The sequence below is a fragment of the Magnolia sinica genome, chromosome 10 (assembly GCF_029962835.1).
Source record: "Magnolia sinica isolate HGM2019 chromosome 10, MsV1, whole genome shotgun sequence".
NCBI lineage: Eukaryota > Viridiplantae > Streptophyta > Magnoliopsida > Magnoliales > Magnoliaceae > Magnolia > Magnolia sinica.
The window spans coordinates 19,200,499-19,344,677 of record NC_080582.1 but is presented as its reverse complement, the minus strand read 5'-3'; the positions used below and the strand labels follow the sequence as shown (position 1 = coordinate 19,344,677).

Below are 144,179 nucleotides of genomic sequence, written 5' to 3'. Positions count from 1 at the left end.
AGACCAATCAAAGCTGAACAGAGCTTCAGCTTCTCCCGTGTGACCGCCTTAGTCAGCATATCCACAGGATTCTCACTTGTATGAATCTTTTCCACAGCAATAAATCCAGTAACGAACGTATGAAGTGATATTTGATGGCAATATGCTTGGTCCTTGAATGAAAGACTGAATTCTTAGCCAAGTGTATTACACTCTGACTGTCACTGTACAGCTTGCAATCTACTTGCTTCTTACCCAACTCTTCCATGAAACCTTACATCCACACCATCTCCTTGCACGCTTCTGTAGCTGCAACATGTTCTGCTTCCGTCGTATTGATAGATACTATCCTTTATAACTAAGAGACTCAACTGACTGCTGCACTACCCAGAGTAAAGACATAACTTGTAGTACTTCTGCTGTCGATATCTCCTTCCAAATCTGAATCTACGTAGCCTTGTAGCTTGATTTCTGATTCTTTATAACACAGCCCTACATCCTTAGTACCTACCAGGTATCTTATGATCTACTTCACAGCTTCCCAATGTTCCTTCCGGGGGTCATTCATGAACCTGTTAACAACTCCCACTGCTTGAGCAATGTCTGACCTCGTGCTCACCATAGCATACATGAGACTCCCAATAATTGACGTGTATGGGACTTTAGCCATGTAGTCCCGTTCCTCCTGCGTCTTTGTCCCTTGCTCCTTAGATAGCTTGAAGTAGTTAGCTAATGGAGTGTTAACCAGCTTAGCATCTCCCATATTGAATCGATTAAGTACCTTGGTTATGTACTCTACCTGTGACAAAACTAGTTTTTTATTTTTTTTGTCACGTTTTATCGTCATGCCTAGGATTTATTTTGCAGCTCCTAAATTCTTCATGACAAATTCTCTAGACAGTTGTCTTTTGAGATTTGAGATGTCCTTCATGCTTGAACCGGCCACAAGCATGTCATCAACGTACAGAAGAAGGATGATGTACGACGTATCAAACTTCTTCAAATAACAACAGTGGTCTGCATGACATCTCCTAAAACTGTTTCTCGACATGAAACTGTCGTACTTCTTGTACCACTGCTTCGGGGCTTGCTTCAGGCCATATAGACTCTTCTTCAGTCTACACCCCTTGTTCTCCTTTCCTGGTGCCAATATATCCTGTCGGCTGATGTATATATATCTCTTCTTCAAGGTCCCTATGAAGAAAGGTTATCTTAACATCTAGCTGCTATAGATATAAGTCCTCTATAGCCACTATACTCAAGACCATGAGAATCGTAGACATTTTCACTACTAGTGAAAATATTTCAGTGAAATCGATATCTACCTTTTGTTGAAACCCTTGCACAACCAGTCCAGCCTTGTACCCTTTCGAACCATCGTGCTCCTCCTTCAGTCTATAGACCCACTTGTTATAAAGAGCTTTCTTACCCTTGGGTAGAATGACTAACTCCCATGTATGATTAGACTCAAGAGAGTCCATCTCATCATCCATGGACTGTTCCCACTTAACCCATGTATCTGATTGTAAATTTTCTTCAAAATACTCTGGTTCACCATTATCTGTGAGCAGTAGATAATGTAAGGAGGGTGAGTATCGGACTATAGGTCTCCTCTCCCGAGTAGACCTCCTCGCAACTTGTGTATGCGGCTCTGTCTCATAATGCTCTTGTGCATGATTGTCATGTGGCGCTATAACGCCTCTGTCTGGTAACTCTTCCAACTCTACGAATTCTTTCTCATCGACCTTATTTTCCTGCACAGTGTCCTTATGCATCACTTTTTCATTGAAGACTACGTCCTTACTTCTGATGATTTTCCTGTTTTTTACATCCCAAAACTTGTAGCCAAAATCATGTTGCACGTAGCCTATAAACATGTTCCTCCTGGACTTCGCATCCAGCTTATTTCTGTGCTCTGCATCAATGTGAACATATGAAGTGCAACCGAACACTCTGAGATGTGCAAGGTTCACTTCTTTCCCAGTCCACGTTTCTTCTGGTAGCCCACCATCCAATGGTGCTGAGAGACTTCTATTGATTAGATATGTGACAGTATTCACAGCATTTGACCAAAATGTCTTGAATAACCCTGCATGTAACATCATGCTCCTGGGGCACTCAAGGATGGTCTTATTAATGCCCTCGGCCACACCATTCTACTGTGGTGTTCGTGGAATCATTTTCTGATGTTTGATTCCATTTGCTGCATAATACTCCTTAAATCTCTCATCATGGTATTCTCCCCCATTATCAGATCTAAGACATTTTATTGTTTTACCTGTCTCGTTTTCTACCATTATTTTTCACTTCTTAAATACATCAAACACATTAGATTTGTGCTTTAAGAAATAAATCCACAGTTTTCTACTAACATCATCAATAAAGGAAACAAAATAACTTGAACCACCAAGAGATGATACCTATGTCGGTCCCCATACATCAGTGTGTACAAGCTCCAACAGATGCGTCTTTGGAGCGCGTCCTGTCTTCTTGAAACTTACCCTCTTCTGCTTGCCATACACGCAGTCTTTGTAGAATTCCAAGTCAATAGACTTCAGCCTTGATAGCTTCCCTTTTGACAATGACACTTTCATCCCCTTCTCACTCATATGTCCCAACCTCTGATGCCAAAACTGCCCATTCACTCTAGTTGATGTGATTGCGAGTGAACTATACGATCCTGAAGTCACGTACAAAGTACCTTCCTTCTTGCCTCGAGATATCAGCAAGGCATCTTTTATAATTTTTCAAGAATCACTAGTGAATGTCGTCACATAACCGGTATCGACCATCTGCCCCACTGAGATCAAGTTCCGTTTCAAACTCAGTACATGTCTGACATCCTTCAATTTTAAAGTCGTTCTGTCTTTCTAATTTATATGAACGTCTCCCTTTCCAACAATACTACACAGCTCATCATTACCCAGATAGACTCTCCCAAAGTCACCTGACACATAATCACGTAGAACTTCCTTACACGAAGTGGCATGAAACAAAGCATCTGAATTTATAACCCAAGACTCATTCCTCGTATCAAGAGATAAGATCAACGTCTCTATGTCACTCTCTTCATATAGATTTATTAAATCCTTCCCACCTTGAGAGCTTCCTTCTTATTTCTTGAGCGCCCTGCAATCACGTTTCATGTGCCCCTTCTTCCTGCAATGCTAACACTCTTCTTTGTCTTTCGGTCCCTTGGACTTCTTCTTCGACTTAAAATGTCCGTATTTATTGCCTCCTTTATTTAGCGATCTTTCTCTTCCTTCAACGTTTAGAGCATTCCCTAAATTCCCTAAAACTCCTAATGCCTTTCTTCTAAATTCTTCACTGAAAATTAGATCGGTCACATCATCAAATTTCAGTTTTGTCGACCCTGAAGAATTGCTCACAGCAATCACCAAATCATCCCAACTGTCTGACAAACTGGACAAGATCAATAACGCCCTGACCTCACCCTGAAAAATAATGCTAACGGATTCTATCAATTCCCAAACTCAGAAAACGGGCTCACAAAATTCTCGATCGCCGAATCCGGCGCCGACAGCCTCCGTAGTGTGTCATTCTCGGATCCCGCCACTCACATGCCAGATTCCGATCCTGGGATCCTACAAGGAGGAATATCAGTATGAATTTTTTTTTGTAATGGAGCATAACCAAGTCACAAAAACAACATCACCACATATCGACTATATTAAAAACTTTAAGTACAAAGCGAAAAGAAAAATATAAGGTGATCAAAAAGCTCCAAAATAAATTAATGCGCACTCCTACCTCAGCGCTGCTGCTGTCTAACGCTACTTGCACGCAACGGTCGTGCATAAGCTTACAAAAGCTTAGAGGGTGGTGTAAGTGTGTGTGCAGGGCAAGCACCAAGTGTGCAATATCAGAGTAATGCAGAAATATGCAGTAAGTCCATGAATGCTATCAGCTATACCAAAGCTATATGATGCAAGGCATGAATGCTATCGGCCATACCAAGGCCATGCGATGCGAGGCCTATGTAGCCGAATGTCATATGCAAGATGCAAAACAAGCATGCAAGTCCTCATCAAGTACACATATTAGTACAGTTACCCTCTGGATATCATCACGGTCTAATACAGCTCACACTTACTGCCTCCTCCCTAGTTGCACAGTCAAACAAATGGAAGAGACCACACTATTCGCCTGACCAGTAGTCTGCCAATACTTACCCGGCTCATCGATAGCGGACTCATTTGCGAGTTGGTCAAACTCAGCCTAGCTTATAGCCCCTTCACTCGGGCGGATAAAGCCACACCCCCTTCCAATCGACCACGACACAGTGGAAGATGCGGCCTACTGGTATTAGGCACTCGGGCGTTCGTGTATCCACTCGGTCTAAACGTTGGAGTATCTCCTGGTACCAAAAAGGTTATGGAATTTTCACTCAATAACATCCTAAGTGCTCACAATGCTAGAGCCAATATTTTCGGTATCCGATACGACCATCCATGATGTGCTTGTGGAGGTTACGGCCCTGATGTCACTAGGGCGTGCAATGAATCACGACACACAATGCGAAATACATGAGTCAAACCGTTAGTCATTCAGTAATCTCGCGCGTACCACGCGCTCATGTGGGGCACTCCGTCTCATAAGGAGTCTCGTAAATGTCTCAGCCCAATGGCTTATGCTATGATTAAACATTCCTCATATCAAGCATACATATGATGCGTATGCGTATGAATCATGGGAGTGTACTAAGCATGTTATAAAGTAATGAACTATCCTTACATCGAAGATGGGTCTAGACGGCCTACACATAACCAGTATGGGCCTATCAATGGGCCCTAAGGAGAGTTACAATGCGGATATTTAACCAACATTGTACTCACAATGTGGGCGTTAAACCATCATTGCTCCCAAGGCATAGCCCGCCATAAAACATCATTACACAAACTATGGGGAATCACACATTGCAATGGACCTATATACATCTCATTGGGCCTCAACCCATAAGCCTCAGATACATTAAATGGGCCGCTTCATATGGGCCTTATATAAATCAAGTGGCTGCATCAATGGGCCTTATGTACATTGCAATGGCTCATATCCCATGGGCCTTTGAAAACATCATAATGGGCCTCGTAACATGGGCCTCATATATATATATATATATATATATATATATATATATCAAAATGGGCCTCAACAATGGGCCACAAATATATCGAATGGGCCTATTCACATGGGTCTTATGTATATCAGATGGGTCACACTAATTAGGCCCCATACGTACATCAAATGGGCCACAACCCAAATAAGAGTGGTGATAATGATTTCCACCATTAAAAGTTCCTAAAGCCCACTATAACATATGTTTCCCATCCAACCTATTCATAAATTAACACAGTGATATATGAAGTGGAAACAAATAACAACTTAATAGGAAACTTGGCCCTTAGAAATTTTAAACGGTGGACATCCTTGTCCACTACCTCAGATGGTGGGGTCCACTTGGACTATGGATCTGACTCATTCTTAGTCCCATGCCAAAAATTAGTTTGCAAAATGGATTGACGGTTTGGATGCAACACATGCATCATGGTGGGGGTCCACATGAAGGCCCACCATCATGTATATTATATATAATATAATATATAATCCAATATAATATTATACACACACACACACACACACACACACACCGTCCCACACATAGGGGTGGGTCCCATATAGATGGACGGCATAGCTGAAACATATACCTCATGGTGGGGGTCATCTTGTCGTCCAGCAGCCAGCTACAATGGCTGGACGGCATAAGTAAAGCACATACATCTAGGTGGGCTCCACCGTCCACAGTAGTGGACGGTGTGAATAAAACACTTACCTCACTGTAGTCCCACGTGGGGCCCACTATAAGGTTTATATGCCATCCAATCCGTTCATAAGGTCACGCAAACCTGATTGAAGAGTAGAAACAAATTTCATATTGATTTAAAACTTTTATGGACCAAAAATGGGTTTCAAGGGTAGCCATTCAATCTCACTGTTTCCTATGATGTGGGCCAACTGAGCCTTGGATGTGGCTAATTTTTGGAGGGTAGCCCACTGCCCTAAGGTCCTACAAAATGGACGGTGTGGATAGACGAAGCGCACATCATGGTGGGGCCCACGGTTGGGTCGTGGGTCCCTGTCATCCGCCCACCCACCAGCAGAAGGCGCTGCCTGCGTCTCTGACAGCAGCAGCATCTGCTGCATGTATTTTAATTTTTTTTTAAATCACGAAATATCGCAGTTTTTCGTGTATGGGGCCTGCATCAGTGGAATCTGACCCCGCCCTTAGTCCCCATAGCTCAAGACAAGCCAAACAAGCCCAATATTGAATATATTTTGGCATATCGAAATATCGGGGCAGATTTAAATGGTAGACACACTGTTTTCAACGCTATGACCCACCAGATGCTCGGATCAACCTCATTTTTTGGCTCAACGCCTAAAATGATCTAGGGAATGGGATGGACGGCTTGGATGAGATTGATACATCAGGGTGGGGCCTACACAAGCGGCCCACCCAATAAGCTTTGGAAAAGCTAATATTTTTGCTTTCTTTTCACGTCCAGCGGACGGTTTATGCATAACACATGCATATGAGGTGGGCCACCAAATGGCTGGATGGCTTGGGTAAGACACATATAAAGTGGGCCCCACCTGCAAATGGCTTGGATAAAACACATGCTTCATGGTGGGGTCCATCCAAGTGGGCCACTCAACTACACCATCACACAAAAGAAAGAGAGAGAGAGAGAGAGAGAGAGAGAGAGAGAGAGAGTGGGAGAGAGAGAGAGAGTGGGAGAGAAAAATAGAGTGGGACGCGTGTGATAGAGGGCTCCGCCACTATGAGCCCTCCCTTGCAAGAAATCATACATCAAGCGGGTCCCAATACATGTGGGCTTACCAAATCAAGGATCAATGGTGGAGATCCCTTTTTCACCCAAAATGGATGGTCTAGATGACCTCTTTTCAAGCAATGAAAATAAACATCATGATGGGGTCCATGGAGAATGGCCCCATTATGGAATGATCATGAGCATCAAGGTGGGCCATCAGCCACACCTAGGGTCCAAAGTGAGATCCATACCATCAATCGGTAGGCCTCACTTGGCCCATCACCAAAACATGAAAAATCTAGCCTAATGAGCACCCACCGTTCAATCTTCTCAGTTCGTTGGAACGCCAATCTTCTTGTGCTTCACTTTGATAGAGATGATGAGAAATGAAGGGATAGGATGATGGATTTTTAGGATGGAAAGGTGGGCCACCAAAATCACTTTTTTTTCTCACTTGGGATGGCTTGGACGTCCACTTTTTTTCTCTCTTTGGTTGGTTGGAAATTGTGTAGAGAAAGAGAGAGAGAGAGAGAGAGAGAGAGAGAGAGAGAGAGAGGATGCAAGGAGAGAGAGAGAGAGTGATGGGTGATGGAGTGATGGATGTGAGGTGAGTGATGGGTGAGGTGAGTGATGGGTTGACTTTGGTGGTTGCTTAACTTGTGGAGAAAGAAAGCATGGGTGCTCTTGTACTTGACATGAGGTGATGAATTGATTGATTGATGGGACATATTGTAGAGATTCTCTTGGGATTGTAACGCAGGTGTTTTCTTCGAAATAAATGCCGGCCCACATCTTCCAAACAGGGTATCGCATCGGTGTGTGAGTTGCGACGTTGGAACCGCGGCGACGGTGCGGTCGCAATAATACAAGTCTCGGATTAAGCCGACTCAAATATACGGGATTCGACTTACGGTCGCACGCAAACGTTGATTATACGTCGCAGGTTGTCGGAATTCGACGGAAAGGATCGCGGGAGTTGACGGAACAGTATAGACCAAGATAGGGTCTTACAGATTCCAACTGGCTCGTGACTGTATTGAACTCGTTTAAATGTTCAACCACGCTCCCACCATCTGACATCTTCACGTTGAATAGTTATTTCATAAGATGAACTTTCTTGGATGTTGAGTGTTTTTCATACATGGTGGCTAGGGCTTCTATTAATTCTTTTGTGGTTTTCACCTTGAATATATTGAAGGCGACGCTCTTAGACAAGGAAAGTCGGATCGTTTCTAAAGCCTTCCAATCTAATAAAAACCGTTCATCATTTGTCGTCTTTTCTGGTTTCTTCTCTTTTCCTCCTAGAGGAATATAGAGGTCCTTTTGATACAGATAATCTTCCATCTGCATCTTCTAGAAGGTAAAGTTTGAATCATCAAACTTCTCAATTCTAGTCTTCCCTTCTTCCATCATCTTTTCCAATAGAACTAAACCAATAGCTCTGATACCAGTTGTTGCGCAGCACGCTAACAACGCAGTGAACCGAGATCCAATCTCCGGTTTCACCTACAAATGATAAACAAGAAGAAATATAGACTAGAAATAGAATCAAAGCATTCCAAATAAACCACGAGATAAGATATACGTGGAAAACCCCAACAAGGGTAAAAAACTACGGATGCAAACTTCCACTATAAAGAAAAATGAATATTACAAGGCAATATACTAACCTCTCCCTTGGAAGTAAAGAGAAAACCCTTTGCACACACCTTAGAATTATTTTTCATACCCTAGAAAAGTCCTAGAGACACCTATTTATAGTTTAGGTAACTTCCCTTTCGCACCTCTGCGAAAATCGATTCAAAAATTCGTAATCCATCTCAAATCCGGAAACGAATCTATGTAACCTCGACCGATCGAGCATGGGCCAGGATCGGTCGAGCACCTCGAAACCCAAAACCTGATGCTCGCTGGACTTTGAGTCGAGCCAGTCCTCGACTGGTCGAGTGGGCCACTCGACCGATCGAGCAGGACACTCGACTGGTCAAGCAGCCCCCAGATGTGGCTCCACATCTCAACAGGGGCGTGATGAGGTCAATCACCATCTTCCTTGAATGATAAGCACCTTGAATCCACAAGAGAAGTTTCTCGAATCCACAAGAGAAATAATGTGAATTTTATAAAAGCCATATAAAAATAAATGAGTTTGCAACTTTAAATAAATGTAAACAAACCTTAAGACTTAATTAGAGAAGATATAAACAAATAAAGAAATAAAAACTAAAAAACATGTAATTTTTTGCATTCCATTAATTGATCGATTGGAATAGTGCAAAAATGTCCAAAGACTAAAATAATTGTTCTGATTGATCAAGCGATCGAACTGGGCAAAAAGTGTTTAACAAAATTTTCATCTAAGTTTGAATTTCTATCGATTGATCTATCTGACCGACTAATCGATCAATTGATTTGATTAGTCTGCTCGATCGATCTCAATCGATCCAACTATGTCGAATTTTGTTAATTTCCTTCATGGACTTCTTCTGGTCCATTTATAATAGGCACGTGCTTGCTTCACATCTGACATCATAGGAATAGCAATAATCCTTAGTCATAATCAACTAGTGACAATCTTTAGATGCAATTTAAGTCTATGCTTTTGCACTAGATTGTACCCGGTATCAATACAATCGCTTCATCTTTCAAAAATTCATCTTATTATTGCTCTTTTGTGATTGACTATAAGAATTTCCTTCTTGTTTGAATTTTCTATTTAGAAAAGTCTTTTCACACTAAAGGCATGGTGAAAACCATCTTCAAAGGAAGAACCCCACCCTCCAACAATTAATCACCCGATCATCTTACAGCTATATTGCGAGTGGCTGAATAAGCTATTGATCTTCTCAGATCTCGGTCATATTAGCTCATGTTTGACGTATCTGCCTTTCTTGATGCTTGGAGTCAAGTTGTCGGTTTAAATCGAGTTGCATAATCGGTTCTAGCAGCTCTCACATGTTACACGTGGCCGAACCAAACCGAAAGCCAGCAAAAGGTTAACAGCTCATACTCGATCCTGTGCCCCATCCACCATGGCCCCCAATTTACTCGATCTAATATGGACCTATGCCCCATCCACCATGGGCCCCATGATTTGACTGGTTTGGATTTTCTCAAGTATATGTCACATGTAAGTCATGCATGCATTTGCGTGATTACCATTGTTTTTCTCAAGGTTTGCTAATTTCATACGCTTAATGTGGGCAAATAAATCCCATGAGGAAAACATGATCAAGATACGAGCCTTCCATCATGTGGGCTTTACATCATGGAACTTCCTGCCTAAAAATAGCAATTTCAGACCTCAGGTGGGCCACGACATATAAAACAAATGGATAATGAAAAGAATTATTTTAATGGTCAATTTACTTGGTATGTGGTGACCCAGTCACGTGAGTTAGATTACCTAGTTTTGAGGCAGAAGATCTAGACATCATTTCTAATTAACTAGATGGAAAACTCATATCTCATACACATATATTTCACATTGGTACGTGTTTGTATATGCTCGAGTGCATGGGCAAGGCTACCCACGCATGTTGAATTAGCAAACTTAAAATCACACAATGCAAGTGTTTAAGCGTGGACCGAGCCGTTTAGAGTGTATTTGGATGGACTAAGCAATGAGGCAGATGTGCAGTCCCATGAAATTGGAGCTGTTTGGCATGTCGTCGAGATTCAGATGATCGGGTGCAGCAAACCGTCCCAGTCCCACCAAAATGCGGCCCAAAATTAGAATGCAATGATAGTGAGTCCTATTCTCATTAAGTGATCACTAGTGCAGAGTCCTGTGCACATATGGTGGATGTTACAAACAAGTGGATTCTATTGAAAATTACATACTTCAATGATAGGGACACCCGACATGTTATCATGCCAAGTGGGGCCCATTAAGGCATGCCAAACAAGGGATAGACGTTTAGGGTGGCATGATGCCATTCTCTTTATTAGAACTTTATTTGTTTTTTTCCATTTTCCATGATAAGTTCAAAATATGGTTTGATGAATTATTTTCATCTATCCATTTTGAGCATTTTTATTTTTGGAAGGTGCACATTTTATGTACTTGTATATGCTTTTGTGAATATTTTATTCAATATATTATCCATTCTTTTATTATGAATTTAAATATGAAAATAATTTAAATTGCAGATCATGCAACAAAAGCCCGTGTGGGGCCTTTATAATGACTATGTGAAATCTATATCGTATATCTATTGCACTGGCTCATGTTAGGACATTATTCCAAAAATGAGGTAGATCTACAACTTGACTGGCCAACAATTTAAGAAAATGTGGAGATGACTTTCCCACCATTGAAAGCATGAGAACTCTTCTCTCTTTCTCTGTACAAGTAGTTAATACATTTGCTACGATTTCTCCCATTTTCCTCTAGCTTTTCTTCTTCTTCTTCTTCCCTCTCTCATCCACATTGTGCGTGTGTTTCAGGTGCCAATTTCTCTAGTGATTATTAAAGAAAAAGCTATAGTAAATAATGTCTTCAAATCTTTTTAAAGGACACTTATGACATCCAACCATCGCTTTGGACAGTCCATTAGTTCCACATCAATATTGGTAGGCTATGATGAAAAAATAATATTAATTGGATGATCTTAGCCTTTGAATGTTGGTTTTTTTTATTACTATCTAACTAAAGTGCTTTAAAATAAGCAATGTTTAGTGAGGCCCATTATGTAGATGTTTTGAGACGATCATTTCTAAATTTCTTTCTTTTTTCTATGCCTGATCTTGATTGACCTAATTCATGCTATTGATTAGATGATTATAATCATTAAATCCATGTGATTTTCCATTTATAGATTGCCCTTATGGAAAGGATGAGTAGTTTAGATTGATGATTTGTTTTCCTATATAATTTTAGAACTTTTAAGAACATATTTTAGTCTCCTAATAAAAGTGGTAGTCTAAAAAGATTTTGAAATAAAAGTATATAAATTTTGAATGTATTTCATGTATATGTTATAGTCCTATGGCGCTTGTGTAGTGACACAAATGATGCGTTCCGATATTATGTATACTAGGGGGTATAACACATACAATGCATGTGGAGAGAAGAAGGGAGAAGAAATGGGACGAAGATCAGGAAGGAAAGGGTGGGACAATGCAAAGTGATTGATAGAGAGAGAGAGAGGGAGAGAGGAGTGTATGCTAGATTGGAATGAAAATGCAGTTGAATCTAATGATTTTTCAAAGATCTAATTCAATCAGTTAACTGTAGGACCCCTTGTCTTAATAGTATTAGATCTTTAACATCTAATCCTATGATGAATGGACTAATCAAAGGTTACCAAGGTTTGAACGCAATGTTGAATTTTTGATTTATCGATGTCGCTCCTCCAACTTAGGAGTTCTCTCTCAATCTATTCTAGATGGACGAAGATTGGGAAACCATATCAATACCTTAGGATAGGGATGAGATGAAGCTTCACATTTCTACAAGGCCGACCACATGCATGTGTGAAAGGAGAAGGAAGAGAAGAAGGAACTCTCTCTCTCTCTCTCTCTCTCTCTCTCTCTCTCTCTCTCTCATGACCAATCTCACTCTACTCTTTATATGTGACACTTAAGAGGATGACTAGGGATCTCTATCTTGCTCTCTCCTCTAAGACATGATACATTATATAAGGAGGTATTCGGGGTATCAAAAGTTACTAGATATGGTACTCCTTCACTCTACAAATTCCCATAGTCTCTGCACACAAATTGGGATCTATAACCACTTATTTATGTATGTGCTTATGATTTAATACTTTTACTATCATGTCCATCCACTATATATCTATATCCCATGTTGATCACATAGTGGATTAAAAGATTTAGGCCATTAGATCATCATCAAGTACGATTAAAACAATGTTAATGGTTAAAAAATAGAATATCGATAGTAAAGCATGTTTAAAACCTTATAATTGTTGAGCGTGACAAAAAAAAAAATTCACATAATAAGTCCCTTATTCTAGGTGGCCTTTTGTGATGTTTGTGAGCATTCCAACCCATTCATCCATTTATCTATCTTATTTTAGGAGAGGAGACAAAAAAGGATGTGGATCCAAAAACTCAAGTGGGCCATATAAGAGGAAACGGTAGGGATTAAATCAATAGCATTGAAACATTTATATGACCATAGAAGTCTTATATAGGATATGTTTTTTAATATGCTCCATTCATCCCCATGGTAATGACCTTATAAATGGTTTGGATGACATATAAACATCAAGGTGGACCCAAGAAGGTTTTAATAATAGGCATTTCATTCACCACTTTTTATATCATGCAGCCTACTTGAGTTTTAAATCTAACTTATATTTTGTCTCATGTCCTAAAATGAGTTGGCAAACTAGATGGATGGGTGGGTTTCTTACAAACATCACGGTGGGCCCCACCAATTGGTGCGTGGGAAAGCCTTTTGAAGACATTCCGCATCCACGCTCTCCCAACATTGGAAGGGTAATGGATTTGGCGTGGCACGTGCGACCTTTACAGTGGGGCCTACCTTAATGTATTTGTTATATATCTAAGTTATCCACACATATTTCCAGGTCATTTTAGGGCATGAGCCCAAAAATGAATGACATTCTAATCTTAGGTGGACCATACCATAGGAAACAATGGTGATTGAATGTTTCACCATTAAAAACTTCCCAGGGCCCACCATAAGTCAACCCACTAAGTAATTCGAGTTTGGATCGGGATGGGTTGAAGTCAAGCTGTGTCCAATCCATCAAAGCCTGGAAAATTACCTTGGTGACCAAGAAGACAATCGGAAGGATTGAGTAGAGGCCGAGGCGACAAAGGTGTGTCGACTTCCATTCTTCAGAAATTAGATTTGTTGTAATTAAATTGTTGTTATTATTAATATCAATGTTATTATTATCATTATTAATATTAATATTAGTTATTATTATTGTTATTGTTATTAGTGATCATTATTATTATTATCCTATTGTTATTAAATATTATTATTTTTGTTATTATTCATATTAATTATTATTATTATTATATTTTGATTATTATTATTAGTATTACAAATATTACTGTTATTTCTATTATTCTTATTATTTGTTGTTGATGAAAAAATCTGGTTTACCCTTTCTAGGCCCTCAGATACTTGCACAGGAAAAAGACAAAGTAAACCCTGGCTAGATCATGGGACCCTCCGATGCAAAAGTCAGAAATCTGGGTCTAGTAGAAGTGGTTTAAGGGTAGAGATAGTATGTGTACATACCTTTCACCATTGGGAATCCCCCTATTTATAGTTGAGGAGGAATAGTAATGTAGAGGGATCCTCCTGGTTTAGTAGGTGCGTGTTGTAGAGATCCTCAGTAAATATTTCGGGATCCCGAGTAACCATGGATTATGCTCCACAATCCTTGGAGAGAATCTCGAACCGTTCCCTTGGATAAGGCCGGACTGTGGACACGGATAAGGTCGGACGTCAGTTGAGAGTTGAAATGGATTGGTCAACCTTCAGATAAGGTTGAATGAGCTCCTCCTCGACTGTCGAGATGTCCTTTTAATTAGAAAGAACATCTTTGTATGTCTAATTTCTGTCGCCTTTCAATTAGAAAGAACATCTTTGTGATGTACCATACAAGTGGACTGAGCAATGCCAAGAAGCTTTCTTTAAACTCAAGAGCATGTTGAGTACCGCACTTATCATGTAGCCACCTGACTGGAGCATTCCTTTTGAAATCATGTGTGATATGTCTGACTATACTATTGGGGTAATGTTAGGTTAGCGAAAAGAAAAGAAGCCCTATATCATTCATTATGCAAGTAGAACTCTAAATCCTACTCAAGTAAACTATTCTACTAAGGAAAATGAACTCTTAGCTGTAGTATTCGCTTTGGAAAAATTTAAGCCCTACTTGATTGGATCTAAGATCATTATCTATACTGATTATGCAACACTCAAGTATCTTCTCTCCAAGAATGATGTTAAGCCTCGCTTGATAAGATGGATTCTTTTACTCCAAAAATTTGACTTGGAAATACAAGATAGAAAGGGAGTAGAGAATGTGGTGGTTGATCATCTTTCACGACTTGATTTGCCCGATTCCCTTGAAATGACACTCATAAACGACATGTTCCCTAACGAACAATTATTTAAAGTCTCCCAACTCACCTTGATTTGCTGATATTGGTAATTATCATGCCAAAGGTTTCACCCCACCACATTGGACTGCACAAGATAAGAAAAAAAAATCCTTCGCCGAGGTATGCAAATTTTTCTGTGATGATCCGTATTTGTTCAAATACTACCCAAACCAAATTTTAAGGAGATGTGTGCCAGACAACGAACACCAAAGTGTCATCTCCTTTTGTCATTCTTAAGCCTATGGTGGTCACTTTTCTGCTTAAAAAACCACGGCCAAAATCCTACAGTGCAGCTTTTATTAGCCTAATATGTTCAGGGACACTCTTGAGTTTTACAAAGCCTATAAGTATTGTAAAAAATTGGGAGCATTGTCTCGTCAAAATATGATGCCTATGAACCTCATTCTAATCATTGAAGCATTTGACTGCTAGGGCATTGATTTCATGGGACCATTCCCCCTATACTTTAGGAATTTATGTATTTTGCCAGCTGTAAATTATGTCACTAAATGGGTCGAAGTGATCTCTTGCCGGAATAATGACCATCAAATGGTCATTAAATTCTTAAAAGAAAACATCATTTCCCAGTTTGGAATGCCTCGGGCTATCATTAGTGATGGAGGCTTACATTTCTGTAATATGCCATTTGCAAATTTAATGAAGAAATATGACATCTCTCATAAGGTGAGCACTCCATACCACCCACAAACAAGTGGAGAAGCTAAGATTTTCAACAGGGAAATTAAACATATTTTGGAAAAAAATAGTTAACCTAAATCATAAGGATTGGTCAATTTGATTGACCGATGCTTTATGAGTTTACCGTACAGCCTTTAAAATCATCATTGGAATGTCTCACTTTAAACTTATTTATGGGAAAGCTTACCATTTTCCTGTAGAATTGGAACATAGAGCCTGATGGGCTATTAAAAATCTAAACTTTGATTTAGACAATGCTGGCTTGTTACGCAAACTTCAGCTAAATGAACTCAAAAAAATCTGGAATGACGCATATGAGAACTCAAGAATTTATAAGGACAGGATGAAGGTGTTTCATGACAGAAACATCATTCGAAAATTATTCTTAACTGGTCAAAAAGTCCTTTTATATAATTCTTGGTTACATCTTTTTCCGGATAAACTCTGATCTTGTTGGACCGGCCATTTCACTGTTACTAATGTTTATCCTCATGGGGCCATTAAAATAACGAATCCGAACAATGACAATGCTTTTAAAGTAAATGGACATCGGTTAAAGTCATTTGTTGAGAAATTTGATTTAAAGGACATGTTCATACCTCTGATTAATCCTATTTATCAGGATTGACCTCCTAGTCTACCTCCTAGTTTGATGGAGGTGTCGTTAGATTTATTACTTTCATAGATATTAGGATTAGAATAGTTTGCTTTCAACTTGTTTTAGTATTTTGGCTAACCCATCTTGACGTAGAGATCCTTGGAAAAAGCCACAAAATTCTTTCTTCAGGTACTATCTTTCCATTACTACCCATTTCTTTTCGTTACCTCTTTTGCATTACATGCTTATATCTTGTACATTGAGGACAATGTAGATTTTAGGTTGAAGGTATGGATTAGGTAAATTAATCAGTACAACCTTCTTAGTTTCTGAGTAAAAAAATTATTGATTTTTTTTTTTTTAAATTTCAAAATAAAAACCAGTTTGGAAAGCAATAGTTGTGCGTTTAAGGATGCTTTGACTATGATGATGGGACAGAGAAGTGAATTTTGAATTGTCACGCCCCAAACTTGGAAACCAGGCTCACAAAATTTTCAATCACCGAATCTGGCGCCGACAGCCTCCTTTGAACCCCATTCTCGGCTCCCAGCGCCTATTCGCCAGGTTCCGATCGTGAGATGCTACGAGGAGGATTTTCAACACCAGTTTGATTCGTATTAAGCATAACTAGAGGCATAACCCACAAATAACAACCAAAAACTCCATCACATTTTCACTATGAGTAAAAACTTTACAAGTACAATGAGCATAAAGGAAAATACAATGATGATGAACAAAACTCCAAAATAATCTGCCACATGCTCAAGCCTCAGCGCTGCTGCGATCCAACGTCACCTGTACGCAACAGTCGTGCATAAGCTTATAGAAAGCTTAGAGGTTGGTGAAAGTGTATGCTCAAGGTGGTAATGTAGTTATGTAGTATCAGAGTAATGCGGAACATGCTGATGAAAGCCAAGAATGCCATTAGCCGTACCAAGGTCATGCGGTGCATAGTATGAATGATGTCGGTCATACCAAGCCCATGTAATGCGAAATGCAACTCAAGCATACAAATCCTCATCTAAGTCCACATATCAATACAGCTCAAATCTGAAATATCACCGAGGTCTAGAACACTCCAAGCCAGATTGCCGCCCCATCGCGCACAATAAGGTGAGTAAAAAAGACCTCACTATCCGCCTATCAATATCGAGCTCGACTCGTCAATAGCGGACCCATTCCTAGATCTAGTCAGACTCAGCCTAGCTTTGCTCCCTCCTCTCAGGCGGGTAAGGCCGCACCCCCTTCCAACCGATCACGACACAGTGAAAAGCGCAACCGTCTAGAAATCTGCAATTGGCGCTCATGCATACACTCGGTCTAGACGTTGGAGCAACCTCTTAGTACCATAAGGGTTTGAGGACTTTCGCCCAGGAATATATATAACACCCCATGCAGAACAAGATTTTCGGTATCCAATCCTACCAACCACGATACGCCTGTGGAGGCTACGGCCCTGATGTCGCTAGGGCGTACGGTAACCATGTCACATAATGCGAATGCATGAATTACACTATCCAGTCATGCAACAATCCTGCGCGTATCATGCGCTCATGTAGGGCAACACCCCCTATCCGGGAGCCCCTAAACAATCTGCCCGAAAGCATATGCTATGATCAGTCATTTCTCATATCAAGCATACGTATGATGCATATGATCATGAATCATGAAACTAAACATATTATATGGGATGGATGATGTTCATAACGAAGATGGACCTAGACGGCCTACACATTGCATGTACAAGCCTAACAATGGGCCCTAGGGAAAGTCATAATACGGACATTTAACCAACATTATACTTGCAATGTGGACGTCAAACCACCATTGCTCCCAAGGCATAGCCCGTCGTAAACATCATTACATAAACCATGTTAGGATTGCACATTGCAATGGGCCTTAGGTACATCCCATTGGGCCTTCAATACATCAAATGGGCCGTATCACATGAGCCTTACATTCACCAAATGGGCCACATTAATGGGCCTCACCAATGGGCCTTATGTACATTGCAATGGGTCATAGCCCATGGGCCTTAGAATGCATCAAATGGGCCTAATCTCATGGGTCTTACGTGTATCAAATGGGCCACACCAATTGGGCCTCATATGTACATCAAATGGGCCTCAACCCATAAGCCCCAATACATCTTAATGGGCCTTAACCCATGGGCCCCTAATACCTCAAATGGGCCTCAACACATGGGCCACAAATACATCCAATGGCCTCACAAAATGCCAAGGTGGGGTTCACTCGGACTATGGATCTGGCTCATTCTTTAGCTCATACCATGAAATGAGCTTCCAAAATAGCTGAACGGTTTGGATGCAACACATGTACCATGGTGGGTCCCACTGTCATTGGACAGTGTGAATAAAACACTACATCACCGTGGGCTCCACCGTCTGCTGGACGGTGTGAATAAAACGTATACATCATGGTGGGTTCCACTATCCACAGCCGTAGACGGTGTGGTAACACATACAACAATGGTGGGTTCCACATGTGTGGCCCACCATAATGTTTTCCCACCATCCAACCTGTTGATAAGGTCACACAGACCTCAGTGAAAGGAAAAAACACAAATTTCATCTTGATCCAAAACTTCTGTGGCCCACAAAACAGTTTCAACGACAGAAATTTAATATTACTGTTTCCTGCAGTGTGGGCCACCTTAGTTGTGGATGGAGCTGAAATTTGGAGGGGGCCCACTGCTGGGAGTGGCCCACCTCGTGAACGGGTTAGATGACAAATAAACATCAAGGTGGGGCCCACATGAAGAGCCATGGGCGGCGCCCGTCCGCCCGTCCTCCCGGGCGTGCACAGGCGTTGCCTGTTGCCTTCTGACAACAGTAACAACTGCTGCTTATGAATTTTTATTTTTATTTTTTTTTGGGATTTCTGAGGTTTTTCCTCAGTGGGGCCTGTATCAGATGAATCCGACCCAATCGTCGGGTCTCATAGCTTAATACAAACTAAACGAGCCCAATATTGAATATACTTTGGTGAATAGAAACAATAGGCGATTTTTCAACAGTAACCACCACGGTTTCCTATGCTATGGCCCACCAAATGCTCAGATCAATTTCATTTTTCGGCTCAACGCCTAAAATGATCCAGGGAATGAGATGGACGGCATGGATCGGATCAATGAATTAGTGGTGGGGCCTGTGTGAGCGGTCCACTTCAAGTTCTAAATCAAAGTGATATATGTTTTTTTTTTATTACAGCGTCCAGCGTCAGGGACGCTGGATGGTCTAGGCACACACATATCTAAGGTGGGCCTTGCTCAGGTGGGCCACCACATGCTTAAGTGGTGTGGGTACAATACATATAAGGTGGGCTCCACTTAAAGATGGTTTGGATAAAATACATGTTCAGGGTGGGGTCTATCTAAGTGGGCCATACAACCATGTTATGATCACATAGGAAAAAATGAAATAAAGTGGGAGAGAGAGAGATAGAGAGTGGGACACGCGTGATGGAGGGACCCCGGCACTATGGGCCATCCCTTCAATGATCTACAACATAAATCAAGTGGTCCCATTACATGTGGGCCCATTAAATCGAAATCTAACGGTGGAGATCCCTTCTCCACTAAAATAGATGGTCAAGATGACCCTAAGTATGCAAGAAAAATAAACATCATGATGGAGTCCATGGAGAATGGCCCCATCATGGAATGATCATGATGATCCAACTGGGCCATCGGCCACATCTTAGGGTCCAAAGTGAGATCCAAACCATTGATCGGTTGGCCTCACTTGGCCCATCATAAACACATGAAAATCTAGCCTATGACACACCCATCGCTTGATCTTCTTGCTCCCTTGGCTCCCTTTGCTCCTTAGCTTCGATTCCAATGGAGGAGATGAGGTTTGGATGGTTGAGATGGGAGATGAGAGGGTGGGAAATGGGTCACACTTGAAGCTTGGGAGGAATGGGAGAGGCTTAGACGGATGGTGCTCTTGGGTTGCTTGGGAGGTGAGTTTGAAAATGAGAGAGAGAGAGACTTGTAAAGGGAGAGAGAGTGATGGGTGATGGAGTGATGAATGTGGTGAGTGATGGGTGTGTAAGAGATTTTTGACTTTTGGAGTTTTTAGTGTAAGGAAGGTATGGGCTTATAAGAATTTTTTGACTTTCGGGCTTGCTTGGGAAAGGGTGAAAGGTGATGTGTACTTGACATGTACTTGATATGATGGGATTGATTGATGTGACAAGTCGTAGAGATTTTCTCAGGTTTTGCAACGCGCGACGTTTTCCTCGCGCTGAACGCTGGCCCACATCTCCCGACCAGGGTATCGCCTCGGCGAGCGAGTCACGGCATCGGAACTGCGGCGACGGCGCGGTCGCTATGGTAAAGGTCTTGGGTTGAGTCGACTCGGGTTGACGGTATGTGAATCAAGGTCGCGCGCAAATACCGGTTAAGGGTCGAAGGTTGCCAGAATTCGACCGGGAAGACCGCGCAAGTCTACGGAACAGTACGGTATAGGATCGGGGCTTACATGAATTGTTGGAGTTTGATCAACTAAGTAATTCATCATCTAAAGTTCATGCATTTAATTAACTATGAGGAAGTTTGATATCATGATTAATCTAAATCATAAGACACATTCAATTTAGCTTCTGTAAGACATGCTAGAATTTCTGTTTGTTAGTATGTGAATCATTAATAGATGGTGAGAATCAAGTCTGGAGAATTTTATTCACCTTAAAAGAAGAAAATAACCAGTTTAAAAATAGTGAGATCGACAAAGAGGTCACGAAAAAGAATAGAAAAAAAATCTGGAAAAAAGTGGAAATGAAAAGAATGAATGAATATAAATGACCATCGATATAAAATCAAAAACTAGAAAAAGAAGAAAAATGGGATAAGTTCGGAATCAGTACTTGAGCTTTTCAACCAATCTTGAAGTGATGAACATGGCTAACATTATGAAAGGATAATATTATTATGGGAAGTAAGTTGATTTGCACTAAACACATTGAGAAACTTGATATATGAACTTAAGCTCTCATTTAATTGATACAGAACCTATTTGATTGATTGTTTAGACGATTCATCTCTAGGTTTTCAAAATCCTACTTTCTTACCTTACTTCTACTCATTCATACTTGATTGCACAAAGGATTGATTTTTGAAAGGGGTCTTGAACATTGAGAATTGAAGATTATTTCACATATATTTTGCTCGGGACTAACAAAATGCTGGTTGGAGAGTGTGTTGGGTGTCAAATATTGCATATTTTACCCCATTTATATCTTGGTTTTATGAACATGATACTACTTAATGGTATACTTCATTCATGTTTGTGTTGCAAGGTGAACTTAAGGGCTTGCTTGAAATGAATGCTAAAAGCATGGATTTGATGCTCAAATAATACCAAGGCAAAGAACGGATTTTTGGAAACTAAGATTAAAGATTTTAAAACCCCAAGATCCAAGAAAACTGCGTGGAGAAGGAAGAAAGTCGAAAGAACAAAGTGCTGAAATTCACTTCATTAACTGTGTCATCGACCACAATTCGATGACATCGAAGCCATCGTTTGAAGACATCGAAAACAGGTCGATGACATCGAATTTTTACATGAAAATCAAGTTGGTTGCTAGACATATTAGAGACAATTCTCGAAAAATCGGAGTCATGTTCGATGAAAGAGATGGTCGATGACATAGAAGTTTGTTCGATGGCATCGAATTTATTGGAGAATTTTGAAGCAACTCGATGTCATTGAAGAGTTTCTTCTTCCATTCTTTATAGTTTTTAATGCTTTCTTTTAGGGTTTTGATTCCAATCGTGTCTATGGTTGGCTAGGTAGGGTTAAGAGGTGAAGCTTATATCGTGTTGTGATGCTATTCTTATTTTGAATCTTGTTATTGTTGAACTTCTTTAATTATAATTTGATATTTAAGGAATACTTTTAGTTTTTAATGATTTGTTGTGACTTAAATTACAATAGATCTACAATAGCTTTGAGAATATTCTTCGTTTTATTTTGAGATTGAGGAATTAGTAAATCATGTTGTTAACCATTGTCTTCAGGGCATGGTTTGGTGATGAAATTCCTTCCAACCTTCACAATTCTCATTCATTAAGAATTAGGTTTATGAAAGTTCAGATTTGATTTTATTGATATATCTTCCAATTGGATATGATATGACTCCAATTCCAATTGTTTTCCTTGAATCAAATAAGGAAACATCCTGATAGCTATAAGTGGATCCTTAGCACCCTAGTTCCCACGTTTAAATTCATAAGTTTTAACTACTTTATTCATAATTACTCCCTTTACAATTTCAAATTTAGATTCACATCTTCTTATAGTTCTAATTCTAGTCATCTTCAGAAACGTACAAGTTCAGTCCCTGTGGATTCAACCTCGGTCTTACCAAGATTATTACTACATTGCGACCATACATTTAGGGTTGTGAACAACTCTTCCGGTGAAAAGCTTCTATTCTTTTTAAAAGATAATAAATCCCTGGATCACCATCCATAAGATTTTAGTTTATGTTGTTGTTGTTTGTCATCGGCCCAAAGAGAGTCCTCGCTCTGATACCAATTGACACAGGAATAAACGTGATGAGGTCGATCACCGTCTTCCTCAGGGATAACTACTCCGAATCCATGGAGCTTCTTTAGACTCCTCACAAAGACTTCTTGAATACATGAGAAAAGAAATATAAATAATTTTAAGATATATAGAAAAAACTTCTTAAATAATTGATTGATCAAATAAAATGAGCCTACAACCCTTTAAATAGGGATACCATGACTTGGAATAAGTTTAGGAATTAAAATATAACCAAAACTCTCTAAAATTCGTAACTTACTATAAATAATAAATTTAGTTTTTATAGTAAGTGTCCTATGTGGCTTAATCACATTATTTTCCTAATTTTTCCAAATACTTTTCATGTTAGACACAACTCGTAAAGCCCAATGGATGAAGAGTTATAATCAAACTAAAACTTACTATTTATAGTAAAAACGGAATTAAACATAGAATTCAGCCATCAATATGATGGAATCTTTCAAATTCGGCGTGGGTAACCCAGTTATGCTGGGTTGGTTGGCTAAAGTAGCTCGTCCTACCCCAAAATCATATATGGTACGTCAAGTAACTCATTCTGGTTTGCAAGATATTTCTGTTTTAAGGTTTTGACGGTCTTGATGACTTCTGCCTCTGATTAGGCCTTCTCTGATCTATCTTGGACATGAAAATGCCCACGACCTGGTCTACATTAGCATCATACCATTTTTTTTTTTGTTAGCTTGTTAGTACACCCCACTGTCAGTTCACACATCACCGTTAGCCACCCCCACTCAGGGAATCGATACCAAGACCTAGGTGTTGAAACAAGGTTTCTTTCACTCAGTCTACCACTCGAGCTATGGATCAGGGTGTTGAAACGAGCATCACACCATGTTAACATGGTTCGAGTCCAAATAAAGCTGGGTCTAAGTTGAATTTAAGCTAAGTGTAGTTTATGAGCATGTAGACATGAAACATTTATCCACCAACATATTTGGATCACATCGCGGTTAATTATTTAACTTCTAATATCCTTTATTTAATACTAGAACAGTGGTACACAGGGAGGAGAGAATAGATCCCGGTTTCTTCCTTAAATAGTATGTTCAAATTCATAAGAAAAAAATTCTCTAAATAAAATTATAAATAGATAATTTTATTAAATTAAATTCCCTTATAAAATACATATGATGACTTTAAATAGGCCATCGCACACACCTATATTCCTTATAGTTTTTCCAATAAAAACAATCATCATTGTATGGATTCTAAAATCTCAAACAAAATCTCAAAATAAATACACTAATATAAGCAATGACATTAGAAACCCTAAAATGCGTGAAAAAATGACAACCACAAAACTTACTATAAAAATATTAAATTCTGACTTCAGATACAAACTTAACCTACTTAGCAAAAAATTAACCTGCTTCATCCACTATAGATGGATGATAAAAAGAAAATAATAGAGGTTAGACCCTATGTGGCTAATTGATGGTATTTAATGGTTTAAATTGAAAACATAAGCACCCATTAACTGGGGTGAAGAGAGGAAAATTGTTTAATCAGTTTTTCTCAATTGCTTTTGGGACTAAGATTGTTTTCATGAGGAATTTCCGTGCGCATGTGTGGGGAGCATCACACTTACGTCTTGAGTCAGATCAACCTGTTTGTTAAATCTGAAGTCCGAGGCCTGATTCTAAAATCTGAATCTAAAGTCTGAATCTGAGATCAAAAAATTAATTTGTTAACTAACATCCAAAGTGCCTGAAATATGTTAATTTGACACATTTGCTGCTGTCTCTACAGGAACAGTCGTGATTGAATCCCTACCATTAAAAACTTCATGAATTCCACCAAAATATTTATCTGCCATCCATCCTATTAATAAGGTTAAAAAGATCTAGATGACGAGACCACACAAATATCATCTTAATACAAAGCTTTTGTGGCCTACAAGAAAATTTTAATTGTTATTTATCACTGTTTCGTATACCATGGTCCGTCTGAGATTAGGATCTGCTTTATTTTTTGGATCATGCCTAAGACTAAGCTTTCAATGCATTGATGTAGTCACTAACATTCTGGTGGGCCCCACAGTCAGGAGTCCCACCCACCCAAGTGGATCCAGATTGCGTATTGACGATGTTAGTAGCCCGTAGCTATTGAATGGTATTATGTGGCACACATCATAATGTCTGTGTTTTATCCACACCGTCCATCCATCTGTCCCTATCATTTTAAGGAATGATCCCAAAAATGAGGAAGGTCCAAATATCAAAATTGTAGGCGTTTAATCCCCCTTTTTTTTTTCTGTGGTGGGATCCACTTGAGCTTTGGATCTGCTTCATTCTTTGATAAATGATCTCTCCAAATGGATGAACGGTGTGGATACACCACATGCATCATGGTGGGGCCCACATAACGTGGTGACGTTACTTCACTAGGGAGGCTCACTGCTGTCATGATCAGTAGCTAATCCGCGTCAGCGTCAGCACTTGGTTGGTTAGCATGCACTCATTTTATTATTATTTTTTTTACGGAAATTGAGTAATGTCAATTTCGAGAAGCTCAGGTGAACAAAAAGCTTTGTAGGGCTATAATGGTGGCATCCATTCTCTCCATCATTTAAACTACAAATAGGTTTTTATTATTATTAATTTTTTTACATACACACACACCCCTACACACTATGGAATTTCACCACTTATAGGTACTCGAACCCCTGACCGGGGGTTGAAACTCCCGAGAGTCTACCACCCGAGCAAGAGTGAGGACCCAACCGGAAATAGATTGCCTGTGAACTAGGCACAAAGATATCCCTATGCAAGGGGCTGTGTGGGGTCCACAGATATGTTGGTGGCAAATCCACTCTGTATATATGTTTTGCAAGATCAAATGAGACAAGAATCTAAAAGTAGAAATATACAAGACTCATGTGCCATGCCACACGAAGCTCCGGGAATTGAATGCTTGGGGTGATAGAAGTTTTGTATCAGTATGATATTTGTGCCTGCAGTTTATCTGAGTGTTAACAATCCTATGAACGGTTTGGATGGAATGTAAACATCCTGATCACTCCAGGAAGGTTTCAATGGTGTACGTTTCCATTCCCACTGTTTTGTTGTGGCCCACCTGGGTTTTGAATCTGCCTGATTTTTTGAATCATCTACTATTTTGGCGTTTCAAAACAGATGGGCAGAGCGGATTTGTCACGGACATCGCTGTGTACGGCACACAGCCTCCCGCACAGGTACATCTCTGGGAAGTCGATTGGCTGCTGGTGTACTGCACACCAGCGATATTTCTGATGTGTTGACGTCACCAAGTTCTGTGGGTCCCATCATGAGGCACGTGTTATATCACAACCGTCCTTTCATTTGACAAGCTCGTCCTACGGTCTGAACAAGAAAATAAGGCAGATTCAAAGATCAAGTGGACCACACTGCAAAAAGCTATGGGTATTGAACGTCTACAGTTGAAACCCTTTTGGGGATCGCAGAAGTCACGGACCCTGTGAACAGATTGGATGGAAAATAAACGCTATGGTAAGCCCTACGAATTAACGGTGAGAATCATTGTCCCGCTGCTATTTCTGGTGTGGTCCACTTACGACTTTGATACGAATCATTTCTGCTACGCTCTAAAATAGTATCAAAAAATGGAAGAACGGTGTGGATATACTAAAAACTTACTTTGATATACTTTGAACCGTTTGTACGACTCGGAGAAGAAAGGGCCACGGCAATCGGAAGCGGATTGGCTAATGTGCCACACATATACATGGTGTATTGACGTAAGCAAGTTCTGTGGGTCGAATCATGAGGTATGTGTTATATCTAAACTGCCTATTCATTTTGCGAGCTCGTATTAAAGCTTGAGACGAAAAATAAGATATATTTAATGATCAAATGTACGGCACTGCAAAAAGCAGTGAGAGGGATTCAACGTCTACCGTCAAAACCAAAACCCTTTTAGGCAGAATATGAAATTTATTTTTTCCCTTCATTCGGGTCCACGGGACCTTATAAACAGATTGAATGGAAAATAAGCGTTAGGGTGGGCCCTACCAATTTTTTAGCCGTGAAAATCTTACCTGCACTGATATTTATGGTGTGGTCCAATTGATCTTTGGATACGATTCATTTTTTTGATACTCCTCTAAAATAATCTCAAAAAATATATGAACGGTATGGATATAATAAACACATCATTGTGGGCCCATGTAACTTTGATATCCTTTGAACCGTTCGTACAACTCGGAGATCGAGGAGCTTCAGCGCTCGTCTTCGAACGACACGTGGCCAGCCAATCCGCTTCCATATAAGCCTGCTCCTGCTACGAAGTAAGGACGATCCAAAACTCAAGTGGATCGTACCACAGTGGAAAGATAAGTAGTCATGAGAACGTCTCTCCGCCTCGAAGTCCTCAATCTCGCCTATATATGGTTTTTGGCTTCTTTCTGATGGGACCCGCGGCTTATGAACGGGTGGGATGGCATGTAAACATGCCGGTGGCCCCAGAAAGGATTCAACAGCGGGCATGATCTACATCGCCATATTTATTCTGTGGTGTGGCCCACTTAAAACTTGGAGCAGCCTGATTTGTCAGGCTATGACCGTGGGGCCACCTTGAAACACGACTCTCATTGTATGGTGGTACTGGGAAAGGTCAGTGGGCCCCACCATGATATATGTGCTTTATCCATATCCTCCATTCACATTGCAAGATCATTCTAGGACATGAGTTTAAAAATGAAGCATTTTCAAATCTCAGGTGGACCACACCATAGGAAAAAGAAGTGATTGAACACCCACCATTAAAAACTCGTTGAAGCCACAAAACTTTTGGATCAACGTAGTATTTTTGTTTTCCATTCATCTAGGTTTATGCGATCTAATCAACAGGTTGAGTGTCAAATAAACATTACAATGGTCTTTAGGAAGTTTTTAGTGGTTAGTGTTTAATCAACATTGTTTTCCAATGGTGTGGTCCACCTAAAATTTGGATCTCTCTTTTTTTTTTTTTTTTTAATCATGCTTGAAAAAATAATTCAAAATAGATGAACGGCATGGATCGAATACACACACCGATCATGATCAGGCCCACGAAGAACCATCGAATAAGTACTTCCCTTGGCATACAAGGGCATTCACCTCATCCATGTCACATAGAAAACGAACCAGTAGTTATTAAATGCTCCGATATTCAAAACTTCCTATGGCCCACCGTAATGTTTATTTGTCATCCAACCAATCTATAAGGTTACACTACCGAGAATGAAAGTAAACGCATAAATATTAGCTTCACCCAAAACTTATGTGGCTAAGGAAGTTTTTAATAGCCAATCACCATTGCTTCCCATGGTGCGGGCCACTTGAGATTTGGATCCATTTCATTTTTAAGCTCGTGCCATGGAATGATCTATCAAAACAGATAGCGTTAGCATAGAATACATACGGCAAGGTGGGCCCCATTGTAAAGGAGCGGCCCTTTGGTGGGTGAGGCCAGCCACATACGGTGTTTGAAGCTCTGTAAGCCCCAACATAATCAATGTGATTTATCCATGTTGTTTATCCGTTTGATCAACTCATTTTAAGGTATGACGTCAAAAAATGATGCAAGATCTAATCCTTACATGGACCACACCTCACGACACGGTGGGAATTAAAAGTTTATTGTTGAAAACTTTTTCAGAGCCACATAAGTCTTATATCAAGCTAATATTTGTGTTTTCCCTCCACCTAGATTTGTGTGACCTTATCAACATTTTGGGTAGAAATTAAATAAATATTACTGCGGGCCTTAGAAAGTTTTTAATGGTGGATGTTTAATCTACACAAGTTAGATGGCAAAAAAATATTACAATGGGCCCTAAGAAGTTTTTAATTGTGAATTTAATCAACACTAATTTTTCTATTGAGTGGTCCACATGAGATTTGGATTTACATACAATTTTTTGTCATGTCCTAAAATGATATGGAAAAATGGATGCAAACATGTATAGAATACATATGTCATGGTGGGCTCATAGAGCTTTGAAAGGAGGAGAAGGATAGAAAGCAATATTGGCCCCACCATGAGGTATGTGTTCTATCCACACCCAACTTAATTTAGGGCATGAGGTTTTTTTTTTTTTTTTTTTAATTTTAAATTTTAAATTTTTTAATTTTTTTATTAGGTTAGCTTACTAGCACACACCCATGTACCAAGACCTCAAGTGTTGAAACGAGGTATCTCCATTGTCTGCCAACTTAGGCATGAGCTTCAAAATGAGATGCATCCACATATGAGGTGGACCACATAGGGAAAACAGTAGTGATTGAATGGCCACCATAGGCTCCACTGTAATTTCTATTTAGCCTTCCATCCCTTTGAGTAGGTCACGTGGACCTGTTTCCTATGATATGTTCCACCTGAGTTTTTTGAGCTGTCTCATCTTTAGAGTTATTGCCAAAGAGATAAAAACACATACGTCATGGTGAGGCTTGAGAAGCTTCTCAATCCCCATCGGATTAGGTGAACCGCCTTACCCTTACCGTGGGGCCCATCCTGATTATCTGTTTTACATCAATGCCGTTCATCTGTTTCTCCATTCCATTTTAGTGTAGGGCCCCAAAATATATGGATATCCAAATATTACGTGGACCACACCACAGGAAATAGTAGTAATTGAGTGAATCACCATTAAATATTCTAAAGGGTACATCGTAAGGTTTTTATAATTTTTATTTGAATCCAACCTGTTGATGATGTCAATAAGCTCTGGATGGAGGAAAATTACAAAGATAATCTATATCCAAAGGTTTTGTATCCCACAAAAAGTTTTTAATGGTAATTCATCACTGTTTATGTGGTATGGTACATCTGAGATTTGGATATTCTTATGGAATAGGATCACGTACTAAAGTAGGATGAAAAAACAGAAGGACGGCGTGGATATACAAAAAGTACATCAAGGTGGGCCCCACACGGTTACAATAACACCCACTAAGTCCATTTTCAGCACCGACTGGTACGGTGGTGGACGCTGGCGTTATCGGGCGCGGATTGCGTCCAACCCCCGCCCGGACGGTAATCCGGGTGGGCGGGTGTCTGTGCAGCCCACCATGATGTAAGTATTTTATTCATACTATTAATAGTTTTTATATAATTATTTTAAGGTATCAACCATAGTTTTTATACGATTATTTTTAGCGTATGAACCAAAAATTGAGATAGTTTCAGGATTTTAGTGGACCACAACATGGGGATTGAACGTCCATCATTAAAAACTTCTTAGGCGCTGGAGAAGTATCAGATCAATCTGAAATTTATGTTTTCACTTCATCCAAGTCTGCATGACCTTATTAATAGGTTGGGTGGTTAAAAAACATCACGGTGGCCCTTAGAAAGATTTCAACGGCGGATGTCATTATCACTGTAGCTTCCTTTGATGTGGTCCACTGGAACTGTGTATATGCTTCATTTTTTGCATAACACCTTAAAATGATCTGAAAATCGATGAATGGTGTGGATAAAATACTTACATCACGGTGGGCTGCACAGAGCCCTGCCCGGACGGATTACTGTCCGGGCGGGGGTAGGACGCAATCGGCGTCCGGCGTGATCACGGCCTAATCCGAGTCTGGCGGGGAGGGTTTGTAGCGGTGGTATTTTCGTAGTTTCCTTATAAACAGTGGCCTTTCATGCCGTACGTGGTGTAACGCATACATGGTGCGGTCGCTGCAGGAGCTGAGTCCCAGAAAGCGATACGCTGACACTTCCAACAACGATTCTACCATCAACCGTACTTTCTACCGACATGCGGTCTCCTCTCTGTTGCATCTGTTTGTAACACGTGGTATACGCATGCGCTGATTGTGTACTACCTCATGTGCTGGAAGTCCTTTAAATAAGACTTCACAGGAGACGCAGGTCACATACGTACCTACGTACCTAAGAATTTTAGTAATATTATTATAAGAGGAGATTCGCTATTTATCCATTTAACATGGGTTGATAAGAAGCTTCCTCATGTAAGGAATTTTGGTCTTTTCTTTTATATACAAGACATGTGAGAGTTAGAAAAAAGGTGATGTATTGTTAAAATCTTTTATCCATTTACCATGATGCAATTGACGTAAAAATGTTTTAACCCTTTCACAATCAAGAAAAAAGGTGATCGGGACATATAAAAGGACAAAAGAAAACTATTTCATATGCTGAGTGATGGATGATATTTGATAAAATTTCAAAAGTTAGGACAGATAAAGATGCATGAAAACTTTTGGGGAAAGGTTATAAATGCTAAAATTGACTTAAAAAATGTACACATCCAAACACCATGTAAGAATTTGAAGCATTAGATACAACGGATATCAATAAGATTTTTGATCATTTAAGCAAAGTAATTTCCTTTGCAAATTAGTTACATGAAAAAAAGAAAAAGAAAAAAAAACGAAGATGATATAAAAGTTAGGGAAAAATAAATCTTTAAACATTTACACAAAATTTAAGCAAGTGGTGTGCCATCGTAGAAGGGAAAGATATTTCTTTCATGTCCATAAAAGAACTCATTATTGGTTGGAAGCTTATGCAAGGATGAACGTGATGAGGTCGATCACCATCTTCCTCAAGGATAATTATTCCAAATTAATGAAGCTTCTCTGGACTCTTTACAGAGACTTCTCGAATCTACAAAGAAAATAAATAAAAATAATTTTAAGATATATGAAAGAAACTTGTTGAATTAATTAATTTATGAAATAAACTAGTCTACAATCCTTTAAATAGGAATACCACAACTAAGAAGAAGTTTAAAAATTAAACTATAACTAAAACCCCCTAAAATTCGTAACTTACTATAAATAGTAAATTATCTATTTATAGTAGGTATCCTATGTGGCTTAACCACATTATTCTCCTAATTTTTCTAAACACTTTTCATGTTGGGCACAACTCCTAAAGCCCAACGAATGGAGAGTTATAATCAAACTAAAACTTACTATTTATAGTAAAAACGGAATTAAACACGGAATTCAGTTGTTGATATAATGGAATCTCACAAATTCGGCGTGGGCAACCCTGCTATCCGGGTTAGTTGACTAAAGTAGCCTATCCTGCCCCAAAATCATATATGGTATGTCGAGTAATTCATTCTAGTTTGTGAGATATGCCTATTTTAAGGTTCTGACTGTTTCGATGACTTCCGCCTCTGATCGGGCCTTCTCTGGTCCATATTGGACATGAAAGTGTCCGCGACTCGCTCTACATCAGTCCCCTCCACTTCAAAAGAACTCATCCTCGAGTTCTTGTGCTGCTTCGGTTCTTGATACTCGGTCTGGTGCACCGTAACGATAGCCAGATCAAAAGCTACGGTCAATTTAAGGTCCACCTTCTTTTAGCCCAACCATGATGGGAACATATCTGTGACACGTTCTACATTAGACCCCTCCACTTGAAGAAAAAAAACTCGTCCTTGAGTTACTCACAGTACTTGGCTCATAATTCTAAGATAACTTTTGATGTTGATGTCTATTAGTCATTTTCTTGTACTTGGCATTAGGCTCTTGAGCTGACACAATACATGTACACATGCGTTCCTTGACTTAACTAGTATCGATCAGTTCCTTCACTTTTAACTTCAAGATCTCACAATCTTTCTGATAATGTGAGCAATTAGGCAGACTTATCTCTATAAAAAGATCAATGTGGTTTTATATATTTCGTATGAGAGGTAATTTATTAGGGAGTTCATTGAACACAATCATCTTAAACTCTTGTACATTAGTTTCAAAACCCCTGGGATGTTCATTGTAATAATGCCCGTATTTTTTTTAAAATAAAAATTTTAATTTTAAATTTTAAGTTTTAAAGTTTAAGTGAGAAAGAGATCCACCGATCTCGTCATCTTTCCTCTTATCTCTCGTTATACAAAATTCCTCGTATCTCGTAGTTCCCCAACCAACCTTCCTTCTTCAAAAAAAAAAAAAAAAACGTAAGAGAACAAAAGTTCTATTAAAACTGAAAGAAGCAATGAATAACTCGTAGAAAAAAAATATGGAAGGGAAAGTGGGAAGGAGGAATTTCTTTGGAATTCACTTATTAAGGTAAGTAATTTTATATTATTTTTCTTATTTTGTTTATGTAATATGTAATTTGGCATGATCTACACATTGGATGGATTGGATCAATCAAACATTCATTGCATAGGTTTAATTAATTCATATAAAAAGGTATGCGTATGACTTGCTAAAGTATAGAACGTGAGATTTTAAGGTATGCACAGGACTTTAAGAGTAATATGTACAATGTGATTATTTTTTTTTTATGATTGACATAAACCAGTATGATCCATATTATTCATGGGTGTTATAACAATTAATTATATAATATTTTTTAAAAATCACATCGATTCAACACCTTAATGGACCGTACTGGTCATATATCTATCAATCTTCTTCCTTAACTTAACGAAAAAAAAAAAAAGAGATGGAAGAATAATTCTTTGCGCAAGATACAATTTAGCACAGAGAATTATATGACATAATTTGAAATGAATAATTAAATCATCACCATTCATTAGTTCCTTAAGATTAAAATAAATTAAAATCTTAAATTCTAGATAAATCAGATCATTGGATTGGCAATATTGATCTGAATAAATAATAAATCATATGTTTTATTTATTATGTGTAATCGTAAGATTTAAAATTCTTATTTATATGATTTTAGGATGTCCTAATTCAATTCAAACCATTAATTCACGGAATCATCTCCACCATATCACGGTGAGTGATCCTGATATGTTTCTCATCCATCAAGTTAAAATAGATGGATTGTTTGATGTGTTGTATTATTATCCTAATTTAATTGCCTGATTTAATTTTCATAATTATATTGTCATGTACTCTTAGTTGATTTAAAGGACTGTGATTTCTGTATTAATAATGATATGATTTGATTAATGTGTTAGACTATGTTGATTCAAATGTGATAATTGAAATAACCTATGCAATACATGATTCATGATTTCATGGTGCATCTATCAATTGCATGCACAACACATGCTGGATTCCTAGGGGACCTCCCTGGATGGTATATCCTGGTAGAATCATTACTAGAAGCCCACTATACTAGTGGAAGCCTACTCAAGGAGTAGATGCGGGCCTTGCCTATGCCTACCAAATGGTAGAAGCTTGCCAAGAGGCATATGCTGGTTGATGGGTTTCTAACTCAAGCAAATAGACGGATTCTCACTTGATGCATTATTGCATTACATTTGCATTTTAAAAAAAAAAATTATATTGTGTAGATTATTGGGCATTTTATTATAATTTGATGTAAAGAACCATGACAGAAATTCTCACTAGGCCTGGCCAGCTTATCCTTTTTATTGATGGAAAAACCATATAGATGTGAATGAGAGTGAGCCAGTGGCTCAAGTACAGGAATACGTGGCCGAGCCGGAGGATAATTTAAGGGACACATGGCCCTACTTGACAGAGGAAGAAGTTACTGCCTTAGAGTAGCCATGATTTTTTTTTTTTACTTTAATTATGTTTGATTTTTCTTAAATTGTTAATTAATTTTTTTTGAAGTTGTTAGACATGTTTATTTCATTTCATAAGACCCCGAGCGAGAGGGTCCTTAACTATATTTATGATTGATTATTGGAATAAATGGTCGTTTCATATTTATGAGATATTGCTGAGTATGGATGAAATTTAGATCTATAGTAGAGATAGTAGGTAAATGAATAATCATATAATGGAATGAAATTAGTATGCTTTGTGTACGAGTTACGATTCGAAACTCGGGTCTGAGGCTGCACACTCTGTGCTCGAATTTCGGGGTGTGACAGAATAGTATCAGAGATTAGTCTTTCCAAAACCTAGAGTGACTTGTAGGTCATGTACCACACAAAATTTCATAAATTGTAAACCCCTAAAATTAGAAATATTTAATCAGAATTTCCCTCTCTATTGATGTATGGAATGAGGTACATAGAAATTCAAAACTAAATTCCTATTCATTTTTAAGCATAGAAATAAAAACTCTAGATTCTCAATACTCCTATTTGAATATAATTTAAATTAATATGGGTTAGTCTGGTCCGAAATTAATTTTTTAAGATTTTTAATCCATAAAATAATGTTTGACAGCAATAGGCAGCAGAAATTACCCAACTTGTAGAATTCGTAACTTTAAAAGTACAACTCCGATTAAGGTGATTCAAAAACATAATTGAATATGGACGAATCTAAATTAATACAAAAATAATACAAAAAATCGAATATCAGAGTCACTATACTGATTTAGTGAGTTAGTACAGGTTGGTCAGAATTCATCAAATTCTGGACAGGTTTGACTGTAGGAATTTTAAAAAATTTTGTAGTTGGAATTTTTAGCTAAGATTTCATAGAGACATATTAAACTTATAATAAGATTTAAAAAAAAAAAAAAAAATCTAATCTGAGATATTGAAGTACAATAAAAGGTGATAGAAACACCAATCATCAAACTGAAAATCAATCTGCCCATACTGGTTTTCTATCAGTTTAACTAATGGAGTTTTTCATTTTAATAATTATTTTTGGTTAAATTAATATCTTTATTTAAAGTAATTTATTTTAAAAAATATATTAAGAGTAAAATAAAATAAAATAAAGGTCATTATCTCTACTAAATTTAAAATTCTTTCTTATAAGATCATAAGCCCATACTTAGCGATTTTTATTTTTATTTTTACATAATTTAAAAAAAAGAAAAATTTTAATCTTAAACTTACTAAGACTTATTTTTAGGCCCATAAGAATGTTTTCCCCAAATTTCAAGGTTCGGGGTAAGTATTTCTAATTTTTGATAATTTGTTTACATTGTTGATTGAAAATCTGGACCATTTTAGTGTCCCTGACCAAACACAATAAAATTGTTACTCAAAAATATTTAATTTTTTTTAAAGTCATGTACATATTTCTGGATATCTGTATAAAATTTTATGACAATCTGAGCTATAAATAAATTATGAAAATTCAAATAATAGGCCATAAATGACAAAAATGACTGTTGGATAACATAAATTTTCTCCCTTAGTAGTGATGAAAACCCAAGTAGATGTAATAAATTCGACCTAAAATTTTTTGTAAAAATCCATCAGATAGTCAGTGACCTATGTTCCAAATTTTAGATCATTCCGATTTTCAATTTGGAAATTAAAATTCTAGAAATGATGATATGTCTATCAAATCCGAATTTGAAAATTTTCTTTGGTCATGTCGAGAGATGCAACACTTTGATCTTTAATCATCGTGACATGTAAAACTTAGAAAGCCAACCTATGATCTTTAATTGATATGAAATATATATATATATATATATATATATATATAATATATATATATATATATATATATATATATATAATATTAAATTTTATTCCCTTGCTAAATTAAATTTTCTTAGGATTAAATGGCCCCTAAGAAGACTCGTAGTTTCCAAAATTCTGAACCAGAAAGGTGGGAACTTTTTGGAACTCTTATTTCAAGAGGGATTTTCATATTTGTATATAATGATTTCAAAGCAAGTTAAGGTCCTTGGTGCCATTGGTTGGCCTCTCCTTGCTTTGACTTCGCTTTCCTCCTTCTTCTTCTTTTTCCTTATTTTCACATCTTGTTCTCTTCTTTTTTATCAGAGTTAATGATGCATAATGCAAATGCAAGTATGAATGAAGCTTATCAGAGATGATTGAATCACAAAATGAGTTTTTCATAAGGATTGACTTGAGTGAACTTGTTTGGCCTTTCGGTGGCTTAGGACTTGTCTAGGCTAGCCTCGGGTTGGAAGGGCTTCCTCTATTGCACTCTTTTTATCTCCTTGGTGGATAAATGGTCGTAGGTGAAAGATGGAAGGTGAAAGGTGAGAGATGGGAGATGAGGGATGATTTTTAAAATGAGAAGGTGATGTGTATTAATAGGTGTCTTAGGTGATCTTTTGGTAATTTTTGGGAAGTCTAAGGGTTAAATAAGACTCTAAGGGATAGGATTGGTTCTTAGAATGGATGTGCCTGGTAGCATAATGTGGATGGTTGGATCGGGTGGCAAGAGGACATAATTTTGGACAATAGTGGGGGGCGTATGGGTCATTTTACCTCGAGCGGTTTGCCCAAGGTAGGTTTGGCTTCGTCACCCCCTTAATTCGCAATAAAAAGAAAAATTATGAGAATCCAAGTGGCAGGTAGATGGACCCATTTTTGCAAGGGCTCCTTGTGGGGGTGGTATTTCTCCTTTGGTCCACTCACTTCTACTTTATTGTGGTCCTAAAGGTTAATGGGCCTAGGCTTGAATTGTACCTTAGATTGGGCTTGGGTTTTAGCTGAGTTTGTGGCTACGTTTAGGGTTCCTACAATGCTCTGATTAGCTTGTCAGTCCCGTGTGTGGTGTCTACACAATGTGAGTATTTCGAATCACTTAACTGTAAATCTAAAACCAATTCAAAAAATAAAAATCAGGTCAGTTACCCACCTAATTTAGCAAGAATAAGATGAAAATATTCATAATTTACCACATCTTACAATAACAATGGAACCAACTAGTTTTAAAAAAGAGATAAGAACAGAACCCTTACATGATCAAACCTGCAAGGTCATAGTGATCTAAACAGTTGGTCTGATATGCATATTAAAAAAGCCTTCTGGCCAAAGAAACGATCAAGCGAGTATAAGATCTGATACCAAATAAAAACCGTACATAAGTTTCAAGTAGCATTTGATTTACATCTAAATGATGATAAAGGATATAAGACGTTGAGAGAGGAGAAAGAAAAGGAGATGAAGAGAGAGAGAGATTGAGAGAGAGAGAGAGGCATGGGAGATGGGAGGTCGTAGGAGAGGTTAAGGTTTAATACCCATTCCTCTTTATTTATTAAACTAACATTTTTACAAGTGGGTCTAATGTGACAAGGCCAAGCCCTAATTGATTGTTAAGTTGGTGCTAAGTCTAAACCTTGGACTCTCTAAGATTATAAATAAGATTGCTACACATAAAGTTGAATGAAGGAATATCTGTAGACACCTCACTATCAAATAAGGCTAAATGTTAGCTATTGATTTCACTTAGACCCTAATCAAATCATTTATACGAGTAAAAACACGTTAGGAAAATAATTGATGTTCCAGATTATGCCATACATGAAAAACATCTTAGAACTTACCATTGGGTAGCTAGTTTTGATCTCACGGCTATGGGGTAGTCGGGTTTTCTCAAGACTAGTCACCTCTTAGCTGGTTTTTATCAAAACCTACTATGCAATAGCTAGTTTTGATTAGAACTCGCCATCTAATGGCCAGCTTTGGTCTTCTACTGTGATAGACCAATCATAGCCTTACTGCCTAAGAGTTTTGGTTCAATTTTTCCAAGCCCAACTCCTTGCCAAGTTAACAGTACTCGATCTAAGGCTTAAAAAAATCGAACATAGCTCTCAACCCCTACGTGTCACCTTCAGTTTTTCCTATTTAAAGGCATCTCCACACTCAGAAAAAAGGAGGAGAAGGTGTGCGAGAAGCCGGAAAGTTTGTCTACCCTCACCTCCCTTCCCCCTCTTCAATAAAGAAACCAGTAGCCAATCACTTAGCCAAGGGTTAATCCCCATTTCCATCTGCAAACGCCCAACAAATCCAAGGTGTTGCCATGCACTAGCATCTTCTTTCGCTTTCATTTTCATATTTTACATACGCTACAACTAGTAGGCTCTGTCCTAACGCCACCTTGAATATGCTTTACAATTGCCAGTATCATAAAAGGTGGTTTAAAGGGATGATCGAAAGTTTAGTTTCACCTTTTTTGAAAGCTTAGTTCCTTGTCAATTCACGTTGTTACTTTGCTGAAATATCTTATTTATATTTATATATGTCTCATAGGCTAGTATAATGTTTTAGTTTCTTTAGTTTTTTATAAGTTCTTTGAATCCCCTTTTAAAACATATGGCCTGGAAAAGTAGAGATCATGCTTTGTATGAGCAAAAAAGAGTGCCTAATTCATTCCTTTTTCGTAACCAATGCCCTTGCCCAGAATCCACGATGCAGATCGATCCATGAGTCATATAAGTAAGGGTCTTATAGATTCCTTGTTTTCTGGGCGATTTTATGAACCCTAGTCATCAGTAGATTCTTAAGAGTTTTTGGCTAGTGACAACTCCCTAAGTGCTTAGACGAGCAATTCTGTTAACCTTTGGAAAGGTATTGCATAACCAAGGAAAACAAAACAAGTCAAGTAAATCTTTCACACCTTGGGGGTTCTGCGCTAAAGGAAATGAGTAGGGTGGACGTGATGTGAGAGCAACATTCATGACATCATTACTTTCATTCTTAACCCATCTTCACTAGCTATCCATACGGTAGCCTAGCTTATGCATTGGTATCATGGGTCCTCCACTAGCTTATAGCTTTATCTGTGACTTTCAAGAATCCCACATCATGTCTTATATAGGCCGGTGGTAGTCCAAATTACCACATGTTACATGATGAACATTCATTGGACGTATGGTCTATAACTTGCCAAATTTCTAGATCCTATCATATCAGAAATTCTTGTGTGTATAGCCCTGTATCTATTATTCTATCATATATGCCTATATTCGGCACGTGCAACCATAATTGTTCCGATAGGGACGCGTAAACACCTTGCACCCCTGCGGCCCATTCCCAACATTCATAATATCCTTAGTGTTGTTTTATGGACTAGCTATAAGGCCAGCCATGCTTTATAGGAAATATTGTCGGGCAGTTAAGGAATGACATCTTCATAAAATGAATCTAGCTAATGAGGATGTTGAGATGAATGAGTAGCTATACAAGAAAGGAGTCAGAAATTAATGTATTTGAGAGATCTTAAGAATAGCACTAATATATATGTAATACGACGGGGAAAGTAAACTTAGATGGTTTAGTTTCATACAATGGATACTAAGAACTGCATTAGTTAAGAGGAGCGACTGGGTACTAGTTAAAGACTCCACATGGACAGAAAATGCCTCCAAAGGACCTGAATGGAGGTAAAAAGAAAAGACTTTGACTTATGATCTAAGGATTTGATATTTGATAGATTGAGATGGTGAAATAGTACTACATAACCAACCCCAATGAATTAGAATAAGGCTTAGATGATGATGATGAAATTTCTATTTTATCCTTGAGAGAGCAAAAATAAAAATAAAAATAAAACAAAGAAAAAGAAAAAGAAATGAAAGAAAACTATTAATGCAAAAAACTTAACACACTCCTTCTTCGTCACCACCTGCACAAGGAAGATGTAAAGGGAACCCTAGCTAGAGCCGGGGAACCTCCGATGCTTAAGTCAGTTGATGAACAAGGAAGAAGGTGTTTTTGAGGTATTTTATGTGTACCTTTGATCCGAGAGACATCCATATTTTATAGGAGTAGGAGGTCTCGACGTGCAGGGATTCTCTTCCTAATTCTTAGGAGATTTGAGTTGGTTACGGATTTTATCTGATCCCGAAATTCTCGGGACTGAAGATTTGTGTGCTAGATTTTCGAGATGGTATTTAGGATCACACCGTCTCTTCCTTGCTCGGCTCTACCTTAACCGACTCTGGTAGAAAACGAGTCTCGGCTAGCTACAAGGATGGAGTTTTTTGCCTTCTATCGGACAAAATAGAGTCGGCTCATGGCCGATGTCCTTCCTCAATCCGATAGCCGACACTATAACTGGACTAATATGACTCGATTTTATGGTCGATCAAGTGACTTCTAGCATTCGGGTCTTAATCGGCCCTTTTTGATGTTGTTGCCTTATTAACCGAGTCAACTTTATGCATATTGTATATTTTTTCTATGGCTCTTGGCTCTTTAATTCTCTGTCGGATTTCATTTCTTACAAATCCGAGCTAAGTCTCTCCTTTAGGCTTCGTCTTGTCTCGGTCCAACCCGTTGCCTCTGACTTTCTGGCAGTGTCAGTAAAGTTGGTCCATTCCATAACCGGGTCTCCGAACTTGTCATATTTTCCCCCAACAGTAAGCCCCATTACTCCTTGTGTTGGCTATGTCGACACTGAGGAGTAATGAATTTCTAAGTTGGCGTGCACTGGAGACCAAGGTTATGATGGAGCATTTAGTGCTTCTTATGTCGTCCTCAACGTATGTCAGTTCATTGCTTAAGGTTGCACGTGCGTACAGCCGTAGAAACGCCTTGCCCGCTTATGAACGTTGGACACGTGACGAGGGTATTACTTGCGTCAGTCGGCGTGCGCCACGTGTTGGCGAGGGAGTCGAAACAGGCGTCGATTTGACTCCTCCTTAAATGCCTCTGCCACGTGGTAGGGCTATAAAAGGAGGAGCGGGATTCATTTCTCCATTTTTGTGCCTCCTTTCTTTTTCCTCTTTTCTTCCCGCCTGTGTATTTTTCACCCTCCAGTGAGTTCTCTCCCTCCCTTTCCTTTTTAATCTTAATGGCAATGCATTCTTCAAGTCCCCAGGAGGGGATTTCTGGTGATGAGGATGAAACAAGACATCTCTAGAATATTTTGGAATCGCCCTCATTGCTGATGAAGATGGCGATTGGTGCCAATGAAGCTTTCCAGTTCTCTGAAAGAGTGTCTAGGACTTCAGCGGAACGTCCTACTACGGCAGGTCCTTCTGGCGGAGGAGCGTCTCTGGTGACTGCCCCAGGCAGACCTAACCCTCATTTTTCTGGGGATAAACTGGAAGAAGAGGATGATGAGTTTGAGGAAATCATTAAGTTGGTTCCTCTTAGGAGATCGGCACGGGCCGTTGAATCGGCAAACGAAGAAGGGGAGGCTGCCGAGGGAGGGGATGCTAGAGATGTGCAGAAGGGTCTGGTCCCCTCGGTTTTAACTAAGGCAGACTTGGACAGAATTCGAGTTGGGTACCATATCCCCGACTCAATTATTCTTTGTCTTCTCCTCCCGAGTGAATTACCTGACCATCCTCCTCCTCGGATGGTCGTGATTTTTCATGTTGCTATGCAATGTGTCCTGCATCTGCCCCTTCAACCCGTTGCTCAGGATTTTCTTTCCCGACTCCAAATTGCTCTCGGGCAGATAGTTCCGAATGAGTGGAGGAACTTGTTCGAATGTTCAGTGTTGTGGGCTGAAGCAGAGCAGCCCCCGTTGACTATTGACGAGTTCCTCCATATATACCAAGTACGGCCAAACCCTTAGTAGCCCGACTGGTACTTTTTGAGCGCTTGCCGGAATAAGGGCGGCTCTTTGATAACCGACCCTCCTACCTCCAACAAGCACTGGAGAGAAAGAGGTGGTTCTGGGTGTGTGGTCGCTGGGAGACTGCTGAGCCTGGGCTCTTCGAACCTCGCGTTCCTCAAACGTTCTCTGAAGCAGGAGACTCGGTGTGTCCTTTCTTTGTCTTTTCTTTCTACGATATTTCTGAGTCTAACTGAATGTATTCTACAGAGACTCCCAAGAAAAGGCCGAGGCTAGAAGCCAACGCTCTAGCTTGGATCAAGTATTTGAGGGCGCTAAGTCCGGAGAATCGGTCTTAGAAGAATCTTCTTCAGCCAAAGCGTCTTCTTCTCTCGGGCTTAGACTTGTCCGTGACAGGTACCCTCTGGTTGTTCTGATACATTCTTCCTGAATTTTATTTAACTCTGTGTTGTCTAATATAGATATGGTTGAAGCTCGGCCCATTCTAAAACCAGCGTCCAAGATGAAGGCTCCTTCAAGGCCGGTGCTTCTGTCAGAGCCTCGGCCTTTAAAGAAGGCAAAGACGGCTCCAAAGGCTAAGGAGCCATCTGCCCCGGTCGCCCCTGCCCCGGTCATCCCGACCGTTGTCGTACTCTCTGACCCTGGAGAGAGGGCGAAAGATGTGGACACACTTCCTGCTGAGTCCCAGGTGGCTCCTGAGCCAGGACCCGTTGCAGAGCGCGTCTCGGAACTGAGAGAGGAGCAGAGAGGGGAGACCTCGGGGGGGAGATGGCTCAACAGGAGACATCGGTCTTCCGGTGGGCCATGTCTGACATGGTCCCTTGGGCTATTTCTAATGGGGGCGAGAAAGAGTTCGCTTCTCTCTTCGAAGCCTCTGGGAGTCGGATGCATCCCTCCCATGCTGCGAAAATCCTACTCGAGGTAGGACTTGAACTTCTCTCTTAGCTTGTTGCCTCTTTCTGTCTTGATCTGACTTTGTTGTTTTCTTCTGCAGTTCACCCCTTGCCTGTTGAGGGCCAGCATAGATCTAACCGAGGCCCAGGGAGGAGTGGCGGATATCGAAGTAGCTCGAAAACGGGCAGCAGAGGCAAAAGCACAACTCAAAATCACTACGGTTCGAGTTGGCCGGCTGACTGGCGAGCTGGGGCTTGCTCATAAGGCGGATAAGGATGCCAAAGCTGAGTGTGCTAAGGTGGTCTCGCTGTTGAAGGATGCCGAGGAAGAGAGTCGGCTATACCGCCTAGCCCGTGACTCTTCTGAGGAGAAGTTGGCTTGGCTTAAGGCTGAGAGAAAAGGCGTCCTTGAAGTAGCCAAGAAAGAGGCCGGGGACAAGGCTGTAAAAGCCCTCCTTGAGTCCCAAGAGTTTTCAGATGAGAGGGATCGCTTGCATCAGGGGGGTACATAGTTTGTATCCAGCCGAGCAATCTTTTTCCGACCTTGATCTCTCAGGATTTGAGGAAGGTGCTTCTGGGTTCGAAGGTCTGGAGGTTGAAGTTGCCGGGTCTGTTAATGTTACGGCTAGTACCGAGGTCGAGTCTGAGGCAGCACCAGGGGTTGCTCCGAGTGATGGTAGTAGCTGAGTTCAAGCCACCTCCTGATGAACTTTCGGGGTCGATTTTTGGCACTCAACCAGCTCTTTACGCAGACCGAGCTCCAGGGTAGGCTCGAGAGTATTTATGACCGAGGAAGCTCGCATGTCACGGCCAACCTTTTCTTTTGCCTTTAAGCCTTTTACTCTATCAATATAATGCTGAAGCAAGATGTAACTCGATGTAACAAACATACTGATGAATGAATATACTTAGTTTTCTTTTATTCATTTTGATTCAGCTTACGTGCTTGTCATCTTTAAGTCTTCTCCGGCGTTTAAATAATCTGAGCTAAGGGTAGTAGATTTTTAGATGTTCGGTATTCTACGGATGAGGTAGCAATTACCCGGTTAGGTCTTCCAACCGGTACGTTCCTGGTTAGATGGTGCTTGAGACGATATAGGGTCCTTCCCAATTGGGTCCCGTGTGCCCACGCTAACTTTCTTAGTAATGAGGAACGTTTTTCGAAGGACCATGTCCCCTACTAGAAAACACTTGACCTTAACTCGGGCATTGTAAAACCGAGCTACTTGTTGTTACCGAGTTACCATTCATAGCCGAGCTCTTTCCCTTTGTTTGTCCATGAGATCGAGTCCGAGGGCTAAGAGTTCTTTATTATCTTCTTCATTAAACGAACTGACTCGGGCTGAAGGCAATCCGATCTCGACTGGAGTGATAGCTTCCAAGCCATAAGCAAGGGAGAAGGGAGTTTCTCCCGATGCGGTTCGAGCTGTGATTCGATATGCCCACAATATCTTCGGGAGTTCTTCAACCCATGCTCCTTTGGCTCGGTCGAGCTTGGTTCGGAGATGCTGTTTGATAATCTTATTAACTGCCTCAACCTATCCATTCGTTTGAGGATGATGGGGCGATGAATACACATTTCTAATCCTGAGATTATTGCACATCTCTCGATAGCTCATGTTGTCGAACTGCTTCCCATTGTTAGTAATAATAGTCTGAGGTATCCCGAATTGACAGACAAGGTTTTTCTATATAAAGTTTGTGATCTTCTGTTCAGTTATTTTTGCCAATAGTTCTGCCTCAGCCCATTCTGTGAAGTAGTCTACTGTTACGACAATGAACTTGCTCTGACCTTTTTCCCATAGGGAATGGTCCAATAATGTTGATTCTCCACTGCACGAAGGGCCAAGGACCGGTCTAAGGAGTCAGTTTCTCAGGAGGCTGTCTCGGAATGGCCGCAAATCACTGGCATTTGTCGCATCTTTGGACGAGCTTACGAGCGTCGTGCTGGATAGTTGGCTAGTAGTATCCTTGACGCGAGACTTTATACGCGAACGACCGTCCCCCTGAGTGATTTCCACAAATACCTTTGTGGATCTCTCGTAACACGTAGTCAGCTTTGTTGGGGTTTAATCATCGTAGCAATGGAGCATAATAACCCTTCTTATATAACATCTCGTTAAGTATGGTATAGCGAGAAGCTCAGATCTTCAATCGTCGAGCCTCGGTACGATCTTCGAAAAACTCTCCATTATCGAGACACGATCGGGTCGAGCCAAGTAGGTTCCAAATCAATTGTAAGTACAGTCGAGCTACCTGGTTCATTGATACTCGGCTTAGCGACGTACTCGATTAGAACGGACCTAGATATGTCATCTTCGTCGGCAGAGGTAAGTTTCGCTAATAGATCGGCTTTGACATTTTTTGTCCGAGGGATCCGAGTGACGACACAAAGCTGAAAGCCGCCGATCGATTCTTTAGCTTTCTCCATGTATGCTTTCAGTTGTTCTTTCTGTGTTTGATACACGCTGGTAACTTGATTAACAACTAGCTGTGAATCACTGAAGACGTTAAGATGCGTAACGCCTAAACTGGCCGCAAGTCGGATGCTGAGCAATAAAGTTTCATACTCTATTATATTGTTCGAGGCTTGAAATTCAAGTCTTAAGGCATACTGCATATAGGTCTGATCAGGAGTTTCAAGGATGACTCCTGCCTCGCTTGCCTTAGTGTTGGAGGAGTCATCGACATACAGCTTCCAGGGAATTGGGACGAGTTCTGACTCGGGAGAAGCTGTCGTCGATTTATTAGTAGGCTTGGTAGCATGCTTAGTCATTGGATCGGCTTGTGGTGTCACTTTAGCAATGAAGTCGGCCACAGCTTGCCCTTTGATTGCTACTCTCGGCTTGTACTGAATGTCAAATTCACTGAGTTCAATTGCCCATTTCATAAGTAGGCCAGATGCTTCCGGTTTCTGCAGAATCTTATGCAGTGGTAGGTCGGTCATAACGACAATTGTATGAGCTTGGAAGTAAGGCCGAAGTCATCGCAACAAGACTACCAGGACTAAGGTCACTTTTTTCAGGAGTAGATATCTTGTCTCTACCGGTAATAGTGATTTGCTGACGTAATAGACCGGTAGTTGCTTTCCTTCGTGCTCTCGTATCAGAGCCGAGCTAACTGCTACCTTGGACACTATGAGGTACAACAGCAGAGTTTTCCCTGGCTCAAGTTTTGATAAGAGAGGTGGAGATCCGAAGAAGATTTCAATTACTGGAACGCAGCCTCGTACTCTTCCGTCCAATCCACCGTTTGCCATCCCTTCAGTTGTTTGAAGAATGGGAGACATTTATCGGTAGCTCGGGAAAGAAAGCAGTTGAGTGCTGCTACTCTGTCGGTCAACCTTTGTATGTCTTTGATTGTTTTTGGAGACTCCATGTCGAGTAATGCCTTGATCTTCTCCAGATTTGCCTTGATCCCTCGTTGGCTAACCAGGAATTCGAGGAACTTTTTCGAGCTCATGCCAAAGGCACACTTGCTCGGATTCAACTTCATTTGGAACTTGCGTAAGATCAGGAACATTTCTTCTAGGCTGGCTATATGGTCAGCCGTGTGTATACTTTTGATGAGCATGTCGTCAATGTATACTTCCATAGTTCAGCCGATTTGCCGAGCAAATATTTTCTTCACTAACCTTTGAAAAGTCGCTCTAGCATTTTTCAAACCAAAAGGCATCACTCGGTAACAATAAAGACCTTTGTCACTGACAAAGGCGGTCTTAGATTTATCAAATTGATGCATTACAATTTGATTGTATCCTAAATAAGCATCCATAAAACTAAGAAGTTCATGCCACGCAGTGCTATCCACCAACTGATCGATCCTTGGAAGAGAAAAACTATCCTTTGGGCAGGCTTTATTTAGGTCGGTATAGTCAATACAGACTCGTCATTTTTCATTAGCTTTCTTCACAAGTATGACATTAGCTACCTAGTCTGGGTAGTATATCTCTTTTATGAATTTGGCCTTAAGGAGCTTGCTGACCTTTTCTTTAATACTAGCGTACCTTTCAGGGCTGAGCGGGCGTCGCTTCTGTCGGATCGGCCAGTAGGCTGGATCGATGTTAAGTCGGTGAGTCATTACTGATGGGTCGATTCGTAGCATGTCCTCATGACACCATGCAAACACATCAGCGTATCCTTGGAGCAAGGCTATCCGATTGTTTTTCAGGGAGGATCGCAAAGAAGAACCAACTTGCACCATTTTGGAGTCATCTGTCTCGACCAAAGGTATCTAGATAAGGTCTTCCACCGGTTGTCCACTTTCGTGGGTTTCGACCCGAGGATCCAGTGACTCGATTATGATATATCGGCTGCAGCTTTTACGGCTGTTGTGTAACAACGTCTTGTGTCTTACTGATCTCCTTTGACGACTCCTACTCCTGACTCAGTTGAAAATTTCATAGAGAGGTAGTATGTAGATACCACTGCTTGGAGGAGACTCAGAGAAGGTCGGCCAAGTATAACGTTGTAAACGGACGACTGATCGACTATCAGAAAGCCGACCATTACTGTCACCTGATGTGGAAGGTTTCCAACTGTAAGTGGCAGTGAAATGATTCCTTCTGGGAATGTCTATCCTCCTGAGAATCTGATCAATGGGGTATGAACCGGCCTTAATGTCGATCATTCAACACCCATTTTTTTGAACACTTGAGTGAACAGCACGTCAGCAGACGATCCTGTGTCGACGAGTATGCAGAACACCATACGGTTCGCGATGGTGAGAGCGATGACCAATGCATCATCGTGGGGGTGATGAATACCCCGAACATCTTCATCAGTGAATGAAATGCAGTATTTTTCCTTCTTTTCTTTAGAAGGCAGAGCTATGATTAAGATCTCGGATTTGGGTCGACTGATGCTCCTGGCGTGATTTTTTCGAGCATTATTTGAGTCACCTACGATAGTTCGGATTTCCTCCGTGGGTCAGTTGTCATCCGGGCGTTCTTCCGCTGTCCTGGTTCTTTCGAGATGTTATCTGAGTTGGTCGTCTCGAATGAGCCTTTCGATCTCTTCTTTCAGATGAAAACAATCACTCGTATTATGCCCATGATCGCGATGATAGTGGCAATACTTGTTCTTGCTTCGTCGGTTAGGATTACTTCGAAGTTTGTCTGGCCAGTTCATAAATCTTTCATCCTTAATCTCCATCAATACCTGCTCTTGGGGTTTATTAAGCGGGGTGTATGTAGAAAACTTTCGGTCAGGTCACTTACCCGACTTACGTTCATCGCGCGTTCGGTCGTCCTTACGCTTCTTTCCTTCGTCCGAGTCAACTTCCTTTTTGGTTGACTCTTTTACTGAAGCTTTTGCATTCTGGGTGGCCTCACGCAAATTTCTTGTTTCCTCGGCGTCCGCGTACTTATCCGACCGAGTCATGAACTCAGCCAGAGTCATAGACGGATTCTTGTCCAGGGATGCCAGAAACGGCTTATCCCTAACACCTTGCATAATTGAATTGAGTGTTGTCTCATCCGAATGTTTTCGAACCTGGAGTGACTCAAAATTGAACCGTTTGATGTAGTCTTTCAATAGCTCTCCCTCCTTCTGAACTATATTGTCCAAATGCGCAGGTGGCTTCAATTTCTTCTTCTCATCAATGAAGTCGGTGAGAAATGCATCACTGAGCTCCGCGAATGAGCTAATGGACTTTGGTTTCAACTGTTTGAATCAAAGTCGAGCTATGTCGGCTAAGGTAAGGGAGAAAGCTCGGCACATCACGGCATCCTAGGCGTCGTGCAACTCCATGTATGTTCGAAAGCATTCGATGTGTTCAGTTGGGTCAGTTTTACTGGTGAAAAGTATAATCTGTGGAAGACGAAACCTTTCCGGTAATCGAGCCTACATTATTTCCTCCACGAATGGGGATGCCTTTGTTTCAGGCTTGGTTTGATGTGCATCCCGACTCTGCTTCATGTCTGCAATCTCTTCCCGTACTTCTTTCCTAAAGTCCTGGAGGTCGGCTTTCTAGGGCTCGTCGCTTTCTGTCATCCCTTCAACCAGAGGCCGGTTGCGCCTCCGCCGATCTATCTTGTGTCGGAGATCAGTGGGGGGCAGCACGACAATCGTGGAATGAGCGGGCGCTGGCTCGGATGGACCGCGGGGCTGACTTTGCTGAGGGACTGATCGTGGAGCGATAGGTTCAGGGTCGGCTACTTGTTGTGGAACGTTCGTTGTCGGACCATAGGGCTGAACTTGCTGTCGATGTATCTGCTCCAACATCTGTTTCATGACGTTTATGTCGGATCTGAGTTCCTAAACCTTTTTATCCAATCACCCATTGCCTCAGTTCCGCTGTGTATTTCTTGTCACAGCAGAGGCCGCTGGACGAGCAGCGGAATCTCGACGGTTGTCGAGTTGATTCTGAGTTCCTTAGGCTACGCTTGCACTCGGCGGTCCAGTGACAGCGGCCTCATTTGGCTCTTCTTAGACCGTTCTTCTAATTATCACCATTATAACACGTCCATAGTTTCTAGGTAGAGCGTGAAAAATGACTTTTTGTACAGTTTCCCACAGACGGCGCCAATCTATTGATGCAAAAAACTTGACACACCTCCTTCGTCACCACTTGCACAAGGAAGATGTAAAGGGGACCCTGGCTAGAGCTGGGGAATCTCCGATGCTTAAGTCAGTTGATGAACAAGGAAGAAAGTCTTTTTGAGGTATTTTCTGTGTACCTTTGATACAGGAGACGTCCATCTTTTATAGGAGTGAGAGGTCCCGACGTGCAGGGATTCTCTTCCTAATTCTTAGGAGATTTGATTTGGTTACGGATTTTATCCAATCTCGAGATTCTCGAGACTGGAGATCTGTGTGCGGGATTTTCAAGACAGTATTTAGGATCACATCGTCTCTTCCTGGCTCGACTCTACCTTAACCAACTCTGATAGCAAACGAGTCTCAGCTGGCTACAAGGATGAAGTTTTTTGCCTTCTATCGGACGAATTAGAGTCGGCTCATGGCCGATGTCCTTCCTCAATCCGATAGCCGACACTATAACCGGACTAATATGACTCAGTTTTATGGTCGATCAAGTGACTTCTAGCATTCGGGTCTTGATTGGCCCTTTTTGACATTACTGCCTCGTTAACTGAGTCAACTTTATGCGTCTTATATATTTTGCCTATGGCTCTTGACTCTTTAATTCTCGGTCGGATTTCATTTCTTACAAATCCAAGCTAAGTCTATCCTTTAGATTTCGTCTTGTCTCAGTCTAACCTGTTGCCTCAGACTTTTTGGCAGTGTCAGTAGAGTTGGTCCATTCCATAACCAGGTCTCTGCACTTGTCATATTTTCCCCCAACAAAAACCATGCCTAATTTTAAACTCCGTCATGCCAGGTCGACTTAGGCAGTTTCAAGCCAAGTCGTTAGGAAACTCAGAACTCGAACTGATCGACGTCATACACCAATTGCTATGTTGTTGCTAGATTTCCGTTTTTTCATTTTTTTTCCTTTTCTTCTTTTTATTTATCATCATACCAAGTTGAAATATTTGTTGTCATCCTTGGTATTTCTATTTTTTATTAAGAACTAAACATCATCGAATGATTAGAGTCAACCCAACCAGCTGAACATGGAATCAGAGTTTTGGTTTTTTGAACTATCAAGAAAATACTACTTTCTCTTCCTACCTTTTCTTCCTGTGTGAATTTGAAAAGACTATTAGATCATGGTATGTCCCACTTATTCAGGTCTCCACATCCGTCCATTTATCTTTTATCTCTTTAGAGAGAGAAAAAAAAATCATGTTCACATCCATCCATTTATCTTTTATCTTTTTAAAGAAAAATAATAATGCTCACTACAGACAAATCCATTGTTAATATTTGATAATATGACCGATAGCATTATTTGTAAAGTTACTGAAATGGCTATGTGTTCACATGTAGACACACATGTAGACACACCATACAAATATGTATCTTCTCTTCTTTCTTCTTTTGGGTTTTGATTGAATGGCTATTCTGCATATCAGGACTCGGATTCGGTAGTGAGCCCTCCAGTACCAAGCTCAGTACTAAAAAAGCTCTGTGGGCCCACCATGATGTATGTGATTTATATATCCACGTCGTCCATTCATTTTTCCATCTCATTGTAGGGCATTCATCCAATAATGAAGCAGATTCAAAGCTCAAGTGGACCACACCACAGGAAGTAGTGGGGGATAACGATGCCTACCGTTGAAACCATCCTAAGGTCCACCGCAATGTTTATTTTCCATCCAACCGGTTCATAAAGTCATGTAAACCTCGAGGATGCAGGGAAAATACAAAAATCAGCTTAATCCAAAACTTATGTGACCAACAGGAAGTTTTCAACGGTGGCCGTTCAATCCCCACTGTTTCCTGCATTTTTCCTACGTTGTGGTCCACTTTAGCTTTTGATCTTTCTCATTTTTGAGTTCATGGCCTAAAATGATCTGAAAAAATGAATGGATGACAGGGATAAAACACATACATCATGCGGGACCTATAGAGCTTTGACCTGTACCGGGGTCACTACTGAATCCGAGTACACGTGAGAACATGTGAGGCCTCATCCACCATTGCATTATATGTGTGTCAGAGATCAGGACCATTCGTCAGGGAAGCGGATTAGCTGGTGTACCACACACCTAGAGGTGTACACAAACCGGGCTAGCCCGGTTAACTCGCTCGACTCGGCCCGACCCGGAACTGAGTTCAGGTCAGGACGGGCTAGTTTCTGCAGCCCGAAACTGAGTTCGGGCTGAGTTCGGATACGTCCAAGTTCGGCCCGACTTAGTCCGAAACCCGACTCGACCCGTCCCGACTCGCCATACTATATATACCCCTTAAAAAAATCCCTAGGTCGCTTTCCCTTTTCCTTTTGAGAAAACGCCCGACCCCAGCCGTCCCCACCAAACCCTTTCCCCTGCTCGCTCTCTCCTTGCCTGACCCCGCCAAATCTCTCTCTCTCTCTCTCTCTCTCTCTCTCTCTCTCTCAGCTCTCTCTCTCTCTCTCGTCCGACCAGTAGAGGCCGTCTGCCTCTCTCTGCTCGTCCGACCAGCAGAAGTCGTCCGCATCTTTTTGCGAGGCCGTCCGCCTCTCTCTGATCGTCCGACCAGCAGAGGCCGTCCACATCTCTCTGCTCGTCCGACCACCAGAAGTCGTCCGCCTCTTTTTGCGAGGCCGTCCGCTCTCTCTGATCGTCCGACCAGCAGAGGCCGTCCGCCTCTCTCTGCTCGTCCGACCACCAGAGGCCGTCCGCCTCTCTCAGTCTCTACTCGTCCGACCACCAGAGGCCGTCCGCCTCTCTCTGCTCGTCCGTCCGTCCAACCACCAGAGGACCTCCGCCTCTCTCTGCTCGTCCGTCCGTCCAACCGCCAGAGGACCTCCGCCTCTCTACTCTTCTCGCCATCCGTCCAGCAGAGCTCGCTCGTCTTTCCGTCTAACTGCAACGAGTATGATTTCTCTCTCTCTCTCTCTCAGTGTGAATTCCAAATCTCTCTCTTTTTGGTGTTTATTTCATAATAATAGGAGATTCTGAATCCAAGATGCCAAACACGGCATGGCCGTTCATCAAAAGCCATGTAAAACATCACCTTGATTGGATGAGCTTAACCCTTTTGAAGTGGGCCATCTTTTACAACCATCCATTTTTAGGTGTTATAGATCGGATGCATGGCATGATCAAATCTTGCTTCTTTTGATATATAGAATAGACATTTCAAGATGATGATTGGAACTATTTCGTTTCTTTACTTGCTAGTGACTCCATTTTTTCATGACGCTAGGACTATTGTATAGCATGATTTTTACAATCTAACATTTGTCCCAGATGAATGAATGAATAAACGGTTGAAATTGATGACTGATCATGACACATGTCACATAAAAACATTAAGATATTGTTAATCTCTGATTGAAGAGGGGATGTTAGCATGTTTCATATTTAATAAATATAATAATATTATTAAAATTACTGACCCAACTCAAACTTGACTCGACTCGATTTTTAGCAGGTCAGAAAGGTGAGACCTAACTAACCATATTTTCTTAATGGGTGAAAACTGGACCCATACTTGTTAAAATTAGTCGGGTCCACCTAAACCCATGGGCCACAATGTTAAAAGCAAATGTGCAGAATAGGGGAACTTAGCCTGCTTGATAAGTGGGCCAGGACATCTCCACAGTGGACCTACATCTGCATCAAACATCGGATGATGATGATGCTAGAGTATCAAATAAAAGTAAATATTGTAGGAACGTAATTTAATATTATATTATTAATAATCAGGAATATTTGATTAGGCAAAAGAAAGAGAGAAAGAGAGATAATCTCTTTAAAAGGAAGTATTGAAAATCCTACTTTATTCACTAATAGATAATTGCACCATGCATTCTCTCCACAGCCAATTGTAGAACTCAGTGTAGTGGTGTAGTGCAGTCCACAGAATGAGTGAATCATATTGATTTTGAATATTATTAGATTTTCACAAGCATCATTCATTTTACAAAGATTGGATTTTACATACACGTGACATGCTAATACAAAAACAATGGTTGTATCATAAACTCTGCTGTAGCAGCTGTTTTTTATTTGTAGCAGTCCCTCAACTGCCTTATCTGTTGCGAATCCTATCACCGAAAGTCCCAGAACTGAAAAGGACGGAGTATGCCCCAATGTTGATCTATGTTGAAAGACTCAAACCACCAATACGGGATCTTGTTGAGTTGAATGTGAACCGTTATTGTATTTCTCTTCTTAATCGTCTAAATGGTGGCCATAAATCAAAAGGTTAAGATTTTCCTATAGCACAGTCCATTCACGGTGAGAAAACCATGTGTCCCACTTGTGATTGTCGAGAATCCGAGTTTGTGAATCTGGACCGTCCAACTGAGCCAGCCATATGGATGTTCCGAAAACACCTTCTATACCATACAGACGCACTCAGCTTCTGTATGCATCACACACATGTACCTAAATCCAAACCATCTAAAAATATTGGATCTACGCTGGATGGAATGTAGCTTGGCTTTCTTTTGCTTTTAAATAGGACTTATGTATGAGTATATAGTATATACTAGAAAGCTCCACATGAAATCTTTTATCACAAATATTTTCTGTTTTTGTTAGTTAGTCTTAATGTATGCTTATACCAATTGCCTATTAGATACATTTTTATTTTTTTGTTCTTGTTGTTGTAGTATAGGATAATCAGTTGCCCATTTGAGGATTTCTATGTTGCCAGACATAAATTGAGTGTGTTCATGGATGCATAGAAATTCTCAAATTGTCCCCTTTTTGGACAGTTCAATGTTGGATAGATAGTAATGTTTTCATTTATTCTAATTTAAATGCACATACTTGTTTCGGTTCGTCTCTCCTAATTCTCTCTGGATATATTCTTGTATTTACTTCCTCATCAAATATCCACACTTTATGTGGATAGTTGACGTGTGAATCAAATCCAAGATTAGTATATTCTGGAAAGATAAGGGGAGATGCTGCCGAAATTTTGGCGTGACATTTAAATTAAATAATGAAAGCATTATTATCTATTCAACATTGAATGGGTAACTGATTTAATTATTTTTTATATTTTTGTTGTAATATATGATAATCAGTTACCCATTTGAGGATTTCTATTTTGCCAAACATAGATTGAGTGTGCTCATGGATGCATAGAAATTCTTACGTAATTGTCCCTTTTTGGACAGTTCAATATTGGATAGATATTAATGTTTTCATTTATTCTAATTTAAATGCACATGCTTGTTTCGGTTCGTCTCTCCTAATTCTCTCTGAATATATTTCTTGCGTTTACTTCCTCATCAAATATCCACACTTTGTGTGGATAGTTGACGTGTGAATCAAATCCAAGATTAATATATTCTGAAGAGATAAGGGGAGATGGTGCCGAAATTTTGGCGTAGCATTTAAATTAAATAATGAAAGCATTACTATCTATCCAGCATTGAATAGGTAACTGATTTATCTGCTTAGGAAATTCTTTACTAAGGTATAAGGATAAATGAAATTGTTTCATATCTTTAGATATGGCTAGTGAGGATGAAGTCCAACCTAACCCTAGTGCCGGTGCCGGTGCGTCAGCCACTTCACCACTTGTTGTTGAGGGAGAGGGGTCTTCAGCTGCAAACAAAGGAAAGAAACGGTCAGCCGTCTGGGATGATTTTGAAGAAGTAGTAGTTAACAATGTCCCCAAGATTAGATGTATGCATTGCAAAAGTCTATATACCAAAAGTATCGGGGGGTCGACGTCTCATTTAAACAGACATAGACAAAGCTGTGCAAGGAGACCTAGACTTCCACGTTCAGGCTAACAATTGTTATCATTTACAAAGTCCAAAGGATCTGCTTCTGAAGGTACGCTTACCACTCATAAGTTTGAAAAAGAGAAACTAAAGGAGTGGTTTGCAAAGCTTATTATCATTGATGAGCAGCCATTTAAGATGGTAGAGAGTGAAATATTTATGGGATACAGCAAATACCTTAATCCTCAGTTTGAGAAGGTCTCCCGTGTTACTGTGAAGAGGGAGTGCATAAAGATGTATGTCAGTGAGAAAATGAAGCTGAAAGCAGTTTTAAATTCAGTTTCAAGGGTAAGTTTGACATCTGATATGTGGACGGCGCAAAATCAAAGAAAAGGTTACATTTCATTGACTGCACACTATGTTGATGAAAATTGAAAACTCTATAAGAGAATATTGAACTTCCGCCACCTTCCACCTCCCCATTCCGGTCTGGTTATTTCAGATTGCATTTACAACTATCAACGAGATTGGGGCATTGAAAAAAAAGTCAGTTCATTAACTTTAGATAATGCTTCGACAAATGATAGTGTCATACAATTCTTACGTAACTAGTTCAAGGCAACCGACAGTTTATTTTTTTAGGGAAAAATATTTCATATTCGGTGTTGTGCACACATTCTCAACTTAATTGTACAAGAAGGGTTGAGATCAATTAACCAAACTATAAAGAATGTGAGAGAGTGTGTGAAGTACATAAGAGGCTCGCCGTCAAGATTGAGTATATGGAATGACATCGTCCAACGTTTGAATTTGACGTCTCCAAAAATGTTGAAGCTAAATGTATGCACGCGTTGGAATTCCACTTTTGAGATGTTGGATTCAGCTCTGGAATTGAAACATGTCTTTCCAGAATATGCAGCGCGTGATAGAACATATACTTGGTTGCCTACTGATAATGATTGGAGCAAAGCAAAAGAAGTTCACAAATTTTTGAAGGTTTTTTATGATTGTACGAAAATATTTTCTGGCAATAAGTTTTCTACAGCAAATATGTTTCTTCCATTTGTGTGAAGGATCAAGGATGCCCTGAAGAAAGCTGCTGATGACGGTCCATTTTTCTCCAAATCATGACAGGTGGTATGCAAATGAAGTTCATTAAGTACTGGAATGATTGTCACCTGAAAATGTCTTTAGCTGTTGTTCTTGATCCTCGGCGCAAGATGAGTTATGTTAAGTATATCTTCACGAGGATTTATCCTACTGAAAAGGCAATATCTGAAACCTCGAAGGTTCGTGACGCAATCGAAGCATTGTACAACGCGTACATAACCACAGTGTCCACACCAAGTGTTTCTGAAGTTAGATCGCAAGTTGCTTCAAGCTTCGACGATGCTGATTTCATGTCTTTCTTAGAAAAAGAAAATACAGACACAAACACGAAAGAATCAGAGTTAGACATGTATCTCAAAGAGTCGGTCATACTACGGCAGGATTCAGAGTTTGATGTTTTGGAGTGGTGGAAATTGCGAGTTAGTGAAGGAAAATATCTTACACTATCGACGATGGCACGAGATATTTTATCAATTCCTATTTCAACAGTGGCATCGGAATCTGCGTTTAGCACAGGGAGCAGGGTCGTGAGCAAGACTAGAAGTTCCCTTGCACCAGATACAGTAGAAGCATTAATTTGTACACAAGATTGGTTGCGTCCGAGTCTAGGAGGTGATCTTGATGAGGAAGATGAGGAGAATGTGAATGAAGCCGCAACACATGAAACAACAGCAATATGATGGATGTTTGGGATGGATGTTATGATCTTGTTAGTTTATTTGAATTTGCAAATGTTGTAATGGGTACTCTTTTGACTTTTATTTTTATTTATCTGTTATTTAAAAGGATATTATGTAAGCTGCGCAATGCATTTCTACATCTGTTTGCTGACTTTTATTTTTATTTATCTGTTATGTTGATGGATGTTATGCAAGCTGCGCAATGCATTTTTACATCTGTTTACTGACTTTTATTTTTATTTATCAGTTATGTTGACTTTTATTATTTTTTAATCTATAAATTGCTTTTATCTTATGTCGATATTTCATTATTGTTAAAAAGTCTAAAATACTTTTCCAACATAATATGTAGATATGTCTTCAAGCGAACCATCGGTTAACGTTTGGGACTATGGTTCCTTAGTCCATTCTCCAAAGTCTGGAAAGTTCAAGATTTTGTGTAATTTGTGTGGAGCCAAGTTTGTTAATAAAACTAATCGGCTTAGATTACACTTATCCTGTCGGGGTGGAGATGCAAGACCGTGTCCTAAAGCCTCAAAAGAAATCCAAGTTATTTTCCAAGCAGTTCTTGATTCAAACAAAAAAGCTTCCACTCCTCAATCCAAACTTTCTGAGGCAGAGAAGGAAGCTAAACTATTAGTATTGGAAGAAGAACAATTTTAACTCGCCTTAAAGCACAGTATGGAAGAAGCTTCTACACATCAGCGATGTCCTCCAAGACCACATGATGTCGAAGCAGGTTCAAGCTGCACGGGTAAAGAGAAAAATAGTAAGAATTCAGCCAAGTTTCTCTCCAGTCTAGGTGCATTTTACAGGACGTTGGGAACTACGTATAAATCTTTTCACAAACATAGTTTGAAAAATCTAATTCAAATTATACAAGAGGAGGGCGATAAAAAGTTATCTCCACCTTCTGAAGAGGGAGAGGTGAATGAGTACGTATATGAAGATTTATGTAGCAGCTCGGGCTTAGATGAATCTCCTCGACAGTAGTTAGTAGTGTATGACTGTATTCAGTTTGTATAAAATGTTTTATTTTATGCTTTGTCAAATGTATGTAAATGTAGTAAAATTATAATATATCCTCTCTCTCGTGAACTTGTAAATTGTAATGGGACGCGGATTACTTACCAAAGCCCTTCCCATAAACTTGCCATAAGATTCGAAACTGGCTCGAACTCGAAGGTTCGAAACTGGCCCGAACTCGCCCGATTGCTGCTGGGCCGGGTTCGGGCTGGTGATGTTGGCCCGGTGACCAGGTCGGGCCGGGTTCGAGCCTGGTGCGGCTGTTGAACGGGCCTGGACGGGCTGAGGCCAGTTCGACTCGGCCCGACCCGTGTACACCCCTACACACACCAACTATATAGCTGCTGTGGGTACGTGTCGTGCGAAGACGAGCGCTGAGAATCCTCAGCTCCGAGTTGTACGACCGGTTCAAAGGAGATCAAAATTACCTCGGCCCCACAATGATGTATTTATTATATCCAAACCGTTAACCCATTTGGAAAGATCATTTTAGACCATAAGCCAGAAAATGAATCATATCCAAATCTCAAATGGACCACACCACATATAGCAGTTGTGATAATGATTTTCACCGTTAAAATATTCGTAGGGCTCACCATAACGTTGCTTTTCCATCCAATCTGTTCATAAGGTCACAGATACATGAATTAAGAGGGAAAAAAAAATCATATTAATCCAAAACTTTTGTGACCCCTTTTCAATGGTAGACGTTCAATCTCCCACTGTTTTGTTTTTCAGTGTGGCCCACTTGATCTTTATATCTGTCTTATTTTTCGGTTCAAGCCTTAATACTAGCTCGAAAAATAGATGGACGGTTTGAATATAATGCATACCTCATAATGGGACCCACAGAACTTGCTGACGTCAATACACCAGCTATATAGGTCGTGTGTGGTACACCAGCTAATCCGCCTCCCGTGGTCAGGTAGTGCACACTGTGAGCATGTCATGTTCCAAAAGTCTGGTAGTACACTCATCAAGTGAGCCAAACACGTACATTGAATTTAGACCGTTTGAATTTTTTTTCCTATCCGTTTCTCATAAAAATGTAATCTTCCGGATCAACGGTCCAACATTCTTTCTTGGTCCAGTGCATGTTCCCAGCGCACCCTGCCCGATGGATGGTCCAGATCTTCCAAATGCATGATGGTGGAATGAGGTCTAGCACGTTCTTTTTTATTTCTCATTCCATAAGAGTTTGGAATGTGATACATCAGAAGTGTGGCCTATCAAACCAACGGTCTAGATGGCACTAATCACTACACCATGCACAGCTATATAATTGAAACTATTCGATAGATGGGCCCCACCATCGTTGGGCCATGAGCCAAAAGTTACACAAACCAAGCCATCCTAAACATCTGATCACTTGACTTCTGCCGGTTGGTAGTTGACCGCTTGCCATTTTACAACCGTCCATTCCCATGTGCTCTTAATTATAAAGGAAAATGACAAATACCAACCTTATTTTTGTAAAAATTAGTGAAGTTTCTCATTTAATGTGAACCGTTAAAAACATTATTATCGGTAAGGTATTATGGGTCCAGCTCATGGGCAAAATGTATAGTTTGCTCACCATTTGGATTTCGTGCATGTGGGGCCCACGGTTAGATGATCCAGACCGTTCATATGATGGTCCCCGCAATTGATTGGGAATGTCCCAGAGATCTTATAGATTTGATGAGAAAAAAGGCCGAGGATCAAAAGGTCATAACATTTCAACCTGGGAAACTTCAGGTCCATCACCTTACATGATCAGATCCATTATTTAACTGGTTTGGATCATTGTAGCATGGGACCCACATGCAGAGCGCTGATTGGGTGAGGCAGTGTGACAGATTAGCGAGTGAGGCCCTGACCGTGGGGCCCACCTTGATGTATGCGTTGGATATCCATACCACCATCCGTTTTGCCAGCTCATTGTTTATTGTGGTCCAGAAAACGAGGCAGATCCAAGTTTCAGGTGGACCACGCCACAAGAAAACAGTGGTAATTGATCGCCCACCATTAAAAACATTCTAGACCAGTTCGTTGATAAGGACATACAGACCTGTATGAAGGGAAAACACCATTTGTCTACCGTGTGGTCCAGCTGAGATTTGGACTACCTCATTTTTGGGACCATAACCTAAAATGAGCTGCAAAAACATATGGACGGCGTGAATATACGACACATTCATCGACCCCACGGTCAGGGCCTCCCCCAGTAAGCTGTTTCCTCTGCCTCTGGGAAAGGAGAGCTATTTGATACTCTTGCAGCATAGGATGGTTGATACTCAGGCACAAGAAATTGAACAATTGGCAAACATTAACTCAAATAAAACCGACTAACTTGTGGAACCATTTGTCTCTGAATCGCAGTCCTATAATTAGATTCATTGAATAATCCTACCCTCTGAGTCATGGCCACTTGTTTGAAAACCATTGGATACTTTTCATTTTAACCGTCCAATCAATGTCCACCAATCTTTCAGTCAGATAATCAAATAATTTTATTTTTCAGTTCATTATACATCTAACTGACCCATAATTTGGACAGTTAATTTGAATTACTTGTATGCTATGTATGCAACTTTTATGTAATGTCCAAGTTCCTGTGTATCATCCATCCCATCTGCCAGATTATCAAAGCTCTTCTCACTGGGAAATGCTATCAACACCCACTTTAATTGCTAACTACACCCATCCATTCTGCTTTGGGTCATACAAAGGTATAAACATGTACCAAGTGTTATTTCCCTACTATTTGTCCACAAAACGGTCCGGTGCTTTCAAGTGCTATAGGTAATGGTGGTCCTACTTACATTGGGCGCCTTACAAAGTCCACTCGACCAATCTAGACCGTAAATTCGGTTGAAAGTATATTTCAGAGGCACTTTCACTACATTCTCGGACCATCAAACCCATGGCTTGAAAAATAGACGGTTATAATAATAATTTTAAAAAAAAGTAAAAAGAAAATAAAAGAGGCTAAATCAAGGGTGGATGTGATCATCTGATCGATGTAATCTTTTCATGTTAGCCAATGAGATGTGTTTGGAGTCAATGGACCGTTCAGATCGATTGATTGGACTGTCGGGATGTCTTGATGCAACCAGGAGCATTATTACTTACAGGGATCATGTCTCTTTACAAAGATCTTTCTAAATCCACACGTGTGTAGACTAGAGACGTGCCTATCAAACGCCAATGTGGCACATGCTCGCAAGAACCGAGATTTCCATCAGGTGGGCCACACTATTTTGACCTTTGGACGGCTAAAGTGGGGCCACGATGTATAAAACAAATGGTTGCCATAAAAATTGATGTAGCTGTCCCTTCGCTTCGTGCATTGTGTCCAACATGCCTAGTGAAACGCCGGAATTTGTAGGGGAAAATATCTAAGTACTGTGGCCCACTTGGTGGAAAACTTACATCTCCACAGATTAATTGTCGGCGTGCCTTATTCCATACATTCGGGGTCATAGTCTTATGATCCAAACCGTTGATCAGGTGAGATGCATGGTAGATGGCAGCTGTATTGGAAGGGACGTAGATTGATTGGGTACTACCCTAACCAGGACCTAGCTAGATAGGGACGGTCCAATCATAGGCTCTGTGGGGCACGCTGTGATATATATATATATATATATATATATATATATATATATAAAAGGATGCCGTCGAGCCCATTGAACTTCCCACGAGGTCGACCTATGTGCGCCCCACCGTGATGCGTGTCGAAAATCTATGCACCATCCCATGGTGTGCCTGGGTCTTAAAAATCAAGTCACAAATCAAGTCAATCTGTGAATTGTGTGGGCCACACCACATATAAAAGTTGAGAGGGGTTACCCTCCATTAAAACATTCATAATCATTTGTTGGGCCTACCAAGATGTGGTTCAAAAATCCAGCCCATCCATTATGTGTGTCCCACTTGAATGAGGGGTCAGACCAAGTTTCAGATGCATCCAAATTTCAAGTGGACCCTACCAAGTGCTTTTATATGTTTTAGGCATGTCTTCACATGATTTTAGATGGTTTGGCCCACCTAAGTTCCTTATAAAGCTGACTTTTGGGATATCTCATAATTTAGAGGGGACTCATCAAATGCATGGTGTTGATGTTCGACACGCATCATGGTGGGGCCCACATAGCTTGAGCTCATAGGTGTGGCCCCCGGGTAGTTTTCAACCCTAATTAATAGGCTTTCAATTGCTTATGTTGTCTTATAAAAGTTTTGAAGTATAGGCTTTCAATTCCCATTATTTCTTGTGATGTGATTCACTTGAGCCTTCAATCTACTTTTTTTTTCGGGTGATGCCCTGAAATAATCTCTCAAAATTTATGGACAGCATGAATAAAATGTATACATCATGGTGAGCCCCAAAGAACCCCTAATGGGACCATCCGTCTCTATCTTAGGTCCCGGTGCAGGTAGTATCCAATCCGCATTGTCCTATTAGAAGATCTCCATCCTTCAATTAATGAGCTACAAAATCATAGTTAAGAAGACTTCCATGGTCAAAGGGAAATAGTTCAATAATCATGTAGATGTATTTGAATTTATGAGATCTTTTCGTATTTTATTGAGGCCTATTCTACAAAAAGGCTTTGATCAGGTCTAATTCTTCGAAGCCCACCCGTTACAAGTTAGGTTCTTGTGACCCTAGTCTCTTCTCCCTCAATAGTGGAGGGAGATTAGAGTTGCATCTAAAGAACAATTAGCACTGATATCTTTACTAAGTGTGTCACGGGTTTTTTAAGGTTTGCTATTGAATTGAAGTTGGGAATGAGAACATTCATGCTCTAGCTTGAGGAGAAGTGTTAGAATGAGGTGCTGTTTTAAATAGTCTTAGAAACCATATATCATAAATCCTTTCTTTGTTTGTAAATAAGAGGAGAGGAAAACGATAACTATTATTCTACAAAGCCTATAGTTTTCAAGTAAACCTCATATAAATCACTGGCTCTATTAAAAATTTTCACCTACTGCTCAATTTTATCAATGGGTTGATAACCACCAAAGTTTTTTTTAATAAGATATTTTTTTATTAAAAAATATATTTTATTTTATTTTTTATTTAAAAAAAACATGTTTAATTTAGTCCGCCCAAAAGTGGGGTTTAAAAAAAATAAAAAATAAAATAAAATTACCTATTTTTTGAAATGGGGAGTTTTAAAACATTGATCAATGAAATGATCGTACTCTTTGAAAGTATGGAGTTTTGCTAACTATGCCTCTAAACACACGTTTCAAGGTGTTTTGTGTTGGGGTTGTCCTCGAAAATCAATTTCTGGTTGCTCTTTGACCTAGTTTTATGCATGTTTTATTCATTCATCAATATAGTTGGTTAATGTATGTAGAGCATGTTTATTACTATAATAGGTTTGTGAGGTTTATCCTTATGTTCTTAGGTACCCGTGGGATTGGACACAACAACCCTTTGACTAAGTGAGAACTTTGGTCCGTGATTCTGAGTGATGCAGGTTATAGGACAAATCAACTTGAAATAATCAAATGATTGATCATTTTATGAGTGGACAGACTTGGTGTTAAGATGTATAGTCCCCATCGTTGGTCTGACTTGGTGTCAGTATGCCTTTACATGAGTAAGTGTGTCATCGGTGGTACCCTATATGGGGCCTTTGATCAATTAAAATGGTAAGATCGCTTGTGAGTAACTAGATTGAGAGACCCATCATGCCGAGACTAAAAGAGACTTTAAATTTTTATTTTTAAAAAAAAAAAAACTAATTTCATTTCATTTGAGGGATAATTACATTCGGGTTCCCCTCAAGAGAAAAAAAATCTTGGGGGGGGGGTGAACCTATCATAAACGAGGCCACCATGAGCAAGGAGGCCAAAGAAAAAATCCAGAAAACAAAACAGTCACTCACACCCTTCCCTGACCGAACCCAATCCCACCTTGTCGAGAAAACAGAGACCCGAACCTGAAGCGGGAGGTCCTGGAAATTAGTAAAAAGACAGGATTGTTGATCTGAGCTCCCGGCCCGAGCCAATGCATCAGCCGCTGCATTGCCTTCTCTGAAAAAATGTTCAAAAAGGAACTCCCCACTCTTCTTTAAGTGCTCAATCCTCGAGATCCAATAACCCCATTTCCAGCTAAGGGAAGAAGCCCCACGGAGGATGTTGACCACAAGAAGCAAATCCAACTCAACTACCACCCTTCAAAAACCTCTCAGGGTACATTGCACCACTCCATCCAAGATCGCCCGAAACTCAGCGTTCACATTAGACCCCACTCCATAGCCTGACTCGAAAGCAAACAAAAAGAGACTTGTGATTGCTCTAGCTCCATCAAATCCCTGGACCTTGTGTGGCCACCAAAAGTGGGTGTGGATGGATGGTTTCGTTAGAGTCGACAAAATCTACACAATTCAATATGGGGTCCACTTGGTCTACTTGGGACATTTTTAGTAAGCTAATCTTATGGTTTAGATGATCCATTAGGTGTTTTAAAGGTTGATCAATACCTTTATGAATTTTAATTTATTAATCACAGGTTTCTAACTGTTAATTTTTAATTTTAATTGTTGATTTATTTTTAACCATAATTGATGGAGACCCTACGATTTGTTAATCCTGTCTTAGGGATAGCATGGGATTCCCAAGGATGGTGGCCATGGATAGTGCAAGAGTTTAGACAATTTTAGGGTGCATGGATTAAGAAGGTTAGTAAGCTTCATTCACAGTAGGGTACCCAAAAAACTATAGCGTGATGAGTAACATATTATGGTACACTTCCTAAAACCCTATTTCCATCTTATATATAGATAGGCACTATAGAGGAGAACCCTATACATCCAAGCCTGCTTGATGTCCACCTTTTTTTAATTTTTTTTGTTAGCTTGTTTAGTACACCCCACTATCAATTCACACATCACTATTAGCCACCCTCACTAGGGAATTGATACCAAGACCTTAGTGTTGAAATGAGGTATCTTTCACTCGGTCTACCGCTTGATCTATGGATCAGGGTGTCCACCTTAAAAAGAACCATGGATGCCCTAACACCTTGTCCATCCGCCTTGGGAGAGAGTGGAAAAGAGAGAGAACGGTGGGATGTCCCCACCTCCCATCTTCCATCACACATGCACACGCCCTTCTTAAGTGTGGACTCCACTTCTTGACAATTTTGGTCAGCCCTTGACTCCTACTAGAGAATTCAACAAGGTTCTGAAACCTCTTACACCTAAGATAGATCAGGGAGAGACTCCCCCGCTAGGAGATCAACGACGATAAAAATAGAGTGCATTTTCTATGCATAGGTACACTTTAAATAAGTAACATTTTTTTCTAAAACATTGCATGATCATGAATGCATATCCATATGGACTAATTAAATTTATTTTTAAATTGTTATAACTACTAAATTGATAATTTTGACAGTAAATCATGATGGTTATAGGTCTTGTCTAGATATGCTATTAATGTCATGACTATTACGTGAGTATATTTTAATCATACATATACGGATTAAAGGAGTGGGTTTTTGCTAGTCCATTAAAACTTGAGTTTAAACACAATGCTACTGGTCTAGAGAGAGTTTCTTTCCATAGATCTGAGTACCTTGTTCCACGACCACTTAGCAGGTCTTCAGACGGCCCTATAATTATTCTTATATTGTCTTCTTGTGTGAGAGAACTCATGACGATTCAGGATGGAAGGTTTCTAGTAGAGGGTTTGATGATGAGTTGGTGTTTTTCCCCCACATATGAGAGCATTATTATTCAATGATATGGAATCTCGGTATTAGTCCCATTGAATACTTATATTAGAGGATCACTTCATGTCTTTGGATCATGAGACCCATCATACCTAATCTAAATCAATGTGTACATGCTAATTTTGACTAATCTTTAGACCTTATGACATATGGAGAATTCAAGATCCTGATGTAATGTTCTTTGGCCCGCCTCACAAAGTCAGTTGTAGTAATTTATATATAGGTATTTTTAGGTTCATGCAATAAATACGATTGAGGTTCGATCTACTAGTTACCTAGAAACATTCTTACGGCTAAGATTTGATAAATCAAACAGTCCATCAAGTGGTTTTTCATTGCATCAATATTCAAAATGGTTTCTAAATGGTTTTATAAATGTTTTTAAATGTTGATCTTTTGTTTTAAATAATTAAAATGTTGTACTCGCACTTGATAGTAATTTCGGCGACTAAGATCTTGTAGTCAACCACTTAAGTTTGCATAGATTTTGTATCAAGGGTGGATGGCCATGGTAAATGGAGGGATTGGGTCAATTTAGATATATGGATAGGTAAGTACTAATTTTAGATGTAGTTGAGCATATCAAAGTCTATAGAGTGGTGAAGCACAATATTAATGTCTCCTATGAACCTCCGGCTCATAACTAGATCATATGCTAGAGAGATTGAAAGATGTTCTTAGATGTCCAAACCCTCTGGTATCACCACTGAGAGAGAGAGAGAGAGAGAGAGAGAGAGAGAGAGAGAGAGCACCTCCTCCTTACATCAAATGTCCACATATGGAGCCCACCTTTAGATGGCTCTTAGCAGACTACACTAGCCCTGCTCTAGGAAGTGGCGTGTTGGCTCATATCCTCTTTTTGTTTATAGTATATTTAGGAGAACCTATTAGGTTGAAAGTACGGCCTTGGAAAACTATAATGTTTTGAGTAGCAATGATTTACAAATAATTCTAGTAGTAGAACTCTCTAATTTTGGCTTTTGTAGAAACTTGATAATATCAAAATAGAAATTCTTAGGTTAACATATTAAATCTAGACTTCCGAAGGAAAAAAAATGTTTCATTTCAAAATTCCTAACAAAGCCCACCTTTTATGTATCTCTTATATTAGTAACACTGGACATGTTGGTTGGTCTTCCAGTGTAGACATGTAAACAGTAAATATAATGTTCTCAATAGTTATGGTTCTGGATCAAGCTAAAAATATACTCAACTTATGAAATCAAAAGCCACAAAGATGTTGGGATTAAGCAAATACTTTAAGCCATGTGATCCAAGAGTTCATCGCCATGATTAAGAGTGACTAGGCTTGAAGATAAATGGACACAATCAGGGGTCCTCTTGTCCTATGATATAGATCTCTGTTAGCTCGCCTTCTTCCAGTTTTCTTATTTAGGTATGTATTAAGGATGGGAAGCCCCACACTTTTCATAGCATGTGGAGAGGGTCAAGAGTCTTCGATTAATAGGCTTTTGGTTCCCCTCTATCATCATATAAACTAATCCTACAAAATTCGATTTCCCATTTGCATTAGTCTATTAATAGGATTTCCTAAATTGATTGGGAATTGGGTCACTTAGAGCCAGAGTTTTCATGAAGCACAAGGAAAACAATATGTGGGACACACACATGTACTATAGACGTTTCTAATAAGATAGGGACATGTCATGATTCCGATATTGTTATTATTACATTTTTACTGTTGAGAAGTGGAGCCACATCTAGGGCCATGCATGACCGGTCGTGGCCCCTGCTCGACCGGTCGTAGAGCCCACTCGACCGATCATGACCAGTCGTAGACTAGCACGACTCGAACTTTAGAGAGCATCAGTTTTTGGGTCCGAGGTGCTCGACCGGTCGTGGGCCATGCACGACCGGTCGTGGGGTCCGCTCGACCAGTCGTGCAGTCTGCTCGACCGGTCGTGGTTACGTAGATTCGTTTCTGAATCTGATGCGGACTGTGAATTTCTGTGTCGCCTTTCGCAACGGTGTGAAAGGAAAGTTGTCAAAACTTAAATTGGGGTCCCTAGGGCTATTCTAGGGTTAAGGTGAATATTGGAAAATATTCCTAAGGTGTGGGCAAGGGATTTTCTCTGTACTTCCAAAGGAGATGTTAGTATAATGTCTTATAATCTTCGTTATTCTTCATAGTGAAAGTTTACATCCATGGGTTTTTACCCTAGTTTGGAGTTTTTTCACATATATCTTGTCTTATGGTTTGTTTGGATTGCTTTGATCTATTTCTAGCTTATATTTCTTCTTGTCTATCGTTTGTGGGTGAGACTTGAGATTGGATATAAGCTCACTGCATTTTTTGGCGTGCTGCGCAACATTTACTTGGGGCATGGCATGTGTAATACATGTGGAGAAAGGGCTTAAAGATAGAAAAGGGAGAGAAGTTCAAGTTTCGGGCAACTTCTCTAGGATTAGCAAAATTGTAATGAGGATGGAGTGCGCACGAGAAGCGACGATGAAGTTATGATGGAAGGCAATTAGAGATGGTGATAGGAAAGGAGTAATGGAGAATGAAGATTGAAGACATTGTGAAAATTGTTGTATAATGTCTTAAATCTGTCTGTAACAGGGTCTGTTGATGTCATCAATAGACCACTTGATCTCATCAAGTAGATGTCTATGATGTTAATGCCATCGACAGATGCTCGATCCCATTGAGAAAATTAGGAAAAATCCTAGTTAATTGTTGGAAAGTTTTGGAGGTTACTACTCAATGGCATCGAAGGATCTTTGATATCATCAACTAGTCATCGATGTCTGTCGATGTCATCCAAGGACCCATCAAAGGCGTGTGCAGTTTTGTATAAGTATGTGATTTATTTCTTATTCTGAATGGGTAGTATATATATCAGTTGCAATCGAGATTAGGGAGGGGATCATGGTTTTCTAAGTTGTTCTAAAGGGTTCAAAGGCATAGCTCGGGTTTCCAAGGAGATTTGAGGGTTATTCGAATCAGTAAGATCTACTATCTCTTGTAATATTTCTTTCATAATGCATTACTCATTGCTTTGTGCCGTGGTTTTTTCTCGAAAGGGTTTTCTCACATAAAATTCAATTCGCCTTCTTGTTGGGTTTGTTTGTACGATTATGATTACTTTGCTTAATTCTGCTCTATGTGCTTCCGCAAGTCCTAACAGATCCATTTATGATAGTGTCCATCAGATTAATGGCTTGGATAAACTAAGCATGATCCCACAAGTACAAACTCCCATCATAATAGATAAGTTTCTTCTTCAGTGCAAACATGAAATAATAATAATAAACTAGTTAGTGCGGTACTAAAAGGTAATTAAATTGGTTAGGCTTTGTTAGAATCCACATAGTAGATAGCATGAGGGGCTCATTATTGATATCGCCTTCAATATGATGCTGAACTAGGATTTTTTTATCTAATAAAAAAAGCTGCCAATCGATTAAGAAAATTATAAAAATATGAGTTTACTCTCTGAGCACTACTGAGCATGTTCGACCAAATCAAACAAGTGGTGTTAATTGATCAAAGATTATCGATAGGAGTTAATCTATCAATGGTTCGCATCGGTTTTGTTTCTAATTTCGTATGCAGGATATAAAACCGTATTTATACAGGATTAGGGTTATCTCTAAGAGTCTAATACATGAGAGATTGAGATTAAAAGGGTTTTGAATGGAGAAAACTAGGATTTTCATATTTGTAAGTCGTCCAATCACTTATAACTTTCTGTTCATAGTGGATTGCTCATTGCTTGGTGCTGTGGTTTTTTTCCACAAGGGTTTTTCCACATAAAATCTATGTTCTTTGTAACTGCTAAAAATTTTCATTTCTCTGTTGCATGTTTGATTCATTCTAAGGTTGTTTCCATGCCTAACATGTGGCAACTGCACACAACAAGTAATATCATAGCGTAGGCTTTACATTGCGTTCTTTTAGATTGAATCTAAAACATGGGATCGAATGGATTAAATGTGAAGTTCAAGACGGAGAAGTTTGTATGTAAAAATAACTTCGAATTATGGAGGTTAAAGATGAAATCCATCCTAATTCAGTAAGGGATGTCACAGACACTCATTGGCAAAAGCAAAACATCCCGAATCAATGAAAGAAGAGAATTGGGATGAACTTCATCAGAGGGCTATTAGCGTAATTCAATTGTGCTTAGCCGATGAAGTCCTTTATAATATTATCAATGACATGACCACCACAGGATTCTGGGAGAAATTAGAGAGCATCCACACCACGAAGTCACTCTCCAATTGTCTATATCTGAAGAGACAGTTGTACACTTTAAATATGATGAAATGGTCAGATCTCTTTGAATATGTCAACATATTTAACAAACTAATTTGCAAACTAACAAATGTGGAGGTGAAGATCAACGAAGAAGACAAAACCCTAATTTTGTTGATGTCCCTTCTAGATTCCTAAGAGAATTTGCTAGATACTTTGTATCATGGCAAGGATACCTAGGACCTTGATATTGTTATCTCTACTCTTCAGTTGAAGCAACGGAGAAGGAATAATGATGGTGAAAGTACTTCTACGGATGCACTAGTTACTAAGGAAAGATCATCTAAGCGAGAGAAGGGAAAGTTACGATCAATGTCCAAGTTAAAGGGTAAAGGGAAGTTGAAATGCTAGAATTGCGGTAGGACATGACATTTGAAGAAGGATTGCATAAATTTCAAAATCTAAAAAGATCAAAATTTAGATAATTCATCAAAGGGGGCCAATTCAGCAAAATCTAGTGAAAGCACGAGTGGTTGTAATATATTATCCATATCTAAGGTCGGACACTTGTATAACGAGTATATTTTAGATACGGGGGCATCATATCACATGTGCCCTCATCGCAATTGGTTCTTCACGTACAATGAGTATGATAGTGGCCTGGTTCTTATGGACAACAATCATACCTGTAAGATGTGTTAATGCACTGATTTGTGAAACTTATTTGTCAATCACGTGAGTCCATTATGCCATATAGTCAGTTGAGCCCTTAGAAGCTTAAGACCGAAGACACAAGTGGAGGTGGAGTATCAAGGAGGAAAGAACAGGTATATGAGGTGCATTAGTGACCCTAACCCTTGATAAAAAATAATTTAAACCTCTAGATGATCTTAAACCTAATAGGTAAACATTTTAATTGATCATCCCTTAAGGTATAGGAACCTAAATTGATCATCCTTAGTTGGATTTAGAGGTCCTGTATTGTTGAAAAAACTGCATAATTTCTGTAACCTTTGGTCTCATCGAACCCACCTTCAGTCCGACCGAAATCATTAAAACAAGATAGTATATTGTGAAAGAATTCTAGGTAATTCGACTGCAACCGAGTGTCACATTTGGTCCCACCGATGATCATGTTCAGTGCTACCAAAGGTGCCTAAGTCTGTCCAATGGCTTTCCTGTCTAATTTGGTGCAATCAAACCCTAATTTGGTGCAACCAAAGACTAACCATTTTCGCTCATTTTATGACCATTGGAACTCAATTCCATTATATTGAAGATCCGATCTTTGGGCATTTTGATAGATTTTTTGTGCAATAAAAGCTTAGGTGATTTCATGATCATAACCCTCATCTCAAGCCTCTAAATTAATGAGTTCTAAATCATCTTCCTTGAGATTAACACTCTGATGAAGATTTCAACCTCCACCTTAAAGATGTGCTGGAACTCCCCCATTTTCTAGAATTTAGACCCAAACTTTATATGTATGTTCTTATATAAATCCTTTAGAAGACCCATCTATGTAAATCACCTAGGATTACAATATTCCTACTTGTTGTAGGAGAATTCACCAACCTCCTATCCTCTTGGTCATCGAAAGAGCATCACATGCAAGGTGGTTGATCTTTAAGCTAAAGAATTGGCAACGCATCGACATCATGATCGGGGGGAGCAAGGGGAGCTAATTGAAGCACGAGAAAATATCAATCTAGAAACCCAAGAAGGCGCTTCAAAAAGGGCTCAATCCGACAAGTAAGTTGTCATTTGTAAGAGTCCATGTACACTCCTTCCTTTTGTTAGATTAAGTGTACAGTTTGAATTGCCAAACTTGACTAGGTTCTTATATAGGACCTAAATCAAAGTCCTTGTGTAGGGTACCAAACACAGGTGTATACATGTATAGACACCCCACCCAGGCTAATATCTTGAGAAGGCTAAGACCGTCCGAGAACCACGGGCCTAACCCGCACCCCTAAACCCTAATCTGTACCCAAAACCCTAACCCGCACCCCGAAACCCTAATCTGCACCCCAAAACCCTAATTCGAACCTCTATACCCCACCTTAACCTTAGCCTAGATCTTGAACCCAGCCAAACCGGAATTCCAATACGAACCTAAAACCCATCAGAATCAGAATCAGCATGAGAACACACCTATTTGAAGCCCAAAGCCCAGAAGTAGACTAACGGACGAGCCAGCGCACCAAATGAGGCCTAGCAGACAAAGCCCGGCCCGGGCAGTAGTTTGACTACTGCCAGCGGTACTCGGATTACCTTCGCTCGCAGGGCGTGTGTGTCCTCCGAGCAACAACTGTCTATGCGCCCGAAAGTCAAGTTTCTTTTGAAATTACTCCTCCAGCCAGCACTATTTACCTTTTTACCAACACCAATAGCTAAAGGGTTTTGAAGAGAGAAAATTAGGGTTTTCGGATCTTTAAGTTGTTTCATCTCTTATTTCTATTCATAGTGGATTGTTTGTTGTTTGGTGCCGTGGTTTTTTCTGCAAGAGTTTTTCTATATAAAATCTTTGTATTCTCTATGATTACTTGAAATTTTCATTTCTCTATTATGTGTTTTATTCATTTTAAGGTTGCTTCTGTACCTAATGTGTGGTGGTTACACAATATTCATTACCATCGTTGATGTCACACATGTCAGAGATCCGGGCCATTAATTAGTCATCCACGCTGGGAACATGTCCTTGACTAATTCATAATATTAAACACGCTTGGAACAGCCCCGAGTTATACATGTGGTGTGGCCTGCCGACATCCATCAAAACCCAGTTGTGTTTTTCTTTTCTTGTCTTTTAGAAATTCATATATGGCCTGATTGTAACCCTCCCCAGATTTGAGCATAATGACACAGCCTAACATTGGGAGGTCAGGCCCTTCCTAGATTTGAGCATAATGATACATGCTAATATTAGGAGGCGTGGCACGTGCCATGCACGTGGATAGAGGAAGATCGAGAGACGTGCCAGAGAGATCAGGAGGGAAAAGGTGTAGAAAGAGTGGGTGAGAGAAAGAGAGTGTGGGCTGCACAGAAAAATGGCATGGCTTATATAGCCAAAAAAACCAACAGGCAACACTTGCATAAGGGAACAAAAGAGAGATTCGAGAGAAAGGTTATTAGCTACACTCCATGCTAGATGTGGAGTATGAAGGGGGAGGGTTGGAGCCCTTTATATGTAAAATCTATGCCATTTGTCTCCAAGTTGCCACACTTCCAATTTTCCAAGACACTTTTCCCCTTCTTTTTTTCAATCCCTTCATGCCTTGAAAACCCTAAGTTCCACAATCTCATAAAAGCTAATTGTCGGGGTAAAATTGTGGCCTGGCATGCTACTCATGTAATGCATAGTATAAATACACACACGACACATGCATGCATGTGGAACAAAAGATAAATGAGGATATTGAGATAGATGAGTGGCAAAATGATAAGGAACATAATTAAAAATAAATACATTTAAAGAAACTTGGACCAGCAACAATAGATAATAAGACGAAGGAAAGTAAACTTAGATGATTTGGTCATATGATAGTGTTGTCAGAAAAAGTCTTCAAGTCTACTCGACTGGTTGAGCGGGCTGCTCGACCAGTCGAGGATCCACTCGACCAGTCGAGACCAGTTCGACTCGAAGTCCAGTGGCTTCGTCCTTTCGCTATTCTGTGTTGCTTGACCAGTCGAGCGGGTTGCTCAACCAGTCGAGGCCCTCCTTCGACTAGTTGAGGTTACGCAGATTCTTGCGCGGATTCTGTGCGGATTGCATAAATTTGAGGCGGTTTCAAGGATGTGCAAAAGGGGAGTTTTCTAAACTATAAATAGGGGTCCCTAGGGCTATTTTAGGGCATTCTAAGGCCTTCTGAAGGAGTTTCAAGAGTTCCTAAAAGGATTTTAGGGTTTCTAAAGGGTGTAACAAGGGTGAGATTCAATGTTGTTTGAATCGGGTAAGTCCTCTCTCTTTATAATTTATGCTTTCATAGTGGAGATCTGTCACTTTGTGCCATACAATGAAGATAGACCAAAACTCCAAAAGAAGTTTTCCACGCGTCAAGCCGCGATTTTTCAACGTCACCGAACTATGTTCGTCTAATGCTGTGTAGCTTAGGTGTCTGAAAGTTGTTATGCCTAGAGGTAGATAATGTAGTCATTGCAGACGTAGTAATCCCAACAAGTAGTATCAGAGCAATCGTTGGGGCATAGATCTGAATCTGAGGGATTAGTAATAATGGGAAGCACTAGGTATAAGATTGAGAAGCACTCAGGGAAGAATAATTTTGAGTTAAAGAAGATCAAGATGATCAATTCCTTATTCAAGCAAGGCGAAGATGGTGCTCTTGAAGAGCGAAAGTCTACTATAACTGATGATGATTGGAATGCTCTTGATAAGAAGACCTTATCATCGATCTGTTTATGTCTCACGGATAAGGTTCTCTAAAACGTCATGAGGGAGAAAACTACGGCTAAGTTATGGGTGAAGTTAGAGGATGTCTATGCGAAAAAATTCTCTGAAAATCGCCTGCATTTGAAGCGGCAGTGGTATAACTTGAAGATGGCAGAGGATGAAGATCTGGAGGCTCACATCAGCAACTTCAATAAATTCGTTTACAAATTGCTAGATATGAAGGAAGTGATGAAAAATGAAGAACAAGCATGTATTTGCTTAATTCTCTTCCGACGTTTTATGAGTCATTCAAGGACATAATGTGCTCAACGAATAAAATCCTGAGTGTTGACACCGTTATATTGGCCCTTCAAGGGAAGCCTATGAGAAAGCTTAACATCGACATGGAGATATCTTTTAAGGCACTACTTACAAGGGGTAGGAATTCTGAACAAGGTACAGGTTCTTCAGGTTCTAGATCCAAATCCAAGGGCAAGGGCAAAGGAAAGGTAACGTGCTGGAACTATGGGAAAGAAGAACATGTGAAGAAGGATTGTGAAAATTCTAAATTGAAGAGAAAAGATTCTGAGGCTTCATACAGGGAGGCTAATGTTGTCACGTCAGATGGATCGAGTGGATGTGATGGTAATGTTTTACATATGTCTACTATCAGGCGGTCATACGATGATCGTAAGGACGAGTGAATGCTAGACACGGGAGCGTCTTTTCACATGACTCGTCATCGTAGTTGGTTCACCAGCTATAGGGAGTGCAATGGTGGACAGATATTTATGGGAAATGGCATTGCTTGTAATATCATGGTTGTTGGTTCGGTGTACATCAAGATATTTGATGGGGCAGAGCGTACCTTGACTGATGTCAGGCATGTTCCTGATTTAAAGGAGAATCTGATTTCTCTTAGTGTGCTTAAGGTAAAAAGATGCAAGTACACAGGTATTAATGGTGTTTTTAAGGTATCTAAGGGGGCACAGGTAATCATGAAAGCGCAACGACTTGGTAACATGTACAGGTTGATCGGGAGCACTTCAAAAGGTGAAGATGCAGTGGATGTAGCGGATTCCACATCTGCACGTGTGTGGTATGCTGGGCATGGCCACATGAGTGGGCAGGGCAGGAAGGCTAAGACGCGCAGATAGGGATACAAAGCAGGTAGACCAGCCACCTGTGAGAAAAATCACACGACATGATCGCAGGATATTGGCGAGTTACATGGACAACTCCAATATCAAAGGGGATTCATCTTCTATTCGAATGGCTCTAGGTGAGCCTGGTGCTGAGAAGTGTAAGGTAACTATGAGCTATATGATGGATTCGTTGTACTAGACCGACATATGGGAGCTGGTGGAGCTTCCAGTGGGCTGGAAAGCTGTTGGATGTAGGTGGATCTTCAGGAGGATACAGCATAGATACAGGGTGAGGTTGGTAGCGAAGGGTTATACTCAAAGAGAAGGGATCGGCTTCTCAGAGATATTCGCGCTGACGGTATAGCAGGTGTTTATTAGATCCGTGATTGGCGCTAGTTGGCCAATGTGATCTTGAGCTAGAAGGATGGATGTAGAATTTGCACTTCTATAAGAAAAATTGGAAGAGCAGATCTACATGAAGCAATCAGATCGGTTCGAAATTAAAGGGGCTGAGAAAAGACTTTACAGGAGGTCGTGGTTCGACATGTCGCCTAGGTAGTGTTTTAATTCCTTCATGGTGAGTCAGGAATTGATGACATATAGATCGCCAATTATGACATGTCTGAAATCAATATACTGAAGACTCGGTTAAGTGGGACATTCAAGATGAAGGATCGGAGGGCTACAAAGATGGTTCTCGACATTGAGACTGAAGGAGGAGTAAGCTTTGTTAATCACAGGAGGAATACCTTGTGTGTAGGTATTGATCAAGGATGTGATGAGCCAAGTGAAGCCGGAGAGCGTTCCCTGCGCGTCTCTTCTCAAGTTTTCCTCAGGACATGTCCCAAAACAGATGAGGAAAAGCAAGATATCTCATGAGCCTTATTTAAATATGGTTGGCAGTGTATGCCATGGTCTGGATTAGATCGGTTATTTCACAAGCTATTAGTGTTGTGAGCAAGTACACCGGCAAGTAATATTGGGTAGCGGTGATATAGTAAGAAGACTACGTCTTTACTTTTGGGAAGACAGGAACAAAGTTGGTTGGGTATGAAGATTCAGATTCAGCAGACATGCTCATTAAGATCGTTCCTTAAAAAAAATTCAAGTTCTGTGCAACTTTTCTAGGCTTGGCAATGGCGTAAAAGGAAGACGGAGTGTGCACGAGAAGCTATGATATGATGTAGAGATAAGAGAAGAGGTCAAGGAGTTACATGGTTGAAAATTAAAGACTTGGTGGAGATGGTTGTCAGAAAAAGTCTTCAAGTCTGCTCGACTGGTTGAGTGGGCTACTTAACCCGTCGAGGGTCCACTCGACTGGTCGAGGCCAGCTCGACTTGAAGTCCAGTGGCTTTATCCTTTCGCTATTCTGTGTTGCTTGACTAGTCGAGAGGCTTGGTCGACCAGTCGAGGCCTTCCTTCGACTAGTCGAGGTTACGCAGATTCGTATGCGGATTCTGCACGAACTGCGTAAATTTAAGGCGATTTCAAGGATGTGCGGAAGGGGAGTTTTCTAAACTATAAATAGAGGTCCCTAGGGCTATTCTAGGGCATTCTAAGGCTTTCTGAAGGAGTTATAAGGGTTCCTAAAAAGATTTTAGGGTTTCTAAAGAGTGTAGCAAGGGTGAGATTGGAGGTTGTTCGAATCGGGTAAGTACTCTCTCTTTATAATTTATGCTTTCATAGTGGAGATTTATCGCTTTGTACTATGGTTTTTTTCCGCAAGGGTTTTCCATGTTAAATTTGTGTTCTCTTGTATGTGCTTGGTGCCATTGGATTGCTATCCTAGATCTAGATCTATATGATTCCGCAGGCCAAAATCTCAACAGACACAGGTATCAAGAAACATGATTATTAAAAGTGAGTTAGTACAAGTTGAAAGCTCCAAATGAAGAAAAAGAGGTTAAAAGGTTGTAAAGGGAGGTTGTAAAAAAAATAAAGGACTCAATCACCTATGGTTAACTAAAAGGACAGCCTTTGATAGAGTGGAATGTCGGTGGAGGCTACAAAGGATTCATGTAGCCCAATAGACTTATATAATAACGATGATGGTGATGATGACACACATGTGGGTCCATGCACCCATGTGTAGAAAGAGTAACTTGGGCAAATTTAAGCAAATTTCAACATGGTATAATGACAAAAAAAAAAACCCTTAAAAAGGTAAAATACAGGACTCTTATAAAACAAAAGATAAAGAAAATTAAGATGAGCTTAATATTAAAAATAAATTTTCAAATACATCTCAAAAAGTTACAAGCAAAGTTTGCTAAATATCATAACACCAGTTGTTATAATGGTAACAGTCATCTTCCATTATGTTATACAACTTAAAGTGCATGTTAATTAACAGCAGGTAATGTGTGAAGCCCCATTTTTACCACTGAATATTAGGTTATTGATTATCAAGCAGTTTTTAGCTAAAACAACAATTAGTTTCCCTTTTCGTTTTTCCATTTTCCCCTTCCACTACCATTCCTTACCATTATTCAATGGTAGTACGGGTTCCACCCAGTGGTTAACTTCAAACCTAATGAATGAATATGACGTCCTACCCTTTCAATAGGTTGGCCCCACCATGAGAATCACAGTGCAGGGAAGAAAATCAGCCAAATCTACTCATCTGGTGGGCCACACCATATAAAACAATAACTATCTCTCGATAAACAGAAAAATACAAGTGTTGTCCAATCAATGAGTGGATTTTGCTGATTTTTACGTAAGGTGATCCTCTTGATGGGGCAAATGGACAAATTAGATGACGTACGCACATGAAAAATTGAAAGTTACTCATCAAGTGCACCGTAATTTGTGGTCCAGCACATTGGAATTGAGACACTCTCTCACGCATACACATGAGAGTGCATAAGAAATGTTGAGATACAAAAATGATACAACTAAGCTTCCCACCAACATATAACATGTTGAGATACAAAGTTACAGCTAAGCTTTCAAAGGTGGGCAGAGCACATGATGATCACCTGATGTGAAAATAAGACTTGGATTGATTAATTTTATTATTTAAATCTCTTTAACTTAATTATATATACATTTAAAGTTAGGTCATGATACAGAAAAGAATTTAGGTTAGGATAGTCATTTTCCTTCTTAATATGTCACAGGAGAGAAAAAAGTAATAAGTAGATTTTTTTTAAGTGGAGAGATGACCATGACACAACTTCATCATAAACTACCCGCATGGCACGGCTTTAGTAGCCCTGGGGCCTACAATAATGTAATGCATGTCCCTTATGTCCATGCTGTCCATCTGTTTTGGAAACTCAGTTTAGAGCATGACTCAAGAATGAAGCAAATCTAAATCTCAAGTGGACCATAATACAGGAAACAGTGGTAACAGAGTACCATTAAAAACTTATCATGGGCCACAAAAGCTTTTCAAGCTGATATTTGTGTGATCTCTTCATCCTGGTCTTTGTAACCTTATCTACAGGTTGGATGGCAAATAAATATTCCAGTGGCCCCATGGAGTTTTTAATGGTGGGGATTCAATCATGACTGTTTCTTGTGATATGGTCCACCTAAGATTTGGATCTGTTTCATTTTTTAGATCATGCCTTAAAATAAGCTGTAAAATTGAATGGACGGTGTGGATGTAAGTTACATACAATATTATGGCAGGCCCCACGATTAGGGATCCACCCAAACCGTGCCCTACCTGAACGACGTTGTAATTGGTTGAAAACCCTTGCCAAGCCCTGTAGTTTTACATGGCTTAATTGTTTTGAATGAGTGGCTACACGTAGCATTTCGCCTCAATACGCAGGTATATCTTTCTTACCAATATGCAACTGGTAACATGCAAATGGTGGGCCCCATCATGAGAATTACTTATCTCAATATTAAGCCATCCAATCACTAGATGCAATTACCTGTATGTTGAGTGCAACCGTCCGTTTTCTATTAGCTCCAACGGTGTGGCCCACCTATCTGAAAATAGGGTTGATTTTTGTGACAAGTGATTTTCATGATGAGCGTATTACTCGCATGGTATAGATGTCCAAAAAAATCACTGAAAGGAATTTTACAAATCTATCGCATCATTACCATATATAGGTATGGTACCTTTTTCAAAAAAGCTTTCAGAAAGTTACCCATTAATTTTAATAGTTAATTACTAAGTGCATATGTTAGATTTAATTTCTAAACAGAAGTTGAGATTGTGCCCGGCAAGCAAGGGGGTTGCAACTTAGGTGGGGCCAACCATGATGTTTATGTAAAATCCACTCTGGCTACTAACTGCTCACCCATGTTAGGCCAAGGGCCAAAAATAGACTTATCCATTATTTAAGTAGACTATATGATTGGAAATAATGGTGAGGGCAACGCTTACTGTCTAAATTATTTCTCTATTTATTTAAGTAGACCATATGGTTTGAGTTATTTTTTATACAATCATCGCATGGGCCTCGTAAAAGTCAGGGGTCGATGTCTCTCTCTAACTATTCCCTTTGGTGTGGCCCATCTAAATCACATGTCATCTTGATTTTGTCCCTGCAGGACTAACGTGGGATTACATTTCTAATTTTCAAAGTGAATCTTGCGTGCACATCTAAGTGGACCCCATCAAAAACCTAGGGCTGGTCCATACTTTTTTTTTTCTTTTTTAAAGAGAATGTGTCAATTCCAACTGGTTGGACCTGAGTTATGGTCCACCCAATGGATAACTTCCAACTTATTAATCGAATGCAACATCCCACCCTTCCAATAGGTTGGTCCCGCAATCAGGATCACCCTATTAAAAAATTAGCCCATTCCAATCAATCATCCGGTGGGTTAGATCATAGAAAACAAGTTTTACCCCTGCAACACATCAAAATACAAGTGATGTCTAGTAAATGAGTAGATGTGACTTATTTTCGCATGAAGAAATCAGACAGGTTAGATCTTACATGTATATGAAAAGTTGGAAGATATGTTTTGGATGGATGATAATTTGTAGTCCAACGGGTTGGGTGGAAGTCCTTTTATTTTTAAAATATATCAGTAGAAATTTAGGAATGGTTGATAGATGGTTGCCCTTGATTGATTTTTTAAGGGCCCTACCATAATGTATATGTGAAATCCACTCCGACTATTAGATGTGTAATCCTATGCTAGGATAGGACACATAGAAATCAAGCTGACTCATGATTTCATAAGAACCACATAAAAGGAAACAAGTTAGATAAAGATGTCCACCCTTGATTTTTACATGGCCCACCATGATGGTTATATAAAAACTACTCCTACCATTAAATTTCAAAGCAAAATTTATATCTTAGGGCCCAAAAATCAAACCTATCTATGATTCAGGTGGGCCACACAAAGGAAAATTATTTGAAAGGTGAGTGCTGCCCTGTGTACACTGTTTCCAATCTTACGGTCCACCTAAATCATAGATGGGGATGATTTTTGGGCCTTGAGTCTAACATGGGGTCACATCTAGTGGTCAGAGTAGATTTCACATAAACATCACGGCAAGGCCTACCTAATTAAGCCACTGACCCCTTCCTAGCACCATCCATCCCCAACTTCTGTTATAAAAGAAAATTTAAAAAATAATAATAATAATAATAATAATAATAATAATAATCTAGTGAAAGGTATTTGGATGATAATTACTTAAATTAAGGGTAGCCTGTTAGAAACCTTTTTTAAAAAGTTGTCAAAATGTAAATGAGAAATCAATGAGGCAGTAATTTGTACAAAATTCATTTATCATCATGTTCCAATCTGGCACACATGTGCAAGATCCATGTGGTCCATTGGGTGGGCTCCATTATGCAAATGCCAGTGAAAAGTATAAATTGGAAAGTGGACAGCCAATCAAGCTATTTTGAATTATGAACTTCATTCATACACCAGATGGAATTTAGTTGGCATTTCAAAATTCAAATTCTAAGTGGATGGTCCATTACAGGCACACGTAATCATTTCTGTTATTATAAATGTTGGGTCCATGCCATGGCCCACTTTTGGATCCTGTTTCCTTGTAGGAATGCATAAAGATGAAGCAGTGCTGGGGGTAGCACATGACCTAATGATGTCTTATGATTTGGATTTCTCACACTCCATTTTTTTATTAATTACTACATTTGATGATTGCTGTTATATAATAATACATAGTATCTAAGCTAGATTAGTCTTCTTTGTTTTTTAGATAAGAATGTTCTTTTTTCATGGGTTTAGGTATGATTTTGATGGGAGGTGGGCCTTCTTTTGTCGTATTGAGTGTTGTGTGGCCCATGACAGGTAAGGTCGAGGTCGTGCTTTCGGAATTGAAATGGTGGGCCCCACTTGGTTTTCGGTGTCTCATAGCCCACATGCACACACGTTTATGGTTATGGTTCACGTCCATTTCGACTAGGGAGCGGATTAGGTGCAACATGGCCACACCCAACATGATGCGACCCTGACCGTTGGGGCCCACCTTGATGTATCTATTGTATATCCACTCCGTCCATCTGTTTTGCCAGATTGTTAAGGGCATAACCCAAAAATAAAGTAGATCCAGGTGGGGGGTGGACCACACTAACCATTAAAAACTTCCTGTGGGCTGAAAAAGCCCCACTCCAGGTCTTTTTTTACCTTATCAACGGGTTGGATGGGAAATAAACATTATGGTGGGCATTACGTTGGTCCATAGCAAGTTTTTAATCGTGAGCATTCAATCACCACTATTTTCTATATAGCGGTGGTCTACTTGACATTTGGGTCTGCTTCATTTTTGGGCTCATGCCATAAAATGAGATGTAAAAGCAGATGGACGGTGTGGATATACAAAATATACATCAAGGTGGGCCCATGGTCAGGGCCGGCTCATGTCGAGTTGAGTTTTCATGGTTTTAACTGTTCAAATCAGCTACAAGTTCAACCCCATCCCATCTAACGGCTATAAACAATCCCATCTAATGGTTTGTGGGTATGGATGTACTAAGTTGAGGACATTTTCTTTCTTTTTTTTTCTCTCTCTAGCATGGATTAGTCATTTTAATCATAAACAACTGTACTAGACCTGAAGGTCTACTGAGTCGAGTCGTGTAATCAGCCGAGTTTTTGCTTTTTCCATTATTCTCATTTAAGAGGGTGAAACACATGCCACAGATCCAAGTGTACAGAGCACATGTTAAAGATCCAGACCATTCATCAGGTAGGATACACCGTGAACATGCCATGTACCCAAATTTAGGGTACTGGACTTTTCTCCTCCCATATTTCTCATAAAAGTTTGGCCCACCTGATCGGCGGTTCAAAAACATTTTTGAGTCCATCGCATGCGAAAAATGTACCTTACTCTGATGAATGGTTTGGATCCTTGAGTCGTGTGCCGTCCACCCCGTTCCGGTCCATCTTCTCAAATGAGGAGCCATCAGTGAATATTATTATGTTTCGGCAGGTAGAGTCTTGTTTTGTCCAGTTTCATTGAGTTGTGTTGACCCTAGATGAGTTTTTGACCGAGTCATGAGTTGAGTCTTAATGACATTTAACCGAGTCATGCTCGAGTACATTTAAACTATGATTTGGCGGTCCATAACAATCACCATCTAATATATGGCCTTATTTTCTTTTTGTATTCCTTTTTTCCTTATTGTTATGAGTTTGATAGTACCAAAGAAGAGCACATGGACCACAATCCAACTAAATGAGCTCATTCCCTTTAGAACATGGCTCATTACTTCTCTTCGTGGTCGCCATCATAGTACTACTCTTACCCAAACAAGCTTAGCTGCAGCATTTCAACGGTACCGTGCACCGGTGCGGTGGTATGATTACAATCTCTATTCAGTTGCACCATTAAACCTATTATAAATGTGATATCATTATTATGGAGGTTATAACAAACAAGGTCCCACAAACAGCTAGTTGTGGATGAGAATTTCATGCAATTAACATTGTGTGGGGCCCACATGGGATGCATATGGCATCCAATCCATCTAGTAGCATCATGGCATCATGAAAGTGGGACGCCCTAAAAATTACCAGGTTGAAATATCAATTTTAGTGTATCATATTGTTCCCCACCAATACAGGTGGTATCGCCAGTATCACTCCGTCAATGGCACTCCATCTATGACCTATACCGGTTCGTAACTTCCAAATTCATACGGTGGCCCATCTGATGGCTGGATTGGCATGATTTAAGGGGCATTCCATGTTAATGATGAGGCCATTTTTCTGGATGATAAAGTGGAGAATTGTTGGGCTAATGTGGTATGTGTATGACATCTAACCTGTCCAACATGTTAACTGCATCATGATGGTCGAACTAAAAATCTAGCTGATCAAATCATCAAATGCACTGCACATGAATTTGGATGTTTTTGGGTGTTGTACATTGTTTTTAATTGTGTGGTCCATCTTATAATTGGATTGTCTGGATTTTTAGTTTGTCTGATTATCATGGTTGGTAACATTTGTTGGAAGGGTTGGATGTCATATACGCTCTGCATGGACGGACAATTCTCAACTTAACCACATCTTTGAGAGAGACAGAGAGAGGGGGGGTTGGGTCCTTTCATCCTTCCAAAAGCACTTACCTATAACAACATTTTATGTGGTAAAATCAGAATTACTTTAAGAATTTTGCAGTAAAACTTAATTCATAAAAATCTATGTAAGAAAACAATTTCACAATGTTGTGACCCTCGTCTGGTCTACATGAAGTATTAGCAGGTGGGTCAGTATTCCCTGACATTGGCATTAAATACTTCGAACCAAACATATACTGGGGAAAGATGCAATCTTGCATTTATCAGTGGATGGGACCCCTGGTTGCATGAGTAAATGGTCAAAAACATCCACCTTGTGGGGCACTACCATACATGAGATACGGTCCAAAAATCGTTTTGATGAGGGCCCCATCAAGTGAAGCAAATGATCGAGTGGACATTTTGGAGAAGATACAAAGGGTCTGTTTGGCTGCACCTAATATTATGAAATTTCTTGATATCTCATGGTTAATTGTTTAATTTGTTACTAGCTTTATAATATTTCAAGAAATTTGGTGCAACCAAACACACTCATGTTAGGTGCATGTTGCACCGGGAGAAAGGGAGCGAGATCTTCTTTGAAGACAAAGATAGGGATGACATGCATAGAGACAAGCCATAGAAAAAAAAAAAAAGGTGTGGATCACACATAAAGAGAAAGTTGTGAACTATACGAAATGCAAGAGGAGTTGTCAGCTCATGCAAAGAGAGACCGTGAAAGCTATATGCATAGAAAGGGGGGTGTACTATTTTTTGCGTGTAAAATCTAAGTCGGTGAAGGAATTTTTGTGGGTAAGATGATTTCCCATGTCCTTTTCAAAAATATGAAGACTTAGCTTCTTATAAAATTAATTGTAATGGTAAAATTGTCTCTGCTACTTAAGTTTTATAATTAAGAGTATGATAAGTACAACGCACATGAAGAAAGGAAAAGAAAGGGAAATTGGGAGAGACTTTCAAAGGGATATGAGAGAGAGGCAATTTCTAAAATTACAAAAATATTCTACTTTTGGTTAAAATCCTTTTCATGTCCTACCCTAACAACTCTTAAAACTATTGTGAGGATAAATTATCCATTACTACTTGCTTTTTCTGGATTAAATTTAGACCTTTAAGATATTTTTGCATAAGAAATTAGAATTATGCATCAACAACCATATTTTTAAGTTTTTAAAATACCCATAACTTTGTTTATAATGGCTTGCCATATCCTTAAAATGTTGCAATCACAATCGATACAAGCAATATAAAACCACAAAAAAAAAAAAAATTTTAAAAATTTAAAAAAAAATGAGAGGGGTCTACCCAAACTAAAAGCCAAATCAAAAATTAGAAACAAGAGGCACCAAAATATATATAGTTCAAAAATATATTTACATCCAGAAAGCAGCAATACAAAGTTTTTTTCTTCACTAAAATAAAATAAATAATTAAATAATACAAAGCTTACTTCTCTCTCATTCTTCCTTTACATAATAAATCTCTTATCAAGAAAAAATATGTTCATGTAGTGTCAAATGAAACAAAGCGTCTAAATCTAAAATTTATTAATGGTTCAAACTCTTTCATAGAATCACTATTAACAACACTCCCTGTCCTCATATGAATTACTTTTTTTGAAATTAGGTTTCTTCAGAACCATTTAAATCTTATGTTTGATCGTGTGAATCAGTTTATATATAATTTTTTGAAGTTTACAATTTTTGCACGAGTGATTCTTTTTTCTGCAATTTCAACACTTTCCTGTTTTACACAATTTTGATTTAAATCTCATCTTTTCTCTTCCATTGGTACCTTTTTCGATAAATCTTTCTCTGACCATCATTTCATCACTAGAACTCTAGTATATTTTTTTTATGAAACTCTTCGATAAGCAACATGGACATGGCTAATTCTATATAAAGATATGAATCGTTGTTAAGATTCATAATTAAATCATTTTACGAATCTGACATCAAACAATGCAGATGTGTGACCTTTTATTTATTGCCAATCTTCACATTAATCACCGCTAATCTACCGATCATGGTATTAAATGTATTTTTAGTGTTATTGTAAAGAATATCATTTATTTATCTTCAAGTTGTATAATTACTGTTACAAAAAAAAAAAAAAAAAAAAAAAGAAGAAAAAAAAAATATATATCTTATTTTACATTGATTTTTCTTCATATATATTTCACAATTTATCCTACAAACATTTTTAAGTAATTTAATTAGATATATTAAACAAAATCAAATCTAGTCTACGAAGATCCATCATAGTGTGTTAATTTATACCCTCAAATATCTCATCTTTCATCTTACAATGAGTAATTAAATCCATCAAACTTCAGCACGAATTTGGTAAAACTTAATCTAGCTATTTAAAATACAATTACAATATATATAAACACCAACACTAATCTTGTGCTAAAAGACTTCTCACCCTCTGGCTCCATACAAATTGTTACGGAAGGACACTTACACAAAATTAATACAAATAATACAAAATCACGAAAAAATATTTAAAAAAATTTAAAAATATTTTACAAAGTCATAAGTCAAATAATACAAGATGCATGGAGATGCATGTGGGTCAACAATACGCATACATCCACACAATACAGCAACATAAAACTTTTTTCTTTATTAAAATAAGAAAAATCAGAATTAATATAAGACTTACTTCTCTGTATTTTTTCTCTATATAAGAATTTTCTTACCAATAAATACTTTAGAAGAATGCACTCACTCTCTACAAATTATCCCCTTATATAGTTTATATTACAAGAGTGCATATAATAAAATCTAATAGAATTAAGCTTTTATGTGCAATGTGCGCGCGCATGGAGAGGAGAGTAAGAGAGATAAAATCACCCCAATGTGAAACATACAGCCTCAGCATAAAATATTAGTATTTCCACTTTTAGAAAACTGATGGTAAGAATAAAATTCACCAAAAAGCTACTCGCATTATATATAGTATAGAAGTACAAATAGGGTAGAAATAGCATTATCTATATCTATGTATACACTGGCAAATGGCACGTACCAAGCATGTGGAAAACAAAAGACGTGAAACTCAATAGACTCATATTCAAGGCCTTATTTTTTTTAAGCTCAGGCATGTTCATTGTTGGTTTCAAATTGGCTTAGATCTAACATATGTAGACCACACAGTCATGTGCCGTACGTGTGAGGTATGAATCTGAGAGAGAGAGAGAGAGCTTTCAAATATTAAAATAATAATAATAATAATAAATTTTAAAAAAAATTAAAAAATAATAATAAAAATAAACCTTCAGGCTCCTTTCTGGTAGGCCATATGATTCTAAAAAATTAACATGAAAGGGCATTTTTTTATTGCAAAAAAAAAAAAAAAACAAAAACAAACCAACTCATAGCATTTTTCATTACATGGTTGTGTCTATATATATATATATATATATATAGAGAGAGAGAGAGAGAGAGAGAGAGAGAGAGAGAGAGAGAGAGAGAGAGAGAGAGAGAGAGAGAGCTTTATTAAGCCCAGGGTTATCCATTGGTACCAAGACCGGTAGGTACCCAATGGACCCAGCTCGATTTTAATGGTCCCAATCCCATTTTAAGACCTATTAAGAAAGTGGGTCTCAGTTTTTTGGACCTGGTTGAAAATCAAGTCTAGTTGGGTTCAGATAAGGTCCATGTGTTAGACCTAGTATGTAATTAAGAACAACCGTTTACATGCCATGCTAATGTTAAAGTGGCACATGTGCGTGCAATCTTCCATCTGATGGCTGGGCCCAACCATATAAATGCTCTTATATGTTCCAAACTCAACTTTGAACCCGATCAGATCCAAGCCTAACAGGCTTTTAAGAACTAGACCCAAACCCAAAAAGACCAAAACCTAGTTAGCATCTAGATACTATAGAGCCCAACCCATTGACAACCTTAGCTAAGTCTAAAAACTTGTCTGTATAAGACTGATCATCATATGCCCCATCACTGGGGGTCCCACCATGTAGATGCCCTGATCCAAGAAGCAGGTACATATTTTAAAAATCAATAATAAAAATAATAAATAAATAAACTCATTTACACCTGCCTGAGTAGATTCAAATAACTTAAACCAGTCAAGACTCAATAAACACTCAAGGAAGTTTATATATATATATATATATATATAAACTCAATAAAATTCAACTCTCCTAGACATAGCTCGACCTTGATTTATATATTGTCGGTTTCAAACTCAATAAAAACTCATATAAGATCCGAGAAGCTTGCCCAAGTTTTTCAGTCGACTCAACTCAACCAATCGAGTCTTTCCACAGCTGATGAGTAGGCAAACCTGAGTAGACTAGCCTACCTACCTGAGTAGACTCAACTCAACTTGTCCAGTCATGACTCAGTAAAACTCAAGTAAATTCAACTCAACTCAAAAACAGCAATGTTCATACAAAACAAAAACTCAATAAAACTCTACTCGATTCCACACGACTCGAGTGTATTTATAAATTTCTTACTTTCTAAGTATTAGATATTCCTTTAAAAAAAAAAAAAAAAAACCACTCGTGTAAGATCCAAGAAGCTCGCCCGAGTAAGCTAGCCTTAATTTTAGGCAGGAACCAGTACATGATGAGACCCACATGATGGACGCCTTGATATTGCACTTCCTGACACGCTGGCACGTGTGGCCTTACCCCCACATGATGGACGCCTTGATATTGCACTTCCTGACACGCTGGCACGTGTGGCCTTACCCCCACATCATGTATGCATATGTATGTCATGTCTAGACAGAGATGTAATGGCCAGACTCCAGAAACGGTTGGACACATCCAGGGCAGTTATGGTCCACCACCCACATGATACCAACAATTGCAAGTGTTGTTTTCTATTGATTTCCTTTCAGGTTGATGTTGATGGGAGCCTAAAAATCTCCTACTCCTAGCTAAAACACAATACAAGCAGTTGTATGATTATTAGCCCTTCATCACACATGTCCCTTTCATTCACCACTAATGGGAGCCTAATCATACAAGACATTGATTTTCTCGCTTGGATTAAAATACTACTACGTTTGACTAATCTACAGATTTACATATAATTACTATAAAGGAGAAGACTTTGATACTCTGCTGGAGCTTGGTGGTCAATACACATGCATCAAGAAAATTTGAACGTGGCGCTCTGAATTAACTTAAATTAAACTGTCCAAATCGTGGGGCATTGTTTAGATAGATTATAAATCAAAATTTATACTGACTTGGTTTTTTTTAATATAAGATTCTTGGACACGTACTCAATGTTCAAAATGTAAAGCGACCAAAAAAAAGTTCTTTGGACGGATCTGATTTTAGGATTCGACCTGTCTGTGGTGTTTTGAGAATGTGGGGTGTTTCATTCGAATTCATAATTGATTTGGCGTGTACGATTTTTGGGTGAGTGAGTATCAACCATCATATCCTGCCAGAGTATCAAATCACTAACCAATTACAAGTGGAGTCTTTTCTGTCAAATGGGGTCACGGGCTCTGTTGTTGTTGGGCCCAGCAAGTTTGTATGGATGTCTACAACACCAACTAACCCGTCACAACTCACAATCCAACAACAGAGAGAGAGAGAGAGAGAGAGAGAGAGAGAGAGAGAGAGAGAGAGAGAGAGAGTTGGGTTTTGGTTGGATGTTGAAAATAACATAAACCAAAAGGGAGATTATTCCTAATAAGTTCTATAATAAGCTTGGTTTCATGTGAAAAGAACCTATTTGTCCTTAAGCTGTAAATATTGCTTACTTTTATGGTATATTTTCTTTTCTTTTTCTTTTTCTTTTTTTTCATTTTTTGGTAAATATGATTAACCTATCTTCATCACATAACTATATAACGCAACGGTCCAATTCAGCGCCGATCATACACATCACAAGCATGTACAGTGATCCGACCTTCGATTTTATTAGCCCCACTTATATGGCCCATTAGAAAATGGTAGCAATTGGGACAACTTCAAACTTCTAATTGCCATAAGTTTTGTTCACTGAATTTGGACCAATCTGGTCATTTTTTAACGGTCCGGTCGCGTTAATTTTTGGGTTGGTCCATCAACAGCGGGGCCCACCTAGTCAACGGTCCCGATCGCCGGATGTTTTGGTACACACAAAACAGAACTCTATGACACATGCACATGTGTGCCATAGTAGCATTGCTATTGACATAAAATGTATGTAATGGTAGGTGGAAAATCGGCAATCGGCACGTGCCGTCACTGTCCATTGGTGGATGGCTGCACATGGTATGTGATGTGATGATAAATGACATGACATGTAAGAGCTGTTTTTTGTATTTATGGATATTTAAACCATTTTCTCCCTTTGATGATGTAGGGTTCTGTTGAATCATGTGCCATGGTTGTGGCAAATGCTATTCATTGTTCTAAACATCATTAGAAACTGAGTCAACTCAGTGAGTCATCCTAATTTCCACGATTTTGGGTAAGTTTGGACTGGTTTCATTCCCTAGAAGTCATTTTTCTCACCCCCCACGTTTTGGATGGATGCACCCTTTCTTTCTACTATCCATAATGCAATAAACAAGCTAGAAGTAGTTGCATGGTCAAAAGTAGAAAGAGGGATGTATCTATCAAAATAAGGTGTTGGATATTGATTCATGAATTCTAAACATAGCTTTAAAATGAGTTAACTCAGTGAGTCATCTTCATTTGAAACGACTCATGCCGAGTTGGACTGGTACCAATCTTTGGCTAAGTCATCATTTGCACCCTACCTTGTGGATGGATGCACCTTTTCTTTCTACTTTTGGTAGTGAAATAAATGAAGCTTTGAAGTAATTGTATGGTGAAAAGTAGAAAGATGGATGTATCTATCAAAATAAGGTGTGTGGATATTGACTTCAACTGTTCATGGTTCTAAACATAGCGTAAACCGAGTTAACTCGGTGAGTAAACTCAGTTTAGAACTATTCAGGCCGAGTTGCACTAGGACCAGTCCTCAGCTGAGTCATCATTTGCACCCCACCTTGTGGATGGATGTACCTTTTCTTTCTACTTTTGGTAGTGCAACAAATGAAGCTTAGAAGTAGTTGTATGGTCAAAAATAGAAAGATGTACGTATCTATCAAAAAAGGTGGGTTGGATACTGATTCCAGCTATTCATGGCTTTTAATATTGCTTGAAACCGAGTTAACTCAGCGGGTCATCTTAATTTGGAATTATTCGGGCCAAGTCACACCCGTTTGGACCCCCACTTTGTGGATGGATGCACCCTTTCCATTCTACTTTTGGTAATTCAATAATCAAGTTAGAAGTAGTTGTTTGGTCAAAAGTAGAAAGATGGATGTATCTATCAAAATAAGATGGGTTTGATATTGATTTCTTCTATTCATTGTTCTTTTGAAACCGAGTTAACTCAGAGAATCCTTGCAGTTTGGAATTATCCAGGCTGAGTCACCCCACCTTGTTGATGGATGCACACATTTCTTTCTACTTTGGTAATGTAATGATCAAGATAGAAGTTGGTGTATGGTCAAAAGTAGAAAGATGGATGTGTCTATCAAAATAAGGTGGGTTGGATGTTGATTTTTGCTATTCATGTTTCTAGATATCACCTGAAACTGAGTTAACTCAGCGAGTCAACTCAGTTTGGAATGATTTGGGCTGACTCGCACCGATTTCGGTCTCTAGATGAGTCATTGATTGCACCCCACCATGTGGATGGATGCACGCTTTCTTTCTACTTTTGGTAATGCAATAATCAAACTAGTAATTGTTGTATTATCAAAAGTAGAATGATGGATGTATCTATCAAAACAGCGTCGGTGAGTACACTGATTCCATCCTCAAGGGGAATGATGGCATACATAAAAATGACGTGTGATCTTAAGCAGACCCACTTTAATCTGTGTAAAATCCAAACCGTTGATTACATGAGTCACCTCCTCCTCACTCTAGGGACCAAATATCCAAAACTTGGGTAGGCCACAGTACAGAGGAATTTAGTAGGGACCACACATGGGAAGAAATAGATGGACGCGGTTTGGCTAGTGAGGCTGAGACCAGCCGGGTGGCTAGTGGTCGGTGCTACGTGGACTCCACCATGATGTATGTGTTTTATCCACGCCGTCCATCCATTTTGAAAGATAATTTTAGGTATGATGCCAAAAATGAGGTATATCTAAATCTCAAGTGCACCACACCATTGGAAAACAGTAGTAATTGAATGTCCACCATTAAAAACCTCCAAGGGCCCACCGTAATGGTTATTTGACATCTAACCTGTTAATTAGGTCATACAGACTTGAATGAGGGGAAAAATAAATATATCAGCTTGATCAAAAACTTTTGTGGCCCCCAATAAGTTTTTAACAGCGGGCGTTCAACCAACACTGTGCGGTCGACTTGAGATTTGGGTCAACCTCATTTTTGGGCTCATATCATAAAATGATCTGAAAGAATGGGTGGACGGCATGGATGAAACACATACATCATGATGGGGCCCACAGAGCACCGACTACTAGCCATTGGCTAGTGGCAGGGTCAGCAGCAAATCCGTTTCCGAAATGGACGGCTAGAAATGTTGTTGGACCATCATATCAATGATGAGAGGCCCACCTGATGAGCGAGCTTGGGCCCATCCTGACCAGTTATGTACGGAATTTCATTTAAACAAATTTGAATTCATGAGGAAAATGAACAATGTATGAGTGGGCCAGTGGCCCATCATTAGCAAACATTCTTGTGGCCCAAAATTAGACGGTCCACTATTAAAGTGGGCCAAACCCATAATCAATTTGTGGGCCCAAAATCAGACTGGCCCACTAAACAATGTCCTTGAAAAATGGGTTTATGGCCCCAAAATCAGACAGGACTTTGATAAATGGCCTGGATCTCACACACGTTGCCACAAAGCCGTCCATCCATCGCATGTGAGAGGGTACAAGTGGTAGTCCTGATTTTTACAGATGGAGAAAACGACTGTGAGAGACTCATGAGCCGTACATTGGAGTTGTATACCGACGGTCGTTATGCAATACCGGGGCTTGTAGATGGTCCGGCTGTTCATATGATGGGCTCCATGTCAAAATCCCCCAGACTGAAGATCCTGGCCACCGGATCTTCAAACTTTTTTGGTTGAAAATGGACCGTTGCTGTATTATCTTTATTGGGAGATCTTTGGTGAATGGGGCAATCGGTCCAATTATTTCAACAGCCTGGATCCCTAAATAAATTGGCCCGCCTGTATGTTTTGGCCAGGGCATTCTACACTTCAATTTGCCTCAATTTCTTTCCTCCCCTTTGCAACAGAAACTAGCAGATCATGACCGTCCACCTGATAGCAGAAATCCAATATACACGTGGCATTCAACCCCGTGAATCTAAACTGAGGACCCCACTTTAGATGGATCATAACCCATAATCCCCCATTGAAGGGATAAATCCTAAAAACTCCTGCTAGGATGCTGCCGCTCAAAATGGCAAATATGCCAAATTCATCCAACATATACCCATTGATCTGAGGATATGGTCCCTGATAGAGTGGAATGGCACAGAAGTATTCAGGTAGCATACCTCAAATTAGTCGAGACAACGATGATGATGATGATGCATCCAATAATCAAAGGTCAGGATCATCCAATCAATAGATTATGAACTTATCCCTGTATCTAGAATGAGGCCCATGATTTCAACGGTTTTGATCGAGTATATGCAGCACTTGTTGGATCAAGGTCGTGTTTCAATGACCGCTACCATCTGTATGATGAAACTCGTGATAGATGAAGAGTACCCCAAAAATCTTTGATTGCACTATTTCAAACCGTTGATCATTTGAACCCTGTTTTTCCTTACAAGGCCTGCCTGGCCCTGGCCCAGGATTTAGTGGACCAGGGGCAGAACCCATTGCCACTTCTAGAAGAACAGTAAGGTGGGGAAGGAGGCCTCCCGACTATTGTAGTTTTCACACCAAGAGCATTCCAAACAACCAAACAGTACCCATCTCCCCGGATGATGGATTGCAAATGGAAAGTGGGAGTAGAAATGGATCAGGATCAAGTCAATGTCGGCCCCCAGCCCGGCCCATTTAAATGAAGCAGAAAGATTTTTAGCTCAAAGCTAACTAACTGCTTATTACTAAAAGCCCAACCAGACCCATTGAACTCCAACAAGGTTCGGCTCAACCCAATTTGATGTAGAATGGGTTGCGGATTCGTTTATGACTAAGATGGACCGAAGAAAAGAAGCCAAGAAGAAAAGACACATTTAACTCCTACGGGTTGGGATGGGTACCAAAGCCCAACCTGCAACTTAGCCCAATCATCTATGTACTTAGAACATAGCCAAACTGACCCATACGCCAAACTGACCCACTGCCACAGCCAGAACCACTGGCAAGGCTTCGGACCCAACAACATCATGCTTGTCAAAAGAATCCATGAATTCAGCAGGATTCGATCTTCCCAGCTTTTTATTACATATGTTTCGGGGCGTTTGGATCACACAGCATAGGGCATGCCTAATGAACAGCCTGATGCTTGGACGGAAGATGACTGAGCTAGAGATCTTGATGAACTCAGGCCTGTTTGTTTTGGCCCATCACATGCCCAGATGCGTCCAGACCTAGGGTTTACTTTCCTGGCCGGGGTTGAACAGGTCTCAGGCAGCACCAGTGACATCCTAGGAAGGAAAGAATACAGTATAATCTCCAAAATTCTAACAACATCATGCTTCGGAACTAGTAAATTAGCAAACTCCCAGTGAGGGCATGTTAGGAAAAAATTTAAATTTCCAATCTAGGGGTGAAAAGGGCAACACCGGAATACTGGCCCAATAGGCCTAAATTCAGACCACAGATTTGTGACCTAAACAGTCCTGAATTTCCTTCCATGCAAATCGACCTTAAAGATTATTCATATTTCTTACATATCGGAGATTCAAATTCACATCTGAGGAAATCTGTGGAAAATCTGCAGGAAAAAAAAAAAAAAAAATCCTAAATGACCTGTTTGTTCTAAGCATACATGATTTCCATGGAAATGGGTAAACGTCAGTTGTTAAAACATGAGATCACTCAAAAAATGTGGATATCGCCATGCCTACTTTTTTTTTATATAACTTTTTTTGAGGAAATTAAAGTGGCATGGTTTTTAGGATAATAACGGAAAGGAAAACTGATTTGCACAGCTGATTTTGCTCGTGTACGGTCAAAAACATCACATACGCGGAAATCACTCTCCTTTCGACGGTGGAAAGGTCGATAGTCAAAACATGAGATATCTCTCCCTGATGAGCGGAACTCCCTGATTATCAGCCCCAGACAAATACACGGGCTGGCCCACCTATGAGGGGCTCGGAACCTAGACGCCTGTGGATAGCAACTTCCATAGTATTTCAAATTAACTAATCATACACAGGAATGTGATTGCAATCACCTGTCTTTTTCAGAAGTTGGTATCAGTCGACATCTCCATTACACAATGCGGGTCCCAGAGTATTCGTTTATATTAATTTAATAGCCATACTGTCAATGTCGGGGATTTAAAACAGCGATAATTGAGATGAGCAATCAGACCAGATTTGCTACTCTAATTGCTTCCAAGCAAAATTTAGTCAGCAAAAAAGGGGGAAACAATTCACAACGAAAACCTCACCGTAGATTGATGAATAGATGAAACTAACAATGAGATAGATGATGAGGAGATCATCTCAAAAACTCAGAGTCCAGTGAGCACTCCCATATAGCATGCCCTCCTTTAAAGCTATTCTCAGAGACCCCTGTAGCAGTGACAGTCAAAAGATCAATTTATGTGAGCTGACAAACCTTGGGGGACATGTAGCAAAGCAGAGATGGTATTCTCTTCCATCTCAATTCATGAATACCAGTAGGGTAGCATACATGTCCACATGCAACCATAGTTCAAAAACCGAAAACTCAACTCGATGTTTTGCGGGGCCAGGATGACCTGAAGACTCGATCCAACATGATTCAACTCTATTTATTTATTGTAAATTGAAAATAATAGGATTGTGAAGGGATATATAAAATAATTAAATTTAGTATCAGTAAACAACTACATGAATACCTCACTAGTTAAGTGCACTGCTTCCTTTAGTTGAGTTTGGGGATTTGAATCCCACTTCCCACCTTTATTTTTAATTAAATATTTTACCAGAAGGTTGAGTGACTTGGTTCAAGTCGCACTGAGTCATGTTGAGTCAACCGAGCCATCGAGTCAAATCAATGGTTATCTCTGAGTCCAGGCAAAGTCAGGCTCAGTACTGAGTTTCCCACTAATTCGGCTTGAAATCATACCGAGTCAAGTTGATTCGGCCATGTTATGGGTTGAGTCAGCAAGTTTTGAACTATGCATGCAACAACTGGATGCTATCTTTCTTCTTCTTTTTTTCAAAATTGTTACACAAACTTCAACCTTAGGCTACATGATGAGGTTGGAAGTATTGTATAAGCCCTGTATAACATTGAAATTTTAAAAAAATAAAAAATAAAAATGAATGAAAGTTCTATAAAGGCATAGAAGTACTGTAGAATGGGTCTAGAAAACTCTAGAGAGGCCAAGTGTTGAAGAAAGGTCTGGAATATTCTAGAAGGGCCCAGGGTATTTTATTATTTATACTAAATATAAAATAATTAAATTTAGTATCAGTAGACAACTACATGAATACCTCACTAGTTAAGTGCACTGCTTCCTTTAGTTGAGTTTGGGGATTTGAATCCCACTTCCCACCTTTATTTTTAATTAAATATTTTACCAGAAGGTTGAGTGACTTGGTTCAAGTCGCACTGAGTCGTGTTGAGTCAACCGAGCCATCGAGTCAAATCAATGGTTATCTCTGAGTCCAGGCGAAGTCAGGCTCAGTACTGAGTTTCCCACTAATTCGGCTTGAAATCATACCGAGTCAAGTTGATTCAGCCATGTTATGGGTTGAGTCAGCAAGTTTTGAACTATGCATGCAACAACTGGATGCTATCTTTCTTCTTCTTTTTTTCAAAATTGTTACACAAACTTCAACCTTAGGCTACATGATGAGGTTGGAAGTATTGTATAAGCCCTGTATAACATTGAAATTTTAAAAAAAAATAAAAATGAATGAAAGTTCTATAAAGGCGTAGAAGTACTGTAGAAGGGTCTAGAAAACTCTAGAGAGGCCAAGTGTTGAAGAAAGGTCTGGAATATTCTAGAAGGGCCCAGGGTATTTTAGAAGTTGAAAAAGGGGGGGGGGGGATTTTTCGCTTCCCTTTTTTTTTCTGAGAGATCGAGTTTTGCATACTCTCACTTCGAAAATGGGGTATTTGCAAATAAACCAGGTCAAAATAATAACTTTGCAAATAGCTATACCATTAATTGCCGTTATTGAAAATACCCACATGATATTAGTTTTCTAAAACTTCCATCGACAACAGTTAGAAAATCGCACAGATGCCGATATTATTATTAATAAAATGACAAAAAAGCCCCCCTGTAGAGAGGGACAGGGATGAACTAGAATCATCTACAACAACTATTTCACGCAGTGCCTAAAACACCCAAGTTCTATCAGGTCCACTATCCTGTATAAGTAAAATCTACTCTGCCCATCAACCGAGAACCATTATTTGGACAATATGGATTAAAAATTCATATAGGCCACACCAATGGGAACGATGTAAAATTTCTTTATGGCTTTGATTAAAGATAGACACCATGGTAGCCCCGCATAAAAACTATGCTTTGTATCACATCCCCATTGGTCCATGTGGTGTGGCCCATATGAGTTGTGGATCTCGCTTATTTTGGCCTCACGGCCTAACATCAAGGATACAACCTGATAGACACAGTGGATTTTGCATATACAACATGGTGGGCTGATACAGGACAATTAACCACCTGCTCTAAAAGCTCGAACTGTTAGAGCATGGCGAATCAATCCTTTTATCTCATAGCCTAGGCCCCACATCTCATGGTCAGCCGAACCCTCCTCATGGGCCCCAAATCACATAGGTACCGCCTCATACGAACCACCCGCCTCACACAGGTGGGGCCCGCCTCGCCTCACACAAGCCACCCGCCTCACACGGGCCGCCCACCCTAAGTGTGCCCCTGCATCCCACAGGCAACCCCACTCGAGCCCGGTGTGAAAATGCCCCTGCATTATGGGCTGCATAGACTTGAGTGTTTCATGCACTGCATAAAACAGGTGTTGTAGAGGATTTCAATACAAACCATGGCTAAAAGATTTCGTGACTTGGATCAACTTATTCAACTCAGGGTCCAGTCAACCTAGATGAGTCAGGCCCGACGCAAACGAGTCGGGCCGAGTCATGAGAGCCATAACCAAAAGCTGTGTGGGGTCCACCAAGATGTCCATGTTATATACACTCTGTCCATCCATTTCAGCAGCTCATGTTAGGACATGAGATCAAAATCACACAAATTCACAGTTCAAGTGGGCCACACCATAATAAACAGTGGGATGGAACGCCTACCATTAAAACTTTTTTGTGGTCAACAGATACTGGATAGGGAGGTTGGCTCATGAAAAGGGAGATTGCTCACTCTCAAAGGAAGAGTGGTTGTGTTAAAAGTTGTGTTGGTGAGCATTCCAGTTTACATGATATACCTCTTCCAGTGCCCAATCAAGGAGGCACAGAAAATTGACTCCCTGTGGAAGAAATTCTGGTGGAATGATGAGGCAGTTGCCTGCAAATTTCACTTGGTAGCCTGGGATGAGATGTGCAAGTCTGTTCATTCTGGGGATTTGGGCTTATAGAAGATTAGAGGTGTGAATACAGCCATGCTGTGCAAATGGTGGTGGCATATAGGGTGTGGGGAAGTCGAGAGAACCAGGATTCTTGGAGTTGTCAAATCCGGCATGGCAGCAATGGGTGGGAGGTTCACCTTGCCTCTCACAGATTGGGTTCCTTTTAATGGAGGGGTATATCTTTTTCTTTTTTCTTCTTTTTTTTTTGGAAGATCACAAACATTACTAAAGGGAGCCAAAGCAACCCAAAAAGAAAAACAAAACAAAAACCAACTACACAGCAAAAAAGAAAAGAAAACAGAAAAAACCTAAGACAGCTATACAACTTGAGACAAAAACAACCAAGCCAAGGCCTGCAACTCTACGCAAACTAAGAAAATAAGAACAAGCCCACAATCCTAAGACCGGAAAGCAAGTGATCAGTCACCCACTTCACAAAAAATCAAATCTGATACCCTGGGAAGGTCCCGGAAGCAGAGATTGTTTCTTTCCCTCCAGATTGTCCATAGAGTAGCCAAGCCAGTCAGACACCGCAGCAATTTGGTATCTTTATTGGTGTATCCAGCATGCCAACCACATCTTTCGGCATGACCCAAGGGGTGCAGGGTTCTGCAGTATCTACCTTCATTTTAAAGTAGGTAAAGGTGATCGGGTGAGATTCTGGAGATATTTCTGGGTCCGGGAATTGCATATTGTGTTAAGAGTTCAAAGACTTGTTTAAACTTTCCTTGAACAAAGATTGTACGGTGGCATATACGTTACAAAAGATAACGAATGTGTAGTGTCCGGTCTTTAGAAGGGACTTGGAAGATTTGGAATTCTTAGCCTCAAATGTCTTCAATTTGTGTATATTCCCCGCAGTGGTTAGGATGGACATATCTGGAGTATGGTTGCAGATGGTAGGTACTCTATGAAATCCCTTTCAGCCCTCTTAGCCTATCCCTCCTCTAGCTCCCCCACCGGTTCCGCAGATTATGGTCAGCTAACATGCCTCTAAAAATCGAAGCTCTCTCTTGACCGTGGATCAACTTCAACAAAGATAGTTGATTATCCCAAATAGGTGTGTTATCTGCTTTAAAGAAGAGGAGGATGCCGATCACCTCTTTATTCATTGCATGAAGGGAAATCTGGATTGGGGTGCTTGGCTAGCTAAATTTGGTATTTGCTGGTTGCTTCTGCTATTATTTCGCAGCTGCTTAACAGTTGGGTCTCAGCTGCAGGGAACTCTGTGTGCCAGCATGTTCCACGTGGTGATTTGAGGTGTTGCTGGAAAGGAACAACATGATTTTTACAGGGAAAAGTGTGTCTACTACATCAATGGTTAACAGAATTTTCAAGATGCATATCAATTGGGATCATGTGAATCACAACTTTAAAGGTATTTCTAGACGAATGCTGAATCATAACTGGCCAGAAATCTTGCTTCATAAGGGGCATAAAGCAACCTATGTAGCTAGATAGAAAGCCCCATCAGAGGGCTGGTTCAAACCAATATTGATGGATGTTCTCTTGCTAAACCAGGTAAAGGTAGGTGGTGCAATCCATGACCCTGGTGGGCTCTTGTGGATTTATCTGGCCTTATTGGTATCTCCAATTCAGATTTTGCCAAGGCAGCAGCAGTTCTTCAAGCTCTAAAGGTGGCATCAAAACCAGTATCTTCTCGGTTATTGTAGAATGACATTCTTCCACTGCTATAAGCTAGGCAAGATCCAAAGCTGGCCTGCGGAGATTGGCAAGTATTATCAAGGAATTGGCTGACTTGGACACTGCCCGGGCTGTGGTCTCTAATGTCAGCAAGGTTGCCAATAGCACAGCAGAGTAGTGAAAGCAGGTGCAAGTGCCACCTCTATGTCCATTGTGGATGACAGATTAACCTCTACATTGTATATTAAATTTTTCATTCTCTTTTGAATTGATTTTTTATCTTGTTTCCTTTTTTTATTGAGTAAAAATGTCGTCCTTCATCCTCCAAGAGGTTGCAATTTCAGTCTGGACAAAATATATGTTGATGAATGCAGGCCAGTCTAAATTAGACACTTTTCCAATATATATATTCTATTAGAAATAATTAAAATAAGGAAATTCTACCAAAATAAATTCATTTTAAATTATTTTAAGTAAAACTACTTAATATTAAAATTTTATTAGAACACCTTAACCTCGCGAAAGTTTTGCCAAAAGACACCTTTGTGTACTTATGTTCCCTTCTCTGTTAACTTTCATGTATAATGACATCATTTGCCCCCTGGTAGCCATTTCCGTTTGTACAACTAAATCCTCTACATCACCCGTTTTACACACCACATAAAACACACGAGCTTGTGCAGCCCACCATGTTGTATATGAAATCCACTCCGTCCATCCAATGTTGTCAAATCGCATATAATCTCGCATAAGCCATCAGCCTGGGCCAATCGCTTATGCCATCGCATAATCGCATAAGCGATCACTCAGGCTGATGGCTTTTTTTTAATTAAAAAAATAGAAAAGAAAATCATTAAAACATCTTAAAAATTAAGAAAAACTATGACTGACTAATTTCTACAAGTGATTAGATTGGGTTTATTTACCTATTTCATTGTAGTTTGACTAATAGGCCATCTATATGTTGAGTAATATTATATTACATTATAAATAACAAAACAAATTTAAATAATCAACAAGTTACACTAAGAAAGAATTAATTATTGAAAACTACAAACATAGAAATTGCATTGATAACTTGAATCTTGACGAGCTGATGCATACAATACAAGTTACAACTTACAACTTATTACAATCTACAAGAAACTTGACTGTTGGTCATTATGCCATGGCATACTAGAGAATGCCATCATTAGGCGATTATGCCATCATATAACCAAGACATACTAAAGTATGCCATGGCATACTTCCTACATGGCATATGCAATCTGAGTTAGTGTATGCACTTATGCGATTGCACATGACAACACTGCATCCATCAGGTTCCATCCTCGATTCTAGGACTCAGAAAAAAAAAAAAATCAAAGTGAGATCAACAGCTCTAGTGGGCAACACCACTAGGAACAATGGAGACGGGATAAAACCATAGGTTTGTGGATGTGGCCACCATGGTGTGTATCTCTCAGCATACCGGCTAATCGGATGCAGATTGCATCCTACCCCCACCTGGACGGTAATCCGTCCGGGTAGGGATCTGTGGGGCCCACCGTGACTTAAGTGTTTTATCCACTCCGTTCATCACTTTTATCAGATAATTTTAAGATATAAGAAAAAAATTGAAGCACATCCACAGCTCCAGTGGACCACATCAAAGGAAGCTACAATGATAATGACACTCACCGTTGAAACCTTTCTAAGGGCCACCATGATGTTTTTTTTACCATCCAACCTATTAATAAGGTCATGCAGACGTGGATGAAGTGAAAACACAAATATCAGCTTGATCCGAAACTTCTACAGCTCTTAAGAAGTTTTTAATGGTGAACGTTAAATCCCCACTTTGTGGTCCATTTAAACTCCCGACCTACCTCATTTTTGGATCATACATTAAAATGATTTGAGTAAAACTATGAACGGCGTGGATAAAATACTTACATCACGATGCGCCCCACAAATCCCTGCTCAGACGGATTACCGTCCGGGCAGGGGTAGGGCGGGGGTAGGACGCAATCCCCGTCCTGCAAATCAGGTGTAACTCACCAGGATGAAGTGAAAATACAAAAGCCAGCCTGATGCAAACATCAGGCAAGCCACACCATGTGAACTTAAGAGGCTTTAGGAGTAGTTTTACACTGTTCCCATTAATGTGGGCATCAAAGTCTTTACTCGCCTAATCTTTTCTAATACAATTCAAATAATGGTTCTCACCTAATGGACAAAGAGAATTTACATATAAAACATGGTGGACCCCACAAAGCTTGGGTATTTCACACAAGTAACAACACTTGCTTCACGTGTTGTTTTACATACATATAAAAAATACAGTGGGGCCCACTAACAATCTGGAAGGTTTTTTAATGGCCTAAGTCCCCACCCCAAGTGTTTCTTATAGTGTGACCCATTTGAGGTTTTTTTTGGTCTTATTTTTGAGCTCCAAGGATAATACAAGTGGGCACACATGATAGACGGATTGGATGTCATACACACATCAACGTGGACCCCACACATCACGTTGTAGTCTAAGGTTAACTGACAAAGCTTTGTAGTGGATTCAACCTCCATTGTATGCTTCCTCCAAAAAGGGGAAATTCTTTCTAACCTGGCTGCGAACCTACCGGGGTTCTCTAACAAGAGGAAACGACTTAGCATGCATGAAATCCACTTCGTCCACTGGGCACATCACCCCTTGGTGGGTTTTTTCTTTTTTTTTTTGGTTTGGAGAGAGATAGGTACATCACCCCTTGTATGGCCTTGATACCAAAAATCAAGCTGATTCGACAGTAAAGTGGACCACCCCATAAATTTATACTTCCAAACATTTTTAAATTCATGTGGTTATGGCCCACCGAAGTTTTGGAATACTATGATTTTTGGGTAATTCTTTCATCCTGATGAAACACATGAAAAGAATAGATTAAAGGTCATACAAACACCATGGTTGGCACTACACAGAACTAACGATGGGCATCCCATCTCAACATTTTCCTAGAGTAGGGCCTATCTGAATTCTCAATGGTCACGGTTTCTAGGTCCCATGGTGAAGATGAGGCAGCATACCTGATGGACAAGGTGATCTCATGAAAGCTCCACCCACAGGGCTCTTAGGACGCGAGGTACCTAGAGCTAGGGTAGCTCATTTAAAACCTTTTGATTCTTGTGGGCTAAACATGAGACCTTGGATGGAATCCAATGGCTCATGTTAAGCCCACAAGAAGAGAGGTGTTCTTGTTTCTCTAATCCCCACCTGCATGTGGGCCCATGCGCTTTCCATGCAAGTGCATGTGTAACACCGTGACATGGTTGTGAGATCTAAGCTTTCCATCAAGTGAACTATGCTACTAGATATTATGGGGAAAAAAGGGGGCTATTTCACAATCAAGGTGGGCCACAAAAAATCAAAAAATTTAATGTTTAGAGAAAAAAAAAAATAACTGTTTAATTTGATTTGTACATTGTGGCCCACCCAAAGAATGGAATTTTGTCTAATTTTTCAAGCCAAAGATCTAAGCATTATTACCAACATTGTGAAAAGCTCAAATCTCATAGAAGTATTTCGTATATGCACATGTGAAGTGCATGTGGTAGTGTATGGCTCTACACTTGTGTGAAATTGGCAATCCTCTAAAGAGGATATAGAGTTTTTGGGAGGTGATTTTCGAGAGTCATTTTCTTATTTCTAGGGAATCCACTCTATCCATCAAGTAAGAACCCATCATTTGAACTATACGTACAAAAGATTAGGCTAATAAAAACTCTTATGGGCCACACCAATGGGGAAAATGTAAAGCTGCTCCTAAAACCTCTACATTCACATAGTGTAGCCCGTCTAATATTTGGATCAGGTTGATATTTGGATTAGGATGAGTTTTCTATTTTTACTTCATCCTGGTGAGCTACACCTGATTAACGCTCTAATAAAATATACACACCATGATGGCCCCACACAAACCTATGGTTGGCATCTCATCCCAATTGTTCATTGTGGTGTTGTACCTAAGTTGTGGATCTCGCTGGCTTTTTATCCAATTCCTAGAATCAAGGATGGAACCTAATAATATCACCTTTCCGAAAAGAAAAAAAAAATGATGGAAACTAATGAACGGAGTGGACTTTACATATGCAGCACGGTGAGCCCCACAAGCTCACGCGTTTTGCATGCTAGGTAAAATGGGTGTGATAGAGGATTCGGTTATGATGTGTAGAAATGAAAATAGCTCCGAAGGAAATTTTGTCATTACACATGAAAATTAACAGAGAGTGGTATCAGGAGTACACAAATGTGTCATGTGGCAAAAAAAAATCATGTGGTTCAAGTGTTTTAATATTTTTTTAATTTAAGTACTTCTAGATTAAGAAACATTGAATGAATAAATTTTGGTAAATTTCGCTTAAAATAACTAAGGCAGTTTTTGCTTAATATTCCAGCATAAATATTCTCCTTACAAATGTATGTACAAAGTTGCAACTTGCAAGTAAAAAAGAATCTTCCCAGAAGAATTTCCAATGGAATGAAAAAGAAGATAGTCATAACTACCACATACAGGCATAAAAGGATGTGTGCAAACCCAAGAAGCAAGGGGGATTTGAAATAAGGAATATGGACAAGATGAATTCCATGTTATTGGGTAAATGGTGGTGGAGGATAGGACATAGTGAGAATGATCCATGGAAAAATATCTTGACATCCAAATACATTTCTTGGCACATGGATGGGAGCGAATTGGGAAAATTGCAAAATCAAGTCAGCTTTCTCAAGAGTGATATCTTCAGGTCAGAGGGGATTCAGTTAAGACTTGGAGCAGGAAACAGAATCTGTTTTGGTATAGACCGGTGGTGTGGGGAGATGCCCTTATGCAAGAAATCCACATGTCGTATCGAGTCAAAGAGGAGAGGTTACTCAACATACATTCCAATTTCCAACATATTGATAGAAAAGTGGTGTGGTTCACTAGTTTCAAGAGGAGTCTGCATGACGAGAGGATTCAAATGTTGACTCGACTTCTGAACACACTCAAAGAAGTAAATTCCTCAATCAAGCAAAGAGGAGATAGAATTGGTATCAAATGGGATCTTTTAGCAAAGATCATTCTTTGAAGCATATATGGAAGGTGAAGTACTCGTATGGAGGATCAACCGGATACCATTTGTGTGGTCCCCTTAAAATTGATGCACTCTATTAGATAGCGAGCCGTAAGAAAGTTCTCCCATTAGACCGTTTGAAAAATAGAGGTCACCCCTCCCCCATTGTTGGTTGGTCAATGTCCTGTAGGAAGAATCCACCCCCTCATTTATTATTGATTTGGGGATTTGCATGGAAGGTTTGGACCTTCATGTTCGATCGCTTTAACATTATTTGGGGAATGTCCGAATCTTTGGAGGCCCTAATTATTGATGGTGGAATGGAGATATGTCCCCTACTAGGTCTGTCCCTTGGGAATGGCATTGCAAGATAGTATTCCAGGTGAAATCCAATAGTTTGGTTAAGATTTATTAGAAAGTCTGTGGGATGATAATGGATTGAAGCAAAGTAAATAGAAATCTTCAAGGGGTATCCAAGCAAACAGTCAGGACTAATTGGTCGGAAGTGACTAATGTTAGTTGTGGATTTAAACCAAGAGAAAGATGGAGTGCTCCTCCCGAGGGATGGATGAGTTGAATTTCAATGGTAGCTCGTTTGGAAATCTGGGTTTGGGTGGAATGGGAGGAATTGTGAGGGACCACCCAGGTACAATAAGTTTTGAGTTGTCCATTAGGATCCCGTAGCTCAAGTTGTATAGAAGCGGCTGGTATGTTACGAAGGACAAAAGCGGTCATAAATTGCCAACTCAGACCACTCTACATAGAGGGGATTGGGGCAATGCCATCAATTGGGCAAATCAGGTCAATTCGCATGGGAGGTTTTGAATCTAATTGAAGAGTTCCTAGCTTTGTGTGAGAATGTCATTGTTTCATTCTCTCACGTGCACCGTTAGGCAAGCTTATAATCAGGGTTTACCTTTGTGGCACTTTTACTCATTGAAAAGGGTTATGATTGGTGGAGTATGCAACTTCGTATTGAACTTTTTGGTATGAATATTCCTGACAATCTCCTATTCTCCCTTGCAGATACATTTGGTTGCAATTTGCAAAGCTGCATCTTTCCCGTCCGAATATCCAAGACTTTCTCTATGCATTGGCAAGCCAGCCGATCATCTTCGGGATGTTATCATCGAAAGACTGGAAAGGAAATTAGCTCCCTGGAAGAGTTGTCTCCTAACTGTGGAAGGCTCAAGTTGATTGAATCTGTTCTTTCGAATCTCCCAACTTATTTATTGTTGATGTTCCGCTGTCCTAGGTCGATTATATAAAAAATTGATAAGCCTAGAAGAGACTTCCTTTGGAATGGAAGCTCCCTTAGTCACAATTATCATTTGCTAAACTGGTCTAACGTTTTTCGTCATTATTCGGAAGGGGGAGTTGGTATTAGGGCCTTACTAGAATTCAATTCAGCATTTCTGCTATTTACTTCCGAATCTATAAGTTGGTGGCGGGAAATCCTTGCCTGTAAATATGGTTTGGAGCCTGAATAATGGTTCACCAAGCCCTCCAACTACAGATCTTCCTCTGTTTGGAAGGCCATATCTTGCCTTAAACCCCCATTCAAACCCCCATTCCTTGAAAGAATATTTTAATCTGGGAAATAGCTCCAGGATCAGATTTTGGTTAGATTATCTTCAATATTATAGAAATATCCCCGATATTATCTCTATCTCCAACTCAGCGATACCAATAACACCGGAAATATTAGAAATTCCAGGTATCGGCAATGTATCGCTAAGTAGCCAATGTATCGATATCACCAATCTATCACCAATTTTTTCGGATGTGTAAATTCCAGGCGTCACTTGTATCACCAACGTATCGATATCTCCAATGTATTGCCAATATTTTCGACTGTACAAATCCAAGTGTCGCTTGTATCACCAGTGTATCGGCGACATTTTGATAATATCACCAATGTATTGATATCACCAAAAATTTATTTATTAAAAAAATCCATTTCAAATTTTTTTGTGGGCACTTAGTTGTATGCAGTGATTAAATTATCGACAATATTATCATTAATGCAACATGGGTGATAGACCACATTCTTTCATCTCCTTTTCAGTTGTTGACGATTTCTCGGCAAAATATTGTTTGTTTTCAATTCTCTCAAATATTGATGGATGTTTGGATGGAAAGTAGGATGGTTGGATAGATGGGATTGATGGATGGTTGGACCGAATTCTTACAACAAAACATGCTTTTAAGGCCCCTCATTAAATGGAAATTTATTATATATGCATTCTTCTTGCAATTTTTTGTTTCCTAAATAAGCAAATATGTGTATTTTAGCATCTCCCGAAGTTTCATTGAAAATTTCCACGATTTTTCTCATGTTTCCCCACATTTCCAGTTATCAGTGATATTATCAATGACATCGATATTGTTTCCATATCCCCAGCCAGCTAAACTTGTAGCGATACCGATATTTCGAACACTTAGACCCATGGCCATCTGATAGGATCTTAGCTTCTCTATTCCCTGGACTAGCCAGAATCTCCTCCGATATCTCGATTTCTGTTTCTAATCAACTCTCACCTATTGGACCAAGGATATGGTGTCCTCTTTGTAGAAGCGCCTTAACTTATGAGGAATCAGAAGCATTGTTGGATCTCCTTCAGCTCCTTCATGGCGTCCACCCTTCTCCAGGGGAAGATGACTGGTTGTCTTGGAAACTCTCCTCTTCTCACAAACTCTCTACAAAATCCCTCTTTCTCCATCTTCGAGCCCCCCTCACCCATTCGGGGAGCTCCCTTCCTTCATCTGGGGTTACAAAGCTCCCCCTAAAGTTTCAGCCTTCATTTGGCTGCTTGCCTGGGGTAAAGTTTTAACAGTGGACAACCTTCAAAGGTGTGGGCTGACTCTCCCAAATGTTTGTCTTCTATGCCTAGCCAATGCAAAAACCATTCCCCATCTCTTCCTTCTCTATCCATTTGTTGTCGAGGTTTGGTCCGGCATCTGCAACAGATTTCAAGTCTATTAGGTGATGCCTAATTCGGTCCACTCTCTCCTTTTTGCTTAGGAGTAATAGAGCTCCACGATTGTTTGGAAGTTAACGGTGATGGCTACCCTCTTGGTCCTCTGGAGAGAGAAAAACAATCAATGCTTTCGAGACCTCCCCTTCTCTATTTCTTCTATTTAAAATTAGTTAATCCGGGATCTTCAGGAGTGGGTGAATAGTCTAAATCTCTTAGAAAATTCAACCACTCCCACAATCCTTGGATTTAACTAATTTTTGTTTGTCTTGTTTCAAGATGTATAGTCGTTTTGAGGTTTCTTTTTCTCTTTCTTTTTCTTTTGTTCTATTCTGTTTTCTTTTGGCTTATTGCCTTTTTTTTAATATATTTTCTTTTCATCCTTCAAGAAAAAAAAATATATATTGAATGTTTAAGGTTGTAGAGTTTTGATGAGTTGGAGGGTAGTCATTGGTAGCTTGTTTTCATGTTTCTACATTTCACTTTTCCTTTGAACAATATTTTGCATTTTTTTTTTTAAGATAACGAGATTTTCTTTTAAAAAAAAAAACCGCTAAAGCATAAGCTAGGCGGGAAAAGAATATAACCCAACACTGCAAACTAGAGAGAGAGAGAGAGAGAGAGAGAGAGAGAAGATTGATAGCATTAACCGCCTCTACAATGGAAGCCCATCCCACCACTTCGATCGTAGCCTTCCTCACAACATCTTCCACAAAAGCACTCCTATTTCGAAACCATCAGCAATTCCACTCCCCCATGTCCTCCAAAACTCCACGATAATAACCAAGCGTCACAATGCCTTTCTTCTTTTCCCACACCTCCCCCATGCCGCACCCATAATAGATCTGCAACCGACTTCGATATCAACCACGATCCATTGAAGGTGCTTAGGAAGCACTCCCAAACCTTCCGAGCAAAGGGACAATGTACAGAGAGATGATCAATCATTTTTCGCTTCACCCATACATATAATACAAATGTTAGGGAAGATCAAGGATCTCTTTTAAAAATTGTTGATCATTAGCGCTCTTTTCCTCCTTGTGAACCAAAAAAAGGCCACAACTCTTGGGGTAGCTCCACAATACCAAGGTTGAAAGAGGCGATTGTAAACTGAAGATCAAGGCAAAACAACCCAAGCTATGCCCCATGCCACACCATGAAGTCTTTTTCCTTCTACCAAAGGAGAATAACCCTTTAGATGATCCAACAGACTCACCAAATCCTTAACTTCCTCATTCGTCATGTCTCTCCAGCATGGAGGAGACCACACTACAATATGTCAGTATCACCACAAATGGAATAACATTGGTCAACTGAAATGTTCTTGATTGTAATGAGATGGCCACTCTTAGGAAGACCTCATGGTGTGGTCTTCCCAAGACTAGCCGATACATAATGGTAACGGCGGTTACCATTACACGATACGGGGTTAAAATGGAAATGTCCAAAAAAATTGAACCGAAACGGCCATTACGAGCCCCCTAAAAGAAAATAGGAAAACAAAAAAAAAAAAAAAAAAAACAAACAAACAAACAAACCTGATTTTCTTCTTCTTGTTGTTCTTCTTCTTCCTCTTCCTCTTCTTCTTCCACCGCTCGTGTGGCTCCTTCTCCACGCTCTCTCTCTCTCTCTCGTTCCCTCTCGGTTTCTCCTTCTCTCTCTTTTTCCCTCTCTTTCCCTCTAATTTTTTCTTTTTCCCTCTCATTTCTCTCTCCCTCTCTGTCTCGAAAAAAACGAACAGGTGGCATGGCTGTAAAACAGCCACGCACTTTATTTTGTCAAGTAGTCTACGGCACATGCCGCTTAGTGCACTTGCACTATTTTAGTGCATGCGGCCCACCTTGATTTATGTGTTGTATATCCATGCCGCCCATCAATTTTTCCTGATCATTTCAAGGCATGGTCCCTAAAATGAAGCAAATCCAGATCTCAAGTGAACCGCACGGTAGGATTGAATGCCCACTGTTAAAAACTTCTTATGGCCCACTGTAATGTTTATTTACCATCAAAATTGTTGATAAGATCGCATGGACCTGGATCAAGGGAAACACAAGTCGCAGCTTATAAAAAAATAATAACAAATAATAATAATAATAATAATATAAGTTTTAATTGTGGGAATTCAATCCCTACTGTGTGGTCCATCAAAGATTTGGATTTGCCTCATTTTTTGGACCATGCCCTAAAATGAGTTGGCAAAAAAGATGGACGGCATGGATATACAACAAATGCATCAAGGTGGGTCCTATGTTCATGGTGTCATTCACTAGTGGTCCACCTGAGGTTTAAATCTGCCTGATTTTTTGGATCATACCTTAAAATGAGTTGGCAAAATAGATTGACGACATGGATATACAATACATCAAGGTGGACCCCAATTTCAAGGCCTCACCCACTAGTGGTGCACCTAAGATTTGGATCTACCTCATTTTTGGACCATGCCTAATAAAATGGATGGACGTCATTTATATACAATACGTACATCATGGTGGGCCCCATGTACATGGGCCTAAAAATTGTCCATGAGGCATACATTAACTCAAAATTAATAAATTAAATATAGCACTATTATTGCCAAGTCAAAATCCCAAAATTAAATTGTTTAAACGATTTTCACCGTTAATTTGCAAACACTTGTTTTTCTGAAATAGGATAATTTGATTTTTTTTTTTTTATTCTTCAATGTTCAATAAATATCCACCAATCCATTAGTGAGATAAGTGCCAACAAATTGCATGAATTTAACGTTGATTTGGGGCATCAACTGGTCCACCAAATCAGCTCTAAATCGACAACACTATTTACTTGAATATAATTTCAAATTTTTTCTTAAGATTTATTGGGAAAATGATGTTAATTTGTTAGATATATGAATTACATAATTGGACACAAAAGTCCCTGGATTGTATGTTGAAATAAAATGTACACAAGTCACAAGGTATGTAATACACCAATACCTACAAATATTAGATATTTTGGTATTAGATTAATTCTAATTAATTCATATTGATATTATATAGTTAGATAATTAAATATAAAAGATTTCTAGCCAGTACTAGGTTGTCAAATTCATAAATTCATCAAACGGCCCGATACAACATTTTCACCAAAGATTGGACCGTTACACAACCATAAACATGTTCAAATTATAAATGAATGCATATTTGGAATATTTATAATTTTCTGGATTTTTTTACTATTTTTTCAGAATTATTGGAGCAAAAAAAAAAAGAAGACGTTACAAGCACCGTATTAGCAGTTACAACCTCATATCGGCTGATACCGTATCCATATCGATAATGGTGGGGACCGTTACGCCCACCATTACCGCAATGGTACACCTTGCTATTTTTGCATTGCCCATTTTTGGGTCCGACCTAGGAGGACATATTGAGTCGATTTCTTATTATGTGGGTCACCTCAGATTCAATGGACTGTCTCCCTTCAACTTGGAATGGGGTCATTCTTGGGAGAGAGAAGAAGATCCTTTGGAGAATGGCTCTTCTTGCTACTTGGTGGGTTGTTTGAGAAGAGAGGAATGCGAGGTGCTTCAATAATGCCTCTAAATCGGTAGAAGCATCTCCCAAAGGATTAGATCGTTGGTTGTCGAATGGGCATTTTTTGTATCTAATCTTAGGAGATGTAATTTAAATTTCTTTGAGCTGTATTTGGGTCGCCTGCTCAGCGTCCCTCTCTTGTTGTTTTTCGCTTTTTTTTGTTGTTTTCGCTTTGTTTTGTTTCTTAATAAAAGTTTTGTGGCCTTTCAAAAGAAAAAAAAAAAAAAAAAAAGAAATTGACAAAGAAACTAAGCTAATAGTGATGCAACCCACGGCCCAGCTAGGCCCATTGTAAGACCCAGCAAGACGTAGGCCCATGGCCCACCATCGAGGCTAACTGTGCTCATTTTTTAACTCATTATTTACAAGTTTGACGACCTAAATCAAGTATTGCAATTTACTATTTTTAGGAGTTATAAGGGGTTGATTTGAAGATGTGATTGATAATTAAAGATATGGGCTTGTTTTAGAGATATAATTCATTTCCATGATTGCTTTTTATTAGGCTTTTACCATATTAAGGAAGATTAGATTGGTTTGTAATAAATTGTAATTGATTTGAAATCAATCTCTTAGTTAGGGGGATTTTAATTAAAGATTCATTTAGGACTAAAAAAGGGGATGAAGGTGTAAGAGTTAGTCATTCGAATATTTTTCTAAGTGTGAGTTAAAGTTTTTGTAAGGAAAGAAGGTTGATTCAATAAAGTTATCTCTCTCTCTCTCTCTCTCTCTCTCTCTCTCTCTCTCTCTCTCTCTCTCTCTCTCTCTCTCTCCATTGTTCTTGTGAGTAATACTTTTTTTCAATATTTTTGCAATTTGGGTATCGAGATCTCATTTATTTGATAAACGGGTTGCACTATTTTCGTATCAGAGCAAATCGTCTTTGGAGATTTTTCAGCTCCATGTCATCTCCTAATGGCATCAAAGGAGGTCGCACAAGAAGAGTTCATGCAAGTAGCTCAATTGATACACTTACTAGCAAAGCAAGTAGATCAACTCACGCATGCAGTAGGCAACCTCGCTAATCAAGTGGAGGAGCTCTGGTGTTGAGGGAATCCGGAAACAAAAGTTGGATCACGTGGACACGCAGGGGAATGTCCCCACCAAGGTCCTAACCGACAATGGGCAACCCCGGCTTATAAAGACAGCAACAATCAAATCCTTCGATTGTTAGAACATAATGGAGAGCCTAGAATTAAAGTAGAAATTCCTAAAATGACGAAGACATCAACGGAGCCAAAGGAAAAGTTGACATCTGAAGTGATCGTTGCATTAACGTTGGACATACACTTGAATTCACTAATGGATCAATTGGTGAATCCAATGATAGCGACAGACGACCGTCACATTGATAGACATGCAAGTGGGTCTCAATACTCAAATTGAAACACCTTTGTAAAAGATGACTGTGGCACGAAAAACAAAGAAAATGTTTTAGGATCCACAAAGAACTTTAAAGTTACAACAAACAAACAAAAGCACAGGCAAAAAAGGCAACATATATAGTGGACTCCAACAAAGGTTGTGTTGAGCCGATGCTTAAGGTTACACCATCAACTTCCATCAAAGAAGAATATGATTCATCATATAGCTATTATAAGTCCAAAGATTGAAATTGGTTTCCAACTCAAGGAAAAGTTCTTTCGAAGCCGGGGAGATTTGATGCAGCCCACGGCCCAGCTAAGCCCATTATAAGACCCAAGAAGACGTAGGCCATAGCCCACCATAGGGCCTAACATGTGCTGATTTTTTAACTAATTATCTATAGGTTTGTGGGCCTGAATCAAATATTGCAATTTACTATTTTTAAGAGATATGGGGATTGATTTAAAAATGTAATTGATATGTTTAAGGATATGGGCTGGTTTTACATATATAATTACTTTCCATATTTGCTTTGTATTAGGCTTTACCATATTAAGGAAGATTAGATTGGTTTGTAATAATTGTGATTGATTTAAAATCAAACTCTTTGTTTAGAGGATTTTAATTAAAGATTCATTTAGGATTTATAAAAGGGGGTGGTAGTGTAGGAGTTAGTCATTCGAATATTTTTCTGGGTGTGAGTTTATTAAATTTTTTGTTAGGAAAGAAAGTTGATATCAAGGTATTCCGTGACAGTAACGATGGCCGTAACGACCACCACCATTACCTTTATGATAGGAGGTGTAACGGCCATTACAGGGGTCGTAACGCCTAATACGGTCTCTCTTTTTTTAATTGAAAAAAAAAAAATTCAAAAAACTTGTATTGGCCCCATAGTGGACTGTTACAGGGCTGTTACAGCCTCTACAAGGGGCGTAATGGGCCATTACAGGGGGCTGTAATAGCTTTTACAAGTCATTTTTTTGTAACGGCCATTATGACCTTAACGGCCCCCGTAACGTGTAACAGTTGCCACTGTTACCTTTACATAACGGCCTTTACAGCCCCGTAATGGCCTTTACGGGACACCATGGTTGATATCAATAAAGTTCTCTCCCTGTCTACTCAATTTTTCTTGTGGGTATACTTTTTTTAATATTTTACAATTTAGGTATTGATATCTCATTTGCCCGATAACCGGGTTGCGCCATTTTAGTTCCATGAAGCATGAAGCGAAGTGGCAACAAGTTCAGGTGCAGGGCCGTGGAAGCTTGTTTCAAAATTTTAGCAAGCATGAGCAGCACCAAGTTAGAAGGATCTTACATTTAACTTGCTAACCAAGCAATCTTAAAACTAACACAAACCAATGTTCTACAAACTTTTTAAACCAAAACTAAAAAGTCTGATAAAACCTTCTTAAAAATTCTACAAGTACACAGATGTTAAACCTAATTAAAATAGAGGTCTCAAGTCCAACTAGTTGGACTATAAGGTACAATCCACCCAGTGGATAACTTTCCACCAGTGTTTTAAATAGCTACGCTATGTAGCGTCTAGCTTACGCTACGTAACGTAGCATAACCTTAACGCCACATAACATAGCATGGCCTTAACACAATGTAGCTCATGAAAATAGCTTAAGTCAGGTGTAACCTACACTACATGATAATTTGCATACGATACGTGCTACATACTTCATATGATGTTTTCAATGATTTGTTACATTTTTCTATCTCTAGTAAAAATTAGTTAACACTTTTAATGGATTTTTTTTAATAATTTGTTACATTTTTCTATTTCAAATAAGAATTAGTTAACCTTCTTAATGCTTTTAGCAATATAATATAAATAACAATATTAAATCAGTTTCATTGCTCTTTCTTTACCTTCATACTTAATCCTTGCCCTTTCTTGTTACTTTTGATTAACCAAATATCATGAAATTTTGTTAAATTTCATTATTAATCAGTCTAATTTAGTACTGAATATCATGAAATTGGTGCAACCAAGAACCTTAATTAGAAGTCTAGTAGCATGCAGCTTACACCTCACACTTCAGAGGGGCAAACACTATGCTACACGCTATTCGCTATTTAAAACACTGCTTCCAATGACATCCAACCCTGCCAATAGGTTGGCCCCACCATGAGGATCAACTAGTGCAAAAATCAGCCCCATCTACTCAGGTGGTTCAAACCATAGAAAACAATATGCAGGCTTTTTCTTTTTAAGGGTGAAAATTTTATTAAAAAGAAACAGAAAACGGAGAATACACAGCTCAAACTACAACCAACAAAGACTAACGAAAAGAACAAAGGGGTTGCATCCCTACCCAATCCAATAACAACGAAATGACTCCAAAAATGATCATTTCGCTTAGATCTAGACAAGTTCTGAAAGCGCCTCACATTTCTTTCTCCCCACAAGGCCCACCAAATAGCTAGCAGAGCAAGAAGCCAATTGGAATGATTAACAATCCCACAACCTCCATTGTGCCACACCCAAAGAGGATCCGGAACTGTCCTTAGCATCACCCACTTCACCCTAAACTCCGCAAGAAAGTAATCCCAAATCTCTCTCGCGAATGAGCAGAAAATGAAAAGATGATCCCCGGTTTCTTCATCACGGTTGCACATACAGCACATGTTAGGGATCAACATAGATCTCTTCTATAAGTTGTCGATCGTAAGGACCTTCTTCCAGCCCACCAACCAAGTAAAAGAAGCAACTTTTGGAGGCACCCCATACAACCAAAAATGAAAGGCATGCCGATCCTGGAGAATAGAATGACGAGACTGCATGTTACCATAAAACGACTTAACCGAAAAGCGACCTGAACTATGCAGCATCCACACCAAGAGTCGGGACCTCCTTGCAGATAAACCAAGTGCAGCCTACCCAAAAGAGCAGCCTCTTCGTCAGACAGGTTCCTCCTAGAAGGGGGGACCCACACAACCGAAGATCCAATCTTAGAAAAGCAGTCTACCACCGTCATGTCACGGAAAGGCACTAGACTCACCAACAAAGGGAAATCGGAGCGAAGCGTGTTACCATCGCACCAACAGTCCTCCCAAAAACGAGTTCTAGTCACGTCCCCCACCAAGAAGGCCACGCCTTGCTGAAACAAATCCCTCAATGACATTACCGCTTTCCAAATATATGAGCATCCATACAAAGAAGACCTCTTAATTTCCCAACCCCCAGTGGAAGTTCCGTAATTAGAGGAGATGACTTCGCGCCACATGATGCCTTCTTCCGTACCAAATCTCCAAAGCCATTTACCGAGAAGAGCCAAATTCATTGTTTTGAGAGGTTGCAGTCCTGCCCCACCTAGATGGAGAAGCTTACAAACCTCCTCCCATTTCAACAAAGGAAACTTAAATCCTTCTTCTGAGCCCCTCCAGAGGAAATCTCTTCTAAGTTTTTCCAGCCTCGTTAGCACCACTTGAGGGCACTTGAATAAAGACATAAAGTATAGGGGCATATTTGAAAATGTTGTTTTAATCAAAGTGATCCGGCCTCCAAGAGAAATAAACTGGCTTCTCCATTTAGAGAGAGTATTCTCTATTCTTTCAATCACCCTATACCAATGATGGATAGCCGGCATTGATAAATAGCAAAATACAACTATGGTCCACTCAATGAGCGGATGTTGCTGATTTTTGCACAAGGCAATCCTCACAATGGCACCAAGATGTCGCACACACATGAAAGGTTGGAAGTCATCCACTAGATGGATCGTAGCTTATAGTCCAACAAGTTGGACTTGAGACCTACTCATTAAAGTATAAACAAACAAAATGGCAAGGATATCCCTATTCAAATCAATAAACTTACACCTCTGAAAAAAGGACTCAAATAACAAAGTTAAATGGTCAGGTTTAGTCGGGTTCAGGTTGGGTCCACCATCTTAGACCCAGTTAAAATTCAGGTCGGATTGGATCCAATTAATTCTATTACTAACATTATTTATTAATTAAATCTAGTAATAGTAATGAGGTTTGCTACGCCAGATGCGTATAAGAAAGCCCAATTACATAAGATGCATGTGTCAAAGAAGCATGTGTTTGTGTGCAATCTAATCCATCCATTGAGTGGTCCCGACCATGTAAATGAATTATCTGACCCGGATGGACCGGACCCGACTCGAAACCAAGGTCCAAAGACCACATTGATAACCATCAAGGTAACCAGACCCACTCGGATCCGGTTTCGGGATGTCTAAAACGAGACCCATCAAGACCCAAACAGGGTCAGCCCGGGTACAAGGACCCGACTGGAACATTTCCGTTAACAGCCTAATCAGATAGCAAGAGAGAGCTAGGGTTTATGATTTCATTTTAGGATTTTGATTGAATGAAAGAGAGAGAGAAACTACCTGACTTTCTTGATGAGAATGGATCTAAGCTTGCGGGCGAGATCTTGCGAACGGATGCGGTGTTCAAGCCTCTTGCGGGCAAGGACCCGCTTCTCCGAGTTCTTGATATGGTGTCTCTGCTGGCGCCTTATCAACCGTTCGATGCCGCTCGAGACCATCTTCCGGGTCATCACAGCTAGAGCCTGCTCCAGGTTTCCGTTCAAGACTCTAACACGAATCCCTCGGCTCGCCTGCAGCTGGTGATGCTGGTAGTGGGGCCCTACCACCGATGAAGATGGGCCCCACCACAAGGAGGACGATCCACTGAGAGAGCCTATGGTGATGGTGTTAGGGCGTCGGAAGAGAGCAGTTGATAACTGCCGACTGACGAAATTCATTGAGGCTTATGCTTCTGTCCTTTGGGGTTTTGGGTTTTTCAGTTACAAAACTAGAGGAGAGGAGGAGGAGAACAGACACCTACAGCTGCTATTCTGTATGCCATCGTACAGCATTTCTTTCCTCGACACACGGATTGCCGGAATCGGATTCGCTACTGACCCTGCCACTAGCCAATGGCTAGTGGTCGGTGCTCTGTGGACCCCACCATGATGTATGTGTTTCATCCATGCCGTCCACCCATTCTTCCAGATCATTTTATGGTACGAGCCCAAAAATGAGGTTGATCCAAATCTCAAGTGGACCGCACAGTTTTTATTGAACATCTACCATTAAAAACTTCTTGGGGCCACAAAAGTTTTGGATCAAGCTGATATATATTTTTTCCCTTCATCCAAGTTTGTATGAACTAATCAACAGGTTAGATGTCAAATAACCATTACAGTGGGCCCTAGGAGGTTTTTAATGGTGGACATTCAGTCACTAATGTTTTCCCATGATGTGGTCCACATGAGATTTATATATACCACATTTTTGGGATCAATCACTAAAATTATCTTTCAAAATGGATGAACGGCGTGGATAAAACAAATACATCACTGTATTTGTTTTATCCACTCCGTTCATCTATTTTTCAAGATCTCCAAATCTGAAGTGGACCAAACCACAAGAAAGCGGTGGATCATTCCCTAAAATGAGTTGGAAAAAATGGATGGACGTTGTTGATAAAATACATACATCATAGTGCGCACAGTACCGATAGTGGGTGATGTTAGCTATAGTGTGCAATCCGAGTCCAAAGATGCCACGTAGTAGAATATCCAATCCATGGAAAAGGTGGGCCATACTATGATGATCATCTAATATGAAAATCGATCAGATCCATTTATCAATGGAAACGCAACATCAAAATAAATATGCGGCCTATTTTACTGGTTGGACGGGCCTGATTTTAGTATCAATTGATAAACACGGTGCAACCGCTCATCGAGCAGGCCCATGATGCTGATATCAATGTACAGAGGACAGTTACAGGTGTGGGCCACCCAATGACTTGATCCAGCCTAGGTAATCTTCACCCACTTTATTAGTGCTCTGGCAGAAGATGACACTCGATGCACACCGTACAAGCACTCCGAATATGTGAATCGTGGTACACGCTAATTCAAACTTCTATCCATACGGACGAACTCATAGAGATGAAAATACCCTCACTTTTCCAACTGCTTTTGTCTAAAGATTAAGAGTATTTTTGTTCAAGACTCTATTACCATACTCTACGAATCTACTTTGGTAGCATAAATTTTTGGGTGTCGAAAGAAATAAAAAAGCATAGTATGGAAGAGTCTACGGTGCTAATTTTTTCCTAACTAACTCAAACTAAACAGAGTAGATTGTAAAAACCACTGTCCCTAAGCCAGTGTCCCAAAATCAAATTGACTGAGATATCCTAGCCTCTTATTTGTGTGGACACTTGTTTGTTGAAATTGGACCGACCGTCCAATAAATGTCCACTAATACGGTATTCAGACAATCAAAAAGCTTAACTTTTTGGTAGATGATACATTTAAAATGGAATCCATAACTTGGACGGTTTAATTTGAATTACGGGTACGTTGGGTATACGCCTTTGTATCATCTATGACACTCAATCAGAGCATCCACAATTCTCTATAGCCTTCGTGTTGTGCCCATCTTTTTCACGGCTCAGATGTCCCACACGCATGATGCATAGGTATAATTGACAGGCTAGGCCAAGCTCAAAGCCCAAAGCCTAGCCAACCCCGGCCCTAAAAAATACTAGGCTTGAACTTGTTGAGAATTGATGAAATCTGGAATTATCAACGCTAATCCATCCGCATCCATGGACAATGTTGATGAAGTCTTCTCTTTTGATTCTCTTGGATGGGACAGACGTTCTGCTGTTCCAGTGACTATTTGGAAAACGACTATCAATACAGGCACGCTAGCGCGCATACGTTTTGAAGCTGGCTGGCTGGTTTAAGAACATCTCCAAAACCAAATCTTCAACGCCACCTGCATCGTCTAGGACACTCCAAAACCTGAAAATGACCTATTTCCCACAGTGAATGATCTTAATCCATCCATTGACCAGGGCCCACCATGATGTTGAGTGCAAGTCCTGTCCATCCATCATGCGGCCCTGCTTATATTATCTGTAGATCCCAAAAGTAAGCGTGATCCAAGCCCCAAGTGAGTCAGACAATGTAAAATCATGCCTAAAACCTCTAAAATCATACAACATGACCCACCATTCATCCTTGTGGTGAGCATCCTCTGAATGGATTAGATGATATACTAAAAAACAAAACAGCACAATGGCCTACGCATGTTTTAATGGTGGGTCCCAATTGTTCCTTGTGGTGTGGCCCACGTAAGTTTGGATCACACTAGCTTTTGGAATCCATGTACAAATGAAGTGGGTGCACCTAATGGATAGAGTGCATTTTTATTTTTTTTTAACGAAAGGTCTTATCTAAGTTTATTGATAGAAGATCACTCCACGCAAACCAGCTAGAAAGGCACTATAAATGACTTTATCAAACTATCAATTAGTGGATCATCAATTGAAGACCCATCAACATTTAAGTTAATCCAAACAAGCTTAGGGGATTCCAATTCTCCGAAATTGAAGGACTCTCTAAACATTTCAAGTAAGCTTGGTCCCCTCTTCGAGAGCTTTGAAGTTAATAACTCTCCACCATGTTTGAGTCCATGAATGTTACAAATATCACAAACCACAACTTCTTCCTTTTTTGTTAGCTTGTTAGTACACCCCACTGTCAATTCACACATCAGTGTTAGCCACCCCACTAGGGAATCGATACCAAGACCTTAGTGTTGAAACAAGGTATCTTTCACTCAATCTACCACTTGAGCTATGGATCAGGGTGTCGCCGACCACAACTTTGGTCACTGTAATGATATCCTTACATGTGACACATTAATCTTCAAAGAAAATCATTTTTGAGCCTTTTACATTTGCCACCATACATAAGGTTGAATCACCCTTCCCTTACTGAGGTGAGATTGAGTTGGTAAAGATATATTAGTTCCTAAACTCATTGAACCGCTTTGAAATTTGCATGTATAACCTCTTATCTTTTAGGCCAACAACAATTCAAAGCCTGCTTTTAAGGTATTTCTAAATTAGTGCCTATAATTTGAAAAAGTTAGTCAAATATTTGTCTGCCGTCTAAAGTAGATACGTATGGTAAATGATCATAAACTGTATTTTTTTTTAAGTCAAAATTATCCTTAAGGTCAAATAATTATCTACCATCTAAAGTAGATATGTATGGTATATCCTTAAGGTCAATTCAAAGCCTTTTACATTTGCCTCTCTCTCTCTCTCTCTCTCTCTCTCTCTCTCTCTCTCTCCACTAACATCTCCTTTTCATCTTTCCACTAAAAAGAATTCAATATTCAACTCAGTCCTTTGCACTACCTTCACACCTCCCACATCTTTTCTTTGTCATTTGGTATGGAAGCATACCTCTCACATCTCTTAATTTATAATTGAATGCTCAATTCAAATTGAGGTAGTGCCCAATCAACATGGGATTTTCATTAGGCTTTACATTAGGGTTTTACTTTACCCGATTCAACATGGGGCTTTGTCAATTCAACACAGGGTTCTTGTGAATTTAACTTGCAATGAGGTTTTGCTCCAATCCATTGATTTAACATAGGGCTTTGTTTAATTGGCATGGGGCTTTATTGAACCGGCATAGGCCTTTCTCGATTCCACATGGGCCTCTTTTGAATTTGATTTACAACGTGGTTTTGCTCCAATCCATTGCCCAATTCAACCTAGGGCTTTGTCAAATTGACATGAGACTCTTCTGAATTCAACTTGCAGTAGGGTTTTACTTCAATCCACCGATTTAACATAGGATGAATCGATCGATTTAACATAGGGTGAATCGACATGGAGCTTTGTCGATTCCACATGGGGCTCTTCTGAATTTCGTTTGCAATTGTATTTTGCTCAAACCCATTGCCCAATTCAACATAGGACTATTGTGAATTTGGTTTACACTTAGGGTTTAGGGTTTTGATTTTATCAATTGCAAAAATTCACAAGTGGCCAATCAATATGGGGCTCTTCTAATAGAATATGTAGTTAGGGTTGTTGTTGATTCAACATGGGGTTGATGTGATTGTGGTTTGCAATTATGGTTTTAGGGTTTAGTGTTTTTCTTAACCTATTGCCCAAATTGACATGGACTGTGTCGAATCAATGTGGGGCCGTGTCCAAACGACATGAAGTTATTGAATACAAATCTATATCTGGTTTACAACATAACCGAATAAAAATCTACATCTGTTTCATTACTCATCTAAATATAAATCAACATCTGTTTTCATATGACATTAGAATAAAAATATACATCTGAATATATTTGATTCAATTGTTTAATTCAGCTTGCTATTTACTTTCAGGGCACATCTGTTTTCTCATGACATGATGCTTTACTCCAGGTCCATATTTAATAGTGCATTATGTCAATTACAGGGAGAATCAAGTTTGCAATGTGATTTAGTCCGCTGGATTCTCAATCATGTGTCCACAGGTTAAGGCCTGCAAGTGTGCCAAAGGAAACTAGCCGTCTTTCCACACATCCATTTCAGCGCCATTGCCAACAACACATCTAATGTCTTCTTTGAGATCCTCCTTGGAGTTTAGGATGCCTTCAAAACATGGGTCGGACTAGTGGCTACTTTGAATTGCTAGAAATCATCACCGCTAAGGTATTTGCTCTTAAGGACAGCTGCCCATGTCTCCTTTTCAGCTTTGGTCAGCCTTAATTCAGGCTTCATGAGGAGAGCTCTACTGATGGTTTCAAGGGGCTTGGTACCAATGCCACCAAGGTATTTGGGCTTGGTAATAGTCTCCCATTTGATTTGGGCTGGCCCATGCCCTTCTCAACAGTCCCAAAGAAAGCCGTACTGGGTAATGCTCAATATCCTTAATAGTACTGCTCACAAGCATGAGGGTACATTTAAGTGTATTTGCATATGCCCGCAATGACCAAGTTAATTAGAGTATCTCACCCAGACTATGAAAGGAGCCTACTCTTCCATCATTGAGATCTGGAGCTAAGATTCTCCAGTAAATCTTTAAGGCTGCCATGCCTGGGCTTGCCTCCAAAAGTTTTAAAGAACCCAAGCATCAGCTATGGCAAAATCCTTTTTCCTGAAAAAAAAAAATCATTCGAGACTTTTGAGGTGTGAGATTTTCAGCTTTTACCTGGACAAACTCACCAAGTTAATTATAATTAACCTTCTAAAAGTATTATTCGAAATGGCAGAAATGGCAACAGAAAAGGCTTCCAACATTCTCTATCTAATTCATTTATGATGAAATCCCATTCTTTCCATGACCTTTTTAATAAAACTTCATTCCAACTTATCATAAGCTTTAGGAATATCCAATTTGAATATATGTCATGAATCTATATTAGGACAAGGCAGCTTGGAGGGGGAAATTGAGGTGCAGATGATAGGATGGAGACGGTTAGGTGGATTTTTTAGCAATAATTCTATACATAACATTACATAGACCAATGGTCTCCATGAAAGGAACATTAATGATTCATATAAATCACTTGACACGAAATGTCTGGGACAAATCCAACGAGTAGCAAATACAGAGAGAAAAAGAAGAAAAAGAAAAAAAAAGGTAGTCATCATGCCTCTTTTGAAATTTAGCATGCTGATTGTTGATTTCTTTTGGGAATCTTTCTGGAGAGAACTCGTGAACCAGGTTAACAATACCCTTTTTGGAGAATGTTAATAAATTTCAAAATCCATTTCATCATCCAGTAGCTGCTACAATATTTTTTAATGGTATTGCAATAGTTTTTAGCTTAGGTATTGGAGCAACATTACCTATTGATAGGAGTCCTTGATCCTTAGATCTTAACAACATTCTTTTTCAAGTTTTTTACTTTGAAGTAAACATTTTTGAAGACATTAGAGATTAGTAAAAACAAAATTTAAAAAGAGACCCTTCAAATTTCTGATACATAAAATATACTAACATGTAACAAATACAATTATTAATAAACAAAATAAAGCACTCAAATCTTAATCTAGATAGATTTGGACCAAGAACCAAATATTACAGTGAACAAGGTGAAATGTGCACCTGTGGTTTTTTTCAAGGCAATTTACCAAGGTGAGGCGTGCAGCACTAATCAACTGAATGTAACCAGAATGACATAAAGAGTAATGTTTTTTGCATTTGGTACATCTCCGACATCAGATATGCCAAAGTTTATCAGAAGCTGAAAATTTAGAATAAAATGGAGCAATGCAAGTAGAATGGCTCAAAACTTGGCCAAGGCTCCAGAAAATTCATCGGATTCTGATGGCCCAAACAGAGCAGGATCACGACATCCATCCAATTGCCTAGCCTTCATCCTCTGTCATACCAGTGAATCAACTTTCCATCTCTGGAAAGCCTCTACATTCAAAAAAATGCTTGGCATAATACATACAATACAACTAGTGGGATCTTCACCGTCAACAGGCTGTGTTTGAAATGCTACTCCAATGGTGGATCCAATTCATGGCTCAATTGCTCCAATTGCTGTAATGTGTCACTGTGACAGAGACACACAAACTGGCATTCCATAGCTACAGCAAGGGGTTCCACTGTTTAAATAACAAAGAAATATTCAAAAATCATCTCCCAACTACCATCAGTTCCTTTTTCTTTTTTCTTTTTTCTATTTCATTTTGGGAGGAAAAGAACAAGCACTCAGTTCATTGCATCATAGTCATCCAATCTCTCATTGTACTCCAACACCTTCCTCTTTATCTTCGATGAATCTACCCACGTGATGAAATCCTCCATGTTCCTCGTCACAAGGAACGCAGGATCTGTAACTGTTTCTGGGCCCACTCGGATGTGGCCCTGCTCAATGTATGTAACGGCTTCTCTCAAGTGCTCTGCAAACTTCAACTTCACCAGAATCGTTGATAACCTACGCCTGCGGGTAAAAATGCATATACAAAGTTGATGAGATGACTGATTTCTCCATGGTTAGTGTTTCAAGAATCACAGAATTTCAGTGCAGCTTAAATAAAGGCCTCACCATCAGTGCTGAGAACTGGCCAACGGCCACTGTCATCTAAGTTATAATAGACATCTCAAACAGGAAAGAAAATGTGTTCCATTCTAGCATGTGTGGCATGTACATGAGCTTTATTGCATCATGCATGTGGGCTTAGGAAAATTCAGAAATGACAAAGTGAAAAAGAAAAAAAGACCCACCATATCATGTCCTAATGTGATATAGTGTTAATTAACAAAAAAGGGGCATGTTTCTAAGGAAAAAGGGCATTACATTTATTAGTGTTACATGACAGGTTGGGCATCAGTAGATCAGCGATGCTGTAACACAATTCCTGGGCCAAGAGTTTGTAGTTTGAACATTACATTCTGGTTTGCAGTTTGTAAAAAAGTGGGGTCCACTATGGATGGGCCATGCACAGAGTCTCCAGGATGGGGAAAGAGTAATGACAGGAAAATCCTAAGCCTTAATTGGTGGCCAATAAATTAGACAGTTAATAACGAAAATATCCAATACAGGAACAGTGCACATTCAACCAGAAAAGGCCAAAGATGTCATGACTAGATCTTCCATGCGAGGGAGTTATGGAGCATGGGCCATGGTGGAGCCTGTCATATCAATAGTGTGAATCACTGAACCATGGGACCAACTTATACTAACTGAAATGTTAAAAAAAACGATTGATCTGATGAGGACCATACCAAAGGAGGGCCGAGCCAGTCTCCTTATGGCTAGACGACCATCACATGGGGCCCACTTGGCCCAATTCACATTCCTAGCCACGTTGAAGACCCCTCGTGCATGTCTGTTCATCTTTGAGGACCCCACACAGGAGAGATGCACATGGGCTCCATATATGAGCTTGATGGACACATCAGACTGTTGGATCAAGTTAATATGGTGATCGGACCGTTGGATTTTGATTGTGGACCATTCTGACAGTTGGATCATCATCATTGGACGTCTTGATCGTGGACCCCCATGGGCCACGAAATAGTTTAGTTGTTTAGTTTGTTTACACGTTTCGTTATTTTTTGTATGACTCGTATTTGTCTTGAGATTATGGAGTTAGGAATAACTCTTAATTCTTTAAGCATTTTTATGTTGAGAATCTTATTTGAGAGTGGCTTTTTGTAAAAAAGTTTTTTTTTTTTTTAGACTACAAAGGGTTGGGCGTCCCCACCCTAGCCATTATGCATGTTATCAATGAAAGAGATTTTTCTACTTTTGCTTTGAGATTGAGCAAAAAAAAAATTATCCTATGATTGGATTGGTGGTGCAAAACCACAGGAGCGATTCCCTAGTTATCTTTTTTACTTTTCTCTCTTCTCAATAAGGTATTATCTTCATTCTTCTCTTCTCTTTTCTCTTTCTCTACTTTCCCCAATCTCTCTTCTATGAATTTTCTTTTGTCTCCCCAGAACGCATATCCAATCAAACCTCAACCTAACCAAACCCTAACCCTAATTTCCAAAACCCTCAATTTTTTTCAAACCCAAATCACCAAAATCTTAAAATCCCTTGTCTAAATCATAAATCCCTAATTCCCACAACCTGAAACCCATATTCCTAATTTCCAAAACCCTCAATTTTTTTCAAACCCAAATCACCAAAATCTTAAAATCCCTTGTCTAAATCATAAATCCCTAATTCCCACAACCTGAAACCCATATTCCTAATTCTAAAAACCCCAAGTCCTAAAACCCTTAACCTCAAATCTGAAATCCCAACCTAAAACCTCAACCCTAAGCTTCAACCTTAATTCATCTAAGCCTAGATACCCCAAACCCATTTCCCACATTCCCTAGCCTTTAAACCGCCCTAACATGTCCAAACTCATACAAGACACATGATTTTCATTAAAGTCAGATTTAACGCTATGCTATGATGGGGGTTTTATCTCCCATAGGTCCTAGTTAATCAGTAATTTATGAGATTTGCATTGCAGGACTGTTGTAGGCTTGAATTTGGACATATCATGAATCTGAATTTATGGTAAATTAGCTTTATTTTGTTGTTCCGTTACTCTAGTTAATATGTCTTTTAATTTCACGGCATCATGTTAGGTTAGATCATTCCATCCTACATCATAATCTTTTGTTCTCTGTATTTATTGGTGCAACTGGAGTTCTAATGCAAGGGCATTTTCACATCGGGCTCAAGTGGGGTGGCCTGTGGAACGCAGGGGCAAACTCGGAGTGGGTGGCCCGTGTGAAGCGGGTGGCTTGTGTGAAGCAGAACCCATGTGAAGTAGGGACCGTGAGGGGGGTTCAGCCAAGGTCCTAACCCATGGGATGTGGGGCCTGGGCTATGAGATAAAGGGATTGATTCAGCATGCTCTATCAGTTCGAGCTTTTAGAGTAAGTGGCTAGTTGTCCTGCATCAAGTTCCCTGCAGAAAACGCCGCCGGTCAACTAGAAGGAGATTCGATGCGTCATTGGGCTGGCTTTTGGAGATTCCTAGAATCTAAAGAGGAAGAAGAAGAAGAAGAAGGCATCTAGAACTCTTTTCTTCCCTAGTTATTTTTTTTACTTTGCACTCTTCTCAATAAGGTATTATCTTCATTCTTCTCTTCTCTTTTCTCTTTCTCGACTTTCCCCAATCTCTCTTCTTTGAATTTTCTTTTGTCTCCCTAGAACGCATATCCAATCAAACCTCAACTAGAAGAAGAAGAAGAAAAGAGTTCTAGATGCCTTCTTCTTCTTCTTCTTAAAGGTGATGGCTCCTCGAATTTCTTAAAGAGGCTCTTGTAGACCCCTTGGTTGAATCTAAGAAGATTTGGAAATGCTTCCTAATGGATTGTTTACCATAAATCATTTTCCAAAGACTTTTGTTAGTAGGATGGGATCAGAAATGTGCTAAAGTTTGGAAAAACCCTCCTTTGACAAGAGGTAAAGCTTTCGTTTGGGTTACTAGCCAAATAAGACCCTCACTATTTACATTCTCGACATGTTATATGTAGGCAGGATGAGGAGTTCAGACAACCTGGGATCTTTTTTTATTTATTTGGGCCGTGTTGGACTCTTGAAGGGTCGCTGAAGCAGTTAATCAAGGGATGGGCAGAAGGCGTGTTTCAGACAAAGGGCAAGCATCCTATAAAATATGATCATTGTGCAATTTTGTGGCACCTCTGGAACAGGAGTAAGGTTAGAATCTCCAAAAGCAAGCAGGCACTGACGGACTGGAACAACAAGGAGTCACCTCAATGGTGATAGGTAGAGGTCTTGTTTGGTTTTAAGTGTTTTCCTCGCTAAGGTGGCAAAGAGTGAAAGGCATGGTCAGATGAAGTCCGTATGGGTGCCTTGTGAATTGGTACTCGAAGAAGAGCAATGAGATGATCTGTTGCATCGAGAGAGCTTTAAGTGATGTGAGAGTGTAAATCCAATCCTTATTGTAACCTTTGAGTTTATATTCTTTCTTTCTTTTCCCTGGGAGCAATAACGACCAATGACTGGTGGCTGGTGGGAAGGGGTCGCATTCTCACCTTTGACAACCTTGTGAAGAGGGGAATGATTCTCCTGAATATGTGCCTTGTGACAAGGAGATGAATAGACAGTCAACCACCTATTTCTCCACTGTTCTTTCTCGGCTGTCATATGGTCCGAGGTGTTCCCCTAGTCAACATCTCTTGGGTCGTGCCATTTGCCATTGGAGATTTTCTCCTCATGTGGCATGCAGTGGACAAAGGATAATTCTTCTCACAACCCTTTGGGCTATTTGGGGAGAGAGAAACAACCGATGTTTTTATGACATGAGTCTTTTAGCGATCGTTGTATTTAATAGAGCTGCTCTGTTATTCAGGGATTGGGCTCGAGTTGAGGGTCTGTTTGTTCTGTGTTCTTTGGAGATGCTGTTGACACACAGGAGCGCTGTTGTTGTATCATTGTTTTTTCTCTTTTCTCTTAGCTTAGGTTTGTTTTCTTGCTTTGTTCTCCTTCTCTTTTTTTGGCTTTTGTCCAATAAAATTTGGACCTTTCAAAAAAATAATGACCAGTGGTTTGACTGAGGATATGGTTCTTGATAAAGCCGAACAAGGGAACAAGATTCGTGTAGCCGACCTTAATTGCTTGGGATATTAGATAAAGATGAGGACAAACAATAATGACACTGGTGGCTGGTGGGAACGGGTCGCATTCTCACCATTGAAAACCTTAGGAAGAGGGGAATGATTCTCCCGAATATCTGTGAAGAGACAGTCAAACACCTATTTCTCCACTGTCCTTTCTTGACTGTCATATGGTACAAGGTGTTCTCCCTAGCTAACATCTGTTGGGTCATGCCATTTGCCATCAGAGATTTTCTGCTCATGTGGCATACAGCGGATGGAGGATCACTGAGTCGAAAGAAATGGAGGGTCATTCTTCCCACTACCATTTGGGCTATTTGGGGAGAGAAACAACTGATGTTTTTGTGACAAGAGTCTCTCGGCAAACAATGTATTTAATAGAGCTGCTCTGTAATTCAGGGATTGGGCTCCTTGAGTTGAGGGTCTGTTTGTTCAGTGTTCTTTGGGGTTTCTGTTGACTTGTATCAGTGTTTTTTCTCTTTCTTTTAGCTTAGGTTTGTTTTCTTGCTTTGTTCTCCTTTTCTTTTTTTGGCTTTTGCCCAATAAAATTTGCACCTTTCAAAAAATTTTAAAAAAAAAAAAGACCAATGGTTTAACTGAGGAAATGGTCCTTGATAAAACCAAAAATGGGACCAGGATTCCTGTAGCTGACCCTAATTGCTTGGGATATTAGATAAAGATGATGACAAACAGTAATGGCCAACATCAATTTTACATTCTAGCTCATCTCTGTTGCTGCTTGGCTTAATAAAAAATTTGCCACTTTTCAAGAAAATAAAGATTTTATAATAAACATTATTCCCGGAGATTGAAAAGAGGGGGGTACAAGGAGAAATTAAAGCAGTATTTGCATACACTATAATCACAATATATTGTTCAATAAAGTGGAGATAACCAAATTGCAATTATCTTAGAATACCGGGTGGAACCTTTTTGCACACCCTCACATACTCACACCACAGTGGGATTTCACCACCTATGGATACTCAAACCCTTGACCGGGTGTTAAAACTCCCGAGAGTCTACCAACGGAGCAAGAGTAAGGATCTGATACCGGGTGGAACTTGAAGTTGAAAGGAATGCAACTGTAACCTGAAGGCTACTACCTCATGGTGACTACTATTGACATGATTACAATTTGGTCACTTCCTAATGAATTAATATTTTCAATTCATATGAACAGTTGATTCAAATACAGGCTAGTGAATTAGGATGTGCTTTATTTTGTCCGATGTTGTAAAGGCGGCTCATGAGAGTAGGATTACCATCCTGCTCTCTCCCATATAATTCGGAGTAGGTGTTTGAGATCTTGGCTGAACATCATGTGGGCCCTGTTGCATATGCATCATTGCCAGAAATCAGGCCAGTCTGGAGAACATGTGGGTCACGTGTACCAAACAATGGACAGTTAAAAAGTAGGTACCAATGTCTACACCCAATGTATGCCTGTGGCCCACACAATTACCAGACTGGCCTAGTTTTCGGTCCAAGTAACAATTCACAGCAAAGACCTGGAAAGCCTGGATCTCTCATTAGAATATGTTGGAAAGTAGGATTCAAGGTGCTACTCTCACTTGTGGCCATATCGGGGCTTCTTGTTTTTAGAGTGAACAACTAAACAGAGTATTCTCTTTCTATGATGTAAAATTATGGCAAAAGACAAAGGATGATTTTGTGAATTCATTGGTTAGCTGCAGCAGATACTATGATTGCTCTTATTTCAGGAAAAAGGCTGTGAAGGAATGTCTCTAAACATCCATGCTATATGAGTAGGCATATGTAGTAGCTTCCATACCTGCAGAATGACGAAACCGATAAGCGCTCACACAAAGCCAAGCTCTTTCTTGTTGCAATGACACCAATACTGTACCTGGTATCGAAGTGGGAATAATGTCAAAAGGTAGAAAAAAAAAAAAAGACTCATGAATTATTTCCATGAATATTCCTATGCAGTAAAAAAAAAATGAAATAGCAACAACAAAGATGTATGAGTTCGTATTAGGGCTGCAACTTGCGTTGGGTCAACCCAAACCCGATTGGCCCAACCAAAACTTTAGGTTAGAATAGATTGAGGTTGTGCCGAAAATCCTCAACCCAAGCCTCAACCAACCAAGGTTGAGTTGGATTTGTGTTGAGGCCTCAGGCACCCCGACCTTATAAGTTTTATGTATACATATAAGTTAAGAGTTATGACTAGCATACATGAGATAAACATAAAACTATGGCCTGCATCGCAAATAGAGATGATCATCCATGCAACTCTATGCTATATAGGGTTCATGCATCCATGCATAGAAAATAGGGTTCAATCAGAACTGACCTGGGGCCCACATGCTGAGTGGTATGGTGATAGGAACCATCCATATTGTGGGCTTAATGACATGCGGGTCACAGTAAAAAAATATGTTGAATGCATAATTTTGACTCTTATGCTGTATAGTTCACAAATCACGAGTCCATGCATAGAAATAGGGTTCATAATAACAATTGACCTCGGGCCCACATGCTGAGTGATCCAATGATCAAAACCATCCATCTTGTGATCTCTATGACATGCAGGCCACAATAACAAATTTATGATGAATGGATGATCTTCACCATCTTTAGATGAATTTTGAGCATTAAAAATAATAGTTTTGTGATTATGTATCAATAGCTTATTTATGATAGTAATGGTTGTATACAAGTGAGTCATGCGGCTCAATGACTCAAATGGTTGATTTTATGGCCCCCATGGTAAGCAGTTGTTCAATGGTCTCCCAAGCTAGAAGAATCCAGCCACTCAATTCAAAGGCTCTTCTTAGCGGAACAAAGAATGTTTATTGTAGACTTTATTTTGCTAGTATTATTTTGGTAATTACATGAATTAATTTAATGGTGTTATTTGACAGTTAGATGTTTGACTTTATGTGTTAGTTTATTAGTTGTAGGTGTTAATCACGTTATGGATGAATATTCAATACCTTGGGTTACGCTTGGGCTAGGTAGGTTGGGTTGACCCTCAACTTGATCCAACCAGCCTGAGTTGTAACCCTAGTTCATATCCTTAACATGAGCTTTCAGCTTCTGTAAATATCTGCAAGAGTATCCTTAATATTACTACTAAAAGGACTGCTTATATAAAGCAACCAACTGTTTTCAGATGCAGTTCTAAGATATAGGCTCTACACTGAGTGTTATTTTGGAAGTACAGTCACAACTGGGGCAGGACACTCTGTTTTGTATTGTACAAGAGTCTGTATCCCCATGGTCTGGGCCGGCACCTGAGATTTTGGGCCATATGATTAACTGGGCAGGGCCCAGTATTATGCCCTCTAAAGTACGAACAGGTTGGCCTAATTTAAAGAGGAACTACAGAACCTTCAACCTGAGGCTTTAGCACAGTAGACTCTGCTTTTCACTTCTGAGAAGTAAGCATCCCGTTGTGGATGGACCATGCCCAATAATCCACAGATCGGAAAATCCAAGCAAGCATCTTGAGCCTTTTCAATTCAATGCCATTGTTGGATTTCTCCTTTCAACTATCTATTCATAGGCCACAAATAAAAGGTTGTTTCTGTTAGGATTGTCCTATCCAGATCTGCTCCCAATCCTAATGCATTTGAGCCAACGTGCTAAGAGCATACTTGGCACACACCTCACCTATGCACCTTGCCTAAAGCCAAGGTTCAAATTCGGAATTCAGACAACCTATTTGACTTGGGTTGGTCAACGGCTCAATACAATGACTCTGGCCACTCATGTTTTCCTAATTACATTATTTTATAATTATAAAACTACATATGCATATTAAAAAAATACAAAAGATTGATGATAAATTAATGAGTCATGTTAGTTTAATCGCAAAGACTAGAGCACTCGACATATGCCAACATATTGCACATCCAGGACAATTATCAACTGTCACATAGTCGAATGCTAAACACAAGTCTGTAGCGGTTCTTCTCACTCATTCAATTGCTGCATCTATATTTGTTCATCATTTCTTGTTTGATTGCCCGAGTTAGCTCTGGGCATCACTTACGGCATTTAAAAACAGTTACATTACGGTTGTAAAGGCCGTTATGTAAAGGAAACAGTCGAACCTCATTATGCAATACGAGGGCGAATCAGTCCATTATTATTATTTTTTTTTAAGGTCATATCGGCACCATTATGAGGCCGATAATGCCGTTACAGACTGATACAATTATAAAACGGTCCATTTTGAATTTTTTTTATTTTTCAATTTTTCTCTCATTTTCTCACTTTCTATTCATGTCAACCATGAAAGAAACTTAGAAACTAAGTTTAAACTAGATGTATGACTGTTTTGAGGATCAAAACACAAATTTGAGTGGGATTCTATGAATCAAAGGGGCTTGGATCATTTTAGGAAATATCGATAAGGGTACTGTCACATTTTTCGTTCATTTTACCATCTTCGTTTTGTTGTACTTGTATGTAACAGAACCTAATCCACCAAAATCATGCTTCACTCGTCTGTGATTAGGGCCTATTTGGTCGACTTTCAGCAGGTCAAATTAAAACTTCCTGACAGACAACATTCTTACCAAAGTGGTCCGTGACACCATCAAATACGTGTTCGAAACGAAAAAGAATACATATTTAGAATCCTCGCATTTTCTTGGAGGGAAATTTACCAATAATTTTTTTAGATTTCTTCCCACAAAAGAGTGTTGGCTGGTACAACCGATATCATATCTGCCAACAAGCTGGCCAATACACCGGCCGTTACCATTGCATAATACCTTGGCATCACTAAACTTGCACGCCAAAACTGAAAAACAGAGAAGTGAAAAATAAAACAAGCAGAGACACCAAGCTAAAAGAAGGTTATATATCATGCTAAAATAATATACTCATAATATTAATAATTATAGACTTATAGTATAATTTTTTCCTTTAAAGGATACTAGAAATATGATATGTTACATAGCTTTTATGTGCCTTTTTACCAACAACACAATGGTTTTTTTTTTTTTTTTTTTGGAAGATTGAAAAGAAATGTATTAAATGAGGCAAAACGCCCAAAGGAAACAGCAGGAAAAAAAAAACAGCTATACTACCCGAGACCAAGCTTCCAGGAAGCAACAACACTAATCCAAGATCAAGGAGATGATAATTTTGTCTATAAGTTTTGGACTAAACGACCGATCCTTAAGATCCCATATAATAACAGTGTTCGAAATATCAATACTATCGGCCGATATATCGGCCGATATTATCGTTATCGCACCCCTGCGAGACGATACAGTCACGATAACCCCCGGAAGATACCAAAAAACTCAAAATCCAGATATCGGCCGATATATCGTCGATATCGCACGATATTTTGACGATATCACGCGATTTCCTCTCCATTATTGTCGGACATCGACGTCATCATCCGAAAAAATCGGGAAAAAAAAATAGAGGGTGGATTTCGGTACTTGTAGAAGAGATCGCCATGATCGGAAGCTTCCATTTGGTGGGCCATTCGAATTGAAGCGCCATTCCTGGGTTACCGCAAATAACATCTCCGATTTTGGAGAGAAATCCGGCGACATCCGATGAGATTTGGGGGAGATTTTAGGGTTCTGGTTTCCGGAACCCTCTCTGTTTGAAAACCAAAGGCCGTTCGAGCCTTTTTTCTCGGACGCGGATTAGCTACTGACAGGTTGAGTAGCGAGATCGCTACTGAAGTGACGTCACCAAGTTACGTGGGTCCCACCATGATGAATGTGTTATATCCACACGGTCCATCCATTTGGAGATATCATTTTAGGACATGAGTCAAATAACGAGGGAGATAAAATTCTGTAATGGACCCCACTACAGAAAACAGTGGAGAAAGTGACATACACCGTTGAAACCTTCCTAAGGTCCACCGTGATGTTTATTTGAGATCCGACCCGTTAATAAGTTAAAAAAGGCATTATAAAAGGGGAAAAAATATATCAGCTTAATCGAAAACTTTTGTGGCCCTCAGAAGTTTTTAATGGTGGGCGTCACTCTCTCTACTGCTTTCTGTGGTGGGGTCCATTGGAGCTTTGAATCTTAGTCATTCTTAGGCTAATGGCATAAAATGTTCTCTACAAATTAATGGACGGTGTGGATACAAAACATACATCATGGTGGGGTCCACGGAACTTGGTGACGTCAATTCAGTAGCGAGTCTCGCTACTCAGCTAATCCCGCCCCTTTTTTTTTTAATGTAATCGAGTATGCGCGCACGGCGCACGACCGAACTGTGTTGACGTCACCAAGTTCTGTGGGTCCCAGCATGAGGTATTTGTTATATCCAGGCCGTTCCTCCATTTGGCGAGCTCTTTGTAAGGCTTGAGCCGAAAAATAAGACAGATCCAAAGATCAACTGGACCACACTGCAAACAGCAGTGGTAGATTGAACGTTTACCATTGAAACCCTTTTGAGGGTCACGGAAGTTTTGGATCAATATGATATTTATTTTTCCTCTTCATTCAGGTCAGGTCTGTGTGACCTAATTAATAGATTGGATAGAAAATAAACATTATCGTGGGCCCTACGACCCAAGGAGGTTTCAACAATAGGAATTTTCCTACCCACCTTTTCCTTTAGTGCGGCCCACTTTAGTCTTGGATTCTGCTCACTTTTGCTCTCAAGTGCTAAAATGATCTCAAAAAATGAATGGACAAGGTGGATTTCTTACAAACATCATAGTGGACCCCACATAGGTTTTGAGCGAAGGAACTTGGTAGCAGCACCCCACCCCCAGTGTGGTGGGAAGTGGATCCCCTAATGAGTAGTGTACTTTGTAAACTTTGTGGGCCAACTATAATTCATGTATTTTATCCACTCCGTCCATCCATTTTACCAGATAAATTTATGGTTTGAATGAAGAGAAAAAACTATTATTAGCCTGAACCAAAACTTTTGTGGCCCACTAATGGTCAATCACCATTGTTTCCTATGGTATGGTCTACCTAATTATTGGATCTGTTTTATTTTTTAGATAATGTCTTGAAATGATATGGAAAAATGGATGAACGGGGTTGATACTGAATATAGTTGTTTTAGTTCAATCGGACAGCGCACAGCTTGGGACCTTATACAAAGGAAATTTATTATGTACACTTCTTTTTTGAAACTTTATGATTTAAAAGTGTGTATTAAGGGCTTTTTTAACAATCCCCAAAGTTTCATTAAAAAATTCAACCATTTTCCCAATGTTTCCCCATGTTTCCCAAAAAGTGCGATAAACTATGCGATACAAACGATAAATCCCGTGCGATAACCGATACGTATCTGTATCCCAAGGGTGCGATACATTGTGCGATACCGATATTTCTAACACTGTATAATAAGATTTGAGAAAGAAGAGGAATAGGAAGAGAGATCTCGAAAACAGTGCTTATTCCTTTCTTTCCAAAGGGCCCATAGAGTAGCCATCACTGCTATCTTGCAAACAGCCTTGGAATTCTTCCCAAGATCTAAGCCGTTCCAAGCAAAAAGGAGGGCTTTGAATCAAGTCTGGCATCACCCAAGGAACATGGAATTCAGGAGATGGATGATCGAACTTCAGCAGCAAAAGAACGGTGGAGGATAAGGTGAGGAATGGATTCTGAGTTGTGAAGACAGAGGAGGCAGATGTTAGGGAGAACAAAACCTCGCCATTGGAGATTGTCCACTGTCAAGACTCTCCCTCCTGCCAGCAGCTACACGCTGCTTTATAAGACCAGAAGAAAGAGGGAAAGAAAGTTCTCTGATTGGACAAGGAACCTCTAATCAATGGTGATGAGTGTTGGGGTTTGGCAAAGCCCCTTACCAAGCACTAAGAACAAAACAAAAACAAGTCAACAGACTCAGATGGGTTTCTCTTGACTTAGTTGAGTCACCGCACCACTAAAAACTCAGACTCGCCTGACTCATGTAGACGTTTAGCTTCATTGGGTCTACACCTTTTACCTGGCGTGGCAGAAAAATAGGTTTGACTCCGGCAAGTCACGGTCCAACATGAAGACTCTAACAACCTGTGATTTTCCAAGCTTGCCTAGGACTTGGGCAAGGGGCATAAAGACCAAACGTCTCAGTCGCATGCCTGGCTCACCTTTAAATTCTCTTCTTTTTATTGAACCTCTTTCGCCCCCAAGTCTCGACAAATCCTGCTAGAGGTAAGTGCCAATGAATTGCAAGTAGTTATGAAAGCAACTGGACAGCATAATCGTTCAATTCAATGTCCAAGTCTATAGAATAGTGGCAGGTTATCTTCTTCTGGAGTGTCATAATAGCGCAAAGAACTCTCACAGCAACAGAGATAGATGAGTCAACCAAGACACGTCAGTGTGGAATTTTATGACAAAGAATACATTTGATGCATGGCATTAGTGTAGATGGCTGTGAAGCAACCCTTAACAAATGAACTGTTTCTGCTGCACTTCTTGTAGTTCTTAGCTCATTGAGCAGAGGAATAATTGCACATGACTTATGGCACGTTTCCCCACACCTTATATGAATATACATACACAAGATTCAAACCATCCATCAGGTGTCTACACCATGTATGGGCAGGCTTAAAAAACCAGGCCAATCAAATTATCCTAACCGCCTCATTGAAAGAAAAACCATTCGATATTTTTTGTATTGTTCCAGGCAAGCTGTGAGCCATCACATAACTCTTTTTCGACCCTGGCCTATACGTTGGGGCCTGCCAGATGAGTTCTCCAGATCTTGTACGCATTTACGATGTTCCATTGAACTTGTGTGCAATAAGTGATGCATGAGCACTCCATTCCCAAATTAGACAGAGGTGTTCAAAAATGACGGAACAAGTGTCCTAACCACTTTGTGATAGTTTACCATTATGTGAGAGTTTGTATTAGGAATGTCTAAGACTACCAATATGGTTAAATAAAAATCAATTCATTATAAAGAGAATACAAGAGAAAAAAGAGTTGTGAGTGCTCTCACATGCAAGCAATTTTGAGAGAATTAATAGGCCAAGAGAAACTAACTTTATATTGTAGTAGAGGAAAGGCAACATTGCATGCACAATATCACAAATTCAAATGGGGCTACGTGACATACATGTTGATGCAGGGACATGTGATGACCTAATCCTAGATGCACGTATAATCAAGTTAAAAAATGTTCAAATAAATACACGAATTCAATCAAAGGGATTAGGTAAATTTCAACACAAAGATGAGGTCATTCCGTCAGGATCATGCCCCTTTAGCATAAAATCGCGTAAACAGTAAAAAGGAAAAACCTAGGAATATAAGGATATCCCATATAGGGGGGCAATGGGTCACATCTGGGCCATAACAAGGTCTCCCCGAGCCCAACCTAAATTAATGAGGTCTAGAAGTCAGGCCAGTGCACGAAGGTTCAGTAACCAGGCCTTTGATTTTGCGCCCAAGCCTAGCCATTAACACCCTAAACGGCTCTGCTCTCCAGCTTGAGTTGATCCTTTGCAAAACCAAAGCCCGTGAATGTCCTGTTTATTAACTTCAAAATCAGGCCCATAAGGCCTCATTTGGCACCCTGGATTTGGAATCCTCCGGTTGTGTTTGGCGCCCTGGATTCACAAACCCCTGTAATCCAAAAGTAGTTGTGCATGGTATATTTACAGGGGTTTGAATTTAATTACTAAATCAATTTTAATATCCCTAATTAGTATACATATGTAATGTTTGACATAATGATTGTAATAAGCCCGTTGAAATATATACTTTGGCCAAAAATGATGAAATTCCAAGTCCTGGATGGGCCACAAGCATAGGATCACATCCGAGCGACTAACCAACGATTTTTAACCGTTGATTTACATGGACAATGTTTGGACCGCACAGATCATCCTATTAAAGTAATTTTAGTGATGCAGTTGATAATCTAATTGTTTGGAGATATCATCAGCAGGCCATGTGCCCAATAGATTAGTAGCCTAGTGACACACATGTTACGCATGCGACTCATGGGAGGATTTCAAGAAGTAATCCTAGCTTCCACCTTGGATTTCAAACCCTCTCTTACTTTATGGTGTCAAACAGACACGGGATTTGAAATCCCCCCAAATTCATGGTGCCAAACGACCCCTAACTGATCTGCAGGCCTCTATTACAGGCCAAACCTTGACATATAGCCGGAACGCAAAAGTAATGGGCCAACCTGGTCCATCGCCATCTCCTCAAATATATAACATCTGGGCTGCTCATTCAAGGACTCCAACATGGATTGCTGATTCCATAACAAATACACCAAATGATCCTAAATTACCAGGCAGGAGAACTTTTATTCATCAAAAGTGAAACAATAGTCGAACTTTTTTACAGTTTCTCTAATGATGCTTCTAGTGAAATAGTTAGGATCATCCATCCAACATGTATTTTGGGTTACGACCAATCCACTATGAGGCCTACCAGATGAATGGTCCGTCCATCATACACATATGCCATGTGTCACATGGGCTGAATGTGATATTAAAGCATTCGCATGGCACATGGGTTTGGATCTTCTCTAATTTAAGCAAGTTAATTCAGCACATAGAGACTCATATAATTGTTTCAGGAACTCACGATTGACTTCTGTACATAAAACTAGCAGAAAAATTAAAAAGAAAAAGAAACTGCCACACATAAAAGAATACAATCGTCAATAAAATATTAGTGTTCATATGCTAATTAATGCTTCATCAAGTAAAAAAGAACTCACAGCTTTTCTAACAGTGAATCAGTCATTTCAATCCTGTAAGGGTCTCTTGGATCGATTTGCTTCAAAACGTTTACGAGCTTTTGCACCATCCGACATATACTTGAATATCTGAAAATCAAAGACACAAGAAAAATCTATATAACTGCCTCCATAGTCCATGGCTCAGCTAGAAAAAACATTTCAAATTAAGAGGTTATCTATTTGGTGCACCGGTGATCCTTACTGTGATCTTCCACCGTTGATTTGGTGGAAACTATTGTTTTGCTCAATCACATTAAAGAAATAACGTTGAACAAATGATCTTAAAAATCTGATGGGTGATTTACAAATTGGTAGTAAGAAAGCACCTTTTTTTTTTACTTTCCTTTTTTTTAATAAGCAATTGGATTGGACTCGATTGGAAGCCCAATAAGAAAGCAGATTTTGATAGGATATGGTGCCATGTATCACAGCAACCAAACAAGTGTGGGTTCCCACCGTCAGAATGCACCCTAGACACATGATGCGGCAGCTACAGTAGTAACTGGAGGATGCTGGTTACACACCTTCAACCTTCACACTTCCAAAAAAATCAGGCTGGTGAGAATCTTGAAATCCTCAATGCAGAATGAGTTCATTTTGCCCATACAGCAACTCAGGATCCTAGCATGTTTTGACCCATGGGGCCCCACATGTTTAGATGGTATCATGATCAGAACTTCCCACGTACGGGATTCCATGCTATTAGGGCCATTGTAAGAAACATATGCTAAGAGGATTATTCTGACCATCATTATCTGTAGATGAATTTATGTCACTAAAAGAATATTTTAAATGGCCTACATTCAGGTTTGTTACTCGAAGGATTGTATTGTCACTGAAGCATGATTGTGGGATCATGGCTTACTTATGATAGCACCAAGAAGGTGGAAGGTTGACATTATCATACCTCTCAACATGTCAGCCCTAATAGGACAACACTTTTTTTTAAAGAAGGGGCAACACATATTGACCATCCTCCCTCCTTGCCATAGGAATCTTTTGGAAGATGAAATTGTGGAATTAACAGGATTGTTGGATTTATTTAAGAATGTGGTTCCTTCGTCTGAAGATGGAATCAGATGGTCAGGAAAGCTCACCGATCCAGGAAATTCGTGTGGCTTGTGGGAAGAAAAAGAATGCTAATGACTGACAACTTGCAAAAAAGGTCTCTTGTGCTTTCGAATACATGCTTGATGTGCATGGAGAATGTGGAGATGATTGAACATCTATTCATCCACTGCTCTTTTGCTCGAAAGGTTTGGGACTTCTTCAGCATTCTTCATACCAATCAAGTTATGCCCAATTCGGTAGAGGATCTTCTTTGGGCCTGGTGAGGGGGTAGAACTGGGAAATCTAGAAAGGCAATTTGGAGGTTTCTAATTATGGCAATCCTTTGATATATTTGGGTGATCATAATAGTTGTTGCTTTCGGAACAAGGGATCTTCCGTGGAAGAAGTAATTAGAGAAATTAAAAGTTCCGTTTTGGATTGGGCTTCTTTTGTAAATAAAGCAAAGACTGCTAGCCTCTCCTCTTTTTGAGATATAGAGTTGGGTTGTATTCTTTTCTCACCTTTTAGCATGTGTTCTAATAAATTTTCTATTCTCCCTTTCTTTTTCTTTTTTCCTTTTTTCTTTTTTTTTTTTAAAAAAAAAGGAAGGAGGAGAAGTGGAAGTAGAAGAGGTAAAACTAAAAGAAAACTCGTCTTTCTTATAAGCTAAAAAATTATGTTTGCTCCTGCCATACTCTCCACCCACTGTTACAGGATACATGGGTACTACAGTCATTGGTATCTGCCTCAAAAATCTTCAAACGGTGGACGATTATTGGACGGTTGAAATAAAAAATACCCAATGGTCTTATTTCATCAAAAGAGTATGGTCTTATTTCATCAAAAGAGTATTCTCGAATCAGAGTGTTAGGATTGTTCAAGCTGATTTTGGGCTTCTGACTTAGTTACAGTGACTTCCACAATTCAGGTGGTTTACTTTTGAGTTAATTTATACCATGAGAACTTCTCAGTGCATATGTATCAAGCATCATCTGCAGCTAGAGCATCATATAACTACATATATTCTCATGCCTTTTTCTTTTTTTTTGGAGTGTGAGACATTGAGTGTAACCGACATCCTCCAGTAACCACTTTGGACTCCCCGCCTTATCCATCTAGGATGCAATGCAATGGAGAAAACTTGTCCCCGTATAGTAACTGTGATTCGGGGCACCATATCCAATCAAAACCCTAAGAATGCATATTGGCACAGGCACCAGCATCGACAGGAAAAGGCCCACCAAGTGGACGGCCTGTATCAGTCATTTCATTCGATTTTCAACTAGCAGCCCATCCATGGCAAGGACACACCTGATGAATGGTCCAGGTCATGGACCTCGATAGGTCAGGTCCCACCATGGATGAGAATGGAATGGATAATCCTACTCGTTACTGACCATTTCCAATAATTGTTTCTGCTGTCCATTAATAACTCACCATTCAGAAAGTCAAATTCATCCGATCATTGAGATCATCCTACCATCCTGATGAACGGTCCAGATCATGAAATATCGTGCTGTGCGAATTAATTAAGTGCGACGCACCAGATGAACTTACATTACATCTACATCAGAGAATTAATAGAAAAAATCTGTAATTAATCTTTGTCTATGGATTCATGTTGATAGTTGAAAAGAATGCGATTAAAAAGAAAAGGAGAAAGGAAGTAGAAATGGGGAGCGCGTACTTCTTGTAATCGTCTCTGGCGACAACATGGTAACGGCGCATGACAAGGGCTTCCCGATGACCGCCTTCTGTCTTCCATTCCAGGAAATTCACCTTCTTCAGAAGCTTCTTCTCGTGATACTTCAGCTTCCTCATCCTCCTTCACTCAAGAATCCAAAGAAAAAAACCCTGAGAGAGAGAGAGAGACCAGAGAATGATGAGATAGAAAAGCTCTTAAAACCTCAGAGAAAGAGAAAGAAAAAGAGAGAGGGAGAGACTTAAACCCTAAACAAAGTGCCAGGAGGGAGGGCGTGGATTTGGTGAGGCAACAGTTCAGTGCGTGAGGCCCTGACCGTGGGGGCCACCTCGATGTGTTATTTATATATCCACGCCGTCCATTCGTTTTTCCAACTAAGTGTATATCAGAATCCCAAAAATTATGCAGATCCAATCTTAAATGAACCACACTACAGGAAAACAGTGGTAATTGAACGCCACCATTAAAGACTTCCTAGGGCCCACTGTAATTTTTATCTACCATCCAACCTGTTGATAAGGTCACAAAAACCTGGATGAAGGGAAAACACAAATAGAAGCTGGATCCAAAACTTTTTTGGTCCGTAGGAAGTTTTTAATGGTGAGGATTCAATTTCTACTGTGTGGTCCATCTGAGATTTAGAAGTACCTATTTTTTGGACTATGTACTAGAATGATGTTGGAAAACGGATGGACGGCGTAGATATATATAAAACATACATGTAAGTGGGCCTCACCCACTGAGCTGTTACTCTGCTAAGAAAATGAGGACCGTCCACACCACCAGGTTTCCTGCGGATGCCAAAAACACCCAAGCTATGTATGTCCCACCATGTATAAGATGCAAATCCACTCCGTTTATCGTGTAATAAACATTATTTTAACCGTACACACAAAAGATCTGCCTCATAAAAACTATTAGCAGCCAATCCAGTGAGAACAACATAAAACTACTCCTCAAACCTGATATTTGTATCGGGCAGGATTTTTTTTATTTTTACTCCGTTCTGGTGAGTTACACGTGATTAACCGGTTTGATGAAAGATACACACCATGGTGGCCCCACACGCAAACCTACCGTTGCCATCCCATCCCCAATTTTCCTTATGGCGTGGCCATCCTGAATATCCTATCTTGCTGATTTTTCTTCCTCGATCCTAGAATAGAGAGCAGGACCTTATGGACGGAGTGGATTTTACATATAAATCATGGTGGGGCCCATAAGCTTGGGTGTTTTACGCGTCGGTGTTGCAATTATTAGGTGAATAGCTTGAGAAGTGAGAACCGACAGGGCGATTCGCGGGATGAGAGATTGAAGGTACGATTCGCAGTACACGTACTGGCCGGTCACACGTGAGAGATGCCGGGCATTTGCACAGCGATAACAGGATGCGAGTTTTCTGTAACACTAGTTTACAGGGAATTACAGCAAATCAACGCTTAATGCGGTCCACTGTGATGACTGTGTGCCCATCCATCCAGCATTTTTCATGAAGTGATTCCAACCGTGACGAAGGGAAGAGACAAATATCAGCTCAATCCCAGACTTCCATGGGCCGAGAGAAGGTTCTAATGA

General features: G+C 39.7%; 2 protein-coding genes across 4 annotated transcripts; both read right to left on the bottom strand.

Annotated features, from left to right (window-relative positions):
* Nucleotides 1-94,296: 94,296 nt before the first annotated feature.
* LOC131258123 (uncharacterized) lies at nt 94,297-118,095 on the bottom strand. Of its 3 annotated transcripts, none has more exons than XM_058259212.1 (2): nt 117,613-118,095; nt 94,297-94,528 (listed from the first exon to the last, which is right to left on the bottom strand). In XM_058259212.1, exons 1-2 carry the CDS (start codon nt 117,987-117,989, stop codon nt 94,348-94,350), a joined length of 558 nt encoding a protein of 185 aa, XP_058115195.1. In that variant the 5' UTR covers nt 117,990-118,095; the 3' UTR covers nt 94,297-94,347. The 3 variants fall into 3 exon arrangements, with proteins under 3 accessions (XP_058115195.1, XP_058115197.1, XP_058115196.1); XM_058259214.1 differs by lacking the exon at nt 94,297-94,528 and adding an exon at nt 95,271-95,626 and having other exon boundaries at nt 117,613-118,088; XM_058259213.1 differs by lacking the exon at nt 94,297-94,528 and adding an exon at nt 110,303-110,345 and having other exon boundaries at nt 117,613-118,090.
* Nucleotides 118,096-124,092: 5,997 nt separating this feature from the next.
* On the bottom strand, nt 124,093-142,814 carry LOC131258122 (uncharacterized). The gene is made up of 4 exons (XM_058259211.1): nt 142,590-142,814; nt 139,832-139,939; nt 130,955-131,029; nt 124,093-125,009 (listed from the first exon to the last, which is right to left on the bottom strand). Exons 1-4 carry the CDS (start codon nt 142,721-142,723, stop codon nt 124,778-124,780), a joined length of 549 nt encoding a protein of 182 aa, XP_058115194.1. The 5' UTR covers nt 142,724-142,814; the 3' UTR covers nt 124,093-124,777.
* Between the last annotated feature and the right edge of the window lie 1,365 nt (nt 142,815-144,179).

Bases quoted from the DNA above. Each gene is read 5' to 3' on its own strand.
- LOC131258123 (XM_058259212.1), bottom strand. From the start codon at position 117,989: ATGAATTTCGTCAGTCGGCAGTTATCAACTGCTCTCTTCCGACGCCCT. The intron at 94,529-117,612 runs GTAGTTTCTCTC...TTTCCTTCCTAG, and splicing joins ATTCTCATCAAGAAAGTCAG to GATGTCACTGGTGCTGCCTG.
- LOC131258122 (XM_058259211.1), bottom strand. From the start codon at position 142,723: ATGAGGAAGCTGAAGTATCACGAGAAGAAGCTTCTGAAGAAGGTGAAT. The intron at 131,030-139,831 runs GTGAGTTCTTTT...CTTCGATACCAG, and splicing joins GATTCACTGTTAGAAAAGCT to GTACAGTATTGGTGTCATTG. The intron at 125,010-130,954 runs GTATGGAAGCTA...TTTTACCCGCAG, and splicing joins TCGGTTTCGTCATTCTGCAG to GCGTAGGTTATCAACGATTC.